The sequence below is a fragment of the Cajanus cajan genome, chromosome 10 (genome assembly GCF_000230855.2).
Source record: "Cajanus cajan strain Asha chromosome 10, NIPB_CcT2T_4, whole genome shotgun sequence".
NCBI lineage: Eukaryota > Viridiplantae > Streptophyta > Magnoliopsida > Fabales > Fabaceae > Cajanus > Cajanus cajan.
This window is the reverse complement of record NC_138526.1, coordinates 37,045,115-37,164,495: the sequence shown is the minus strand read 5'-3', so window position 1 is coordinate 37,164,495 and position 119,381 is coordinate 37,045,115. Positions and strand designations below refer to the sequence as shown.

Below are 119,381 nucleotides of genomic sequence, written 5' to 3'. Positions count from 1 at the left end.
CCCACACCCTGTTTGATCCAGTGATAGCTGCTTCGGCCGCTTGGAGGAAGTGCTCGGTCGTTCCGACTCAAGGTTATGCTCGGCCGCCCGAACCCTAGACGACCCCCCTTTCTTTTTGGGATCGGACGCTGGAATCAGGACGTGAGGAGGCTTGTCTCGTTGTGCCTTGAGGGCCGACCTTGCCGGCGGCCCCTTTCCGCTCTCCTTTGCTTCCTTCGCCCTCTTGGCGAGCATCGCGACCACGTCAAGTTTGCCTCCGGCCATCAATCCTACAACAAAGCAAATTTTAACATCAATTAAAAACGGTGCTACATTACCGAAGCCTAAGGTACATACCTAGCAAGACCATCTCAAAATGAGACGTCTCGAAAATATCCAGGAGGCTTCGGACGGGTAGTTCCTTCGGCAGTTGGTCGAGGAGTTCTACAATCTCCATGTCCTCGGCAGGGAGTTTTGATTTTGATATAGCCTCGTAACGAGTCGGACGCCTCGTCCAGTAGAAGGGGAATAGGGGAGTGTTTTCGCGATCGTAGAAACAATCTCTCATGTCCGACCCCCAACGAACCTTAAAAAACCCACTCTTAAACCCTTTGTAAGACGAGGTGAAGGCTTGAAGAAACCCACGCTTCGGCACCCGAGACAACGACACCCACTTCACCGGCTTACTCGGCCGACACGTATAAAAATATAGAAACGCCAACGGCCGAGGCGTGAGTCCTAAGCACAGACAGAGGTTTCGGAATGCCTGCATTGCCGCCCAGGCATTCGGATGTAATTGGGTCGGCGCAACATTAAGCACTCGGAGCACACCCATCTGGAAATCATCAAATGGCAATTGGACCCCGAGATCTTCGAACCAGCACATGTAGGCGTAGAAGTAGTCGGCCTCGTCGGCACCTGGTTCCAGAAAGACGAAATCGGTGTTCGGCCCATCGTCCTCGCACGCCTCGGCAAGCAAAGGAAATTCTCCGTCTCCACTGCCAAAACACTTCTCTAAAGAAACAAAGGTGTCTAGCATGGCTTGGTCAGACCACTTGGAGAAATATATGCCGACCTCTCCGTCTACCCATTCATACCCCGACATCTCAAGAGAGCCATAATCAATCCTCGCTCTCGGCTTAGGTCTCGAGATGACCTTACGTTTACCTCGATCACCACCGACCACTTCCCTTACACCCTCCGGAATCTCCACGTCGGCAGGCCCTACCCCGACAAAGCTCACCCCCCTCTTGTCAACTTCGACAGCTCGCGCCAGGGCTATACCTAGATTCGGCGGTGCCGAGATCTCAACCACCTCATCCCCACTATCTTCTGGCTCGGGGCGGTCGGAAGGAAACACTACCTCGCACTGCAGAGGCGGCAGCCTAGATATCTCACTTGACCCCCACCCCCCTCTACTTGAATTAGTGTCCGAACTCTCCGAGGACGTCCAACTCATTGCCGAGGAATATCCCCTATCCATTTATTGCTAAAAAATAACGAATACAAAATTTACCTTACTCGGTTAGCTCGGTCGAATCTGATTGCGAGAGAGCTCGGAGAATTTACAGCAAGTAAATTCTCACACCCCCCCTCCCCCTATTTATAGGTGAGGTAAACGGGGAAGGTGAAAAGCCTCAGCAAGACCGGGACCGTTCGATCTAGAACATCCAACGGTCCAGATTAAATAATCGTTGGGCCCATAACCGCCAAGGCCCACGTGGCAAGTCACACTCATCTCGGCGGTCTCGGTATCGGCCCCCAACATCTAAAACGACCTCGGCACAACAATTAATTCCAACATCTGAGGCCCACTCATCTCGGCGGTCTCGGTATCGGCCCCCAACATCTAAAATGGCCACGGCACGACCTCAAATTTGAGCATTTTCAGGTCGCTTCTATCAGAAATCTCGGCATGATTTCCAGGCCACCTTGTCAACTCTAGGGGCCCTCCACCGGAGTCCACGCGTCGATTTCACAACACGTAATCCAAGGAGGGTTCGGCTCATCGACACAGCTCGGTGCGACTTTACTTCAGGAGATTAAACCCCCCCCGAATTCAAGACTCGCGAGAAATAAGGCCGAGCTACCCGAAAGCCAGGCGTTCAATGGCTAAGTTTTCTTTACCGTCTTCGTCTTTTCTATCCTCGACGCTGAGGGGGTTGTATACCGTATGGTGCCGAACAGGACGAGCAATCCGAACGCTTTGCATACCCGAACCCGCCGAGTACCCGACACCGCCGACTCCACACGAACGTACGGAACTTGTCGGTGCGGTCGGCCAAGGTCAACGTCATTACTAGGCTTAATTACAAGTAAATTAATTAGCATAAACTTCGGATCAGTCCCCTAATTTCCCGGGGCCCAACCCATAATCACGGCCCAACACGAACACCTATAAATAGAACTCCTGAGAGGTACGCAACTACTTTTGACCTACCGCATTTATTACGCCGAGAACTTACTTGAGCGTTGGAGTGTCTTTGCAGGCACTCCCCCCCTCTCGCTTCGGACCATCCGGATTGAACGAGAAGACCGAGACCCAAGACCCGACCTACTACAACAAGGATAACTGGAGTGTGTATCCTAATACAAGAACATTACTCTTTATCATAATTTTTCTAATATATATTTATCACCTTTCAGTCTTTTACCTATATAGAAAAAGGAAAAAATTATCTTCACAATTATCACAATGCAAAATACTATTTCATTCGTTCTAAGCTTTTAGCTAAAATGCTTGCTAGTTAATTTTATCTTTATCTTTTTTTTTTCAAGAATAGAACAATGCACCATACCAAGTACATATGTAAAATTTTTGTTTCGTGCCATATACAACTGCACTTAAGTGAGGAACTAATGCAAATTCAAATTTGCAATGCAACCCAAAAGTCTTCTTTCTTTATTAACCCACCAGGTAAAAGACAAACTTATATGATTTTATTTGCACATCATAAGAAATGATAAATGAAAATATATGAAAAAGAGGCTATGCTTAACTTATGAGATGAAAATTAGTTTTAATAAAAAACAAGTTGATAATTTTGTACTTAATTTTCGGGACAAACATTTTTATCAATTTTTTTTCTAATAAAAATTAAAATACTACTAAAAGAATTCAGGCTTAATTTATAAGCTATATAAACTACAGTACAACACATGGAAATAAATATTTATTTTACATGATCAAACATTTTTACCAATATTTTTTAATAAAAAGTAAAATACCTTTTACTAATTAATATCTACCGCAAAATTGGTGTCTAAAAACTTTGTTTAGACAAATTATTTATTTATTTATTATTATTTTATCTTTCTATCTATAAAAGTCAAAATAAATTATTTAAAACACTTTATCTTAATTAAAAGTTATACAATAAATCATTTCTTAGGATGTTTAAAAATTATTTATTTTAACTCAAATATTTATTTGTATCACTAAAATTAATCATTTCATGAAAAAACACATAAAATACTTATATTAAATTATTTTATAAGAAATAAAATTTTAAATCACATATATTAATACTAAAGTACATGTTTGATCCAAAAACGTAAATCGAAACAAAAATTATGTTTAAAATATAAAAATTATAATTGATAACTTCTATTTTAACCGATAAATTATGTTTAAAATCTGAATTTAACACTCATAAAATAAAAATATTAATTAACAATAAATCATTTTTTATATATAGCGTGCATTGCACGGTTGTTATATATAGTATCTAATAATTAATAATACAATAATCTATTCAACCTCGCAATTATGACTTGTGAAATTGCCAAATTTGGAAAAGTACTTCTGTAGTTGTTTGGTCCCCAAAAGCATCATTATTTATGAAAGCAATAACTCCAATGGCAGAATGAAATTTATATAAAAAAATTATTCACCGTCAGTATATAATTTCATGCCCTGATTTAATTACAAGCTATAATCTGCGATAATTTGGTTTATTTTTACGATAATTATCATATAAATTATATTGCAATAATTTTAATTGGCTAAAAAAAGTATAAAACTTCTTATATTAAATATATGACCATTAAATGAATAAAGGAAATACTAAAATCTATAGTGTATTTGTAATGAGCATCACAAACAATCTCTTCAGCTAATTCAATACTTTATTTACATAAATTTAAATTATTATATTTAAAATTTGATATTATTATTGTAATTTTAATAAATAAATAAAAAATTTCAATACTTTAGTTTATATGACAACTTCCCTGCTTCCAATTCAAGGAAAATCATTAGCCCTACTTTTTTTCTTCTAGACTGTCGTGCCCACCGCTCATATTTTTTTCTTCCCCACAAATTATGCATAAATACCAAACTCATGCATAAAGTTTACAATTAGTTTGATTTTCATAATTTTTATAAGTAAAATTTCCAACTTGTGAATTTTCCAGATATTAAACATGCTACAAGATCTTGTGATATGACATGAAAGATAGCAGAGAAAACAGGATATAAATGATGTACAGTAAGATAGTTGATTTTAGTTTTTTATTTGGATTTTTTTAGAAACATTATAATAAAATAGTATATAAAAATATAAAGAGTTTTTACTTCATGAAGCTTCTCTCTTATTCTTTTATCAATTTTAAAAAAAATTATCTAAACAATCTCTTTTATAAAAACTATCTATAGTTAAAAAAAACATTAAATGTACATGACTGTTAAACACAAAATAATAACATCTTCTGTGACTTAACAAAAGAACCGAACATGTAACAATGACTAAAACATGATCCATCTTGTGAAAGTTTCTAAATATTAAGCCATGGTCAAAACTCAAAACTATAAGAGAAGTGGTTACTGGGTAGCACACGTGCCTCTCAGACAAGATGCAAGTGAAAGTGATGAGAAGTGACACACGTGCATGCTTCTTCCTAATGGAGCCACGAAACACACACACACTAGGTAAAAAAAATAAGTGAAATTGAATTAGTCATGTCATATGTAGCATTATTTGCCGCAAAAAAATGAACACAAAAATGTTGTAGCCTGTGTCCCTTCCTACCTTGAGCACACATTGCATGGGAAGGAGAAAGAGGAATGAATTTCCTTAATGGGGGCCCATTTGGGAATGGGAGCCTAGGTGCTTCATTCAAAAGGGTTTTATTTTATTTTTATTTATTTTTTAAAATAATAGGTAGAAATGGACAAGGCATAGTGCTAATCAAAGAGGCTACAACTGTACACACAACACTCACATGGTAGATGCTCCTAGAGAGAGAGAAAGAGACATGTTTTAGAGAGAGAAAGGGTGTGTGTTTCCTTTTGTGTTTGCCATCTGTTACAGTGTGGTAGCATTGTTGGGTTTTCCGGAGCTCTTGTTATTTCTGGTGGGGTTTAGGTCTGAAATGAAGCCAAGCAAGTTTGCAATTCCTGCCTTCTGCGATTTTCAGGAACCCTAATTCTGGTGGGTGCCTCGTTACCGTGAAAAGGGTTTCTGTTTCTGGGTCGTGTTTGTTTGTTGAAAAGATTGTTTTTTTTTGGCGGTGTGAATTGCTTTCTCGAGAATCTGAGATGGGTAGGATTGATTGTGATCTGTGTAAAAAGTGAGTTTTTTTTTTTTTTTTTTTTTTTCTTTTGGCTTTGGATATTGGGTTTTGTCTTCCATTTCTGGACCTGGTGTTTGTTCTGTGCCCCAATGTTGCTTCTCTACTCATGCATGTGGGTTTTATGTGCTTCACTTTGGTTCCGGAATTCAGGGTTTCTCTATCTCTTTCAAGTGATTTGCGCAACTAATGTGTTTGTTGGTTTTTCATTCAAGGGAATGTTAAGTATTTAATGAAAATGAGAGCGTTTATTATATCGAAAACATGAAATTTGATTTTTTTAGAATAATTAAAAGCATAAAAGGTGTATTAAATGTTGCTTTATTTAAATCTAAATTTTGGTGTCTTACCAAATGTTCCTAAAATTTTAGCTTTTGAAGCTTGATGGCAACTGATGGTTTCCTAAACTTTGGAAAAGTATGTTTTCGTGCAAACCATAGACTTCGTAGGATTGCATGTGCGTTTTGATTCATGTCAACCTTTGCATTTGTTCGTGTGCTCTGTGGTGCTTGTTAGGAAGTATTGATAAATTTTGCAAATATTGGCAGAGAATATTGTATAGACCATAGCCCATCATTTCTATGTTGAGCTTTAATTATTTTAGCAAGGGAAACTTGATGAATATTTTGAAGAAGAGTGCAATGAGGCATTTCTAGTTAATAATTTGGAAGAAGAGTACCCACTATAGCACTATTTCTAGATCAGGTAACTGCATTGGAAGAAATGAGACTCTTTCTACGTTGAAAGCATTGTTGCTTGAAAAATAAATTATTTCTAAATTCTGATTCCTTGTCCCGTGGTGAATTGTGGGCAAACAATAGATGTTGTTATTGCTTTGCCTGGTCTTATTAGGGAGTTAGGCAATGCATGCCGATGCTCCAAAAAGAGTAATGGTAGTTCCGTAACTAGAAGATAAACTGGAAGCTACCGTATTCCAAAACTAAAATTTTCCTTATTTAGGTGTTTAAATGCTTTAATTATGTTGGTGGCTTCTTGTTTGTTCATATAGTTTACCCGCACCTTTTTTTGCTTTACATTTTTTTATTAATGATGATAGGATATTCAGATTTTTTGTGAAGAGGGAGAGAGAATCCTTTAATGCATCCTTGTGATGGATGCTCATAGGTGCAAAATTGATTGTGTGACTGATGTCTGATAATCTTTCACCTCATTTACATTTCAATTTTGTGTTTAATGCAACTGTGGCTGAGGGAAAATTATGCCAAAAATTGAATATGATACTTACGTGATTCATTAATATCGTTGTTGAATGATACCTATCTTCCAGTTTTTTTCTTTTGACAATGAATTAAGAAGTTAAAGCTTGTTTTGGATCTTATAATTTTGAATGACAGTTTAATAACATTCTCACTTTCTTATGCAGATTCTAAAGCCTTTACCAGGAGATTTTATTTGTATTAATTGGGGACTGCATAATGAAGTTTGTCAGCCAGTAATTTATGGCTGAAGAAATGGCTTCTTCATAAGTTGGTTTACAATATGGCAAAGTAGCTTTTTGTAATGGTGCCAATATGTAGACCTGCAATAGAAATTGTATGGTGAACCTGCACTTGTCAGTAGAGATGTTGATCAACACTGAAATAGACGATTTATGTGAAGATAACTTTGAAGGGTCTAATGAAGAAAGACAGATTTTTTCAGATGTCTTTTCTGGTAATTTTCAGTCTAGTCAGAAGTGTCTTGTTTCTGGAGCTATCAGCTTTGAACATGAATCCACTAAAAGCACGCTTAAATCATTCTGCTCTAGTAATGAAAACTCAGTTGTATTGCATCCCTCATCTTCAAAATTTACACCCACTGAGGACTTTAATGTAATTCAGCATTCCAAAGAGACTGCTCTGGGGTGTGTGCCAGAGAGTTACATTTGTGAAGACCAGAATGACGAGGATGTGAATGTCAAACGAATGAAATTTTCTCTGCATGAACTTGCTTGTAGTAGGTCTGATTCAGAAAAAAATTTGAGTTCATCACGACTTTCAAAATTAGTTGTTTCTGACGTGTCTCATGCTGCTACAGACTGTGATAGTGAACCAATTGCATTTCATTTAGTTGAATCATCTAAACATGGTGTGATATCAAGTTATCTATTGAATAATGACTTGTTCAATAAAGAAGCTACTAAGGATGAAGTAGATGTTACAAATTTTAACTCAACAATTGCAGATGGAAATGTTGCAAAAGAGGGGTCTATAAGTAAAGCTGTTGCTTCTCCTGTTTCCCAAGAGAGCTTTGCAAACAGGCTTGTAGTTACAAGTCCCTCAACCGCTGTTGTGAAGAAGTCAGGGTCTCCTTTAAATCCTGATGAAATGCCAGAATCTTTTAATGTGGATATCTCAAACTCATTTTCAAAGCTAGAGGAAGAGGACCCTCGTACTATACTGCAGATTCATGTTGTGCAGTTGCTTAGGATGGCAGGATGGTCTATTGAGAAACGTAAACGACCTAGTAGGCGTTACATGGAGTCGGTTTATAGGACACCAGAAGGAAAGCCTGTTCGGGAGTTTACAAAAGCTTGGAGATTATGCGGTCAGCTATTGTCTGTTGAAAAATGCAATTTAAAGTTCAGAGATTATAAGGAATGGACTGATATTAGTCAATTCTGGTCTGATCTATCCAATGCACTGATAAATGTTGAAAAAACAAAGTCCCGGTCAGAAGACCCTGCTGTTATATTGGCTTATCAATGGTGGCTTTTGGATCCTTTTGTGGTAGTTATATTTGTTGATAGAAAGATTGGTGTGCTGAAAAAGGGAGAGGTAGTGAAAGCAAGTTGGAGTTTAGTTTCTAGCAAGTATAAGGTGGCATGTGCTCCCATTGATTCAGGCCCTGGAAATTCAAATCTGGTACCTGCAGGGTCTAAAAGTGTTGATAATCAGAGCTCAGGAAATTATCTGGAAACAAATAAAAATATCGATGGAGATGTGTCAATGGACATGTCAGCGGAAAATAATGCATATGGTGTGAGCCATGACCTGGTTCATTCTCGTGACTCAAGGGGTATGCAACAGTCTGAATGTAGTGAGGAAGAGGGTGTGAAAATCTCAGTAGATTCTGTATTTGGGAAAGGTAACACATATTCTGCTTCTAATGTTATTCCTAAAAAGAAAATGCGGAGGAAGTGCAAAAGGGTATCTGAAATCAAACTGAGTATGTTCTACCATAGTGGCATGATGGGCTCAACTGTTACTGACCTGGTGCAGTTGCCAAATGATGAAGCATGTGGATTGGAGGAGATCCAAGATTATGTAGTTGACAATGCGGGAAAGAAAAGAAACTGCAGAAAGTTGTCATCTGTTAGTGCATTCCAGAGAAATATTAGGAAAACAAACTGCTCCATAACTGGAACAGATAAGTCTAACAGATGCAAGATTAAAGACGATGATTTATTGGTGTCGGCAATATTCAGGAACAAGGACTTCAGCCCAAAGACAATTCGGAGTAATTCTAGAGCTAAATCCTGCAAATCAAGGAGCCAGAGAAAGCTTAAAAGCCAAAAGGGCCGTTGCAGGTTGTTACCAAGGAACCCCTGTAATGGAGGGAAGTACAATAAGGACTGCAATAGGTTTTATTTGGGTACAAGGACAATATTATCCTGGTTGATTGAGAATGGGGTCATATCTTTAAATGATGTGATTCAATACCGAAATCCTAAGGATAATGTTGTCATTAAGGATGGTAGGATCACCAAAGATGGTATTATTTGTACATGTTGTGATAAGGTGCTTACATTATCAGAGTTCAAGTTTCATGCTGGGTTTACTCTGAATCGCCCTTGCTTGAATATTTTCATGGAGTCTGGCGAGCCGTTTACACTGTGCCTCCTTCAAGCTTGGTCAGCTGAATACAAAGCCAGGAAAAGCCAGAATCAAGCAGTGCATGCTGATGATAATGATAAAAATGATGATTCTTGTGGGTTGTGCGGTGAGGGGGGTGAGCTGATATGTTGTGATAACTGTCCGTCTACTTTTCACCTAGCTTGTTTGTCCACTAAGGTCTGTGTGCTCTCAGGTTTATGCTAGTTTCTATCTTTTCTACTGTTGATTTTTTTTTCTTCTTTTCCTCATCATTTCGAATATATATTTTTTAATTTGTTTTGGGAATTCAAACATGCTATTGGTATTAAGTGGTTGTTATAACATGCTCCTCTGCCATTCCTATTTATGTACTGTATTATGCCCTACTTGGAAGAATGATATAATTTTTTATTTTTTTTTGCTTTCATACATCAGGAGATTCCAGATGGCAACTGGTACTGCCCAAACTGCACTTGTAGGATATGTGGAAATTTGGTCATTGATAAAGACACTTCAGATGCGCATGATTCATTACAATGTTCACAGTGTGAACATAAATGTAAGTATGCCCTGTATATTCATGTTGTATTATGACATAACCAATGTTATGGTTTAAATCTCTTTGTAGAGTGTAGATAGACAACTAGTTGAATCATTCCATGTAAACACAATTAATTTGAGTTTGATCTTCTTTGAATAATTGCAATGTTGATTTGTATAATGGCTAAGCAATTTGTTTGTTTGATTATTGTCATTACTACAATTTTTATTTATTATTGTTGCTATTGTTATTATTTTGGAGGTTGGTTTGTGTATATCTAAGTCTCTTTAATTGCCACAATAATGGGAGCTCGTGATCGCAGCTGCCCTTATTATTAATTTATTATGATAAGTAATTACATAACTTGATTATGAATAAAGATTTCTTTGATCTGAAAGTTTGTGCATTTTTTTTCCCTTTCTAAATGCTTCAATGATTCCATCTGACTACTATGACCTTTATATAAATAGATCATGAGAAATGCCTGCAAGATAGAGATAAACAAGAAGGAGCAGTTTCAGACACTTGGTTTTGTGGTCAAAGTTGTCAGGAGGTAATTGTTCTCAAATTTCCAGAGTTCCATTTGAAATGGATTTCTTGAATTTAGCAGAATGTTGGGTAATTGTCTGTTATATTGCATGATAATCTAGGGGCTTGTAATGTGAGTCGGTCATTTTCACGGTCTGTAATTTGAAAATCTTGTTTTAAACTTTTTAATAGTTTGGTGTATATTTCAAAATGTTAGCCAACTTTTGGCACATTAAATGATGGTTATCTGATTAAAAATTTTATTAGGTGGTTAATATAGTTCTAAAAGGTATTTTTTAGACATGTATAAGATTAAAAATTTTAAATGTAGTCTTGATTGTATGATTTGTTAAACAAAATGTGGTATTGTGATCTACTTAAAAATTAAATTCTTCTGTCTAAATATATTTTTAGTTATAATAATTGAGAACAATATAAATCGAAGTTTCCATGTCATTTGTCTATATCCAATGGCAGAACGAATTTGACAGCTTTTTGAGCCATATTTTCCTCTAGCATATCTTTCCTTTTTAGGTCTACTGTGGAATCATTTTTTTTAATTATTTATTTTTTTACCTACTCACCCCATGAGAGAAGTTAAAAATTCTCACTAACATTTAAAAGATGAAACTTTGAGTCAACTATCCCAAAAGCTTGCCAGTTATTGTGGGCAATGAACACTATATTCATTATCATTGTGGGCAATGAACACTATTATTAATACTATAATGTCTTATGATATTCTGACCTAGTACTCCTATATTTAAATTAATAATTAGGTCAAGTACACACTATTAGTACAAGCAAAAGCTCGCTAGCAGTAAAATTACATAAGAATGCTTTTATCCTAGCAGTTTATAGTTTATTTAAGGACCCGAGACTCTGGTTTGTGCAGGTGTACACTGGACTCCAATCTCAGGTGGGGTTAGTTAATCAAGTTGCTGATGGCACCTCATGGATGCTTCTTAGATGCATCCATGATGACCAAAAGGTTCATTCTGCACAGTGGTTTGCCCTAAAGGCAGTATGCAATACAAAATTAGCTGTTGCTCTTACTATAATGGAGGAGTGTTTTGTGTCAATGTTTGATCCAAGAACTGGCATCCACATGATACCTCAAGTTTTATACAACTGGGGGTTAGTGCCTCTTCCCTATGATAAATTTTTGTCCAGTTTTTATGTGCTTCATTATTTGCATGGGTCCAAATAATCTCCTTTCCCGTACTCTTTTTAAAATGCATTTCTCTTTGTTTTTGTTTTTTGTTTTTCCTCTTCTCTGTTTTTATTTTGATTTGAGAAGCTGTATTTCCATGTAATTTCAGGTCTGAGTTTGCTCGACTGAATTTTCAAGGGTTTTACACTGTGGTATTGGAGAAACAGGATGTGCTAATATCTGCAGCATCTATCAGGTAAAACTTAAAATATAGATATTTTCCTCATGGAATTAATGGTAGATTTTTTTTTTTTAAATCCTTTTTCGTCCTTCATGTGCAATGGTTGTATTTTAGCTATTTACTAATATGCAAAGACAATTTTTAAATGTCATTCACTTAAGCTCAAGCTTACCCTTCCAGTTGATTTATAAATGTATTATGTTTTAGTTACATTTATTTTGATTTAATACAAGATGGTATTTCTGCTTTATTGCATTGTTCTCAAGCCTTTACATCTTCACAGGGTGCACGGAACTACAGTAGCAGAGATGCCTCTAATTGCAACTTGTAGTCAGTATCGTCGCCAGGGAATGTGCCGACTCCTTGTGAATGCTATTCAACAGGTATAATTTAGCTTTAGTTTTATGTATTTGTTCAAAAAGTTTAGTAAACTAAAACGGATCAGAAATAGTCACTTTGTTCTTGTTTGAATATTATTCCGTTGTCCATCAAAATAATTATTCTTCGAGAATTGTTATAGATTTGCAGTTAGTGACTTTTCACAATAACATAGTTATGAGTTTGAAATGTTCCCACACTTGCTTCATTTTGCCTTTTTGTGTTTTCTAAATTTATCTGTCATTAGCAGATGTTAATATCTGTCAAGGTGGAAAAGCTTGTTATATCCGCCATTCCAGATTTGGTAGAGACATGGACTAAGGGATTTGGATTCACACTTGTTGATGACATTGAAAGGCAAAGATTGAATAAAATTAATTTGATGGTTTTTCCTGGGACAGTATTACTTGAAAAACCCTTACATGGGAAGGAGAAAATTGAAGGTATTTTTGTTTGGTGTATTTTGTTTGCGTACTATTGTTAAATACCTGCTAAAACTTATTTTCTTTTCAGCTGAAACAGGAGTATGTGATCCAACTCAAGCAACAGATGAATCTATCAAAGCAGGTATCTGTTCTGAAGGAATGAACATAACTGAATCATCACCACAAGATGTTGGAAACATAACTACCAACAAAGTTGACATAAAGTCAGAACAAGAACCTGTGGAGGGTAATAATCAATCAGACTATAAGGCTGGAAGTGAAACCAGTAGAGATGATAATACACAAGCTATTGACACTGCATTAGAAGCCAAAGAATCAACAGAAATAGGTAGCTGTTTTAAAGAAGAGAAGATCACCCAGCTGACAGTGTCAAGTGGCTCAGAGAAATCTATTGAAGAAAACGATGTGCTGGAATTGAGAACAAGTGATTCAGTACAGAAATCTAGTGAGAATTGTTGTGCTAACAAAGATGGTGCTGAACCAGGTATAAGAATTGTTGAGGACAAGAAGATGAAAGTAGGTGAAGGTCAGGAAAATGCTTTGCAGGGTCATTTTTCAAATTTGTCCTGCAAAACATTTTTAGGCAACAATTTTGACACGGATTCCAATATTGAATGCTCAGTGATGTATGATGAAACAACCTTTTTTGGAACATTTGCAAAGTCTGCAAGCTGAATCAAAGTTGAAAGAAAGTAGATGTTTAGACTTTAGAGAGATGTGTGATGCTCATAACAAACTTGTAGGGTATCTTAGGAAACTAACTGCTAAATATGGAAACAAAAAGTGGGCTCAAGACAACCAGTTAGGTAAGTTAAAATTGTGACACTATGTAACTAGGGACCAGTGTATAGCATATGAGATGAAGGCAAACAAAATGATTATGGCCTTGCCTTAGTTGGTGGTAAGGAAGATGAGATGTCAAAGGAGGTTTTGCTACAACATAAGCATCGTTGGGATGCTCAAATCACTTTATTTGTGCACCTACCCATTATTCCTTGTGATTGATGAAGAGGATGAATAGCAAAGAAAAATAAAAGAACAGAAGAAAAAGGAAAAAGAACTAAATGAATTTGTTGGGATGCTCAAATCACTTTATTTGTGCACCTACCCATTATTCCTTGTGATTGATGAAGAGGATGAATAGCAAAGAAAAATAAAAGAACAGAAGAAAAAGGAAAAAGAACTAAATGAATTTTAAATGATTGGTTATGTCGTTGATAACTTATTTGAAACTTGTTTAGTACCCAAGAAAATTGTTTAGTACCTAAGAAAATTTATAAACATCGAACAAAGTTCCAACTTCTAGGTTGCTGGCAAAGACCAACTTAGTAATTACCAATAACTAATAGTAATCACTATTGTCAACTAATATCATTGTTTATTTTATGATTTAGATTTACTATTGTTGATTGCTATTCTAACGATGATTGTTTTTAATTTTCCTTTTCATTGAGACAGTCAAACTAGAATATCTTTTCACATCTAATTGAATATTTTTTCTTCAGAAAATAGGTTAGCCGTGCCGGATCAAACAATTTACACTATTATTTAATCACAAGTAATTATATATAATATGATAAGTTTGTTGGCTTTTATAATTTAAAATAATTTTTAATTAGATAACTATAAGTAAATTTACATATGGCTATTTTACATAAATTATATGTAAGTATCATTATTAAAAGAATTATACTTTATCTTTTGTACAATAACCACGTTTAACTTTTTTTTTTCTTTCTTTTATTACTTCAAAAAATTTATATAACAAGTTCTTAAAAAAATTATGATGTAAAGGTAATTTGCATAGAAGAAAAAACATCAAATTTCACTTATAATAATGCATTTGAAAATACCTTCATTGAGGGATTAAGGGATTAAACTAAGATATTTGAAGTTTCACTAAATTTGAGACATAAAATAGTAAGTGAAATAAGAAACAAAGAGGGAACTTCTTATCTAGTTCTTTTGGATGGCTGATTCTACTATGCATAAGATTGTTGTACAGTCTTGATCACTATATAGTCTAAGGGTCTGTATAAACCAAGAACATTGTTTGGTCAAAGATAATTTCCTTATTACCATCTATTGTTCTTCGAATCATGTCATAAACGATTTCTACCATTCGTTTTACCTTTGTTCACTGAACTCGGTTCCTCAACTCTGTTTCTCTTGCGTAGTATATACCTCAAATAAGGTTACTATAATTTACTTAGATAGATTTACCTTACCAAAATCTGAATTGTTAATTATTAATTTGTTCTTATCATTCTTTATTTTTCATTTAAATTAAACAAGTGTATTGGGTATAATGAGATGGAAATGGTTGTTTGCAAATAATGAGAAAGAAGTATAACTAACAGTAACTGCCAATAACAGATGGTTGTTTGCTAAGCATAAACCACAGCATCCCTTTCTTTGTCTTTCACTCTTTGATTTGATGAGATGAGATGAGGCAAAGGTGCATTCCCTCAGCCCCGGAGCTTGTTCCAATTCCGGGCCTCCCTTCCTGAAGCCATGCCTTCGTCATACCCTCGCTCTCCACCTCGCACACCCTCCTTCCTTATCCTCTCATGCCTCTTCCTCTCTCTCATCGCTTTCTTCGCTTTTCTCAGACCCCTCCCACACCCTCTCTGCCCCAACCGCACCCCCACATCGGTTCGAGTCCTCTGGGACCACCGCCCCTCCGCCCACCGCAACCCTCACGCCCTTAACAGACACAAAGTTATGGCCTTTGTTGGTATTCAAACCGGCTTCGGGTCCCTCGCTAGGCGCCAATCTCTCAGGAACACTTGGTTTCCTTCCGATCCGCATGCACTCCAAGGGTATTTAATTATTTCTTTGTTTATCATCTTTCGCATGTGTTTATAGATGTTGAAGAAAGGAAATGATTTAATTATGAACTTTAATGAAAGTTCCATTCTCAGTTACACTTGAATATCAACACAATTGTGTGATTTTATTGTGCAACTGTTATCACTGATCTGCATTTGGAAAATGAGATTGCTCGGGAGTTTTTGATGAGCATACACTAGATACATCCCCATTTTGAGGAGATAGAAAGATAAGAAAAACAAAAGAGAGAGAACGTGACACGTGTGTTAGGGAAGGGAAATAGAGATCGGAATTAAATGAATTAGAAATGAGATGCAGGAGTGTCATGTGGATGTGGTCGCTGTCATGTCTTCATGAGTTTTGTTACATGGAATTTTTTTAGTCATGAATGGTGCTTGCTAGGTTCTTCTCTGTATTTTTGTGGCCTAGTTTGAATTTGAGGGTATTATATTTACTCATTATGATATCCCCAATTTGTTTTGTTGCTTGCAGCTTGGAAGAAGCCACTGGGTTGGCTTTTAGGTTTGTGATCGGGAGAACGAGTCATAGATCAAAGATGTCCGCACTTCAGAAGGAAGTGGCACAATATGATGATTTCATTCAACTGGATATCGAAGAGGAGTACAGTAAGCTCCCATACAAAACGTGTGTGCTGTGAGAGTGAGGATTACTAAACTGCTAAATTTTATGTCTTTAGTTTGTTGCTAAGCTAAATTTTGTCATTTATTACAGGTTGGCTTTCTTCAAAGCTGCTTATGCACTTTTTGAAGCTGACTTTTATGTCAAAGCTGATGATGACATATATTTAAGGCCAGGTGCCATATCTTTCAGGGCCTAACTTGGTTAAATAGGGTGATGAACTTTGTTTATGAGATTATGATTACCCCTGTAAATAAAATTTATTCAATCGTATTCATTTTTAATGTCAGACCGTCTTTCATTACTGCTGGCAAAAGAGAGATCTCACCCTCAGACTTACTTAGGATGCATGAAAAAGGGCCCTGTTTTCACTGATCCCAAACTCAAATGGTTAGTTCTGTTTAGATTAAGTATATTTTATCTCAAAGTTTTAATTTTTTCCTGCCTTTGTTCAATTTTTCTCTACTCTACAGTTTCACCATATCTCTTTTTTGTTGAGGATAAGTGATTCCATTATTAAAGTGCTTCTATCATGGCATGGGTTGAATATTAGAACTTACCAGTTGCCATCTCGGCTTGATGTTATTTTCTAGAAAAAGAAATGTAGATTACTAAGATTATTCATGCGATTTACAAATCAATAGTTACTAGCTCGAGAGACCAAATGTCTGTCAATAAATTTTGCAAGCAGAAGTACATTTTAATTATATGCATCGTCCTGAATTTTTTTTAAAACTAAACTACTTTGAAAGATCAAATTCCTACCAGTTCTGTATGTAGATTTCTTTCTTTCTTTTTTGTTGTGGGAACAGACTGTTGTTAGAAGCAGTGTTGGGCTCAAGAGTTTGGATACTGAAATAAAATATAATTTCTACTAAATATGCTGCTACAGTCTAGAATTGTGATTGTGAGTACAATGAACACACCAACACACAGGGTTTCTCCCCTAACATGTAGTTTTCTTCCTTGGAACATAGCAGAAACAACCTACTATATAATGAGCATATTTACTCTACACTCGTATTTTTACACAAATAACTGCCAACACAAGTAGATAACTGTCTTGCAACAAATAAGACCACTCAAATAACTGCTACGCCAAATACCATAACTGTCCTATAACATTCAGAAATAACTAATCAGGCCTTACTACACTGGGTCGGCCTTTTATTCCTGCTAAATGTACCCCTTTAGTGGCTTTCACTCTAAAATGAGTGTATTACTGTATCGGAGAATGAGACCATAGATTTAAAATTTGCAGAAGTGTGTACATTCTAAAATTGAGGATCAGTGATTTAAACTGTGGTTGAATTAAAATAAATATATTCTGCTAAGATCTAATCAAAATAGGATATTAAATTATGTGAACTTTGGATGATGTACATCAGTAAATTGATTTTTAAGGTTCTAATAAATATAAATACATGTACTAACAAAAAGTATGAAAACTGTAAAAAAGATGTCATTCGTTTATGGCAGTGCCACGTATAGTGAGATGTAAAATTATCATCATTTCACCAAGGACTGGATTAAGTAATTTTAGGCCTCTGATATTAGATTTTTAGGGCATTTTTGGTCAAGGAGAAAAGAGGAAAAGGGTAGAAAATGTTATGTAATGTGATATCTAGCCTCATCACTTCTTTGTCTTTTGGAGTAATTGTACTGATAAATCTTGTAGGTATGAGCCACTTTCTAATTTGCTTGGAAAGGAATATTTTCTTCATGCTTATGGTCCTATATACGCTCTTTCTGCTGATGTTGTATCGAGCTTAGTAGCACTTAAGAATAACAGGCAAGTTTTCCTTTCTCCTCGACTTTATTATCCTTTAGTATTGTGTTTATTCAATTATGCCATTTAGTCCTTAGGTTCATAGTTTACACTTGTAAGAGGGCAGAAATTTTCATGTCATGCAGTCCTGAGGTTCATTTGTAAAGAGTGTTCAACTACATATTTTTACCGAATTCATTTCTTTAGATCATGAATTCTTTATCATCATGGAATGGTTTCTTTATCTAGTGGTCATCAAGTAGTGGAATTTTTTTCTTATAGTTTTCAAATGAATCATTTGATTTCTTAGATGAGTTTAGTAGTTTCTTGCTGTCTTTTGCTCCATTCAACTCTTACATATCTTATAATATTGATATTATATTTTAGACCTTAAAGATTTTTTCTAGAGTTTTAAAATTTGTTTCATTATTTTCTCGTCAGTCTCACAAAAATGATGATATGGACCTAGTTCATATTTTTTTTTTTATCACAGTTTCCGGATGTTCAGCAATGAGGATGTTACAATTGGAGCTTGGATGCTTGCAATGAATGTCAACTATGAGAATAACCATGAACTTTGTGCTAAACAGTGTACGTCCACATCAATTGCTGTGTGGGATATTCCAAAATGTTCAGGTTGGTATTTCTCCTTGGTTCAGAAGTTTGCACGGTGACTTTCCCTTGGATATTCTGAAAATTGCATTAAATTCACGCAGTTCGGCTCCCAAAATAAAATTGTGTAATTTGGACTACCTCATGGGGGATTTTTTTATTTGGTGAATATGGATAATTTTTGTTTGAAGCTTCTCAATGTATATTTCTTTCCCTTGATAATCCTAATGAATCTTACATACAAAAACGCTTCTCAATTTTTGAAGATTCATTTAAAAAGCTCCCAAAAAAGTTCATGTAGTGAATTTTTTTTCTTACAATTTTCAAATTAATCTATTTAAAATGCACCTATATTATTCAATTATAGATATCATGTACAGTAAGATTGTTGACTTTTGTAATAATTTCTTCAAAACATATATTTTGGATGATTTCTAATTAATTGACAATATAATAACAACTATTTTGCTAACTGTATCAAAGTCAAATTTCATAAATAACATGTAGTGCAATTGAAAGCAAAATATTTTTCCTAATGCTTCCGATATTGTTTACCTACAGGTCTCTGTAATCCAGAAAAGAGAATGTTGGAACTCCATCAAATGGAAAGTTGTACTCAGAGTCCAACTGTGGAATCTGATGAATAGTATTTGTCTGTATATTTATGAAGCGAAGTAAGCTATGAAGGTGAATTGCCATCAGCAGCTACCACCATTGCAATTCTTTTCCAGCCATTCATCTTTCTCTTTCTGATTCATATTTCTTCATGTCTGAAGAATCTTTCATGTATTTTCTTTTATTTTGCTTTTTCTTTTTTCAGTCAAGTTTTCCCTTATATTCTCTTCCTTTTTTCTTCATACTTTTGCGAGGAAGGCTTTGTAGTTTGTATGAGAGCACAAGAAAATAGATAGACTTTACGGATGATGATAACATTTAGCACCACTAGTTTCCCAATTTTAAACTCATTCTTTTTAAGATTATATGCAGCAGTAAATTGTGTCATTATTTTGAAGAAATGGATGGAGTACTAGCCTTTAGTATGACCTTGTGTGAGCTATAACTAATAAGTGATTGGTAGTGATATAAGTTCAGATTTTTGTTAAGTATCTTGATATAAACTACATGTGTACGGAGGAAACCTTCTTGAGAGAGTCAATCCACTTATCAATTATGAGTACCAAAAAATTCTTGGAGAAGATTAAAAATCATGATGACTGATTGAGATACTTCTTTGCAATCATATATGCGTTGAAGAAAAAAAACGTAAGCTTTGTGTGTGTTTGGAAGGAAACAATATAATTGAAAAACATTTTTACGATTTGTAAGGGGAGGAAATTGTGGCCCTACAAGTACTATGAGGTTTTGATAATAATTAGCAACCATCGTTTAAGGTCTATAATTTCTTTTATTTTATTTTAATTCTTTTTGGTGGATGTAATAATGAATTTATTTTTACTGTATACAAATTATTTTTGCTTCCCCTTTGGTCCAAAGGATCATTTCAACAAAGATACTATCTTAACAAGTTTTTTTTAGTTTTTTTAGTTTTATAAATTCTCTCTTTTAATTTTTATAGTTAAAAATATCTTATTTTAGTCTTTTACATTTTTTTTCTTTAGTTTCTGTCATCTATTTATATAGAGACTAAAAGAAAAAATTATGTGATTAAAGAGACTAAAATAAAAAAAATGGTATGCATAAAAATTAAAATAAAAAATTGTTAATTATAAGAATTAAAAGATAAAGTTTTTAAAATTATATGAACTAAAAAGATAATTAAACCCTTAGCAAATATCTAAAATTGAGATTACATAATTAAATCCAGAATAATAATAAACATAACAATGATTATAATGATAATCTCAATCTTGATATAATCTTAAGACAAAATAATTTATTATACTTATACGTATTTTAATTCATTAACAATTTACCATTCATAAGTTTATATTTGGTAATATTAATGAAAAAAATTGATATTGATGGCATCATAAATTGATTGACAAGAGTTTATATATAAAAAAATTCTATCATTAAATCTCAAAAGTGGGGAAAGTTGAAAATTAAGTCATCTATGGCATCATCAATGTGATTTATCTTATATACATCAAGTCTTGTTGTGCATGCATAGTTTTGTCTCTAAAGTATATGAAGAATCTAAATTGGATTCTTAGTCGTGATTTTATTCCAATTCTTAATGTCGTGAAATATTACAAACAAATGTGATTGATGTGATTATAATTACAGTAGTAGAGACTCTAAAAATCTTAACATTATGATCAAAATTGTAGTATAATTTTTTTAAGAAAAATTTTAGAATACATATAAATAACAAATATTTGATTGAAATATTATAAAATATGAATTATTTTAAGTAGTAATTATATACAATGTTCCATGATATTTATGAAAGAATATCCATTTTTCCATTTAGAAAATCAACCTTCGTATTTTTCCTATTAACCCAACTTGTCAATTATGAAAAAGATATTATCTGTACCATTGTATAAAACCAATAACACTTTCTATTACTATCTTTAATTTCAATTTTTCTAGACATTCCTTTTTTTATTTATAAGAAATTTAAATTTCCCCGTAATGCATAATAGTGGACATGCCGGAGTGGTTATCGGGCATGACTAGAAATCATGTGGGCTCTGCCCGCGCAGGTTCGAATCCTGCTGTTCACGTCTTTTTGTTTGTTCGATTTAGCCTATTTTTTCTTTGTTTTTTCAATTTAAATGTATTGCTGATCCATTTTATTAACATTTATAAATTTAGATGTGATTTAAATTAACTTCAATTATAAAAATTTGTAAAATGAAATTAGAACTAATTTATTTAAACATATAATTTGGTATGCTGAAAAGTCTCATATTATCTAGAGTTAGAGACAAATAATAATTAATAAATCATTGAAATATTATTTTAAAATAATATTGTAATACATTACCAAACATCACAGTAGAATATATATATTATGTGATAATCCTAATGATATCAATAGATTTAGGTTGAGACATTGATGTTAGAAGGAGGATTTAGCTAAACTTATCCCTTAGTTTTTTTATAAATAGTTTATTTTAGTACACCTTAAAGTCTCACATCATTTAGAATGAGGGTCTAAGTTATTGTTATCTCTTAGCATGATTTGGACTTTAAATTTAATTATATATCCAAACCTTCACATAAGATAAATGTAAATTCTTTATAAATGTCTTTTTAATTTGGAGGCTTTCTCTCCTTTATAACATGGTATTATTCCCTCACCTTAAAAATGTGAACAATTTCAATGGGAACAACTCACATGAGTTACTTGGTACATTTAAAGGTATGATTAGTAGTTCCCACTATGCCATGTTATCACTAAGTAATTCATACTCAATTATGCTCAAATAAAAGAAATTATAAGAAACTTCAAGAAAATCATAATTTTATATGTTTTTATTTTGATTTGAGTATGTAACAATTGCTTAATTGTTCTAATTGGGTCCAAGATATTTGATTATTTGCTGAAAGAATTGAAAATTATTTTAAGTAATTTGCATCATCGTGTCAAAATAGAGAATTGCTTCAAGTAACTAAAATTTCATTAAAATACCCCCATGAGTATCTCTCATTTGAGATCCTCTAATGATTTCGTGAAAGTAAAAAAGTAACAATAATCAATAAATATTCTTTAACTATTAATTATAATATTTAATGTCTTTCTCACTTTTGGTCTTTAAAAGTGTTTTTAAAATGTTTTCACACAATTGACAATTCAATTTTTTTAATCTAAAATATATTAAGTTTGGAAAATTATCATTAAAACAAGTATTTTTTTTATAAATAAAATAGAAACAATCAAAAGATGTATCTTCATTTTGTTATTTTGTTTTGTTGTCTTAGGTCAAGCATGTAAGCCATATGAAGTGATGTTGCATATGGCGAAATACGATTCCTATTCTCTTAGATTTTGAATATAAACAAAAGAAAAAAAGCTCATCTTTGCTAACTTTAAATATTCTCAATCAATCGATCGAGAAACCCTCCAAATAATTTTTGTTAGGAACTTCTATGTTGATTGGTTTGTCCATATTCGTAAAGGCAAGAAATAGTAAAAGAAATATTGATGAATGAATATTATTAACGGAATGAATGGTATACCTTTTTTAAGCATTTTATATCTTCAATCAATAGTTGAAAACTAATTTCTTTTAAAACGTAAAGATTACTAAAATAAATTTTGCTTAATTTTCTTCGTACTATCAAATAATCAAAGTAAGATTATTAACTATATTAGATCTTATTAGTTAACAATGGGTATACTACCTAAAGCAAAGAAATTGGACCCATGAAATGTTAGTGTGTGTTTAGTGGAGGAGACTAATTTTTCATATTTTTTCCCAATAAAAAGGGGGTGCCACCTTTCGTTGAAGTAATGTGAGGAGTAATGTTGTTCACATAATTGTTTATGTAAAATTAAAAGGCTATGTTTATCTGATTTGACATGAAAAAGTAATAATTGAGGCATGGCTTCCTCAGAATGAATAATTTTTATCTGTACGATTTATTTTTGACAATTATGCATAAATTACTGACATGATTGTATAGTTGCATTGGTATCTGGCTTAAGAAAAAAAAAAAAAAAAGATAAAATTATTTGAATCAATAAGAAGGGAAAATTGCAAGAAAAACATAACACTAGAAGAGTTAATGATAACTCAAACAACAAATTAGGACTAAGGAAAGGAAATGTTTGGTAAACTTATCTGTAAATATTTATACAAAAAAAATAATTTTTGGAGAAATTAATATGAATTATTTTTTACAAATTAACTTATGGGAAACTAATTTTAATTTTTAGAGAAGCTTAATTTTTTCTTTTTATTTTCTTGTATTAAATTTATTCAATCATCCCTAATTAAGTTCATAATTTAGCTTTCTTGATTTGGAAAAGAACTTCACCAAACTAAAGAAAGAAAAAAAAGTAGTGTTATTGTGTCCAAAATAAAATTTCACACTAAACAATGACAGTGATAGTGGCATCTTTGATCCCCTTAAAACAATAAAACTGTGGACATGTTCAGTGATTTTTTATACCTTTGAAATTTGGGGAAGAGGAAAATGATAGAGCATAATTATGTTAATCATTACATCATCTGTGATTATAGTGTTAATTGTCTTTCATATATAGTGGTTTGAGTGGCCTCATGCTTTAGACAGCACTATAGAAATGGGATTTGTCACATAGAAGGAACAATCATTATGCCATATATTAGGTTTGAAAATAAGCTAGGTTTCGAAATCAATAATTTGATACCATCATGTTCTTAACTATACTTGAGAACAATTATGTAGTATTTTTTTTTATTTTAATTTTCATAGTTACCTGATGTTGGAACTTGACTGGTATTAGAGGACTCAACACCCCTATGCTTTCAGATTTATTTTCTGAGTTGATACTAATTAGTTTATAGTAAAAGGTATTTTATTTTAATTTTATAAATTTAGTGTTGTATTTGTAATAATAAAACTTGTTCAATTATGTTGTTTAATGAAGTGTGTATTTAAAATTACGTCACGTCAATTTAAACTTACATTTAAGACTAACGTAAGTAAATAATGTCATTTCAAAAATGCATGAATGTAAATTAAAATGTTGGTTTGTTTCAAGATAGAAACAAAAATAACAATATATGGGTCGATAGTTATATAGTCGAAATTAATTTCTATTTATTTTAAATTTTACAATTTGCTTTCCTAATTTATGTGTGCATTTATTTATGATATATATACATGATGTGGAAAATGATGAAGGGAATTTATTTATGATATATAGATGATGTACAAAATGATGAAGGGAAGTACCAGGTACAAAACCCACTGACCTAGCATGTTGCAATTGTCGGTAACCAATGAGAAGAAATTACTATTCAATTTGGATCAAATAATTTTGCCATAACGTATTAATATTATACTCATCCACCCACAATCTTTTTAAATGTTTTTTCGTATATATATAGATACACAATAGCTGAATTTCTTAGCTAGAAATATGAAAAATAAAGTAAAAGAAAAAAAATAACAACTTATTTGGATGCGACATTATTATTATTATTATTATTATTATTATTATTATTATTCTGGCAAGAGACCTGAGTTTTATATAATAATTTAAACTTGGGGTGGAACTTTTCTTTTGAGACAAACCTAGTAATTATTCATTCAGTATTACTAGATTCAATTTGATCAATAAAAAAATATATTTTATGGAAAATTAATTTTTAATTATTAATTTTCAGACACTGGATAAATTATGTCTATTAAAAAAATAAAAATTATACAACCGAACTATAAGTAAAGAAAATGACATTAGTCCATTACAAGTTGTTTACATTCAAACTAAAGTAACATTTAGAATAATAATAGTCTTCTGAGGAATCAAAAGTTGTTGCAAAAATCACACATCACATTAATAGGATTCAATCAAATCAGCAAACGGGAGAGAATCTTGAACCCACTTTAAATGTAGATGAAATTTGTGCTTTCAAAGTGCTAGGTGGAATAATTCCAGTCACAAGAAGTCCTTTTCCATTTATTTATTTCTTCTTTCTGATATTTGCTGCATTCACCAGTACTATGATAATTTCTCTTCATTCCTAACGGGCATCACGTGCCATTGCAGTTCCTCAACTCTATCCCAATTCCACATAACAAGGATCAAACATAGCTGTGTCCTGACACATTATTGATATGCCACTTTTCACTCCATATCATTTATTTTATGCTAAAGTTAACCCCAAATTAATGTACAAAATCGCATCTCTATGAACACAATATCACCAACTTAGATCCAAAGCATGTAAAAAACATATAGTTGAGGATAAAAACAATGGCAAAAGGACAGGACCATAGAAACCTTCCCACAAGAAAACTAATTAGCCCCATTATTTGGCAGTCCAAGAATCCTATGTAGAACTATGGCCTAATTCAGCTGACAATGTTATTCCTGCATAATGTCAAAAGATATCTATAGTCTATAATTTCGAATACCGGAATCCAGTTATGTTAAATATTCATATTTAAAAACTTTATCACTTACACCTAATTTGAATAGAATTATCTCTTATAAAAGATACATATGATGTATATTATATTTGTCATGGGGTCTATACTTGGTTTCACAAAACCAGTGCTCACAAGAACATGTACAACTCCTCAACATCTTATAACAAAAAGGCTATCTACTCATTTCATTTCCATAGCTATGCCTATAGATGGATTGTTTTTGTGTGTGTTTAAGGAATTAGCATATCTAAAACAAATCATAAAGTTTTTCTAGTGCACTCACTAATTAAGGATTGCTCAAGACTTTCACATGAATGCAGCATTAGTTGTACAATTTAGGTTCATGATCGATGATTGATTATTCACCAAAGGAAGAAGAAGGGCATATGGGGCCTAAAGAAAAGCGTGCCATTTAGTTGCCTTTTTTTTTGGACAAAGAACAAGACATGAAAGGCTAAAGTTATAGATAGGTATATATATGTCTATACCTATTAATGAACTATAGCAATCGATCAATGTTCCTGACACCCATGATTATGGTGTCCCAAAAATTTCCTTCAATTATGTAAACCGTACTAATATAATTGGAGGTTACTTCAGACAACATTCCAATTTCCAGCACCATTTCTTGCAAGCTACTCACATGACATTTTATCCTCTTGGAAATTACCACACTTCAAATATCGGTGGTGAAGTACTAAATTGGGGGAAGGAGTTAATTAAGTTGGTGTGTTGAAGAGTGAAACTGTGTTGGCTTGTGATGATTGCAAGGAAGATGAAGATAGGAGAATCAAACATGTGTGTGTTCAGGGATAAGGATAAGAAATGGTGTTGCTTTAGACAGAAACAAAAGCTAGAGAAAAGGATTTTACACTGGCAAAGTCCACCTAAAGGTTTATGATTTTCTTTCCACCACCACATGGCCTATCACGTGTCATTCTAGCTCCATGACAAAATCTTCGTATCCACTACAATTGTTGAGACTTGATCATGTAAGAAGTTAATTCCTATAAACTTATCTCATATCCTTCATTGAACAACACCTCTAGTTTTGTGCAACATTTAGTAACGACAATAATTCTAGTGACCCTTAATTTGTTACCATAAAGCAAAGTTAGCAACACTCAGTTTTGGGGCTAAGGGAAATAACCAGTATAATGTAATCAAATGTTGAATTTTATACTAACTATATTAAAATCATATTAATGGTAATTTTTTATTATTGATTATTGGTGTAATATTTTACACTCACATTATATAAAACTATGAAAATATCAGGAAAGGCAGAAGCCCAAAATTTTGCCTCTCTCATGTGATATGCATGGTGGATCTGACACACATGATTGTTGGGTCTGTAGTATTATCCTAAAAGGCTTGAGTGACCGTATCTTACAAACTGAGTTCTCAAACTCCTAGACATTCTAAATTTGCAAACTCTCCAATTCAATTCTATCACGTGCTGGTGCAAAGCTGGAGGATAATCAAATTCTTATTTATATCTTCTTATCTGTGACCAAAGTAGAAAGAATTGGTTTTTAGTCACTTCCATGGTTAATGCATCTCGTCTCACCAATGTTTTAAATTATGATCAAAGTTAAGATTTTATCAAGGTCTTTAATGTTGTGGAAAATTCAAATAAATGTAGTTAATGTGGTCACAAATATGGTTGCAGAAGCTTAAAAACTTTGATATTGTGATCAAAATTGCACTTGCATTGATTAAATTATTTATTTTCTGCTAAGGATAGCAACCTCAATTTTATATATTTCTTATTAATTATTATTATATCCACCTTCAAGCTCCCATATTTTCTATTAATATACTTTAATTTTTCAACATTTAAAAAATCAGTTTTTATTTTATATAGATTTTACTTATTTTTGCAAATTACTCCAGTATTTTACTTTGGAAAAGTAAATGAACGCGACAAAGCAAGAGTTAGCTTCTGAATTTGGCAAGGGTTTTCGAAAAAAACGTTCTCAGTTTATTTTGTGTCGTGTGTTTAGGAGATGCTTGTGACGATCAATGTAAAAGTGCAGCAGAGAGAAAAGATTAACTATAAAACCACGTTTTTTTTTATTTATTAGAGTTGAACAGAGTATCATAAGCGACGAAAATTTTCTTTTCTCAAGTAGTTACGTACCCTTTTCTTCCTAACATGTTCTTTTTTTTTTAAAGAATAAATGTGCCAGAACTTAAAATATGAAAATCATAAGGAACGTATATCTTTTTATATATATAATTAAGAGGTGTAATTTTCTTTCCACAAGTTAATCCATTTAGAGAAAAAATAATATATTTAATTGTTACTTCATATAAAGATTCTGATTCTTAGTTTAAGAATATAAGTATGGAATCTAATTGTACCAACAACTTTCAATGACATGATTTATCTTTTATTTTTTTACTTTTTATAAAGGAAGTGAGTTTTGATTTTGATTGTTATAACTTTTTTTTTTTTTTTTTTATCTTTTTAAAAAAATTTAACATTGTTTTTGATCTTATAAAAGTAAATGAGAGTGTTGAGTGTGTTTGTAACTCTCACAGAGAGGATAAGATAGTTTCTACACTTACTAAGGTGCGTAACCTTAGTTTTACAGGAGTAAGTGTCTAAGTGTTTGTTTACTCTCGTAGAGATGATAGACTATTAGCAACACTCACTAAGATAAGCTATCTTAGTTTTTACATGAAATGCTTTGAGAAGAAATGTAGCTTATGCTTTTTCGTTTTCTTTTTCTTATTGCACGTTTTCTCTACTTCTCTGTTCTCTACCTCTTCTTCTTCTTTGCCTTGATACTTATAGCTTGTTGATAAATCTGTCTGTTGTTTGAATTCAAATTTTCCCATTGGAGCGCGGGGCTTCATGTCGTTGTAGATGGAGGCTTGTTCATGGCTATGTAAATCTTTTCATTTAATGCATTTGATCTTGCATTAAATGTTTGCTTGTATACGTGAAGTCCTTTTATGTAGTTGATTGTTTCAATGTCGGACTTCAATCATGATCTAGGCATGAAAATAAAATTAAAGTTTATAATAATTATTTAATTAATAAAAATTAATTTAGATAATAATGTCATTATAAAATGAAATAATTGTATTAAAATACATATTGAGTAATTTCTATTTAAAATTTTAATAATTAATTTTTTTTATAATTTTTAATCAGTTACTAATAATTTTAAATCAACAGTTATATATATTTATAATTGATTTGCAATTAATAGGCCCAATTTTATTGAAATTTCAAGGCATTCATAAGCATTTTAATTCACAACAACACTCACCCATTTGCAAAACCAAACACATATTCACATCTCTTTTAATAGGGAATATAACGGAACAGACAGAAGGTAAAATAGAAATATTCCTATTTTGCCTGCTGCTCATAGGGTTCTCTCAAGAACCCATAGAGCGTTCCAATTTATGCAATAAACATTTAAAATAAGACAATTCACGTATATAATTATTATCACAATTAAATTACTCATACAAGCACCAATGCACTCCCTTAGGGTTTCCCGTAAGAACCCATAGGAGCACCAAATTCTACAATCATAGCCTAAATAAAGTTTCTATTCATACACACATATTAATTAAGTAATTGGAACATACAAGAAATTAGTACATTGAAGGCATCATTAATTTTAAACATTAGGTGCATAGAACTTGCACACTATATGATTATGCTAATAATTATGTAACTTGGCAATTAGCGTATTGTGAGGGGGAGGGAGCCACCACCTCTGTTTTGGGTTCAAAAACGAGATAGTGAAAAACACCATTTTTGGACAGCATTTGTGCTTGCTTTTGTTGTAGCTTATTTATGTAGTTCTTCTTATTTTTTATTTGTTTTTAAGGTCGAGTTTGAACCTTCGTATAAAATTCATGTTCCCAAGGTCGAATTCGAACCTTGATGTACCAAGGTTGAGCCCGAACCTTGATATTATATTTTCCTAGCCAAGGTCGAATTCAAACCTTAGTCGAATCTTGAATACTAAAGAGAGAGTCGAGAAAAGTCTAAGTATAAGCAACACATCGACAAGCCAGCCAAATGCAAAATACGCATTACCAGAGCAAATGTAAACACTTTGCCAAAAGTAAATGATGTCCAAACCAACATACAAACAACAAAAAAATATTTTTATCCTTCTATAGTGAGTAAATTTGTTAATACTTTTTATTTTAATTTCTCTAAAATCTAAAATTATTATTTTTGTTCCTAAGAATGATTTTAAGGAGGATGTATTGAATTCAGAATTTAAAAGATTATTTTATTATAAAAGAGTCTTATGATATTTAATCAGAACTTTTTTTAATATACATATTATATTGTGTGATTTGGTGTTGTTCATATGCTTTGATGATTATATTCTTGAATGACATGATTGTCGTGTAAGTTTGATGTGCTTGAGTTGTCTTTCAAACTTGATGATGCTATATTGAGGTGTTTTGTTGTGTTGATATTTTGTGAATCACGAGGTGTTTTATTAGTGGTTTACATGTCGGTGTTGGTAATAAGTATAATCATCTTTAATTTTATAATTGTTATATATTTATTCTTTTGAAATCTAACTTACCTTTATATGTTTCTTAATGGTTAGATTGTGATGATCATAGTTTTCATGGAAGTAGGACAGGGTTAGTTGGAGGCAGGTTATGAGTTTTGTGAGGTTATGTTGGTGGATGGCTTGATGCTTATTTTGTTGGGTTACTCTGTTGTAACTGTTGCATAGGTGTTATTTGACCGACAACCTAAAATTACTTTTTTATAATTTTGGATAACTACACAAACACACACACACACACACATACACACACACACACACACACACACACACACACACACACACACACACACACACACACACACACACACACACATATATATATATATATATATATATATTTGTATAGTACTTTTGGTTGGTGACGCAACCTTTATTGTGTGTATGTTTGTGATTCCAAGATCTGTTTATGTGTTAATTTTAGGTAGTGGTAGTTGTTTCCATTGCTAGTTGTGGATTTCGTTAAGTGTATGGACTATGACGGGTTGTTATACTTTTATAGTATCAAAGCCAGTCATGTCAATTAGGCACTCTGTGGGAGTGATTTCATTAAGTTTCTATTGTGAGTTTGTACTTTGTGTTGTGGTGGTGTAGTTGTTGTGTGGTCACTGTACAATGTTATAAAATGGTATTATTGATCTCAGTTCAAGATGATTAGACCCCAATATAATCAAATTGATAGGATCATGGAGATGATGGCCATGGCAATGTAACAACAAAATGCTTATTTTGCTTAGATGGAGACAAATAGGATTGTGATTGAGGCAGCTAGGCCAATGGTGTCATAAGAAGTGAGGGATTTGACAGAGTTTAAGAAGTGTCATCCTCCCTAGTTCAAAAGGAGATGCAAACTCGAATGTGGTCAACCACTAGATGTGTGAAATGGAGGAGATCTTTTGGGTATTGGGTTGTACTAATGAGAAAAGTTGGCTTATGTGGTGTATATAGTGGTTGGAGGGGCAGAATGCTGGTAGAAGGGTACCCGTCAAATGTTGGAGACCAGATGGGTTGTGGTTGATTAAGAGTGCTTTAAGGAAGTATTCCTTGATAAATACTTCCAGATAGTGTGAGATATGCTAACGAGGTGGGGTTCATGAGGTTGTATTAGGGAAACATGACATTGTCTGAGTACGCGATGAAGTTTAAGCACCTGGCTCGATTATACTTTTAGGCTATATTTGAGGCTTGGAAATGTAGGAAGTTTATAGAGGAGCTGAGGCATGGAACAAAGAAAGTGTTGATCCTTATGTCCATCACTATTTTCGGCCTCAGTTGAGAAGGTGAAGACAGTGAAAAGATTGGAGGGTGACAAGGCTGCCGAGAGTTAAGAGGGACCATCTAGGTCCAAAAGACAAGGACAATGGAGAAGACCATATGACAGACCTCCTCAACCACATGGGGGTGCTTTTGTTAGGAGACCTCCTATTACTCCCCAGGGTGAAACTCAAAGTGTTAGATGTTACGGATGTGAAGGATTTCACCTTGTTAGAGATTATTCTCATGTAAACAAGTGCTTCAGATGTGATAGGCAAAGTCATATCTCTAGAAATTGTCCATATAAGACTACTCAAGCGAGGAGTACATAACGAGCGAAGTGGCCTACAACTACAAGGAGAGTGTTAGCATTATCTAATAGGGAAGCTTCTACTTCCTAAAATCTTGTGAAGGAGAAGGGCAAAACAACTGATAAGGATGTTATGATTCTGTTTGACTCTAGAGCTTACCATTTCATAACATTATAATTCCTTGCAAAAGATATTTCATTTATTCAAGAATATTTAATGCATACACTAATTTATGTACTTTCAACTTTTACTAATAGTGAATATTTTAACATTTACAACAAACAAAATAAATTTTATTTTGAGGAGAGTTATAGTAACACCAGTGTAACTTTTACTAAGTATTACATCACTCAATAGTTTTATATTAATTGTGAATTTTGTAAATCCAACTATTAAATTGAAAATTTTTCACTCTTAGATCATATATGCAAAATTTTATATTAATCCAAAATAACTTGATACTTCATTTTTATAAAATAAAATTGACATAATATATTCATTTCAAAATATACTAAAATATGAACACTTTGATTACCTCTAAGTATTATTCAATTTTAACAAAATTTGATACAAACATATAAAGTGATATGAACTTTTAGTTTAAAGGTTATATTTACAAAATTCATATTTAATATAAAGTTATTAAATGGTATAATACTAAGTAAAAGTAATACTGATATTATTATAACTCTCATCTTTTTTATTTTATATGACTAAAATATTATAAATATACTATAAAATACACAAGTTATATTAAAAGCAAAATTTGTATAATAAATAAATATTTTTATCATATAGATCATATTTTATATTTATAATAAATGTCTATTAATTTTCTTAGAAAAGTTGTTCTATACATATAATAAAATCAAATTATAATTAATATACTTAAGTAATTTAATTATTTGTCAAATCAATCAAACTTTATCAATTATAAAATTTTAGATCTAAAGCTTATTAAAAGAATCAACGTTTTAAAATGTAGGAATATGTTAGAAGAATAACTAAATTATGAAATAAATTTCATTTTAATTAATGTAATATTAATTATATTTTTTTTTTATTATAATTGTAATAATATTTTTAAATGTGTTACATTACTTCTTAAAAAAAATTATGACTAATTTTATAAAATTGTTACACTCTCTTATACTTTTATTAATTTTATCTGTTTGTGTAAAATAATTTAAAATGATATAAAAAAATAATTATTTATTTTAGCTTGTTAAACTTATTTAATTAATGTGAGTTGATAAGTTTCTCATTTTCTTTGAAAACTATTTTTTTTATCGAATTTTTTACCCTAAAATAAGAACAAATATCTAGTATTTGATATTATTGAATTTTGATTAATCATGATTTTGATTTGAAATTTTTTTAATATGTCATTAATTTCCTATTCGATAATTTTGAAGTATCATCTCTTTTCTTTTTTAAAAAAAATAAGAGTAAATTTTTGTTAAATCATAAAAGTAAGAGTTTTTTTATAGTAAAAGTTTAGGTGAATTTATATATATTAGAGATTTATTAATACTAAAAGAGACTTCAAAATTCAAAGATTTTTTTTATAAAAATACTTATATGAATTTTCACATGAACAAATGAGATTAAATTGATAACCTGGGAAAATATGAATCACTGCATCAAATAATTGTGGGTAAATTTATGAGATTCCTTAGAGCATCTGTAATTGGGGTTAATTATAAGTAACTCCCTGTACCACATCACTGTCACATTAGCTCTGACTCATTTTATGAGTTGCTTAAATTTTAACAAAATTATTTCTACAAGTAAATTTACTAAAATTTAAATAATAAATAAAATGAGTCAGAATTAATGTGAGAATGATGTGGTATAGGGAATTGCTAACATTGCAGATGCTGTTAGAAAACGGTCTCTGAAATTGGTCGTATAATTATAATAAAACCTTGAACGTTACTGTGCTGTGAGTTGACTAAAAGGACACAGTATGAACATAAAACAAACTTTCGGCCACAAATCCCTCCTTTTTAATCAACACTCTCTTTCAAATTAACTAAATTACCATTCAATTAATTGGTTAAAACGAGCTTGTATTATATTCTAACATAATGTCACGAAAATATAGTGTATTTTTTACCATATGATTTTCTTAACTGGAATGCACAAAGTGTGTCGGTGTGGAACGTTAAATTTAGTATATTTAACTCAACATCTCATTAAAACAAAGACAATTTATTACTCGTGTCGCGTTTTTGGAACAAAGATTAACTTTCAGTGGTTAGAACAGTGACTTGTGGTTGCTAAAAGGCAGGCACAGATTAATTTCAAAGATTCAAAGTATGTTATATTTATTTTTAAAAGATTCAATTACTATTTTTGGTTTTTTCTTGAAAATAATTCATTTTATCTTTTTTATGTTGTTTGTTTTTTATTTTGAAAGAAATTAAATATTGATAATTATTTTTATATTTTAAAGATAAAAATAAGCTTAAAAAAATAATGTCATTGACTTCTAATTGTTGAAAGATCAGACTAATGTTTCACTCATTAAACAAATAACCCAAGATTAAAAATTTAAACCTTGCAAAATAATTAACAAGTACTTTTTAGGATGTTATTAATAATTTTTAAAAAATTAAATACTTTTATATTTTATTATTAAATTAAAAAAAATAAAAATGATATTAATTTTTGTTGTTAACTTATTATTAAAATAATAGATCAACAAGTTATTGCTGGTCAATGGAATCGGATTAGACCGTCTTAAATAAAATCTGAAATTTAAGTTCTATAAATAAAAAAAATGTTATTAGAAAAAAAATCTTATTAAAAGTATTTGGTGAAGTTTTGTGTTAAAGATTAATCGCTAATAAAATCAATTCATAGTTCACGTGAATATTATAATTATGAAAAAAAATATTTTTGAAATGATATTTAAATTTAAAAACAACAACAATCCTTTTATTATTTGCTTAGAAAACTTAAGAGTATAAAGAATTAATTTAAGCTTTCTAGAATGAAAATTTTAATGTATATAATAAATTTTTTTATTTCTTAATTTATTAGCAAAAATCTCGTCAGAACGAGTTTATATATTTTTAGGTTAAAAACTTAATTTGGTCCCTTATAATATTTTTTGTTTCAATTTAGTCTTATTTTAATTTTTGGTTTCAATTTGGTCCCTAATAATTTAAATTATTATAATTTAGGACTTCCGCGGGGTTAACTCCTAGTGACGTGGACGCCACTTGGATGCGGACGTGGATGCTTAATTTTTTCATACATCTGAAACTAGAACGACCCGTTTTGAAACTGGAACGGACCATTCTGGTTGCACTCATGGTGTGTAAAGTTTGCATCCGGAACGGGCGTCCCAGATGCATTATTTAACACCAACGAGTGCATCAAAACGGACCGTTCTTAAATCGAGACGGGTCGTTCTGGTTTCCAAAACGGTTTAGAACGGGTCATTCCAGAACGCCAACCAACACACAATGTGGTTCAAAGATCAAAGACAAACTATTTACACATACATAATTTTTTTAATCTAAAAAATAATATATTTTAAAAAATAAAAATTATATTCTAATAAATATATATATATATATATATATAATTTAAATTACCATATGTATAAAATATAAATTTCAAAGAATTATTCATTTATCTCATATTTGTCAAACTTTTGTGCTTTCTATTTATTGTATATGTTGATAAAAAAAAAATCAAAATTGTAAAAATTTATATCACATATCAAAAACATCTTTATATGATAAATAAATTAAATTTGATTTTTGTAAGATTTAACATATTTATTTTTATGTTTTTATTAGTGTTAAATTATTATTAAGTAGGTTTTTAATATTGTAGTTCTAACCAAACATTTTAAAAAATGTCTATGACAGATAAATATATCATATTAATAACAGGTATTTTTAATAAAAATTAGGTTTAATTTTGTTAAATTATAATATAACATAATCTGACATAGTTTATTTTCATCCTTAATCGTAATATTATAGATATAAAAACTTGTAAAAAAATAACTATAATATATATTATACTTTTAAAAATTATATGTAAAATTTTTAATATTACAAATATATAAATAAGTATTGCCCACACGATCTAAAATTTCCAGATCTGTCACTGACTATAATCATCTTTGGCATTTTAGAACCATAACGCCCCGTTCTGAAACCAGAACGGCCCGTTCTGAAACTAGAACGGCCCGTTCTGATTACACTCTTGATGTGTTAATTTTGCATTCGGAACGACCCGTTCCAAGTGTAAAATTAATACACCAAATGTGCAACTAGAATGGGCCGTTCTGGCTCCAGATACATTAAAAAAAATTGGCATCCATGTATGCATCGACGTAGCATCCACGTGTACATCCACGTGGCATCCACGTGGTCAACAGTTAACTCTATCTAAATAATTTGAACAAAAATACAATATTACAATAATTAAAATGAGACTAAATTAAAACAAATAAATATTATAAGGGACTAAATCAGGATTTTAACCTATAATTTTTATTCGCATCTGAAAGGCAAACAGGTTCACAAGATTCATGCAAGACTTTGACTCTTCTTCAGTCAATAAAAAGTAAAATAAAAATGATGATGACTATTGAACCATAGCCATTATTTTCACCAGAATTCGCGACTTCAATAAATTCATATCGTATTATCATTTTGCATAATAGAATATGCCTTTCATTGTTCTCTTCCACCTTTCAGGTGATGAATATATCACTTTTATATTAATCTCCATAACCATAATAAAAGCAAGTTGTTACAGAGAGATCTACCATTCTCCTAAGAACGAGAACCATAACTGTTTTGTTTCTTTTTCACACATAGTATTTATCAAAATCACCAACAATTGAGTGGTCCAAATAAGAATCAATCTTCTCACGTAAAATTTTAGTTTTGAGTTTTGTAGATGAAAAAATCATGATTAAAATAAGAAACTCTATTAAAATTGGTCGGTCACAATTTTGGATAAGATAAAATATATAGATACTTGTATAACAACAACATGATTTGAAAAAAAAGAAGAAAAAAGAAGTAATTGTTAAAGTCTCCTACCAAACCTAACCCATCTGCCATAGTAAGAGTGAAACAAACATTAGAATAGCACCAATCAAAGGGAGCCCCTTGTAATTTGGAGGAGGGGTGGTTGGAAAGAAGGAACCATTTGGCAAGCAATCTAAGGATTTGTAGATTTTATGGCATACATTAGTGCTATATTAACAAACTCGTGTAAGCTTTAATAGTTAATACAATAAAGTTGCCCAATTCTTATAGTGGTGCCAATTGTCATAATTTGTGTCAATCAATTAATCAACCCTAATGCATATACACAATTTTGACCCCACCCACCTAGAATACCACCAAAACTACCTTAGTCAACCCAATAGTGGTAGTTTCTTAATCGGTACCCTTGTGTCTACTATAAATTATATTTGTAAGAAACCAAACTAAGCCCTTATCTTAGGCTAAACTCTTTGATATAACTAACATAATAATTGAAGTAATGCCATAAAGGAATAAGATGCCTTGCACTCTAGCTTTGTTTAACGAACCAAGAAAAGATAATAGTTATTTATTTTGTGTAAAAGCAAGAGATTATGATTTCATTATAATTATATAATATGATACAATGCCCCAAGTAGATGCTTTCTTAGTGTCTAGTACATTGAACTTTCCCTAGAATGAGATATACCATTTTGTTGTGAATTGCTTAGGAAAGATATTGGTTCTTTTCTTAATTTGCACCTTTTAATTCTTCTTTGGTCCTTGGTAGAGGACATTTCCGATAAATACTCTCATTTAATTAGAGCTGTACAATAAGATTAGAGGAACATAAATTAGAGCAATATCATAAAAGGAAACTGTACATTTTTTTTCTTTCGAAAATAGCATCATATATCTAAACTAAGTAAAGGAAGTTGAAATTTCAACCATTTTTGGTAGAAAATAATTGAAGTGGAGCACCTAGTGTGGAAGCACGTAGTAATCACTTGAACTACTCATTTGTTCTTCTCATATAGAGGAGAATTAGAGATGCATAAGTTATACTATTAGTATAAAAGTATTCTATACACATATATATATATATATATATATATATATATATATATATAATACTTGTAGAGGGGAAAAAGGTGAAGAGGTTGTTCCATAATTAAAGCACGATGCAGCATAATTAATGGCTCCCGATGAAAATTTGTAAAATTCAATCGAAGACTTTTTGTATGCCACAATTAAATCTTACAAGCTAAGTCAACTTCCATTAGTTATGAACCGTGGAATTTGTTTACATTGTTCTTATAAATTAGACGAAAGTTTAAATAAATATGATTATATTTGATTTCTACCTTTTTGGTTGTAGTTATATTATCGCTTGTTGGGTAATGCCAAAACTAGTATTTGCAATTTGCAAGTAGACCACTCTAATAACTTAACACTACCAACATTAAGCATAATAGTATAGTTGTATAACTAATTAAGAAAGTGTTAAAATTGATGAGTTTCACTTGTTGGGTTCAGTTCTTAACTTAAAAAAAAAAAAAAAAAAAAAAAAAAAAAAAAAAAAAAGAGGAAAGGAATCGGAAAAAACGGATAGATTTATGTTTTTTTTTTTCAAAATTTTTTTTAATCAATGTTATTATTGAGTCAGCAGATTTTGTGAGGTAAACATGAGAAAAAATTATTTATTTCGCAAATTAAACTTATTTAATATATAAAAATGCAAGCTTTATATTTTTTATTTTAAACAGATAAAGTTAGCTTGTATATCTACACCTACTAAACATCATATTTTATGCATATTATGTTACAAGATTTTAATAAAATGGGTGTCCTAGTTGATGAAATCAAAGATGTATAATATCGATCACACAAAATAATTGAGGTTTTTCAAATGTAAAATATGAGAATAAGACACAACATGTACAAATAAGGGTAAATTCAAACATAACAAAAATATTAAATTTTTGGAATGCAATACAATAATAGTACACATATGCATGATTCTAACAACTCCAAATTTGAAACATTGCATTGTCTTCGGTATAAAAGTTAGGATTAAGGACAAAGAAGAGGGAAAAAAAGCTTATTACGGAGGAGGAAAATTCTCTAACCAACACTGAAAAAGATGTCAAGTATATATTTGATCTACCATATGATGATAATGTTGACGATTATCTATAACATGAAGTCTAACATCCATGGATTGAATAACAATAAAATTGATGAAATTATTTACCTTAACTAGAGGATAAACACATCTCCTCTTCCAATGAATTTTCAACGTCCAACAATAAATTTTTCATGTATTAGAGTTGCATAGAGAAAAAGATGAATTAAATAATAAGTAACAAATATTTATATGAAAAACATAAAATAATATTTTTCATCAATAGTGATAATGAAATTAATGGATATAAACAATTAGTTAAGCAAACAACTAGACATATATTAAAACTTTTTAGCTACGGTGGTAATCAATTCCCATTGATAATTTGTTCAAATGTGACTTTTGGATCTCTTGAGTGGACTAATTAACTAACATATTTTTTTTCCTACACATGACTAATTACTTCTATTATCGATAATTATGCTTTCAAAACTTTGATTTTTATTTACACAGTGTAACATTATATTTTCAACATTATCAAAATTTAAGAGTATGGTGGTTATACCATAAGGAGTCTACAATAAAATCTCTAACTTAACTTAAAGAGTTAGTTGCTTCTTATTTGGTAAGAAAGTGAAAAGATACGGAGAATTCAAGAATTTAAGATGAATACAACAAAGTTGAGACTAGAAATATTTAATGTAGAGTTATAAAGTAGAATGACAAAAAAACAAAATAGCTTTTATTGTATTTTTTTTTATATATTATTAAGTTAGAGTACTGCAAGTGTAGGTGGGCTCCACTTGTTGTAGAGAGTGGTCCCTGCTCGTGGTGCTCTCAATTCTCAAGTAAGATGTGAGTGAATCAACATACGCATATAATATAGCATGATGTGATGAGTAAATAATTTTGTCTCGTAAAGTACAGTGTATATGAAAAAATATTAATTAGAAAAAATATTATAAAAAAAAAAATAGAAGAGAATATTCTAGGTTGAATGTGCGATGACGGTGATGTAATTTTGGAGGGTGAATGAAAAAGAAGAAACAAGGAATTTGGAGGGTGGAGTTTGTTGTTCTTGGCTGGCTTCTAATGCTAGGGTTGATTTTGATGCTGGTGTGGGGCCCACAGCCACTTCCTGTTTGCCACGTGGTGTAGGACTTGTTTGTTTGGGGATGGATGAATAAGAGTACACTTCTCATTCTGGACTCTGCTGGCAATCAAATGCCATTGCCACAACCTTATTAATTGGTCCAACACTCCACCCATTTTTCGACACCTTGTGGTGAAACTTGAAGCAAGTAACTTTGTGGGTTTGGGAGGAATTAGAAGCAGTGAATGTTGATTATGAATTTGAAGAGTTGGGGGAGTTTAATGAAGGTGAAATGGCATTAATGAGTTTTCATTGTGGGGGGCAGTAGTAAAGACTAGAGAAATTCATTGTGCCAATTTGGCAATTTATTTATTATCCCTAAAAAAGAGAGAGTAGGGGGAACTTATCTACTTTGGTAGAGTAATTAAGAAGGAGGAGGACAACTGGCAATTCAAACTTGGCTTTGGCCTCAAGGATGAGACTTGACTCTTGACTCTTGAGAGAGTGTTTCTCACTCCTTCCATAAGAGAGTGGCTCACATTTTTATTTTTATCTCAACAACAACAACATTATAGAGGTACAAAAATACAGCTCATTATTTCAAAATTAATTTACACAATCAATAATAATATAATATAATTATCTTAAAAAATAGAAACAAGTAAAACCATAACCAAACCAAAACCAGTCTCGTGAAGCAGCAGCTGAAGGAGGAGGAAAACAAAATAAAACCTCACTCTTTTTCTTCTCCATCTTTCTTCTTCCTTCTTCCTCTCTCTCTTTCTCTCAAAGCAACACTAACATTTCCACTCTCACGAAAAAAGAAAAAAAAAAGAGCTTTATTTTTTTTCTCTCTCTCTAGAATTCCACCACCAACAACACCAACACCAACAACTACACTCACACTCGCTCACTCACTCACATTCATTCTTTGCTTGCTCCTTTTAAATTCACGAGATCCCCATCCCTTTCTTTCTTTCCCCTCTTCTCTCTCTCTCTCTCTCTCTCTCTTCATGTCTTCATCTTCAGAGCTTCCCAATTCCCATTGCTAACACAGAGAGAGAGAGAGGAGAAGCTTCAAGCTTCAAGCTTCAGGCTTCAGGCTTAAGGGTTTTGCCCAAGCTCGAATTTTGAAGCGACCCTTTTGCTCCAAAATGTCGCATTCCTCGGGGAAGCCCGTTTCCGACGTGGTGGCCATCGACGCCTTCGCCGATCGCTTCCGCGAAACCCTAAAATGTGACAACACCAACAAGCCCGACTTCCGAGAGCTCGATCTGGGCTCGCCAGTCTCGCCATTGCGGACGCGGGCCCCCGCCGCGAGTACCAGCTCCAGCTCTTCCGGATCCTTCTCCGGCCGAACCGGGCCCGGGCCGGTTCCGCGAAAGCCCGACAACAGTAACACTAACAGCAACAATAACAACTCCGGTGAACTTTCTGGTTCCAGCGAGAACAGCCCCAAGCCGGGTCACGCGAGATCCGACTCCGGATCCGCGCCGGCGCCGTTGATTTACTCCGGCCAGACGGTGACTTCGCCGCCGATGAACGTTCTCCCCACCGGGAACATCTGCCCCTCCGGCAAGATCCTTAAGATGGCGCCGAATCGGAGTGGCAGAAGCGACGTGTTGGGCTCCGGCATGGGGAACTACGGCCACGGCAGCATAATGCGGGGCGGCGGAGCCGCCGCCGGGAAGGCGGAGCCGGTGAGTTCTCGCGGAAATGAGACGGCGAAGAGAGGGGTGCACGTGCAGGGTGTGGATCCGGAGGAGTTGAAGAGATTGGGGAATGAGTGTTACAAAAAGAGGCATTTTTCTGATGCGTTGAGTCTCTATGATCGCGCCATTGCTTTGTCGCCGGCGAGCGCTGCCTACCGTAGCAACCGCGCGGCGGCGCTGACCGGGTTGGGGCGGTTGGGGGAGGCTGTGAGGGAATGTGAGGAGGCTGTTAGATTGGATCCTAATTATGGGAGGGCTCATCAGCGTTTGGCTTCTCTTTTCCTCAGGTGGAGATCATTGATCATGTTCTTTTCTTGATTTGATTTTTGTTTTGTTTTGATTTGATTTTTGTTGAAGGTGTTGCTTGTTGATTGCATTTGTTGATTGGTCTTGTTTGGATAAACCCTTTCTGACAACTTATGCACGTTGGCTTTTTTTGGAATGAAAGTTAAGTGCATTGGTTGATTTTTAATTTTTTCACCTTTTTATGGGGAAGTTTATGCAAACAGGATTTTGGTTGGCATAGGTTATATTATGGAATTGTGTTGATGAGAATGGGAAGTGGTAATGTGACGCAGGTTGGGACAAGTTGAGAATGCTAGGAAGAACCTTTGTTATCCTGGAATGCAGGCAGATCCGTGTGAGATGCAGAGGTTGCAAGTGGTGGAAAAGCACATCAGCAAATGTGGGGATGTACGGAGGGTAGGGGATTGGAAGAGTGTTTTGAGGGAGGTTGATGCTGCTGTTGCTGCTGGAGCGGATTCTTCTCCTCAGGTATTTTTATGTTAGTGTTGTTATCTATTTCAAGGTTTTTGTATAGCAAGTCGTGGCGGCGGTGTTGTCGCCATTCTCGCTGACAAATGTGGCCAATGCAGCCGCAATTTCAGTGATGACAATGTGGCTGATACCGTTGTTTAAACGTTGGTTGTTATTGTTGTTTTTGTCATATCTGAGCTGGATATGTTTTGTGGAGGTGTGGATGAAATGGCTGAACTGGTTGGAAATTGAATTTACAGCTCTTTATGTGTAGAGCAGAAGCCTTTTTGAAGCTCCACCAGATTGATGATGCAGAATCGGTTTTTTTGCAAATTGCCAAATCCGAGCCGCACACTAGTTCCTCTTCTCAGGCAAGGTTTTTTGGGATGCTTTCTGAGGCTTATTGCTATTTTGTCAGAGCTCAAATTGAGATGGCATTGGGAAGGTGAGTTCAGACACTATTAACTTTCATCGGAAATCCTCTGTTGGCAACGGTTTTTCTTTTATGTTGGAGAGTGAAAATAGGTGATGGGTGTATTGCAGGTTCGAGAATGCAGTTACAGCTGCTGAGAAAGCCAGTCAGATTGATCCCCGGAATGTTGAAGTTGCTGTTTTGCTCAACAATGTGAGGATGGTGGCAAGGGCCCGAGTGCGTGGCAATGATCTTTTTAAATCTGAGAGGTACACCGAAGCTTGCTCGGCATACGGGGAAGGTTTGAGACTGGACCCTTCGAATTCTGTTCTTTATTGCAATAGAGCAGCTTGTTGGTTTAAGCTTGGGCAATGGGAAAGATCAATCGAAGATTCCAACCAAGCTTTACATATCCAACCAAATTACACCAAGGCCCTTCTTCGAAGGGCTGCATCAAACAGCAAGGTGAATTGATTTCTCATTCTTTATGATTCTGTGTTTCTTGTCATGAAGATTTGTGATGTCATCGTTCTTTGTTGTCAAATGCAGCTAGAAAGGTGGGAAGAAGCGGTCATAGATTATGAGGTCTTACGGAGAGAACTTCCAAATGACAATGAAGTTGCTGAATCTCTTTTCCACGCACAAGTTGCCCTTAAGAAATCACGCGGGGAAGAAGTATATAATTTAAAATTTGGTGGCGAAGTAGAAGAAGTATCAGGTCTTGAGCAGTTTAGAGCTGCAATATCTTTACCAGGTAATTGAAATGGTTAAGTGTAGTCTTCTGCAACTCATTTTAGTCGTTTTTCAAATCTCCTGATAATATCTATTAATTTGGCAGGTGTATCTGTTGTCCATTTTGAAGTTGCATCTAACTCTCAATGCAAGCAAATATCACCATTTGTCAATACACTATGTGGTCGATATCCATCTATTAACTTCCTCAAGGTAGCTCACTTCACATATTAAATGAAGTTTTTTGACTTTACACTTCCTGTTATTTTATTTAACTTGGATTTAAAAGAGAGCAACATGGGAGTTTCCTAATGCATACAATATGTTTTTTTGTCTTTGATCAAAGGTGGACATTCAAGAAAGCCCAACAGTTGCAACTGCAGAGAACGTTAGGATTGTACCAACCTTCAAGATATACAAAAGTGGCAGCCGAGTGAAGGAAATTGTATGTCCTAGTCGCGACATGTTGGAACACTCCGTGCGGCATTACAGCTTTTAGAGCTCATGACATGTAATGCTTCTCTGCTGTCTTCAGCACTTCCTTGTTGTTGTTTCCCTAAACCTCCAGTTAAACTCTCTAGTCTCTACAGCTCTTGCAGTCTTTTGATCCCACCATAAAGTGATCACCTCATACCTGTGACATAGTCAAAACCAGATAATAATCTCTTTAGCAGCCAATGCCATTGGAACCTAGAGATAGTCTAGTTCCTTTTGAAGTTTTTATTTTTTCATTCATTCCTCATTGCTCATTGCTCTTTGGTTCCATGTTCCTCCCAACTCCCGTTGTCGATTTTCTTTTTGTTCTCGACTCCTTTTCAGTTCACTAGGTCAGCTGTTCTTGTACCCCCAGTTTCTTTAAGGATAAAAGAAAACAAAAAAAATGTTCTTTATGTCTGTACAATTGATTTAATTATGAGTTTAAATTACTTTTTAAGATAGAGAAATATAGACAGATATAGAATGAAGGGAGGGGAGGGGAGGGGGTTGTGCTAGTTAGAAGGAGAGATCTGTACATGTATATATGTGATGATATATACAACAAGACACTGGAAGCCTTTGAGGGGAGATAGGATGAGTGGTGGGTACCTGCTGAGTTGGCAAAAGGAGGATGAAACTGTTATTATTGTTCTTTTTTTTTTTTTTTTGTTATCCTATCTTAGCCATTCAATCAATAAAAGTTGGCATTTTTTCTAGAGTTTTGTGTTTGCTTTGTATGTTGTGTTTTAAGACTCGAATTAAAGAATAGTATAACTGGAGAGTGGGTCCTTGGGATTGGAAATGGCATTTAAGTTGGTGTTTGATATGTAAAGGCAAGTGTTTTAAATGAAGGTTGGTTATGTTATAGAGGGAGAGGGGTGTGGTTGATAGGATTCATAACTCCATCCATGTTTGAAATTGGATTGGGCGGTGGACCACTTAAAATGCCAATGAAATGTTGCTTAGCCTAAGATAATAAGAAGTAATGTATGAGAGTGCGATTAAGGGCACACATGTGGACATTTAAGAAGTTGGTCTCTTACTTACCTACCCTAAAAAGAGAGTCCAAAAGGTCGGTGTTTGCCAGCCATTCTCTCTGTGGGGCCAAGTTCTAGATCTTGTTGTGAGTTGTGACCAATGATCTGAATTACTGTACATGCTTTTCACCTACCTGGCCTCCAATTCCAATGCTGCAAAATAGTAAAGTTTAGGAGAAAGGGTGGGATAAAATAATATGAAAAACTTGAGTGAGAGAGAAGAGGGAACCTGGATTGGGGAAGTGGTGATTGTGGTTGAGACTTGAGAGAAGGGAAGAGTTGGAATGTTGTGTCGGTGCATTCACGTGGGCCACACGTGCGCTGTAAAGGCAACAGTTAAGTCTTAAAATAAAGAAAAGGGAAAAGGGCTAGCTACTGTACCAAACGTACGGTGTACGACAACATTATGAAACGCAGCCGTTTGGATGCGGCAGAGAAAAAAGAGCGTTGGGGCTTGTCTCTGTCGTTTCGTTTTGAGTCGTTTTCTTCTTTCTTTATCCTAATCATGGCACGGCATGCATACATAATGCATTATTGCATTGCATAGATGTTACTTTGTCCTTGTCCTAGCCGATTGGACTCTTGCATCATCCATCCTGACAAAACCCTCGTTACAGACACATCAACTCTATACGCTCTTCCAATCACCTCCTTTTCTTACCTCTACTAATTTACTTAACGCACCAAATAATGCCTTTGAATTCACCCTGGCTTAAACCTTTTAGCATGTGTTTGGTTTCACGTTTAAAACGTAAAAAATCACGTTTAACGTGAAGCTACACATAAGTTACACATTGTACCTTTCACGTTAAACATAATTTTTTATGTTTTACGTGAAATCAAAGACGCACTTAATGTTTCAATCCTTTTTGGCTCAAGGCCAAAACCAACTACAATAATCGATTACTGAAGCAGACCCTTGCCCCAGAATTCCATTTCACGCTCCTAAGTAAAAAGGTTCTAGTTATTAATGATGCATACAGCTAGCGCGTCGTGACACCACCCTACTAGTACCAAACATCGCTGGTCAAGCACGCCATTGAAATAAATAACTATAGTTTGCTAGTCGATCAATACAAGTAACTACACAAACGATTCAGGGTTTAGAGGACATCAATTTGTAGATTAACGTGGCAGCGACATGGGAATTGATCCTATGAACGATCTTATGTTTTGTGTAGAGACAGTAATACTAGTACTAAATAACGCACTAGCTTACGTTCCTTAAATAAAACCCTTTTAACTAATTTACTAAAAAAAGAAAACTGATTATATTTAAAATCATCGATTGAAAATTTTATCTAATTTCTTGCAACTATTCATCTTCTCAATCCTCAGGAGACAAGTGTCTATCCCTCAAGTTCTTAATTACACAACCAAACGTATCAAACACGTATGGATTGATGGAAAAGGAGACAAACCAATATAAGCTTATTCAAAATCTTTTTACTATGGAGTTTGAGGATCCCAAATTACTAGGGGGTTGGGAGATGAAGCATGTTTAAATTTCTGGCATAAAAGATCACATATTTTAATACAAGTTCCAAGACAAGGCTTCCAGGAGAAAGAAAGCAATTAACAGGTAACCGGAAGCTATGAGGAATATTAACTCCAAAATAGTTCAGACAACTCCTCCAAATTTCTATTTCAAGTTGAGTTATATATAGCATACAGTTCCACTATAGTTATTTGAAGCCAAACTTTCAACCCAAGCATCAGGCGTCACTAGCATATAACCGGGTCCATTCCTTGGCTGCACATTTAATTACCAACAATTTTCATGAGAATAAGCATGACATTTTTTATGTCATCATTAACAAATAACTAAATTTTAAGCAATAGTACGAGCAGAAGACATACCCGTTTCAACAGCCTCAGCCTCATTACTTTTCCAATGCTTGGCAATGTTCTCAGAAAGAGGATCGTCTGGGTTTGGTGCACTTAGAAGAGCTTGAATACTAGAAAATGGCCCACAAAACTCACATTATCAGTACACAAAACTCTTTGCAATAAGGAGCAGGTTAATATTTTTCACTGATTTATCACACAATTGTGACCACGCCAGGGGGCAGGTAACGCTAGTGATCAAAATTAAGATCCAGATAGACTAACACAAACATTTCTCATGTTTCTTCTGCCCTAGCCCCCTCCCCCCTTTTCTCCTTTCTTGTATATGATAAATCAGAATATTAATAGTTTAAAAAAATATGAGCCTATCAACTGGTAACTTAGACCATCTTTTTCCCAGTGAAGTTTTACCAATCAAAATGAAAAAAAGAAAAAAAATACTTAAAGTAGTTATTGTTAGAGTCAAGAAACTTACCAATTCTTAGTCCGTATAAATTTTTTTACAGGATCAACCAATTAGAAATCATATTTAGTATGACTTATATAGTTATTCTTAGAGTCAAGAAACTTACCATACATTATGCTATATAATTAGATGCCGGTTTAAAAATACTTAACACCGTCAACTCATCCTATTTTCTCGAAATAAAATCTAAAATCTGCATACATGCATATCTCTATTTCTCTGAATGTGTATCATCACATCTTTTAGACAGCCACACAAGGGTCGAGACTGTAAAGCTGATTGATATTTACTACATTTCTTCAGGATATAAATAGGTCTAATCAATATGCACCCACAAAAATAAAAAATGAAAAATAAATATACCTTAAAAGTACAGTGCGAATCTGAAGGGCAGGACTCCACTTATCTTTCAGAATGTCAAGACATATCCTGCCAAGCTGTAATAAACTTCATGTAAGATAAATTATTACTGAAGAAGAAATGAAAATGTAAGGTAAGCGGACTGCACCTTGTCAATGTTTGGATGATATATTTTTGTCAGAAACCTAACCTGAAAGAAGCAATGCATGGTGAACTTAGGAATAATTGGAGAAACCTAACCTTAAGGTATTATCATCATTAAAATTAAGCCTAAATTAGCTAGTAAAATAAGAGAAAACTGCCCAATCACACAAATATGAGATAGATAGATAGACCGACAGATACAATTAAATTATACTTTAAAATTGAGAGGATGAGGAGGAAGTCCACTAGACCCCCTAAGCCAACATAAAACCCCAATCAGATGTACGTAAGAGTTGTAAGTACACACAAACCCTAAACCTTTCCCTAGAATTGATAATGACTTCAAAAGTATGCTAATTAGCACCCCGGTTCTGTGTGCTACTGAAATGCTAACATTTGATCTCAGATCACACTGGAAAGCTGAAGGACAAGGCTTAACTTATGCTACCCCATGAGTCATGACTATAATAGCAGGCAGGCAATCCGAATCATTACATACCAAAAAGCAAAAACCAGTATCAAAACAATTTCCAGATAAAATTTATATTATCATTTCTTTTAGGTGGATAAGAACTCAACATAAACTTCAACAATTAACACCAAAAGAATAAGGCAATGCATATAAAAAATAATCAACAATTTAATTATGTACCTTTGGTGCAGCCATTGGATATTCTTCTGGCAAAAATAATTCTAACTTGAAAACTCCTCCTAGAAATACAAGCAAGAAACTTGCATATTAGTGAAGACGTGAGACACATTATTCTGGGTGGGGGAATTAAAAAAACCAGTATCATCAAGTTAGCCATAGAACATCATCACGCCTATAGGTAAAAAGGGCCTGCACCACAAATGGTAGTTCCAAATCCCACCCAGCTGAAACAAGAAACACTCCTGCATTATGTTCCAACTGTTGGGCACAATACAGTACTTTATACTGCTAATGCAAAAATGCAAGGAGTTTTCCTATCATATCACTGATTACTTATTATATATATACAGGAGTTTGTATTCTATGAAAATATAACCAGTTGATTTTCTTCATTTACCATTTTCAATTCCATACTTTACTATATAATAGGGCACCCTTCAGAAGTCCCAATTCTATTCTTAATATAGTAACTTTTTAAATGGAAAAACAATGAAGATAGCATAACCTTGTATAATAACACTATGTATTTCAGCTTTCAATTTTCATGGATGATCAAAGCCACCCTACCATGGTTATCGATCTCGAGTGATAACTCGTAAACTCATACGAGATTATGAGATTGGTCGGCCATACCTGTATAACTCGTTAGTAATCTTGTTTTTTGAGTAAACTCGGGTAATCTCGAGCAATCTCGCGCAATCTCAAGTAATCTTGTGAGTTTACTTCGATATTGTGAGATTATGAATTTCACTCACAAAACCCTCCAAAGTGCGCGTTTCACTTAGGATTTTCCCAAAACAAAGTATTTTTCCTACTCTAAGTGTCGTGCAACTCTCATTCTCCCTCTCTGTTGTGTGTTCTCCCTCTTTGTGTCATACGTACTGGTTCTCTCCTCCGCATCATTGTGTGTTTTGGTTCACTCCTCTACGCCATGCATGTTGATTTTCAACTTCGTGCTATGCGTTCTGGTTCTCTCCTCCAAGTTGTGCATTCAGGTTCTCTCCTTTGCGTTCTCTTTGCACTAGGGTTGTTCATTCTTTGTAGTGAAGGTTCTTTCTTTCCCCTTCCCTTCCTTGTTCCGTTTATTTTCTCTTGTATCCCATTTTTTTAATCCAGTCTAGAAATACATTATATGTGTAATAGTTAATATTTTTTAGACTTGATTTGAAGATATTAGTCTTTTTTTAGTTTTTTATTTACTATCATTTTATTTTTAAGAACTTGTGAGTTGTGTCTTGTGCAAAATTATGTATTTGCCACTAAAATTTGTTACTTTATTATTGCAATTTACTATTTTACTTTAATATGAAGTTAAAATGTTAGTTATTATGTTATTTATAAGTATTTTAACATATTTTTTATATTAAGTAAACTCTTACGAGTTTACGGAATCTCCAAGAGATTATATAAATTCTCGAGATTGACAACCTTGCACCCTGCTCTTTATAATGTAGAGAATGCAACTTACAACTTTCAACAAGGAGCCAAAAACAAAGACATCAATATTTCGCAAGCCAGTTTTAATCATTGTGCGTGCAATAATGTACTGCAGTCTACTTCTAGATCATTTAGGAATCCAACTTGTATTGGTGTAACTCACAAAAATAATTGATATATGTTACTATGTAGGTTACAAGCATCAAAAAGTATCTATAAAATGTAACCATTAGAGCAACCATTTTGAAGTGTTAGTAAATCCCAGATCAAAAACATTATCTATAAAATGAATGACATTGAATTTAATTTGGTTATACAATTTTTTTTAGTAAAAGGTAACACTGCTTTTAGTTATTCTATTTGAAAGTGAACTGACGCAAGCAGCAACTAATGAGCCATAAAGCAGTTTTTTGATGAATGGGTTTGGCAACCTATAGAAGTTGAATATATATGAGGTGTAAACTGGAAAATATAATGTCAAATAGTCAATATATATATATATATATATATATATATATATATATATATATATATATATATATATATATATATATATATATATCAGGTCAGTGATAAACATAACGGAAAACAATGCACCAAGATAATGCATTTCATAGAAAATTTTCCGAGATTCAGATGTAGAATGGGACCTGAATTCATTATAATACAAAAAGATAGCTTCAAGAAGCAGGAATTCTATAGTTATTGGAGATTATAACAATATACAATATTTCAATTTCCACCTCATCATTTGGACTGAGACAACTAAATGATTAATGGGCCAACATTTTATGTAATCCGGCATATGTTATTGTATGAAGGCTAGCATATTACAACAGATATCAAAATAAATAAAATGGAATTTGTGTGGTCATATAGCAACAGTTATCCTTTCAGAACCGTTTACAAAATACATTCAATTGTCTAATTGTAAAGCAAAATTGTTCGTAAAAAAGTCAATACACTACTTTCAAAGCAACCAAAACAACAGGAAATTAATTTCCCATTTCTTGCTGAGATAACAAATCATTATGCATTTCAAGGTGCAAATTGAGTTAGTGATTACTACCTTCATAAGGTGACTGGGTTGGGCCCAGGATCATCACATTGAAATACCGCATATTATCTTCTGAAGGGGACGCACTAATTCCAGGCGCTGCATCATCAGATCATAGCACAAGACACAAAAGCAATTAACTCAGCAGAACAAAAACAACAAGGATGGAAACCTTGCATAAATCCCCAAGGTAACAAGCATCTTACAAAATACAATTTAACAAAAAATAAGAGACACCACAAACACTACCCATTTAACTCAGGGTGAGCTTCTAAAGCACTATACTATTGCTGCAAATTTCAACATACCTGGCTCACTGAGCAAACGCTGCGTTTCCTGGTGAGATCAAAGAAATAGGCGTCACCAAAACATTCCTAAATATCAAACTCATACACAGAACAAACGAAATTCCAGAACTACAATTGATGCCAACCAAGATGAAAACAGGAAAAAGGGGGTCGAAACCCCAATTCAGTACCACAGACTTTCATTTTTTTCATTTCGGTCATCATCACTGAAATTAGAGAATGTTAAGTGAAAAGTAAACCATTTTGGAATCAACCCTAAATGGAAATAGCAGTTATTTGTTCAATCAGGCTCTTAGGTCAGGCGATACTATAAAATCAACAAAGTATGGTACCATGAACCGATTTCGAGTTGGGTTGGTTTTGGCATCGATCAGAGAAATTAAAATGGGGATCTTAACGAGAGAATGGATACGAACCTTGATGATTCTTCGAGGGAGGTTACTGTTGGCCATAATCAGGGTCGATTGCAAAGCACGCAATAGGGTTTTGAGTCAAAGAGAGAGAAATAGAACTTTCTCTCACTAACATAAACCAGAACAAAGCTCAATGAAAATCCTCTATCCATCGCTGCTATTTATATGATTTTTTTTCCTTTGGTAAATAGAAGAAAAAAATTAGAGACATTCAGTATATGTAATTTTTTTTCCCAAATATTTATAAATTATAAATCTTACCTAAGAATCAAATCTTTTAATTGTATTAAATAAGTAAATAAAAGTGTAATATGTGTTAGATTCACAACTTCTATATGGGAAGAATTTTGTAATAAATTTATGTTAAAAATATTTTAAAAAAACATTGTTTTCTGTTAATATTATTTAAATAATAATTTAAATATAAAAAATTAAAATTATTAGAATTAGATTAATAATAAAAATTAAAATAATATATATAATTTTAAATTCAAATCTTATTATTATTATTATCATTATGAGTGAGTCTTATTTATGAATAGGTGTTTATACACATTAGTACCTATTGAATTTTCATTGTTAAAATACGATCTTATTTATGAACAGGTGCTTATATAAGTATCGGTCATTAACAATTATAGAAAGATAAGAGTATTGTATAACAATTGATTTTGTAATAATAAATAAATAAATAAATGGGAAACATGTAACTTACACGATTGGAAACAAAACCAGCTGCTTGTGCTTGTAAAGGGACCCGTTTAGTAATTAGATTGGAGGGATTGAATACTTAATAATTTTTTTAAATAAAAATTAGTAAAAGTGAATAATGTGTATAGATGGAGTCCATTTAAGTACCTTGAGTAAGATATTGGATTGTAGATATTCTAAGTTCATCATTCATGCATATATTGAACTTTTATATATATAATCTGTTCAATCATATCAAATTTTTGGTCTAACCTATCAATCCTTGGATTTTACAGGCTTAATCGGCAAAGCTCAATTAACAATGATATATTTTATTTTTCTTTTTAAAACATTAAAATTTTGATACATAGTTGATATATTTAATCTTTTAAATTTCAAGACATTAAGATTTTGATGTTAATTTTTGTGTATTAAATTTTTAAATTTTAAGACATTAAAAATTGAATAAATTATGTTACTTTGTCGTGAAAGATAAGCGTATTATATTATTATTCTTTTTAATAATAAATATATAATTTAATTCATTTAACTTAATATTATTAATATAAATTATATTTTTCTTTTACGGAAGATGTAAGTATTATACTATACAGTCTCTACATGTTAAAATATCAAATGAATTATATTTTTATCCATTAGAAATACAAGTATTATATTATTATTCTCCTATTATATTAACTTAAAAAATATTTATAATTCATTGTCATTCATTTACTTGATAAAAAATTATAAAAAATTTAATTAAATTTAAATTAATTATTAAATAATAAATTAAATAAAAACTATAAAATAAATTATATATATACACACACAAAAAAATATATAATATAAATTAACTTATATATATAAGTATTAAATATTATAATAATTATATTTTATTTAATAATATATTTTTAGTATAAATTTGTTCATTTAAAAATTATATATTTAATATACATATTTTAACATTACATTTATTAAATATAATAAATAATACTTTATCATAAAACAGTAATTTATTTAAATATTTACTAAAATATTGTATTAGTAATATCAATTAAATAATACCTTAATACTTATATGTTATCTTTAATATATATAACTAATCCTATATAATGAAGAATAGCATTTTTTTAAGATATATATAATTAAATTTAACAAAAATCACAATAGTTTTTAATATATAAATTAAGAGATAAATTATTAAAGTATAATATATTTGAATTTGTCAAGGAAATATAGTGTAATATTTATATCTATAAGAGAATGTTAGTGGAAATGGTCTTTTGGTAATAATTTTTTTTTTTGTAATGAAAGTTAACAGAACTTTGACGAATTTTTTTTCACTACTAGAATTTCTTTTATTACATGCGATTTTTCCTGTGAATTTTTCATAAAAATTTGCAGAAAACGTTGTTCCTACAAATTTTTTTACGAAATTTTATTTGCAGGTACTTCATGGATAATATATTTTTGCGAATTTTAAAATTCGCAGGAAATTTTTCTTCGAAATTTCTTGCGAAAAAAATTTGCAGGAAAGTTTCCTGCAAAAAAAAATTTGCAGGAAATTTTCCTGCAAAAAGAAATCCATAGGAAAATTCGCAGGAAAGTTTCCTAGAAAAAAAATTTGCAGGAAATTTTCCTGCAAAAAAATTCGCAGGAAACTTTCCTGCGAATTTTTTCGCAAGAAATTCTGCAGGAATATTTTTTATGAAAAATAAAAAAAAATTACTATAAATTATATATTTTAAGAATTCATAATCTTTTATTTTCATGCCTCATACATAATCTTTTAAATTCTAAGATTGTAGATTATAAGCCTAACACTCAATCATACAATTCAATTTGTAAGGTAAGTGTTGCCCCAACTTATATACTCTTTAATTGTTTTATTTTCAATCGATGTGGGACTTGAAGATTTTTTAGAATATTAAACTTATGAATTTAAATATTATTTTTTATTTTTCCTGCGAATTAAAATTTGCAGGAAAATTCGCAGGAAAAGTTACCTGCAAAATTTTTCTACCATTTAGTAAACATTACTTGCAAATTTATTTTTGCAAGAAAATCTGCAAGAAACAAAATAAAATTCTTACAATATTTTCTGCAAATTTTTACCATAGAAAGTTTTTTTTCCATGATTATTAAAATTGTAGCAAAATTTGTAAGAAATATCTATAAATTATTTTTTGCAGAAAAATTGGCAAAAAAATTCTGCGAATATTTTTTTAAAGGAAAATTCGCAAAAAATTTTCTGCGAATATTTTTTTGCAGGAAATTTTGCAAAAACTTTCTACAAATATTTTTTTGCAGGAAAATTTGCAGAAAAATAAAAAATATGTAAAGTATCATATATTGGGATCTGTAAGGAGAGGAAACTTTGATTTTTAACATAAGAGGAGAGAGAAGTGTAATGTTCGAATATCTTAGGAAAGGAGAGTGTAATTTACTCTTGAAATTTTGATGTTTTTATTAAAATGAGTAAACATACTATACCAAAAAAAAAGAATTTGCAAACATTGATATGTTAAGGTTTTGATTTTTGAGGATATATCTACTTACTTAATAATTTATTTTTTACATTAAATTTTAATAATGCAATTGTTAAATTAAAAAGTTCTTAATTTGTGAATTAAGTCTACAAATTTTTTTAAAAATTGAAAATCATATGATACTTCTTTATATGGATTCAAATCAACGTATAAAATATTTTATGATTATTAAATAGTTTTCAAAAATTTTAAAAATTTGTAAACTTGATCTATGCATTAAAATATTTAATTTAATAGTTTGAATGCTGATATTTGATAGAAAATATGAGTTATCGAGTGAAATAAATATATCAAGATTTACTCTTGAAATAAACGGATCACTCTTTTGATCTTTTATAAAAATGTTGATTTTATTATAATTATTTATACTTATTTTTTCATATATTTCTTTTTCTTTTTCATGTTCCCATATATAGTTTAAAAAAGAAAAAAAATCATTTAATATGAAAATTTTTAGTTTTATTTTTTAAATTTTTTTTCATATTTTTATTAGGCCTTCAGTGTTGCCATGATTACCAGCTTATACTATGCAAAAGCAGTTACTTCCTAGGGGTATCTGTGATACAATGAATTAAAATTCATTTTAAATAAATTAATATCTTTTTTATTTGCTATATAAAGGGACCTTGATGGTAAACTACAATTAAAGGGTAATGGCAAAAACACTTGAACAAGCAAACCTAAGTAAGTTAATCACATCAAAGAGTGAGACTTGAAAATTCTACCATTTTTGGGACACACTCTTAGACAAATAAATCATCCAATCCACGATTTTAATCCTTTACGGCAAATATGCATAAGCTTGCAAATTGCAATAAAGCAAATTCCTAGCCTCGACAGTAAGCTCTAGGTGAATAAAATAAATTTAAATATTTGTATCAATTTCTATAATTTAAATTGATCAATGTTTTTGTTTTATTTTATAATATAAAATTTTACATGGAGCATAGATTTCTTACTTATTTTATTTCGTTTTCATATGTAATATACATTTTTAACTAGTTAAAAATAAAAGACTCTGTTAAAATGTACAATGATACTATAACTTTGTGGAAAAAAATATTTTTTTTTAAAATTTTATAGGATTAAAAAATATCTTTAAAGTTATTTTTTTAAATAAAATACATAATTATATTATCAAGGACAATTACAATATGTTCACATTTCTGTCGATATACAATTAAGTTTAATTTTTATTTTAAAATATTCAATATTTATAAATTATAATAATATTTAAATTTAAATTAACTTAAATAATATACAAAAAAATATATAACTAAATTAGAGCCAGTTTATTTAAGTATATAATTTGATAATATGTTAGGATATATAACATTTTCGTTGAGAGTATAAAATATAAATTACCTTTTTACATGATATCAGTTACATTAAGTCATTAAAGAGAAATGCTAATTATTATATTTTCATGAATCTTTTCAAAATTTTAAATTTTTAGTTAATAATTATTTTTTTAAAAAAAAATTATGGTACATATTCTCATTTCAATAATGTACACATAATTGAAGATTATATACACGACAAAATGTTAAATGATGCAATCAAAATAATTAACTGGTGCAATTTTTTTTGAAATTACATCCATAATATATAATCACTATAAATATAAGATAAAAAAAAATTAACCAATTCATATATTTACTCAAATATTTGATGATTTCTCCCATAACTCAGTACAACCTTTTTTTAATTTGAAAAAATATTTGGACACCCACAGAAGTTAAAAACGCATGGATATGGCATGGGATAAAACATATGTCGCGGTTATGTTTTGAACACTTCGATAGATCGTTCAGATAAATCATACACATGTCTTACATGAATATTTACAAAACTCATGTATCTTCATTATAAACATTTGTAAATAAACATGTCTCCATCTTAACGTCGTATCTAATAGGTGAATTCAAGATTTTTTTTTTTAAAAGATGAATAAAAATAGAAATAAAGAAAGGAGAATTTGATATTTTTAGATTTTGTCATGTCATTACAACAAAATTGCCATACAGTGTGACACACACTCTATAGTGACACTATAGATGTCACTAAAAATTATTTTTATCCACACAATAACTACAATATATGTTAGTATATTATTAAAAAGTGTGGGTATAAACTATAATGACACACAAAATATGTTGTTAAATCTAATTCAAAATCAACACTAAAATTGTGTGTAACTATATGTCAAATAAACATATACCTACATATATTGTACCTATAGTGACACTTTTTGTATGTCACTACATGTAATATTTCTTGTAATGTATCGTTATGTTTGTATTCATATCGTGTCTCTGTATCGTATTCGAGTTTGTTATATAACATAAAAATACTTTTTTAGATACTCATTTTTCTTCTCTCTTTTTTAATTGTAAATTTAAATTAATATTTTAATATTAAATCATATTCAAGTTTTTTTTTTGAGTGTCATTACTCATTATGATGTTCAATAATTCAAAGGTGTCTAAATTTGAGGATTCTTTTCAGTTTTGGATGGACAAGCATGAAAGCATAAAAGTTATTAAATAAGAACTCACAATGCACCACTTACTCTTGTATGTACCAAACTCCAAATCAATATTACTATTTCAATAACATGGTGTTTGCATAGTAAAACAACCATTGTGGAGAATGGTTAATTAGAATAGATAGATGACAATTGATCCAACATGAATAATAGATATTATGATGCATTAATTATCTGCACTCAATCTTCAAGTTGGTCCAATTGCAACTCCTTGACGACTGAATTGCACTGTGTATCAATTGTCTGTGTCATGAACCCAAGGGGATTGACAAAGCGTGTCATGGAGGAGGCACCCATGTTTTTGGTGAGGACAATCCTATCAGATCTGTTTGGCATTGCCTCTCTGCATTCACCTTCTGCAGGTGGGTCAGCAGCCATCACACATATCTCCTCCTCGTGATCACCATGGACACGAATGCTGTACATGCCATTTGCATCAGTTTTGCCCTCCTTCAAATATGTCACTGTGCCATTGCCATCATTCACGCATATCAAACTTACCTTAACACCTGCATGCACACGTAAATAAAGATGTTACAGTAAGATTATGAGAAAACTGGTGATGCAACATACTTATATCTAATCACCGTTAAGAAAGTGAGTTAAAAGTCTAATCCCACTTTATAAAATCAGTATTATAAGATAAAAATCATGTCCTTATTCATAGTCTATGTAAGATCGACGATAATAATTAAAAATTATTATGTAAAAAGTCATACCAACGATGAAATCTGATTGGTTAATAGTATAAAACTAAATAATCATCTAATACTATGTAAAAAGTTATAATAACTATGTTATATAAATGAAATAGTATAATGTTGGCTAGATATGTGAATGGTGATTATGGTTACCTGGCAAGGGGAAGCTGAGTCTGGATTCAAATGCGAAGTGGCAAGGGTCACAGTAAATCTTGCCCTCAACGGCGAATTTGTCGAGGGGTGAGTTTCGTGCCAAGGCTGAGGAGAAGCAAAATGCTGAGACAAAGAGGGCAACAACAGCAAGTGACTTCTCCATGCCGATTTACTTTATTGGTTAATGATGTATTCTTATTGTTCCCCTTGTGATGAGATAATGAGGCTGCTATCGAATCCTTTTATAGTTGCATGCATGAGGCTTTGTTCCGTTATTTGTGTGCTTTTGTTATATTTTGAGGGCCAAAAACTAGCTTCTATTTGGTTTTCCTCCACCAGTTTTGATGATGTTCTCTAACTATCTGAGAGAAAACTTGGTAGTCTTTCTCCTAATAAATAGAGTAAACTACATTCAAAATTAGAAAAATCAATTCTTAATTGATACTATTATAGTTGTTTATTAATTTATCAATTATTAATAATTTTAAGTTACTGAAAAAATATTGAGTAACACTTTAATTAGAAAGTAATCTTATCATTATTTTTAATCATATATATGCTGAATTGCCAGGTTGTGGTGTGGAGGAGCTTCATCTTGATGGAGCTTTGGAATTACTTGTCACAAGATATTTAAGTTAAGTTAAGAATTGAAATAAGTGAACAGGAATTAAAATAAATCAAATTTTAAATAGAGATTTCTTGACTTATTTAAAATCTGATATGACCTATTTAACAAAAAAATGTTATATAAAAATGTTATATTTAAATTTTTAAAAGATTTATTTATTTAAAAATATTAGACTTAGACTTATTAAAAAATATGTTAAACTTAATAGATGAGTATATTTATCTATATAATATAATAATAAAATAACATATATATATATATATATCATTATTAAAAATATAATTAATAAAAAAATTGTAATATAAAAATTAAATTATCAATATTTTTTACAATTTCACTATACTTAATTATTTTACATTCCTTAATTTAAAAAACCAATATGTCAGAAATAAAAATTCTAATAGTCACATAGTCTTTTTTTTTTTTTTTCATCTTCATGATTGATTGTTTAGAATACTTCAAATGTGATATAGAGAATATTTAGAAGATTTTTTTTAATAAAATTATCTTTTTTCATTGCAATATGTGGATATACATTAATTTACATGGGTATGCGTGAGTTGTACCTCAATTAATTTTTTTATTTTAAACTCTAAATTTTAATAATAATAATAATAATAATAATAATCTATACTAATATATAAAAAGGATACTCTTTTCGGTAACTACCTTGATCTCCACTTTTTAAGATCATTATACCCTTTTATTTTAAAAAATTAGAAAAAATATTTTTTAATCAAATTTAAGAACTTGAAACTAATAAATCTATACTAATACTAATATATAAAGGAGATACTACTTTCAATAACTACTTTTGGCTTTCATTTTTACATGAACCATTTTATCCGTTATTTATTTTTCAATAATTACCTTTTTTATGAGTAACTTATCATTTTTTTTCCTTTTTCTTTCTTTTAATACAATGCAAACACGAAATATCTTTTTCCTGCTAGTAATAATAATAGTAATAGACTAAATTATTTTTTATCATGCAAATTAAAAAGATTTATGCAAATTAAAAAAAAGACTCACATGTATTTTAAAATATAATTATTAACTTATTTAAAATTAATTTTATTAACATATTTAATGTTATTAATCAAAATAGACTAATAGGTCAGATTAAACTTTTTAAAAGGTCGGAAAAATCTATAAAAAAAAACTATAATAGATAATAGGCCAAATTTAAACTTTAATTTTATAGAACATGTCCAACTTGAATATTTAAAGTTTAATTTAACTTATTCTTACCTCTATAAGTCAACCTCAATTTATATGTGACATAATAATAATAATAATAATAATAATAATAATAATAATAATAATAATAATAATAATAATAATAATTATTATTATTATTATTATTATTATTATTATTATTATTATTATTATTATTATTATAAGAAAACACTAACACTTTTTTATTATTATTGAAAATTACTAATTTTAGTAACTATTATCATTAAATTATGAAAAAAATTCTTTGAATGAGATGAAGTATTTATTTGTATTTTTTTAATAAATTTTAATCAATTGAAAATATTGTTAACAATTTTTGTTATTTTTTAATGACTGTTACATGTGAAACAAAGATCTATAGTCTCTAGCTATATAATAAATTATTGTCAATTGGGAGCAGGAGCACATGGCTTATTCGGCTAAGGTCTCACACATATAAGATAGACAAGATTTGTTTATTAAATTATCATCTATTTTTAGATTGTACTTTTAATTCTTGATTTTAAGTTATTCTTGTTTATTTATACTATTGCTAATTTAACTTAATATTATTACATATTAATTATCATTTTATTTAATATAAGTCATTATTAGAGTTATAATTTTATGAATCAATAAATGATTATTAAACTTACAAATTTTATATAATTTGTGAATTAAAATTGTAAATTAAAAAATTTAAAAGAATAAAATCATAATTTACATATTGACTAAAAGTGTACTTTAGTCCATTAAATATCATTATAAGTACTGCAGAAGGTACTTAGAGCATCTCCAATGGAAGCAACTCATTTGAGTTGCTTCATGCATTGGAAAATAAAAAAAGTGGTCTCAAGTGTGTCATGTCAGCATTAAGCAACTCAAACAGAAATTTACTCCAATGGTAAGAAATTTTAAGAAATTCAACTTTTAGAATTTTTTTTCAAATCATTTATGAACCAAATTAAAATTTTTATTAAAAAGGACAATTGTACTACAATAAAAGAAAATAAATTATGAGAAAAAATATACAATAAGTAGATATTAAAAATAAAATAAAGCAATAGTAAATACATAAACATTATACGAAATTAATTTTCATCATTATTATTTCTGAAACGTTCCCAAATATTTCAATAAGATTTGCTGAAGTTGGCGGTGTATTCGTTTGTCATGAACGTCTGCTCTCCTTTGAAGGTATGTTGTTCTAAAATTGGGATGAGCACCTATAGATATTTCAGATCTTAACATTTCATCATTTACACATCATAATCAATATAATTTTGATAGGTGTCTCACTCGTCCTCGACAATCATGTTATGCAATATGATACATGCATAAATTATATTTTTTATTATTGCGGCATCCCAAAAATGTGTCAGACCTCGTATGATTGTGAATCGAGATTGAAGCACTCCAAATGCACGTTCGTTCTACATCCTTTCTCGTTGATTCTTGTCGTCAGGCAAATAATTTCCTTTTTCCCCCTGTGGCATGGAGATGGTCTTGACAAATATAGCAAAGTCTGGATATTTGTCATCTGCTAGATAGTAACCCATATTATATTGGGTTCTATTCACGGTGTATTGCACTGTCGGAGCAGTTCCTAAAAGAACTTCGTTAAATACATTAGATGCATTTAACATAGTAATATCATTATTCGAACCTGCAGTTCCAAAAAATGCATGCCAAATCCACAAGTCTTGTGATGCAACAACTTCAAGAATGATTGTTGGGTTGGCATGATCACCTCGACAAAATTGACCTTTCCACGCAACTGGACAATTCTTCCATTCCCAATGCATACAGTCAATTGAACCTAGCATTCCAGGAAATCCACGTGCCTCTCCCATCCATAGTAGTCGTTGAATGTCTTCGTTATTAGGGCGTCTCAGATACTCACCCCTAAATATTTCACAAATTCCTTTCACGAATCTTTGTAAGCATTCCACTACAGTGGTTTCACCAATTCTAATATACTTGTCCACAAAGTCAGCAAGTGTCCCATAAGCCAGCATACAAAGAGCAGATGTGCACTTTTGCAACGGTGATAGGCCCCTTCTACGTGTTGCATCGAGCCTCATTCGAAAGTACTCATCATGATTGCTTATGGCATCTACAACTTGGAGAAACACATGTCGTCGCATGCGAAACCGTCTTCGAAACTGAGTTTTTGTGTATACTGGATTTTCAGAGAAGTAGTCATTGAACAATCATTCAACTCAATTAGTCTTGATGCATAGGCATTTTTCTCCTTTATTGCATTTTTTATGCTAGAAAAATCAACAACATTAGTATTGGAAGTTTCTTTTCCTTTGGCCTTCCTTTTGGCTGCCTTTTGTCCTATCGGACGGGATGTTGGCGTTGGTATCTCATATTCATCAAGTTTAATGGGTGTCTTTGTGTTGGAAGACAAAAAGTAACCACCTGCAAACGTTACCTTCCCTCTTTTTGAATTGTGTTGCACGAAATCAGATTGCCATTTAGGTTCATCTCTCAAAATGACCCATGCATGCTCCATATCAAATTTTTTACCTGTATCTTGAGTGTAAATCTTATGTGCGAATGCCATGACATCTTTCTCCGAACTCCCGCTTTTCTTTTGACTAATTGCTTATTTGTAGCAACCAATAAATTTTTGAACTGCAGGATGAATTCGATTCTAACGTGCTTTTAGTTGAGTCGATTCTCTCTCTAGGAACTCGCCACGGTCTTCATTGTTGTTGTATGCTTTTGTGATTCTCGACCAATATTGTCGTAATGTTTGATCAACTCCTATGATTGGATCCTTCGATGTATTGACCCATGACCTCACGAGAATAATATCTTCTTGAACTGTGAATGGAACACGAATTTTTTTTGTTGACGAATTCTCTGCACTTCCATCTAGTTGAATTCCATCGAGACCAATTGGCGATTCAGGTTCACTATTAGGAGCGTCAATATTATGTAGAGGAGAAGGCCTATAACATGCATTTGGGTTGGTGAGAGGTGGTGGTTGACTAAAAAATTGTGGTCCTTGAGAATTATCACCACTAGGTGGATGTGTTGGAAACATATAATATTGTGGTGCTGACCAATAAGGTGGTGGATTTTGAGATTTTTCACTAAAATAAGATGGTGGATTCATAACATATTGCGAAGAAATTTGAGAATTTGCACTCATCGATGGTGGGTGGTTTTGGAGAGAATTTAAATTTTTTTGATGATTGTATTGGTTAGGATCCATTTTTGAGAGCAAAACAAGCAAGATAAAAGAAGTAGAAGAGAGTTAAAGAGATCCAAATTTTTTAATTGAGTTGATACATATTTATAATGATTTTTTTTTAAATGCCAACGGCTCTTCAACGGATCTTTCAAGTTATTTTTTATTAATTTTTTAATTTTTTAATTTCTATTTTTTATTTTTTATTTCTTAAACCGTCTCTTTTTCTTCTTTTTCTCTTCGTGAGAGAGTTTTCTCATTTTTCATCACCTTTCCTTTCCTTCCAACTCCACCTTCACCTTTCCTTTTCTTCACCTTTTCTTCTTCCAACTCCGTCTACCGTTGGCGTCACCGTCGCTGCGCGCAGGTCCAGCCAGAACGTCCACCGGCGCGCCTCTGCTATCCAACCGCGCGCCTCCGCCGTTCAACCGTGCGCCACCGCCGTCCAATCCCGCGCCTCCGCCGCGCTTCCTTCAGTTCACAAAAATAAACAACCGTTGCTTCACTAAGAAACCCTCTCTCCTTTGCAAGAAACTCTTGCTGCCACCTCATACCTCTCCAATGGTAAGAAACTCATGTTGGAGTTGCTTGATCATTGGAGTTGCTCTTAGTTATTACTATTTATTTATTTCTTTTTTACAATTCCAACCTTACAAATGGCAAGTCCTCTTAAGTGGAGTTAAGACCAGTAGAAGGATTAGTCTTCCAAAACAAACTATGATTTGAAACTAACCAACAATATAAGAAGTGTCGATTCGGAAAAGATTAATTCCAAACAAGGATATATGTGAAAAATAAAAACAAAATGGCAAGCTCTTTCAGCATGTGAAGTGAAAAGAATACATGTGAAATAGTATCAGGTGTGAACCTAAAAAATAGGCAGCTCAGTAGCATGCAACTATATATTATTATAATTATACAATATAATAAACTCACCTACTACCATGATTCATCCAAACCAAATTTGACATTTTGACACTACTTTTCTCCACCTAGTTCATGATCATTGACATTGTGGTCAATCACAGTGTTGTCCTGCAGAATTTTCTTGCTGTGGAGGAATTTGACAAGGTCTTGGAGGGGGTCTCTAGTATCAGCACTCTTTGTAAGTTCTCCAGCTATTTCTGCTGGTGTCGCATTCACTTCTCTTAGAAGCTCCTCAATCTGTTCAAAGAGTTTGTGTTGTGAAATGCCAAGGTAGTTGAGGGCCAATTGCTTGAAAGCAGAAAAGGTGCAGTATGACAAGTGAATGTGCATGTCCATCCTCCCAGGCCTCAGCAGAGCAGGATCCAGCCTCTCTTTGTGATTGGTTGTGAAAATAATAATTCTTTCCTCTCCACAGCATGACCAAAGACCATCTATAACATTCAACAGTCCTGAAAGTGACACCTGTTGGAAAATTATAAACAAACTTTAGACTAATTGAAATCAGTAATCAATGTTATTTAGTTTTGTTATTAGAATGTCACGAATCGTCTGTCTCAATTAATGAAATGTAAACTTCATTAATTGATTTTAAGCTGAAATCTAACAAAATCACAACTCCATTTGAAGTTTATTTGGATACATGTTTAGAAAAACTTTTGAAAACTTTCCTATTGAAAAAAAAAAACAAAAACTCTTAATTTTTAGCAAAAAAAAACACTCAAAAATTCTTTTAAACTTGTATCCAATCAGACTCTTAAAACTTATTATTTTTATGGAATCTAACAAGTTTGATCGACATGAACATAAGAGTATGATAGAGTTACATGTATGAAGAGGGCAATGATGGATAAGATGCATACGTTATTTTCTACTTTAGTGCATCCCTTGGCTGTTTGGTATGAAAATTCAGACTGAACTTCTAAGATGGATGATAAATTTAAATAGAAATAATACAAACCTTATTGTCTTTATTTTTGTCTACTTCCTTTTCTTCTTCTCGGTTCTGCAGCTTTATGGTGCAGTCAATATCCTCAATAACAAGTATGGAACGGTTGGACATGCCAAGGATGAGATTCTTCAACTCCTTGTTGTCTTGGATAATGGTGAGATCCAAATCATAGATATCATAGTTGAGATAATTAGCCATGGCTGCAATAAGACTAGACTTGCCGGTGCCAGGAGGGCCATACAAGAGATAACCACGTTTCCATGCTTTACCAGTTTTTTTATAGAACTCCTTCCCCTTCACAAACTTGTCCAAATCACTCACCACTTCCCCCTTAAGCTCTGCATCAATTGCAAGAGTCTTGAAAGTCATGGGGTGGCCAAATATGACACCATCACCATTCCAATAACTTTCATACTCAATTGTGCGAAGCTTCACTGCCATGTTCTCTTGTTTGATAGCCTTGGCTCTCTCCAACACATAGGGCAAATATGCATTGAAGATCATCTCCTTGTGTTTCTTGTGAAAGCTTAGTTCATAGGACTTTACTTCTGACTTGAAAGCACGATTCATATTATTAAAATGTCTTGAACCATAAGACTCAACCATCTCACAGACAAGTTTCCACTTAACCTGAACTCCTTCATAATCATCACACACTTCCTCATCTCTATCTACACTGAATGCTAGCTTTCTATCATCCTCAGATTTGCTTGCTTTAACTCTTAGAGCTGAGACAGTGGCTTTAGTGCCTAGATAGACTTCTGCAGCCTCAAACACTTGGTTTCTAGACACCCCTTGAAATTCTTCAATGATAATGGTAAGTTGGGAGGAAAATTTGCGAGAAAGATAATGAATTCGGGAGTAAAAGAAGTCTAGGGCTTCAGGAGGAATGAAGTCATTTGTAATGCTTCGGATTAGCATAGCTGAGGCTGCAAGAGATGCCACTGCAGATATAAGTGCTGTGCTATTGGCCATGGTTTTGATTAAATGGAAGATGGGACGGCACAAAGATTAAGGATATAGGCAAATTGATTCACTACTGAATCTTGTTTGAATGGTGCCTGAGAAAGTATGACAATCTACTTACTACTTAGATTAGCCTGTGTTTTGTTTTTATAATTACACTATTGTAAAAGCATTGAAAAATGTGCACCCTTGTTTGGTGCTGACAACTTGCCAAGAACTTTCTGTGAAACCTCTTTCAATTTCCCTTCGTACAATGTATATTGTTGACCTTTTGACTTGGGAAACTTCAGATTTACTTCCCTCAGTGCCATGCCAGGATCCACTTTAAAAAAAGAAGACTTGACTATAGTATTTTGGAGTCCCATAATTTCATATTTGTAAAATCAATTATTAAAAATAGAAAATGTTATAATTAATTTAATATTGATATTTACATACTGTTTCAAGAACTTATAATTAAACTACTTTCTTTAATTTAATTTAACCAAAATAAATTTATTTTGCAAGAAAATTTATATAAACTTATTTTAAGAACTTATAATTTATTGTCATAAGTTAATTGAAGTAGTTAATAATTTATAAGTTATTAATTTTTTTTCCATTTTAACCTCATTTGAGTTGACATCCTTTTTTTACGTACTTTTTTTAATTTAAAAATTATTTTGTCAATTATGTCATTCTCTCGATTTTATTATAAAAATTAAGGATGGTCACAAAACTATTATTAATTAAACTTTAAAAAAAAATAACTAAATTAGACTTAATAAACTTAACTTTTTTTATATAGTGTGAACGGAACTGTTTTTTTAAGTCTAGTTTGTAAAAGTAAACTACTATAAATATAGATATAGTGCAGTTGATTTTAGTTAAAATTGAAAATACTGCTTGGGTCACATATCTCGGTCAGTTTACATTTTGCTTTACGAGTGTGATAAATTGCATTTTTTCTAAAGAGACGTAAAGAAGACGCAAGAAGTCAATTGGGAGATGTAGAATGTGAAACCCTAAACACATTTACAAATTGTTTCCTTTGTCTCTTTGTGCACCATTTTTCCAAATTACTGTCAAAGAATTGTTTATGTGTAATTAGAGACATCACCAGTAGGTGGGATAGGGTAAATTCTACGAAGGACCACTTGTTAAAAGTGGTGTATGGGTGCACCATGAAAAATGACCATTAGATGCATCTAAGCTCGCTGGTTACAATACACCCTATCACATAAGATCTAAATTTCTGAATTTTTTATTAAATTAATTTTTTTTTAAAAAAATTACCCAAAAATTTGAACTGTCACACGTCAATGTTCACCTTCAGAACGGACCGTTCTAAAATCAGAACAGGCCGTTCCCGATGAAAAAATAACACATACAAATGGACTAGAACGGCCCGTTCCATATTCAAAAAAAGACATGAGAAGTTGAATCAAAACGGGCCGTTCCAGATGGAAATTTTACACATAACGAATAAACCAGAACGCCCCGTTCCCGTTTCAAAAATACCAAATAACCAGTTAAACCAGAACGGGCCGTTCTGAATTCGGAACGGCCCGTTCTAACTACATATTTGTCATACAAACTTTTTTTTAAGCAAAATATTTTTTTTTTCATTCTACTAAATTACATTTAAAATTTAAGTATAGTATTTCAATTTATAATGTTTTTTATTAGAATTAGAGGCTTATATTAATTATATTGCAAAATTTTGTTAGTTTTAGTTTTACATCTTGACATTTTCCTCTTAAAAAAATTATGTTAACAAATATTATTGGGCCTAGTTTTGGGCTTCATGGGCCTTTGGGCTTTTGACAGCTTTTGAGCCTAGTGAGCCCAATGAGTTTAGTGGATCTAGGGTTCTCTTTACTTGGGTTATACATGGATGACCACCTTTCTCATATTTTTGGTAGTATAGGAGTTTATATTGTTTGGTCTTGTATTGTGGGCCTTAGTATAAAACTTTTTGGGTTTTAAGCTTATTGGGCCTAGTTTTGGGCTTCATGGGCCTTTGGGCTTTTGATTGCTTATGAGCTCAGTGAACCCAATGGGTTTGGTGGGCCTAGGGTTCTCTTTACTTGGGCTTTACATGGATGACCACCTTTCTCAAATTTTTTATAGTATAAGAGTTTATAATGTTTGGTCTTGTATTATGGGCCTTAATATAAGACCTTTTGGGTTTTAAGTTTATTGGGCCTAGTTTTGGGCTTCATGGGCCTTTAGGCTTTTGATTGCTTCAAAGGTTAGTGAGCCTAATGGGCTTGGTGGGCCTAGGATTCTCTTTACTTGGGCTTTACATGGATGACCACCTTTCTCGTATATTTGGTAGTATAAGAGTTTATATTGTTTGGTCTTGTATTATGGGCCTTAGTATAAGACTTTTTGGGTTTTAAGCTTATTGGGCCTAGTTTTGGGCTTCATGGGCCTTTGGGCTTTTGACTGCTTTTGAGCTTAGTGGGCCCAATAGGTTTGGTGGGCCTAGGGTTCTCTTTACTTGGGCTTTACATGAATGACCACCTTTCTCATATATTTGGTAGTATAGGAGTTTATATTGTTTGGTCTTGTATTATGGGCTTTAATATAAGACTTTTTGGGTTTTAAGCTTATTGGGCCTAATTTTGGGCTTCATGAGCCTTTAGGCTTTTGACTGCTTCTGAGCTTAGTGAGCCCAATGGATTTGGTGGGCCTAGGGTCCTTTTTTCTTGGGCTTTACATGGATGACCACCTTTCTCATATGTTTGGTAGTATAGGAGTTTATATTGTTTGGTCTTGTATTATGGGCCTTAGTATAAGATTTTTTGGGTTTTAAGCTTATTGGGCCTAGTTTTGGGCTTCATGGGCCTTTAGACTTTTGACTGCTTTTAAGCTCAGTGAGCCCAATGGGTTTGGTGGGCCTAGGGTTTTCTTTACTTGGGCTTTACATGGATGACCACCTTTCTCATATTTTTGGTAGTATAGGAGTTTATATTCTTTGGTCTTGTATTATGGGCCTCAGTATAAGATTTTTTGGGTTTTAAGCTTATTAGGCCTAATTTTGGGCTTCATTCATAGGATGTTTGATGTCATTGAGGAAGGGGCTTCATATCTCACTCACACTTAGCACCAAACTACCCCCACCTAATGTCATTGAGGCAAAGAGTCTCCTATTCTCTCGTATCTGGTATGACAAAACTCACGCCCGACCCTAATTAGGCAGAGAGGGCCTTTATCTAACTTATGTTTAACGCCACATACATTAGCAACCAATGCAAATCCAAACAGAAAATGAGTATCTCTCCTCACACTAGGTGACATTTAATCAACGCCTAATGTTTGTGGCATTGGCAACAAAACCACGAAAGTCTATGCACCTTAAAAGCAATTAAACTAATGTAAATCAAATTTAAAAATATTTGGTAACATCATTTTTTTAAGAAGAAAATGTCGAGATATAAAACTAAAACTAACAAATTTTTGCAATAATTTAAATGAGAGAAAATTATATTTATAATATAAAATTTTGTTTGGTATTATTTTTTAATTAGAATTAGAAATTTTCGCATATAATTAATGTAAACCTCTAATTCTAATAGAAAATCATTATCAATTGAAAACTATACTTAAATTTTAAATGTAATTTAGTAGAGTGAAAAAAAAATATTATTTTGCTTAAAAAAATCTGTATGACAAATTTGTAGTTAGAACGGTCCGTTCCAAATTCAGAACGGCTCGTTCGAGTTTAACTAGTTATGTGTTATTTTTGAATCTGGAACGGGCCGTTCTGATTTTGGAAGGGACCGTTCTGATTTCGGAACGGGCCGTTCTGATCCGTTCGTCATGTGTTTTTTTTCATGTGGAACGACCCGTTATGATCTATTATTCATGTGTTATATTTTCATCTGGAACGGCCCGTTCTGATTTCAGAACGGCCCGTTCTGAAAGTGAATAATAGTTGCATCAGTGCATCGTAACACGTGCTTTTTTTTTTGGGTAATTTAAAAAATAATAATTTCAGTCAAAAATTTGAAAATTTGGATCCAGTGTGATAAAGTGTATAATGGTCTATTAGTTTAGATGTATCTTAGGGTTAAAATTGATGATGTACCATGCACCACTTGTAAAAGTAGGCTATTAGAGACATCACCGGTGGGATAGATGTGAAACACACACACACATGTGTGTGTATATATATATATATATATATATATATATATATATATATATATATATATATAGTTAATCATCTATATATATATATTGTTAGTGTAAAGTTTTTTATGCTAGCAATCAATGATATCTTTTAAAGTTACTTATTTTATTATTAGTTCATTAAATAAGCAACTGACATGACATTATTAAAAAATATGATTAACTATCAAGTGTAAAAAAATTTTACACTGGCAGTATATAGGTGATTAACTCATATATATATATATATATATATATATATATATATATATATATATATATGAGGGGTTTATAATTATACCGGTGTAACTTTACTAAGTATTACACTGCTCAATAACTTTATATTAATTGTGAATTTTGTAAATCCAACCGTTAGATTGAAAGTTCATATCACTTTATACGTGTATATCAAATTTTGTTAAAATTGAACAACAACTTAAAGATAATCAAAGTGTTTATATTTTAATGTATTTTCAAATGAATATCATGTCAATTTTTTTTTATAAGAATCAAGTATCAAATTATTTTGAATTAATATAAAATTTTGTATATATGATCTAAGATATATGAACTTTCAATCTAACGGTTGGATTTACAAAATTCACATTTAATATAAAGTTATTGAGCGGTATAATAACTTTATATATAAATGTGAATTTTAAAAATTCAACCATTAAATTAAAAGAGTTCATATCATTTTATGTGTAATTATAACCTCCCTTGGTTAAATTTTCAAAATTCACATTTAAAATAAGATTATTGAGCGGTGTAACACTTAGTAAAAATTACATCGGTGTCGTTTGAACCCTCCTCATATATATATATATATATATGAGGAGGGTTCAAACGACACCGGTGTAACTTTATAAAATTTGATATATATGATTTAAGAGATATGAACTTTTAATCTAACGGTTGAATTTTCAAAATTCATATTTAATATAAAGTTATTGAGCGGTGTAACACTTAGTCAAAGTTATACCGGTGTCGTTTGAACCCTCCTCTCTCTCTCTATATATATATATATATATATATATATATATATATGGGCTAATTAAACTTTTCCCCATTCTTTATGATATTGCACATTTTGCCCCTCCAATCCTGTGCCCACTTTCTGTTAATAATTCATAATTTGATTTATGAGCATGGAAAGTGTAACTACAATGATATTTTAAGGAGATAAAGGACTTTATAAAAAAAATTAGTCCGGCATGACATATGAAGATGACGCAGATATTTGGCAACATTTCTTTTTTTGACACCATATGTGGCAACATTTAGCACTTGAAGAATAAACAAAATCATAGCCACAATTGAAACTGGGTAGTGTAGAAGATTAATTTCTCTTTAATAGCTGAGCACGAGGTTCAATCCCTTATTTTTATTTTTTATCTTATCATGAATTTTCTCCACCTAATTCATGATCTTTGTTATTCTGGTCAATTTGAGTCATGTTCTGCAGCATGCATTTTCTTGTTGTGGATGAATTTGACAATGTCTTGTAGGCCTTCTTTTGCATCAGAGATCTTTATCATCTCTCCTGCAATTTCAGCTGGAGTCACTTGGACTTCTCTCAGAAGCCCTTCAATCTGTTCAAAGAGTTTGTGCTGAGAAATGCCATGGTAATTGAAGGCTAATTGCTCAAAAGCAGAAAAGTTGCAATATGACAAGTGAATATGCATGTCCATTCTCCCAGGCCTCAGCAGAGCAGGATCCAGCCTCTCTTTGTGATTGGTTGTGAAGATAATAATGCGTTCCTCTCCACAGCATGACCAAAGACCATCTATAATATTCAAAAGTCCTGAAAGTGTCACCTGTTGAAAAACACATATAATGTTATTATTTACAAGATAATATGAAATTGCAAGTATGTGGAGATTGTTGACATGGAAAGAGACAGATGGATCACATTGATGTTCATATTTGTTATAATCTTTTAGGCTTTAATGTATCACTTTTTTTTTCTTTTTTTTTTTCTTTTTTTAAGTAAAGAGGACAAGTATCCTTCACACAAGACAATCTTGTTAAACCTAACAACATAGTTGTATATTTAGGATTCCAAGTTGATGCTACTTGTTAAGTTGGAATAACTTTGTGTCAATTGATCTATGTGCTAGGTGGTTATATCTTTGGCTGTTTGTGATGAAAATTGAGACCAAGCTTTTAATATGAATGATATATTAAAACAGAAAGACAAACCTTATTATCTCCATTCTTAGCTGTTTCCCCATCTTCTTCTCGGTTCTGCAGCTTGATCGTGCAATCAATATCCTCAATCACAAGTATGGAACGGTTGGACATGCCAAGGATCAAATTCTTTAACTCGCTATTGTCTTGAACAGCAGTGAGATCAAAGTCATAGATGTCATAGTTGAGATGATAGGCCATGGCTGCAATAAGGCTAGACTTGCCAGTGCCAGGAGGACCATACAAGAGGTAACCACGTTTCCATGCTTTACCAGTTCTTTTATAAAACTCTTTCCCTTTCACAAACTTGTCCAAATCATTCACCACTTCCCTCTTAAGCTCTGCGTCAATTGCAAGAGTCTCAAAAGTCATGGGGTGACTAAATGTGACACCAGGCACTTTCCAATAGCCTCTACAGTCAATTGTGTGAAGCTTCACTGTCTCATTTTCTTGCTTGATAGCCTTGGCTCTCTTCATCACATATGGCAAATATGATCCAAAGATCTTTTGCTTGTGTTTCTTTGGAAAACTTAGCTCATAGAACCTTATTTCTGACCTTAGTAAGGCATTCATATCATGATGATGCCTACGAGATGATGACTCAGCCTGTATGCATAATTTTATCCACCTTATTTTAACCCCTTCAAACTCATCATTCACTTCATCTCCTCTATCTACCCCGAACGATAGATTCTTATCATTCTCAGATTTGCTTGCTTTAACTCTTTGACCTGAGAGAGTGGCTTTGGTGCCTAAATAGGCCTCTGCAGCCTCAAACACTTGGTTTCTGGACATGCCTTGAAATTCTTCAATGACAACTGTGAGTTGTGTGGAGAACTTGCGAGAAAGATTGTGAAGTCCTGAGTTAAAATATTCTATGACCTCATGAGGAATGAACTCATTAGTGATGCTTCGGATTAGCATAGCTGAGGCTGCAAGAGAGGCCACAGCAGATAAAAGTGTCTTGCTATTATTGGACATGATTTTTTTGGTTAATGGAAAATGGAGTGACACAAAAGGATACGAAATTTGTTCAAAACTATTAGCTTTTGTTTGGGCCTTGTATGAGAATGAGATGATCTCAAGATGTTGGAGTAAGATGTTGGAGTGTCCACTTTATATAGTATAAACAGGACTATTTACTCTTGACTCTTCTTTTGGGTAGTTGGAAAAGTTCACGTTGACGTGTTTACCACACATATTGATTTTTCTCATTTTGGAAATTTCAGATTCATTTTGAAAACTTTCCAAGGGAAGGGTAAAGCAAAAGTTCAATTATTTTTTATTAATCAGAATTACAATGAAGGTAACAATATTAAAACTTATGATTATATGCATAATACATACCCCTCCAATCCTTTATCACTAGGTTGGTCTAATGGTTTCAAAGCACAATTTCAATTAAACACATTAGCAAAACTTGTGGTTTGAAAATTAAGTATATGTGTGTATGTAGTACTATATAGGAGTATACATTTGGTTTAGTTTAGCCTTTGGTTTTCGTAAACAATGATCCAAAAACTGATAAATGTTGGAACACGTAACATCATGTGATTAATGATGGCTCGCACTCATTCGTCACAAAAGTAGAATCATCGAAACAAATTTTGCTTCTCAGACTTAAGATATTTAACGCGCTCTTGACTTCATTTGTTTTGATTAAATAATTATTTTCTATGTAACATCTTAAAAAAATGTGAAGAAAAAATTGTCTTATAATTTGAACTTTCCCACTCACCCCGTTTGATACATTATGCTTTTTTTACAATGGTTAGTCAAACATTTTGTGTGGATGAGGAGATGAAGATCTTATTGAATTGGTCACGTGGCAACTTTTCATTTGCTGCACGACCCTATGGGAAAATTCAAAGAAAGAAGAAGAAAGGTATGGAGAAGCATAAGTCTGGAAGACTGGAACGTATTGCTTTTAGCGGAGTTGAAAATTTGAGCCTAGATGGACTTACACCGACAGCCTATAATTTAGGTTAAGTTTGGTTTTCAAATAGAGATTAGAAAGAGGAAAAAAAAAACTGACCCTGAAATTTTAGAAGGAGCATTTGTTCATGAGAAATCGTATCTTATTATTATTTTTATTAATAGTAGAGGATTAACCTAATTGGACTGTCTTAATGACATGTTTCTAACAAAAGTATTGCAATATTAGGATTGGCTCATATATGATCAGTTGCTTCAGTTCTTCAAAGGCCTAACTGATCTTAACCATAATAAGATACAAATAGTGGAATTAAGCATTGCAAACCAATGGCGCTTTTGTCACAGAAAATTAGCCAACAATAGCATACAAATGAAGCAGATGATTCAAATATGCTGTCAATCTAAAATAACAATGACTCATAACTTGATGGGGGTGCAGTGCAACATTCAAATAGAGGCTTCACTACAAGGAGAAAATAAGCTTGTGAGAAAAATTAATGCATCAAATCTTATAGTTATGATGGGTTAGCGGCCTAACTCATCTTCTCCTTGACCACTCCTGTCTGTGCTTTCCATTTTCTGGTCCTCTGAAATGGAAAATTAGATCCTTTATCAGTTAAACTAAAGAACATGTGTATATATATATATATATATATATATATATATATATATATATATATATATATATATATATATATATATATGAGATCCGTTTACTCCTAGAATAAATCTATCTAAACTTAATTCGTTCAATAACTTATGTTTTACATCAAATTTCATTATCTAACCATTGAATTTAAAACTTTTAATGCATATATCAAATTTGCAAATTTTAAAAAAAATTGAAAATTATTTTATACTTCATTTTTAAATTAATAAAACGAATTATCAAAATGGTTTTCAAATTTTTTTAAAATTTACAGATTTGATCTATGCATTAAGAACTTTAAATTTAACGGTTAGATCATTGAAATTTAATGTAGAACATGAGTTATTGAACGGAATAAGTCTAGGTAGACTTAATTTTTAACTAAGAAAAGTTAAAAACTCCCCGTATATATATATATATATATATATATATATATATATATATATATATATATATATATATATATATATATATATATATATATTAACTAAAACTCCACCAAGAAAAGTTTGAGCTACCACCCCCAACAAAAATAACTAACATTTAAAATGGATTTATCTTCTATAAAGTGAGTAAAGGTAAAGCAATCTCAGTTGTTAATTAAAATATCAACAATTGATAATCCAATACATTCATGATTTGTTATGCATGTGCATGTAATATCAGCCATCAATTTTATTTTATTTTATTTATCAAAGATAGAGACTACTTATTTTCCCTTCTAAGCAAGTTGTTCACTCTAGAGGAATCAGATCCAATTAGAACTTTAACTAAAAACTAAGATATTTGGTTTGGCTAGCTTCACTCTATTTTTTGCTTCCACAAATATCATATTGAGCATGTTTGGATACAAATTTAAAAGAGTTTTTGGCAGACTCTTTGCTGAAAATAAAGAACTATTTCCAATAGAAAAACTCTCAAAAACATTTTTAATTTGTATCCAAATAGGTTAATACTAAATACTAATATACAAATATGGAGCAACCAAATCCTGGGAAAAGAGAAGATGTAATTTGAAGGAAAGAATTTAAGATTTGAAGTGGAATTGGGATAAAAGTCAATAGTTAAGCTATCATTGGAATCTTGAGATCCTATGTGTTTGTTATGACATAATGTTGGTTGGCATAGTTAGGATACATCCAAAGTATTTTTTACTTTGACACTTGTTGAATTATCATGATTTTGTTCTTAAAAAAACACTTCAATGGATTAAGGGAGGACAGTATTTATAAACTATCATTGTCCTTGACTTTTTAAACAATGTAAGACTTTTTGCCATACTGAAACACTATGAATTTGGAAGAAATAAAAATTGTATTATGTGATATCTATATCTTACCACCCTCTTCAGGGATATCGGAAGTCCATAAAGTAAGGTTATCTCTCAACAGCTGCATGATCAAGGTACTGTCCTTGTAAGATTCCTCATTCAGGCTTTCCAGGTCTGAGACAGCATCATCAAAGGCTTGCTTTGCAAGATGGCAGGCCCTGAAAATAAGTTACACAAAGTAAGGATCTGTGCCTTCTCTTCCTCTCATTAGCACAAATATTTCCACATACCTTTCAGGTGAATTCATTATCTCATAATAAAACACAGAGAAATTTAGAGCCAGACCCAAACGAATAGGATGTGTAGGTTGTAATTCGCTCTCAGCAGTGGTGGAAGCTGTCTGTAAATAATCATAACTCAGCTGGAAATTTGAGGTTTTCTCTATAGCACAAATATATTAAAATACAACAATATTGAGGAATAACAAAATACAAAACAGGACAGCAGCACAACATGAAAAACTGGTGCAAACCAACTATTCTGGTTGATATCACAAGAGTCTTATCAAAGAAGTTACTGAAAATAAAATTTGAATAAAATAAATGATGTTTTGGAAATTATTTTGTTAAATGCGGTGAAATTAATTAAGATTTGCTTACATTTTGGACTATCAGAGTTTATTTGCTTTCTTTTATTTGAGACTGGATGGAGTACATCATGATTTTAACAAACTAAAATGTAAGGATGAATACTCCCCTGCGCAAAACCTTCTACATTTTGTACCATCCATATACTCGAAATGAAGACATGATTTATGAATTGTAAAACCTTCTACAATAGGTCAGCATAGGATACATAAAATCGTACTAGATTGACATGTGACTAAGTTGCTACAAAGACATCTTGTAATTGCGAGGAAGCACAATACTGTTAAGCATCTAATGAAGGATATTGCACCTCATGCAGCATAGAAGTATTGGTACAGCTAACCATGCCCTCAAAGCATATAAAAAAAATGAAAATTTCCCTCCCTTTTTCTCACAGAAGCCTTGGAATTCATTCAATTTGTTTTTTGAAATAGATATAAATCACGGCCCAAAAGAATAGTATAAGACCCGATGAGTCCCCCTAAAGAGGCAAGAACTATACACTAAAAAAAGGTTCAAGATAACTTCTACCGGAGTTATTAACAGAAAAAGGACTAAATTCATGAGACAGTTTATTAACATAAGACCTAATCCTATAAAAATGTAGGGAAGCTCTAATGAAAGTCATGGCAAAAAGGGTATTCCCAAGTAGCAGCATTTAGTGGGCCAGAATTTAGATGAAAAGTGAAAACATCTCTACCTAACCTACCAACACCAAGTTATGAAAGGATGACAATTATTCTGTTATATTACTAATACTAGCAGTTGCTGTCCTTCAACTACTAAATATTATCTACACTTTCTGCTAACATTGAAAGCAGCAACATTCACCTAACCTAGTCAATACCACTGTAATATAATCAAACTCATTTTACAGAGGTAATCCTTGTTACCTCCAGCAAATACCTGATATGCTTTAAGTGACTGATCTGCTACCTCTTTCTTTTCATTACCATTTTTGAATTCTGCCAAGTAGCGGTGATAGTCTCCTTTCCTACACCAAGTCAAAAACTCAAAAAATGGCTTAAAAGGCCAAAAAGCTAGCAAATCACAAACAAAAACACTTGAAAGTTAAAAACCCCACAAAGAAGAAGACTACAAAGCATACATCTTATAATAAAACACTGTGGACTCCGCAATATTAGTGGAGGGAATAAGATGCTCATCCAAAACTATCATAATGTCACTGCAAATGTTGGACAGCTCCAATTCCACCTTGTGCATGTAATCCTTGATACGCTTGACATTCAACTCATTCCCTTTTGACTCCTCTTTCTGCTCTATGGATGACAAGATCCTCCATGAAGCTCTCCGTGACCCCACCACATTCTTGTATCCAACAGAGAACAAGTTCCTCTCTTCCACACTCAACTCAACGTCCAGCTTCGCCACCTTCTTCATGGCATCCACCATTTCTGCACACCACTCAACAATCTTTAATCAAATTCCAAAACGCATTACAAATAAACATAGAGTTCAATTTTCACACCCTCATCCACTCAGAAATCATGTCATGTAGGACATGTAAATTGTCACCCTTTCAATGCCAAGTATGACTTTGACTTTGAAAGTAGTTAGTAGTTACCATAGAAATCAAGAAAACATGGCATACATGGCAATAACATACAATACTACTACAAATCCAAATTTCACTATTTTCTTTCCTGATAATTGAGAGGGTGAAATGGGCATGTAAACTAGAGTAGCAGTTCTATGAAGAAATGAAAAAGCAGTGATTTTTTTATAGAAAAATTGAAACTTTATCAGACCAAATGCTGTTATAAGGAGAAAAGAGAAAATGGGTGGGTGCAAAGGATGATGTTAACATGATTGAAAGTGGAATGAAGCAAGAATGAGGAAACTAGAAGGAGTGTTCGTGGTGAAAATGAAGAGAGAGAAAGAGAGAACCATCATAGCGTTCAGCTTGTTCAGCCAACTTGGCAACATAGACAAGGCTCTCGCGTTCCTTAGAGAAGGTAGCCATGGCTATTTTGAGTTTGTCTCTGGTTCCACTGTCTCCGTGCTCAGTGTGGAGTGGTGAGAGAGAGAGAAGAGAGAGAGAGAGAGGAAGCACAACACAAGTGAAGTGAAAGGTAGATGCTTTGTTGTTATTGCTTTTGTTTTTGTTTTTAAGGTTTGGAGAATTTATAGGTAACCGTAACCTGCATTAGCCGGTGACAGGTTTTTCTTTCTGTGACAGTGATCAGGAGGTGGGACCCATGGTCGTGCCTGTGGATTCAACTGCCATCGTTAGTTAATTAAGGAACAGACTATGACATTCCCATGCCACACCTTCAATATCAATTATCAATAAAAATCAAAATATAATTATAAAAAAATATAAAGAACTAATTAAAATTAACCATGAAGGATAGTTTTCATATTTCATTACTTTTGTTGAAGTTTTTTAGGGTTATTCAGAATCTATCTATACTTAATCTTACATTGTTATATACATTAATGAAAAATAATTATAGAATAAAAAAGAAGAGGAATTTCTAATGAAATTTTATCATTTAAAAATGTTGTAGCAAGAGTTTGAAGGGTAGTTGGATGAAACCAATGAAGTAGAGACACGTAGGGTGTTTGGACTTATCAATGAATGTGATATTTCTTGAGACATTTGGAGGTTGCAATTGGACTTATTTGCTGGGTATCAAAACTATCCTTCAACTATTTTTTTTTCTACCCAAATAAATAAGTAAGTAAAAAATATTTATCAAAAGTACCATTTAATTATTCATTACAACTATTTTTTTCATGGGTGTGTCATGTGTGTGAAATCCATGGGGATTTTTTTTTTCTTTTGAAAACGTGAAATTACGTCAACGTGTTATCAAAAGTACCATTTACTTATCACAATCCAATACATAAAATTATTTCAATCACGCAACACATAATATCATATCATGTGATATAATTTGTCGTATAATAATTAACAGATTGAATTTTCGTGATAAACAGTTTTTAAAGTTGCATTATTTGAATAAAAACCATCTTACCAAAAGGAGAAGTTAATTCGAAAAGGGTTTAATGATCACCAACGATTGATCCCCAAGATTCTTTCACAAATAAAAGAGAAAAAGATGAAATAGATTGGTAACATTTTTACTTTTAAGACACCCTGTCACCATCATTATTTTTGGAACACAAATTAGTTGTCCACCACGTCAAAAGAATTGTTTTCCATGATTCTATTCTTTAGGGCAAATTTTTTTTTTTTCAATAGTAAAAATAACTTTTAAATGTAGAATTTTATATAAATTATTTAAATTTTCATACTACTATACTAATCTCAGAGGTTATATTTGAGTATCTAAGGCACCTGTTAGTCAAATAGTGCTGGGTAAAATTGCAGAGGTAAATGATTCTTCAAATAATAAAATGTTTGGCTAATGAAAATTTAGCCATATTTTAATAGTTTAGTTTTTATATATTGCTAGTGTAATCTTTTTTTAGACCATTAGATATATCTTTTGAGACATTTATTATAAAAATTAATAAATTTCTTGTACATGATAATTTATAAGCAAGTGACAGTATAAAAATTATTTCTATTTTTACTCATAATTTAAACATTAAAAAATCCCAGCCATCTATTTTTGTATATGATAGTTCAACATTCCTTCTATGTGATATTACATTTTATAAAACCAAATTGTTCATTAACTAAAATTAATTTGGGGGTGGAAAAGTTTGTTTTGCCACACTATTATAGGTGTGTTTGGAAAAATGTTCAGTTGAACGTAACTCACGTTTTTTCCAATCCATCAATATAGTTGCTTTGGTGTTTTGTGCATTGGAATGAGTTAATGTTCGTTTACCACCTTCCGAATGATAAACCAAACACACACTATATGTCAAAAATGGAATGGAACGAGCTAGTTTACCAAGTAATGGCGGTCATTAATACTATTAGAGTTTATATATGACATGTTTTTAAAATATACTTAAAAAAAATAACTGAATATTTTTTTTCTTATCTCATTATTTAGAAAATTTTGATTATATTTTAAAACTTAAAATTGTAATTTATTACATTTAAAGAGCATTTGGTACGAGAAATATTTTTATTTTTCTAAAAATTTTAAATTAAGAATTTTGGTTTTCTATATTTATAAATATTTTAAAAAATGATTATCAAGAATATAGTTTTCCTATAATCATTTTTATCCTATTTTTTTATGAAAATATTTTCATGAGGAGATGAAAATCCAATTTTTTCAAGTTAAGAAAAAAAGTTATATATATATATATATATATATATATATAAACCACATTATCCCTTTTCAAAATATAAAATCTTTCTTCTTCTATTTCTTTTTCTCTATCTTTCTCTCTCTTGTATCTTATTATTTATTGACTTATCAATTTTAATAATATTATTATTAATGTTATTTGTTAACATTTTTTATTTGAATGAAATGAAATAATATATTTTTATCCTTCTTATTTATTATGTACTATTTTTCCTTATTTAATTATTTCATTGAATTATGTATTTAAATAATTTTAACTATGTTTCTAATTTTTTAAAATAGTTTAATGTCATATTTGTAATAAAATTTGAGTAAATAAATATATCTAATGAGATTATTTTAATAAAATATATTTTTGTAAAAAAATATTATATACCCAAGAATATACGATTGTAATCAAACATGAAAATCTTTAATTTTTGATAATTTTATATGAATATTCTCAGGAACCTTTATGATTAACCAAATAGATTTTAGTTATTCACAAGAATCATAATTCTCAGAATTTGTAATTCTTAGAAATCATGATTCCTAGGTAAGAAAAAGTTTCTCCTTGACCAAACACTCCCTTAAGATTTTCTTTCTAATATAAATTAACTTTTAGACATGTAGCAAACATATTTTTAATAATAATTATACATTAATATGTAGCACTCAAGTATTATGAATATTACACAATTAAATAAAAAGAGAAAAATGTGATCTATATTAAGAATCCATCGAAATTGGTAGAATAAAATTAGTGGATTGGATCACCCGCCTTGCCTATTTTTGTTAGCCAGACGGGTTTAGTCCACTTTGTCATCCTTAATATTTATGTGAAATTGACTTTATAAGTTTAAGGAAGAAGTTCATATAGAGACAATTTAAATTTTAAATTCACAAATTGAATTTTATCATTTTTAAGATTCAATATTCAATTGAAATTTAGTTATTGGAGAAGAAAATAAAATACTTTGCAAAAACCATTGTGATGCTATTTACTGATTGTGACTTCCTGGCAAGAAACTAAGAACTGCAAGGAATTATTAAGAATGGTTATGCTTCTATTTCTAAAAAATAGGTCCGAATTTGATAAACCATGAATTCACTTCGCAGTTGAGCCTACAGGGCATAAGAGTGATGCCGAATTCACTTCACACATCAAGACATGTGAAGAACAATTTGTTTTCATGGTGAAGCAAGAAAGCATACAAAAGTGAATTGTTAAGATTACTCAACTGGCTAATTTTATGAAGCATATATAGCAAATATAATGCAAAATTATGGTGACAAAGGTTGATTGCTTTTTTGGCAAACCAAAGTTCAATTTGCACATTTTGATGTGGATTGATCCGATTGATTGATTTCATGTTGTTGTTCAATTTCAAGTGCAGTTTTACTGAGACTGTATATTTGATGATTGTTTTCTCATCAAGACTCAGAGTCTGGTTGAATATCTAAGTTTAAAAGAAATTTTGAAAGTTTTTCTATAAAAAACATATTCTATCGATCATTTTTAACTTGTATGCCAATAGATTCTTAATAAGTGTAATATTTTTTTCCCACATGTATCTGTTTTCATAGGAAAATCCTATTTAAAATAGGATTAGATTCTAAATTAATGTATTCTTTGATTGACATTTCAAGCACCTGATGTTGTTTCGGATTTGATAATTAACCAATTCTTCAATGATCCTATATTCTTACAACAGGAAATCTTAGTGCCTAATAAAATTCATTTGGTTAAAGAAAAAAAAGTTGCTACGTGAATGCAGAGTCGAGTTCTCTCCGGATTAAAATTTTGTTGTATTTTTAAAAATTTTGCAATATGTTTCAAGCGACATAACTCTGGCGATCATAGATCTTAACACCTATTTAAGACAACAACTAAACATCTGCTTTGTTTGTCTCAAATGCATAGGTGTATTGATGTACACTATGAGGCAGCTTAAGCAAAGTGGAGTGTCTTAGTATGGTGGTCTTTAATCATGGATCTAAAGAGGTGATGTTTCTACCTACCATATATTCCAAAGATTTCACAATCAATGTACCTTTTTTCTTCTTTTATCATAACTTTTTCAACAAAGGAGGTTATAACTAGGCTCGAACAGTGAGTTGGAGACAAAATGATCAATTGAGATGTAAACTAAAAAAAAAAAAAAAAAATTATAACACAACAAAAGTTCTTGGATATGAACACTGTGGGTGTGTATGGCAGGTAGAAGAGAAAGAAATATGTGAGAAATTGAGAAAAGAGAAATAGGTAAGTGAAAATAAGTAAGAAATAAAGTGAAATATGATTGTTTGGTTTAATAAAGGAGAAATAATATTATATATTAGAAGGATGAAAAGAAATAGTAAAGAAAAAGTGTGTATATATATATATAGGTGATGTCTCTGATAGTCCAGAGAGACAAGTGGTCCATCGGTGGTGCCTGAATAAAAATGAATAGTGTTCCTGAATAACAAATTTTAAAGGACTACTCTGCAATTGTTAAAACTTACTGATTAAATTATATCTCAACCGTTTATTTTTTTTAACATTTAATCTACGGTCATTATTCATTCACCACCCATGGACCACTTGTTTAAGTGGTCCGTCAGAGAATTTACTATATATATATATATATATATATATATATATATATATATATATATATATATATAGAGCATATCAAGTGAGAGGGAATTTATTACGAGAGATGAGAGGGTTAAAATATAACCCTTAGATTAATTTCCTCTCACTTGATTAAACTCCAAATTTTCTCTCACTTGATTAATCTAAGGGTTATATTTTAACCATCTCATCTCTCTATATATATATATATATATATAAAGAGAGAGAGATCTGTTTATTTTATAAATAAATCTACTTGGACTTATTTCGTTAAATAATTCATGTTGTACATCAAATCCTAATAATTAAACCGTTAAATTTAAAGTTTTTAATATATAGATTAAGTCTACAAATACAGTTATCACTTGTGCCAATCATATTAGTTAAATATATATATATATATATATATATAAAGAGAGTTAAAAAAATATTTAAAAAGGTAGGAAAAAAAGGTTAAAAAATTAAAAAATATTTTTAATTAATTCTTTTTATTTTAATCAATTAAATCAAAAGTTGAAGGCTTAAAATGACACAGAATTGTTAAAACTTGCAGCTAAATTTTAGTTTACAAATACCACCAGTGAGGCTTTTAGTTCTGAAAGTTTTGAAATAGTCCGACCACCGCCAAGGGATAAACAAAATTAGTTTTAATCAATTACGAAAAAGTAGTAACCTATTAAAAGTTTCAATTGTTGAAACAGTACCTTTCAATAGCAAAATTTAATCGATTAAATAAAGATTTAATCGATTAAATTTTTCTTAGTATTTAGCTTCTATTTCCACAGTTTAGCACGAAAATAAAAAAGGTGATATCTCACCTCCTTTTTTTTTTTATCAACCTAACACCACTTATTTTCCCATCTTATTTCCAAGCTTTCTCATTTCTTACCAATTTATATGATACCAAACGTGGTCCACGTTTTCACGTCAATGAAAACTTCATGTCATCTTTATTTTCACACTCCGTCCTTAAACTTTTATGACGAGTGATGAAATGATGGGTGATGTAACGAGATTAGTAAACAACACCAACAAGAATTAGCTCTTTTTCAAGGACTTTAGGGAAAAGGTGTTAAAAAAATGTAAAATAATGACTGATATTTTTATGTGACACTGAATATGGTAGACACATAGGATAGAATAATCAATCCATGTTCTACTCAGTGTGGTAAAAGTGTTAGTGTTTACCAAATCGAAAGACGAGGGAAGTTTCTTGAAGCTTCAATTGAACAAAGACCATACTTTTCTTTTACTGTTTGCCAGTTTATCGTCCATTTTCAAGTCAAGTGAAATGCTACTAACACTTTGATATATGTTAAAAATAAAAAAAAAATAAAAAAAAAGGAATCAAACCCACTAAATGCATAATATGAATAAGTAATATGTCGATACCCGCGTAAATTTAACCCAATAATCAATAATGTGTTAAAAGGAACCATTGAAAACATGCATAAGATACTAAATTAAATTCGAATCTTATCGTTGTAATTTTTACCGATAGAAAGTTTTAAAAGATGAAAAGTAACCAACTAGCATTCCATCAAGCTAAATATGAATTAAATCTACAGAAAACTATTAAGATCCCCGGGATAAGTTGTGAAATGCCTTCATCTACTTTGCTGGACTTAGTGTAAGGGCAGCCAAAACATTCGTAGCATGTCTGGAAACAGGGGTTTGTATACTCAAGTATGATTTTGGGTATTAATCATAATGTTTACAATTTTTTTTACCCTTTATGTACTTGTTCATCCAAATTTGATTTTACTAAAAAGTAAAATCTATTCAAACCTTATATAATCAATTCACACCAAACTTCTACCACAATCTATTTTCCAAGAGAAATGATATCAACAATGTCTCAAGTATTTTCTTACTTATACTATTTCTGCTATTAATTGAAAATTATAAATTTTGACGAATTCTATACTACTACATCAAGAGAAGCTCAGTAAATGAAATGTAAGTTACACAATTTTGTAATTTTCAATGAATTTCAGTCAATAATAGAAGTGTAAAAAAGTGTTAGTGTCACTAAAATTCCTCATTTTACAAAATCAAGCTCATTCAAAATCAAATGTGCAGCACTTAAACACACTTCTAGAAGCTCCATAGGATATTCGAAATTTTGGCATGTTTTGTTAGGCTAATGTTTCGAACAGGAGAGATTAGTAAAATGTGATTCTATCAGAAGCAACTATCATGTAGCATTGGGACTGTTGGATTCAGAATTTTACACCAAGTTTCACTACAAGCTTTCTTTCGAAATAAACGTTTTTAAACATAAATCACTTCAAACTCAATTTTGTAAAATCAATATCATCCAAAATCAAGATTTTGCAAACACTCACCCCCAACACATTTAATCAGCATGACTAACAAATTGAGTGCTTCTGCGGGAAATAGTAGGACACCAGACAACACCGGAGAAATCTAAGCAGATTAGAACTAAATCAAATATTCAACAACAGATGAGGGAAATCCTACAAGCTAACTGTCTCTAACAAAAATGGTTTTGTTGTTAATCCACCATATTCTAGGACATTTTAACTGCCCCTCGCCCAAAAAGAAAATCACGTGGTTACTCTTTTGAGCAGTTTATACATGCCAAAAACATTCTTCTCTTGCCAAAGGTAAGGAATGAAAAAAGACCTATACAATGCCGGTGAAAGCTCCCTGTCCAGATAAGGCAATGCAGCAATAGCCTGAAATACAAATAATATCCAAGCAATTAAAATTTAAAAGCAAATATTAGCATTAAATATAAGAAACTTCATGAATGACTTACCTCCCATTCTGACATGTTACTTCCACGAGTCAGGTAAGGCCGCTTTAGTTGCAGCTCGACAAGGAAAGTACAGGCATCAACATCATGGAGCTGATAGATCAATGTTGGTCACTTGTCAGAGTTGGCTTCTAACAAAAATTTATAAAGACCAAAAGAACTATCAATCTAGCACCTATATATGCAGTTAAAAAGGACATACGTATTGCTTGTCTGATGCTATGTTTTTGTTGTTAAAATATGGCGGTGCTGCTGCAGTCCCCCCTAGGGTAGAATTAAATGGGAGGGGAAGAAGGCCTCGGAATCCATCGTCAATCCATCGAACTTGTCCCACATAATCTGGGATGAAAAATGATGATGGAAAGCGATGCCATTCACTTCCAACACAGAGTATGGAATCTGCAATAAATAGTAACAAAATGATACATGATTCTGATGGTTTTATCTCAAAATACATAATAAACCAGGCCATTGAAACTGGATTCTGACTGCTGTCCTACTCACTCCCCATAAAATAAAGAGGGATATCATGTAAGTGCTATTTCAACAGACATTTGATACAGAAGCTTGCAATAAACAGTGAAATTTTAGTCTAGACTAGGAAGATATTGTTAAAACAACATTTCCTAGAGAGAGACATCAACAACAGAACCATACCATTAGAAAGGAAGTAAAGAAAGCTGTAGCAAAATTTTGCAAACAGAAAACTTCAGTTAAAGCACAAGAAATGAGTTATTTATAATCTTTGTTAATTACATCACTTCAGTTTCATGAACATACTTAATAGCTATTCAGTTTCCAGACATCAAACGAGTAAAATTATCACAAAGGAATATGCAAATTTAAGCAGCACAGCAGCCTTAGTTTCTTTAAGCACCCTACAGTTCCCTTTTTCAGTAAATCCTTCTATATTCCTTACAAATTGGAGGCTTCAGTATAACAAAATTGTCAGGAACCCAGAAATAGATTCTCAGTTTTCAGAGATAGAGGTTGAGAAAAACAGAGAAAGAAAAGGAGAGCTTTACGCCTTACGGTGTTTGTCAAATTTCAAACAAAGTATAACCAACGGAGAACATTCTCCTTTCAAGTGTTTCCCCTTTACAACTTATTTTTTTACCTTTCTACAATAGATCTAATACTCAGTTTCGAAACAGAATGCCCACTGTTCTTCCCCTGTATCCTAGCAAAGCTGATTCCCGATCCCTACAACTTTAACCACCTAACTATTTCAAATAATTAATAATTATCCTAACTAAATATTCTCTGCCTCTATCAAACATTCAAACATGACCTGATTACTCCATTCAATCACATTTAAAAAAATGGCTATCCATAAACTATAGAAACAAAGCGACAAAATGTTTGACTCACTGTTATCTGCGTGATGGTGTTCCAAAATCTTGTAAACCTCCAAGGGAGCTGAGTAACCATTAATCAGAGAAAACGTACGAGCATGAGAAGCATATAGTATAAGGCTAAGAGCCACTGGTCTCAAAACTTTGGCAATCTGCATTCAGCAAGTGTGAAATACAGAATGCGTTTATTGCTTCCATCTCAGATATATAAAGACCTATCAAATCTCAAGTAAATTGGTATCTTACTGTCACTATTATAGAAGGATCGTATGGATTATATTTGCTACGGAAAATATCAGGGAAGCTCTCAATGACAGCTGAAGCAGCAACACAAATAAGTGGATATATTGGATAAAGGAACCTGCGTGCACAGATGGAGAAAACCAATTCAGTTATCCATGTAAATGTAGCTGTAGATTTAATAATAACACAATCAAATACAAAAATCATAATTAATTCATCCCAAGAGCACAAATCTGAAGGAATAATACTAAATAATTACCATGTCCACTATTATTTATCTTCTGAAGCACATAATTATCTTATTAGTTATTACATAAATGTAAAGGATAACCAAATCATGATCATTACATCCAATTTACAGCATCTAGATTAGACTCATCAAAATGGAAAGTAAAACTCAACTCTCTACAGAAGTGAAGAACTGGGAGTGAAACTGTGAATTCCCCATATGAACAGCTAATCAGACAATACACACAGATAAGGGCTTGACTTCAGGAAACTTATTTTTAATTAATGATAGGCCTAGTAATATAATAATTAATCAAGATCTAAAAGACATGCTATCAATTGTGATACTAAATTGAAATTTTCTTATTGCAAATTTCTTCCCTTGGTTGCTGAATACGCAAAAGAATAGTTGCAATAGTGTAAATATCTATGAAGCCTAGATACTTAGTACGATAGGGATACGGAAATACGATTTTTTTTTTTGAAATTAAGGATACAATACATTATAGATACGTTAAAAAAATAGAAAATTTTATATAAATACAAAATATTGGTAAAAAAAAAAGAAGAGAGAAATGTGTCTTTGTAGAATATCTATATTAACTTTTAAAAGGTTTTTTCTGTTTAAAAATTTTAAAACTAAAAATAAAAAAATTTAAACTATTAATAAATCGAACATTTGGGTAAAAAATACATATCCAAGCCATATCACATGTTATAAAGCCGTATCTAGCCATTGTGAGCCATATCGGAGCTGTATCAGATCAGAACCGTATCCAATAATTTTTTAAAAATATAAAATAATTGGATACTCCTTGGATACGTATCCTGGCGTAGCCTAGCCGGTGTCTGATACGGATACAACACCAATACTTTTCCATTTTTTGAGTATCCGGGCTTCATAGGTAAATATTATGGAAATTGACCTCACTGCAACTTAAAATTGAGTGCCTCGTTTACTATAAACTAGTCCACCCAGTTAACAAGTTTCCATGTTCTTAACTAAAGGTGAGTGCACCAATTCACTGGCAATACCTGCTTTTCTAAATCTAAAAGGAACCATCTAAGATCCCACTTATAAAAATGAGCCTGTATTGGAGATTACCAAAAACAGAAGGTTGGCAGACTTGCATAAACAAAAGTGGATGGAATAAGAGATTGATATCCATTTTCTCATATCATTAAACATAATAATGTACATCGTGTGTGCATTGAGCAAGTGAATAGAAAGTATTTATCTCAAATAGCATCATATGATTAAATTTGTAACAGAAGACCAGGAAATTGTTTTGCCAAACCTTTCTTCTTTGTGTGGCTGCAAAGACATAAACCCCAGCCAAATATATATAGGAGATATCACAATCAGTAGGTCTGGTGCATATTTCTTCTTTGCAATAGGCAAAATTCCCAAGAACAGCATAGCAAGAACAAAACAAAAGTTGAAATTGTTAAATCCATTCCTCAGATAATAAAGAGGCCCTTCAGTCCCATATAGATGGCTTTCACCTCCTCCAGCTACATTGTATATTAAAAGATTCAACACAGATGAAGTCCATTTTCCATAATAGTAAAAGTCCGTAACTATTGACAGTGCCTGTAACAAATTCAAATATGCAGCCATCGTAAAGGATATGAAATTTAATAACATAATAGGATGCGAGCAAACCTATATATACAACATTAGATGGTATAGACATAACTTATAGGACGGACAAGGTCAATGTGAGAGGGAAAAAAGCCTGACTTACAAGAAGAATAACTGATGAGACAGCCCCGCCAATAAATGCCTGTTTGAATTTTCTAGATAGAGAATATAGTGTCACTGGAAGGAAAGCCAAGATTGAGAAAGGCCAGCCAAGTATTACACCAACAACAGCAACAGAAATTGCTGCAGCAGGTTTATCCAGAAGAAATAAACCTGATGCCAGAGATATTGCATACATAGAAAACGAACTCGGCAAGAAACCTAGAGATAACAAAAAATGATAAACATTAGCAAAACTGAGTCCCACCTCTTAGACTGTAAAACCGAACAGAATCATGAAATACACCACACTTGGGAGTTGGTCACCTTCTATTTATCCTCAAATGTAAGAGAAGATAACAGTAAGAAACCATTCTGAAAAAACTAAAAAAGAGAAGTCAAACCAAAGGATCACTCACTAGTGCTAGCAAAGAAACAGCCACTGGTTAAGCACAGCATAGCAAGTGCATACGAAGCAAGTCGCTTTCCATACTTTCTTGAAAGAGCAACCACGAGAACAGTGTCAACTAAAACAGAGAGAAGACCCAGAAAGAATCTAACAGCATAGAACACTCTCACCTACAGCAGGAAAAGACAATTCACAATAGTAACACGAAAATCCGCAATCTGTAACCAGTAACAATTCAACAAGTAAGCACAACAGGAACCTTACTTTGTCCTCACTAAACAACCAAGAAGCTGGTCGACCCACTATTTCATGAAATAAAAGGTACAAATACGAGCGAAGAGCAAACTGCGAACTGCAACGATGCACACACCACTTGACATTACCATAACCATAAGCCATAGATAAAAACATGAAAAATGTGAGATTTAATAAAAATTGAAAACCTGTATTCCCATGTCTGGAAGCCAGTTTTGTAGAGAAGGAAATGGAGGGGTTCCCAGTAGTTGAAGACCTCGTCGCAATCGTGGATGAGGTTGGAAGTGGCACTCATGTACCTCAGAATTCCAAGGGCCAGGAATGGCAGAAACCACGCCAACCCTTGTTCCTCTTTTCCCTCCGATTTCTTAGGCTTGTCGAGCTTCGTGTACGGTCGCGACGGCGACGGATCAGACGCCTCAGGGCGCCGCTGCCTCACGGCGGAGAGGGCCATAACGATTTCCGAAACGAAACTTTTTTCCAAATTTGAAAGCTCAGAGCATCGCACTTACTTCCTCCCAAAGCAAATTCTTCACTTTTGTATATGCTGTGTCGTTACTTTTTTCTTTTTCCCCCTTTTTTTTTTTCACAAATGTTCTAGGGCTTCGGATTATTCTAGATGGATTAGAAGTTAAGCAAAATTTTAGGATTTAGGATTTAGAGAAGGAAAATCTTATCAAAGATTATTTCTATTAACAATCAAATTAGGAGACAGTCTTTTCCTTTATTAATCCGTAGTTTTGATTTTTTATTTTACAAATATTAAATATAATTAAATTTCACTTTTTTAACTTATAAATAAAAAAATCTCATGAGTCATTTTAGTTGTATTATAGAAATAATATATTAATTTATGATACATTATTTATTACATTGATAGTGTTATTTTTATCTAGTATATTTTTTTAAGTCCTAAGATGCACTAAGGCAGCAAATTGGATAAGATCTTCTAATAAATATATTATATAAAATAGTAAAATTTATAATAAATATAATTTATATAATATTAAATATTAATTTATAAAATATATAGTAGTATATATTATATAATAAAATGTATTTCTTTGTTATTTTAAATTTTTCTTTTAATTAATTTCTATATGTTATTAGTATTTAGATTTTTATACAGCTAATCGATTAAAAAGATTTTTAATAAATATGTTGGATTGCATGTTATTTGAGTTAGTTTAATTTCTAGGACCAAATTATTTGATTATTTTTCTATGTGTGGAGATCATCATTGCGTTGGACACGCCTTCAAGGTGTTAGGCATGACTCGAGTTAGGGATTTTTTGACCTAATCGCATCGGGTATGGGATTGGTAGTACCAAATATGGATCAATGAGGAGCTCTTTAACTTCGTCACCCCAAACATGATAATGAGAGGTGTTTAGTGTGAGTGCTCGAGGAGCTCTTTTGACTTGGTAACGCCAAATGCAAGTGAAAAGGAACCAGGAGTGACCAACACAATGACTCTCTACCTAGATGGTGTTGGGCACATGTTGAGTAGTGTTGAACATGAGTTAAACAGATACTCTCTACATGAACAAGGACAAACATGGGTTTAGCCACGTTAAGTCTTGAAGATCATATGTGGTGTAATGTTTTCTTAGTTGTCATATGATTTTGTATGATTATGATTCATTATGCATTCATTTAGGATAATATATACTGAGGTTTTGAGTTGATAATTGATTGGAGTTGAGTAAGTTGATTGAGTTGTAAAGTTGTATGTGTATAAACTTGATAAATGTTTGGAGTTGTTAAGTTTTTTAGACATGTGTTGTGTGATACATGTCTCGGTTGAAATACATAAAAACTAGAGGAAAGAAGTTTTTGAAAGTTTTCATATCTCATTGTGAAGATATCAGTTGTTGTACTCAAAAAAGCCAAAGTTGAAAACCTTTAGTAAGTAATTGGCTCCTAAATGATTGATGTTGTAAATTGTCTCCTCTAAGTTTTTTGTTAAATTGTATGGGATCAAGTCAAGTCATACGTGTATAAAGTGACTAATTGAGTAAGGTATGAAATTGATGGTTAAAATCCTTAATCAATTACTGAAAATGTACATATTATTTGGAGGGTAGTTAGCGGACTAATCTCATATGATACTTAGTTAATGCATGTTAAAGTCATGATAGGCTTACACTCAAGTTATTTTACCCTAATAATAATATTAGATTTTCCTAGTTTAAGTATCAAAACCTAAGAAATCAATATGGCCTTCATATTAGTTGTTGTTTCTAGTTTTATATTAGCGATTGTTTCTGATCACCATGTCAACTATTGTTTCAAGTTTTATATCAATCATTGTGATTCAGTAGGTCAAGGCATTTAAATTGTTCATCATTATTATAGGAGATTTCCATTAGTTATTATGTGTGATGGCGCATCCATTGTTAATTTGTTGAGCAATTATTGTTGGTTATTTAATAATTGTTTAGTTCTTAGTTATTGCTCTCTTGTGTTTGAAGTTGTTGTAAAGGTGTTAAGATGTGTTTGAAAATTGAAAAGGAAAATTATTAATGAACTGGGTTTCATTCATTTTAATTGTCAATATAATTTATTTATTATTAAAAATTTAAAGTGAAAAAAATTATATTATTTATATAACATTTAATATAATACTATTTTTATTGTCTCCTTATATAAAACACTTATTATTTCATGAATTTTTCTTCTTTTATTTCTTATTTTTCTTGTATCACTCACTGTTTCCTCTTCAATGGTTTATATATTTATATATCTATTTTTAGGTTTAAATATGTTTAAACTACCTCTAATTAGCTCGGTTTTCAGATTACTACTTATTAAATTTTTTTAATTTAAATTACCTGACTAATTTTTTTTTCCAGATTATTTTAAGAGTAAGTTTTGGTAGAAATACACTATGTTAAATTAAAAATTCTTAATGGATAGATCAAATTTATATATAAAATATTTTTATGATTATCCATTAATTTGAATTAATGAAATGAAATATTAAATAGTTTTAAATATTTTTAAAAAAATATAAACTTAGGGGGGTGTATTGGATTAGGATTTTAAAGGACTTTTTTAGTTAAAAAAAATCTTGCGGATTTTAAAAGACTTTGTAGGATTTTCATGACTTTTAAGATTTTGCAGGATTCTACAAGACTTAAAATCAGGATTTTAATGGATTCTGCAAGACTTTTAAATCAGGATTTTAATGGATTCTGTGGTATTTTGTAGAATTTTCGTGGATTTTTTATATTTGATAAGATTTCAAAAAAATTTCATACATTCAAATTTAAAAAGAGTCAAAGACAAAAATAATAAAAAATAATAATGTCAGATAAATAATAATAATAATAATAATTCTCCATAATATCTTATCCTCTTAAATAGCATTCACCCACATATCCATAGCTATACTAGTCCTCCAAACATTAGCGTCTTTTCGCTCTTGTTCCTAGGTTTGAATAATAGGTTCAAAAGTATGATCTTCATTAATTGGTAACGTTGAAGATGAAGTTCATCCACTGCTTCAATTGAAAATTCATCAGAACGACATTCTTTACGTAAAAAATTATGTAGTGCTACACATACTAACACAAGTTCTACTCGTGTCTTAAATAAAAATGGAGGTGCTGACTTAAAAATTGTGAACCTTGATTTAAAAATACCAAATATTTTCTCGATCACATTCCTTAAAGACGCATGACGAAGATTGAACAACTCTTTCTCATTTTCAGGGTCATTACCATGACCTGCAAAATCTTGTAGATGATATCTTACACCTCGAAATGAAGCTAAAAATTAGCGTCGATTAGGAAATCCAAAATTCACCAAAAAAATATTTACCTAATTACATATGCAATATATATAATATTAGTATAATAATAATAATAATATTATTATTATTATTATTATTATTTAAAGAATAAACATTTAGATATATAGAATATATATATATATATATATATATATATATATATATATATATATAATTTTAGTTATATATTATATGATAATTTTTAACGATATTTATAAATGTAAATTATTCTAACAAATAATTTAACAATATTTCCTCTTTTAAAAAGTAAACTAATGAAGACATAAATCCTAAACCCTAAAAAATTAGATACTGCAACGTCTTATGTTAATTTTCTTTTTTTAAAATATAAAAAGTCCTAATTTCACAATATAAAAATAAAAAGAAAAATTCATAGTAAAAAAAATAAAATAATTGTTGAGTCATAAAAGGAGGGGAATAAGAGTAACAAACTTAAGGGAAGGAGATAAATTACAATTTTTATGCTAAGAGGGTTCTTCCCCCAACTAAGATCAATTTTCATCTCATTCTACTCACAGAAACCCTAACAAATTCATCTTATATATATATATATATATTGTAGAGATTATGATATCAATTTCATCTTTCACTTTTTTATTTTCTTGACGTGTGCTATAAAAAAAATTACCACTTAAAAGTTAAAATTTTAAGCATTTTTTTTGTGTTATATAAAGAAACAAATTCAACTACATAGAATAAAATAAAGCAAGTCAATTAAAGAGAACGAACAGAAAAATAGAGCAAACCAATGACACTATCATTTACATATCGGAGTTTCACAAAATAGGGGAATGGGATGAGAATAATACTACAATATTATATATGAGCAACGAATAATAGTGTAATATTATTAGCAGAGACAAAATGGAGAAGACAAGAGCATAGAAAAAAAAATATTAAAAACTCACTTGAAAATTCTTGAAAAGTCACTTCAAATAATCCTTCAAAATCCGATAGGTTTGGATGGGATTGTTTTATGAATTTGGTATTTATAGATAACATTAGAAAGTCCTTCAAAATCCCTCTCACACAAAAATCCTTTAAAATCCTTATATTTTTGAATACCAATAGATTGTTTTTAAGTTGTAAAAAATCTCAAATGAATACCAATGAATTTTAATGGACTCTTTAAAAAATCTTGAAAATCCTTATTGAATACCACTAGATTGTTTTTAAGTGACATAAAATCCTGATTGAATACTAATGATTTTTTTTACTCAAAAAAAGTCTTTTAAAATCCTACGAAATCCTAAACCAATACACCCCCTTAATCTATACATTAACTTTTAAATTAATAGTTTGATCGTTAAAATTTAACGTATATAGAACTAAAACTTATCCTTGAAGTAAGTAGAGTCCACTTCCTTTATATATAGAGAGATTGATTGTATATCTCTTGCTTTTAAGAGATGGCAAAGAAAACAAAACACGACCTTGTGAAACCAAAATACAAAGAAGTACAAGAAGGGGTAGCAGCACATTACTAAGCATTATTTTCGCATGGAAACATGACTATCATCGCATTGACTCATTTGTATGGTAGCTCTCTCTTATAGAATTGTAGAGCAGCATACCATATTTTTACAGAAAGGTGGGGTAACATAATAATAACCAAGAAAAAGAGTGTATTTATGCTATAACAAAAAAAAAAACACGCCCTCTCAGTGCTGCAACCATATTTATGCTATCCTGACACGTAAAAAGTAAAACACAAGGGAAGCAAATGAGTGAAGCTTAACCAGTGTTCTGCATGCCAGCAGCAATACCCTTCATGGTGAGAATGAGGGTGTCTTCCAAACCAGGGGCGTATTCACTTGTTGGGTTCAGTGTCACAAGTTCATCAGCTGATTTACTCGACACAACAGACTTCTCCACAGATTCCTTTGATATGCTGGGGCGCTCATTCACATTGTAGTTGGGATCACGGATACGTTTCAATGTGTAAGCTTGGAAAACATTGAGGGTAGTAATGTAGGAATCACGAAGTCTCAGTCTTTGCTTCAAGTAGGGGTCCCCTTCGAGAACTTCCTTGTGTGCAGCCACCTACAGTTAGGTACAGCACAAAACAAAAATCATCTTGTGAAATTATTATTGAGTCTCATTCTTAGGTGTTGAAAGTTTTTTGTTGGTAATGATTAATCGGTCTAGCAATTTTGTTTGACCCAGATAGGATTACTATAAAAAGGAAAACTCTCATTTCAAGTATTTAACATGGTTGCAAATTTAGAACAAAACTTGAGACAACCAATTAAATTAGAACAACTTCATACTAGTTGATCAAAGTACTAGGTGTTGAAAGGTTAATATTGGGCAAAATGTTGGTGAATGGTATGGAAAAAGGGATTGCTTGTAGGATATGGACACTAGTTAAGGAAACATTTAGAGCACTTGAAATCCTCTCTCATTCTATAAGTAATCATGATATATAGTTGAGAGTACAAACAAGTGCCTATACCTTTTGTAATTTGGAAGGATAAACAAATGCTTTATGAGTATAAGAATAGAAAATGTTGAATGTTTAGATGGTAAAAGTAGCATTACCTGAAGTAGGAGCTTCTTAGTTTCTTCATATTTGCTCCTCAGTTGATCCCCAAATGGCCATAGATCCTTTGAAACAAGGAGCTTATCATTCAGAGAAGCGATTCCTGGGTCTCCTTTGGCAAACACCATTTCCACTAAATCAAGTGTGACCCTAAAGAAAGGCCATTGATTGTACATCTCTTGCAGCACATTAAGATTTCTAACATCTTTCTCAATAATCTTTTTAAATGCTGCTCCAAAGCCTAGCCACACAGGAAGATGAAACCTTGTCTGCGTCCATGCAAAGATCCAAGGAATTGCGCGCAGTGTTTCAATGCCTCCACTAGGCCTTCTCTTTGCTGGTCGACTTCCAATATTCATCCTTCCATACTCCAACTCTGGTGTAGCCTGCATGAAACAAAGTTGACATAATTGTTATAATTTAAATGTCATTTTACTTAACAGGGAAGTTGATGAGTATACTATATCTTGGGGGTATCTAGAAGAACTTGTTTGAGCTTATACATGTAACTTACAAATTTTCTATATGATCAATTTAGCTTATTTCAATAAGCTTCGTATAGAAAATTAGAAACTAATCAAAATAAGTTCCTTCTAACTTTTGAACAAGAGTTTGCATGAATAAACTGTCATAACTCATAAGAACTTAATGAGCAAGAGTCTGTTTGGATACAAGACAGAGGTATTTTTGAAAGTTTCTCTACCATAAGAAATTCCTTACTTTTAGTAGAGAAGTTCTCAGAAATCCTTTTAACTAAACTTGTATCCAAAGAGACACCAAGTAAATAATGAAGTTGTTTGCTAAATATGGTCCTTACCAGCCGGAAATATTCAACAAAGCGCGGTTCCTTGAACACAATCGAACGGTATTCCTCAGTAGCAATGATAGCCATCTGATCCATCAAGGCACGCCATTCTGGTTTAGGAGAAATTGGTGGATGCATGCCATGCTCTAGAGTGGCAGCAGTGAAACGTTGCAGTGTTCTAAAGCACAAGTGGTGTTCTCCAAATGATTGCTCAATAACTTCTCCTTGGACCGTGACACGAAGCGATCCATGGATTGTGTCTGGAGGCTGAGACAGAATAGCAAGATGAGTAGGTCCACCTCCTCTTCCAACAGTTCCACCACGACCATGGAACATGGTTAACTTAACACCAAATTTCTTGGCAACCTTTATAAGTTCCTCTTGAGCCTTATACAGCTGCCATGCTGCAGAGAATCTTCCAGCATCTTTTCCTGAGTCTGAGTAACCAATCATCACTTCTTGCTTCCCATTGATCCTATTTCTGTACCAGTCTATCGAGAACAACCGCGCCAAAGCTGCCGGTGCCGCCTCTAGATCATTGAGCTTTTCAAACAATGGCACAACTCTTAATGGATTCTTGATGTGGCATTCACGTTGGAGAAGTTCAACTGCTAGCACATCAGATGGTGTAGTTGCCATTGATATGATGTAGGCTCCAAAGCTGTCTGATGGTAGTTCTGCTATGACATGAAATGTGTCCAAAACATCTCTGATTTCTTCAGTTTGGGGAAGGTCAGGTCCAAATAGAGGCCTTTTTCCACTTAACTCAGATAACAACCATTCCTGTCTTTTCTCTTCAGACCATTCCTGGTAGGAGCCAATTTCCAAGTGCTTGGTTATGGCATCCATCACATCAGTGTGACGATCAGACTCTTGCCTGATATCAAGCCTCACTATTGACAGTCCAAAAGTGGAGACTTGTCTCATGAAATCAAGAAGGCTTCCATCAGCAATTGCTCTATCACCACAAGCACACAGTGATCTGTAGCATAGCTCAAGAGGCTCCAGGAACTACACAAATTAACTCTAGTTAGGCTCTGTCAAATATAAATATCCAAGGAAACATAAATTCATTAAACCAAAATCTAACATTTTAAAGAACTAAATGTTACCAAAAAACATAGCCAGTAATAGTACAATAAAACCCAGCAATGTTAATGGAAAAGTACAAGAAAACAGAAGTCCATTTACATTTGTATGGTTTGACAAATCACTTTTTTCCCCTGTTTCTAGGGACTCGTATAGAATCAATGAAAAGAAGATTTTTTTCTTCTGTTTCTGGTACAAATCTTTGAAAACAGTGAACATAATGAAAAGAATGTTACATGTCATAATTATTTGTGAAAATAGGAAATGAAAACAAAGAATGTTTTCTTAAACTTAACAGGCTCTTATTAAGAGAATTTCACAAGATACAAAATCATATAGTGGAAGAAATTAGAGGACATTGATGATTTGTGACATGCCAAAATTAGCAGCTGGATAGTAATACTTGTTAACAAGAAAGAATAAACATGGATTTACCTCCTCAACATAGGTGAAAGCGGCTTCCTCTGGAATGTCAGAGTACCCATTAGCTAGCAAATGGCGAGAACGCTCACGAGTCTGATAGAGCCTATCCCTTACTTCACCCAGCACCACACGATATGGTTCATTTGAGGGAATCTTTTTCCAAAATTCTGCATCATGAAGAAAGTAAGGATTATCACAAAAGTAAACTAACCAACACATTTTCACCATTTAGATAACTGACAAAAAGTAGACAACAATTTGCTCCATATCATTGTTTATAGCTTCATTCAAAATAAATATAAACACATATTTGAAGAGTGTGGTAAACACCTATGTAGTGTTTTGCAACTTCATCTTTCTTGGAAGACCTATGAAGTTCTTCTGCACGAACACGTAGTTCATCATTGCAACGCCACATAGAAAGCTACAGAAACAAGAAGGGGGAAATCAGCAAAATGATGCAAGAGTAATAGATCATCCACAATGGTCATTTTAAAAGGATGCAAGATGGATATGGCTTACTTCAAACATAAGATCTTCTATCTGGGAATAATACAAATTAGCAGCCATCATTCTAGCCAATAAGCAAACATCCCTTGTCACTTCAGGAGTAACTCTTGGATTACCTGTATCATATTGAAACATAAAGTTTGCATATCATTCCATTTTTCCTAAACTGAGATAATATAGAGTTTGTTTGGATATAAGTTTAGAAATGTTTTGCAAAACTTCTCTACTAAAAAATACTCTTTATTTTCTTTAAAGAAACTTTCAAAACTAAAAATTTCTAGCTTGTATACGAACAGATTCATATACTCTTTTTTTTTTTTTTTTAATCACAAATGAGAATCATACCATCGCGATCACCCCCCATCCAAGAAGAAAATTGAATAAGTGGAGCATTATAAGGAACACGCTCATTAATTCCTATGTTCTTCAAAGCTGTATCAACACGGCGCAGAAATTTGGGAACACCCTTCCAAATTGTTTCATGGAAGTAGCTCATCCCTGCTCTCATCTCATCTTGTGGTGTTGGAGGGGTCCTCCTGATTTCATCTGTACGGAAGGCAGCTTGAATCTGCATACACAAAACCAACAATTTTTTTTTTGTTAGCAATGCCATTGACTGAATTGAACCTTTCATTCTTTTCACCCTTAAATATTTCTTCTTCTGCAGAATCAACTCCAAAACACAGGCATTGATGTGATAAAAAAAAGTCATGGTTACTTATTGCAGTTTGGCAAAACATCAAACAAAATCCTAAAGGTTTGATATTCACCTCCCTTTGTAGAGACTCATCAAGCTCCTGCTTATCATCAGGAGTAATGTCTTTGGCATACAAATGAGATAAACAATTCCTTATCCTGCAATGCAAATGAAAACCAGAAGCTCAAGTTTGTTAGTTACGCAACAGCGTAAACAAAGAAAACACAAAAGTGAATACTGAAGCTAATAAATACTATATTTTAAGTCTGTTTAAATATAAGTTAGAAACAGTTTTGAGAGTTTTTCTACCGAAAATAAAGAGTATTTTTCAATAGAAAAGCTCTTAAAAATGTTTCTAAACTTGTATCCAAAGAGGCTCTTTGTAACAAACCTTGCATGCTTTTGAAGCAAAGATCTACGAATTGATTGAGTAGGATGAGCAGTAAGCACCAGATCAACAGTCTGGTTTTTCAGTGCATCAAAAACTTCCTGAGGAGACTTCTTCAAGTCAAACACAAGTCTCTTGAGAGTTTCTTCAATGTCTGATTCTGTAGTTGCACTGTTCTCATCGGCAAAATCCCCTTTCTTCAACTTGTTCCTTCGCCGCCGAGCAATCTGGACCTCTTCAGCCAAGTTGGCCAAGTTAAGCATGTGGCTAAAGGACTTGGCAACAACAATAGAGTCCCCAGCATTCAAACTGGTTATCACTTTTCCAAGCTCTTCCAGTTTCTTAGGGTCATGCTTTCCTTCATACTCAGCTGAAAGCTCATACACTTCTTGAACCTGCAGAACAACATTTAAGTTCTTAACCATCACGGTGAAACAGTTTTCCAACTCATAATGTCAAAGTGAAATGAAAGAACACATAAGTCCAGTATATTATCAAATTCAAGGTAAACTATAAAATCAGCCAAACATAAGATTTGACAATATCTACTTTTCTACATAATATTGCACATTCAATCACCAAGATATAAAGTGTTAAACTATTTAAAATCTAAAAACAAAATGTTAAACTATTCATTTTGTTTTGTCCCTATAGTTGTCCCATTTTTAGTTAGTCCTTATATGAGAAAACTGTAAATTTTAGTTCCTACACATGCATAATAAGTTTTGATCTTCATTGCTAACATCAGAGAACACATTCTGAAGGTGTACAACTGCTAGATTTCTTTTTCTTTTTTGTGATCATAAAACAATCACAAAAATCTTTTCAGGGAACAATTATCTAGTATGGGAAACAAAACTTACAATGGAAACAACCATAAGACTAAAATTAAATATTGTTCACTGGAATTCGATCAATGAATTGAGTATCTCCCTTCCATAATCCATCATGCAAAGGTCTTTTTCTTGGCTACAAGAACAAATAAAAAGCTATTTTCCCTTGAAACTCCCAAAAAGCCCAACCCATTTGCCTAACATCAAAATCTATTAATAGAAGTCACATGTTTTTTGTCACCAACAAAACTGAGACATGAGAGACTTAAAAATGAGTAACCAAATCAAATAAAGAGCACACAAATGAATCTAACATCACAGTTTTTATTCAAATAAGGCTAGTCAAAACTAGAAGAAAAAAAACTCACTGTTTCCTTCAGATCCTCCCCATGTAAATCCTGAAGAATATCAAGGAACCGATCAAGAAGAAGAGCATCATACTCAATCAATTTGTCATCCTCACTCACTTTGGCAGGAGCCAATTGCCTAAGCTGTGCATCAATAGATGCCATCTTTTCCATGTTCCTGTTCGCCATTGCTACCTTTCAGCCCCTCTCCTGTGATCATGAAAAGCCAAACCAATAACCCCAGATGAACAGATATAAGAACACACAAAATCAATGGAAACTATGAACCTAAAACCAAGGGGCCGAATCAAAACAACATCCATAAATTCTTTTCATGGCCCGCAAATAATGATGACGTTGACATCTATGATTTGGTTAGTGGATGACACGTGAGGGGTGATACTAATACTGCCACAACAAGAGTGGAAGAAAGTGGCTATTGGAAAGACAACACGTAGGGAACCAAAAAGCATGAAACGTGACTTTTGCATGACCCATGAAATGAACAAGTTATGGTAAGTACCTGTGTACGAGGAAGAGGAAGATCACAACGAATGAAAAATGAATCAGAAAGAGAGATGGAGTTTGTGATCTTAAGTGGTGCATTGGGGTGCCTTTATATAGAAAAGTAGAGACATTTTTAGACAAACAAACAATTTTTTTTTTTTTGCTGAACCTAATTATTACTGTTTATGATGATGGAATATGCTTTTAATAAGATTCTCTACTCGAGTGCAGTATAGTACTAGGTACTTTACATTTTTCTGTTCTCAAGTTTGAACTCGGCTGAATTAGAGACCACATGGAATCTTCACTTTTACCTTTTGTTAAAAAAAAAATATATATATATATATATATACTAATAATTGAAATATTAAAACCTTTAGACATCTAAGTATCTAACTATTATTATTGAAATAAACCATTTTTTTAACATTTTTCATCCACAAAGTCAAGATGGAATCTTATTAATACTTACATGATTCAACAGTAGATTTTGATGGAAGGATTGGTTTAATGATGAGAATTGTAATAGTATATACATAATTTTTAAGTTTAAATCTAGTCTTCCCCTCAAAAAAATAAATTTAAATCTAGTCCAATGTAATTTTGATGAATAAAAAAAATAGATTTTGTTGGTGGAAAAGAAAAGAAAATTATTGTCTTTGGTTACAAAAGGGACAATTATATTAACTAGTATTTTAGTCTATATATTTTACATGTTATATATTTTATTACATATAACTAAATTTTATACTACTTCCGAATTTTTATAAATAAAACTTTTTACACTTTTTGTTAATCCTTTTTATAAGACCTTTTTTTAATTATCAATTGCATTAATTCTATTTTCTCTAAAATATTTTTATTTAATAAATAGTTCTTCTAGACAAAAGATAATAAATATTTAAAATTAATTGGATATGTTCCTCTGAAGTGAAGGGATTTCACTTTAAGAAATAAAGAACAATAATATCCATTGATTAAAAATCAATAATGAATATTATAATTAATTTTAAATTTAATTATATATGTATTTAATTTTATTATGATTATCAATTGATTTTTTTAATCAACAATTGTGAGTATATTTTATTTTCTAAATTACACTCTTTCGTTTAAGAGGATCTAAATCCTAATTAATTAGATGGAAAAGGATTAAGCGGGTAGAGGGAAGGTTAATTGTGAAAAAGTAATTTAAATTATTGATAAATTTAATATTCTTAACTAAATTAACTAATTTTCTTAAAGAGTGTAATTTATAATTATGGACATATGTATGTATTAAAAAATTATATATACAAATAAATATTATATACTTATATATAAACTATATTTAAAATTTTTATAAATATATATATATATTTTTTAAACATAAATTATGTTTTTATTTAAGATAAATAGTTTATATTATGATACAATATTATTTGAAATTATTGATAATTTATTTTAAAAGTAATAAACTTTAATTTATAAATAAATATGATAAATAAAAAAATGAATTAGATAAAAAGGTAAAAGAAATGGTTTAATTTTGCTTTTAATCCATAAGTGTTGTAATTATGTGATTTTGGTTCCCAAAATATTAATTGAACAATTTTAATCTCTCAAATATTATAATTATACAATTTTAGAACTACTCACACAATTACAAAATCAAACAATTTCTTAAAAATTCTGTTGTCAAAAAATAATCCCAAAATATTATTTCACAAGATAGCTGGCATTTATTATATAGGGGTTGATATAACTATTTAATATTATTAAAACTTTTAAATCATTCATCAAATTATGTTTTTTATATTTATTGGTTTTGTTTCGTAAAGTAATCTATATTTGTGAAACGTAATTTCTATTAATCAGACATTATTTTAATAGAAACAAAAACTTAGAACTACCGTTCCCATGAGGGATATATTCATTGGTATATGTTAATGAATTGTCTGCGGTTGTTTCTTTTTGAATAAATATTTGGATTTATACAACTATAGCACAGGTTCTCATAAAAATAAAGACCCTTATTTTGTTAAGTTTTATAATACATAATATATATTTTTCTGCTAATTTAATTATATATTATTTTATTGATTTTTATAATAATTATTTTAAAAAAATATATCAAAGATAATTTTTAATTAGTTAAAAGTACTCTTTTTTTTTACAAGGAAATTAAAAGTATTATGCCTATTAAACTCGTAGTTTTATTGTTGTATATCACATTTATATAATTTCTATGCAATTTCATGTCAAAATCTTGTATATATTACAAAATTGACTTTCAAAAGGAAAAGAAAGTTGATGAATAAAACGTTTGATTCATGGTCGTGCATTCAATTAATTACCACCACAAAAATGAAACTGTTCTTTTTCTGAAGACAAAATATCCATTCAACAATAAACAAAGTGGCGATGCTTTTGTGGAGGCTAACGTTGTTTGATCGATGTTATTCGGAGTTTCGGATGTTTGCTGATTGTTTCTATTTTGACGGTTCATACTTCAAATTTGGCTGTTTATACTTTATTTTACCTTTATTCCCATTTCACATCATTCCATAAGAAAAATGATGAGAAAATTAATAAATTATTATTCAACAATAAAGAAAATAAAATATGGTCACTCTTTTGTTTGTAGGCATACAACATAATCTTTCAATATTGAAATATAGATAAAGTTTTATATCATTATCATGAAAATAAATAAATATTTATAAAATATATGGTCTTTATTAGTATAAAATATTTTAAAAGATGACCAAAAAAAAATTACGAGATTTTAAGTTCAAAATAAATAATATTATTTTAATATAAAAGTATGTGTGTGAATTTCGAATGTTCAACTTTAGTATCCGAGCCAATAATTGATTAAGTAGTCGATTCAGAAGCTCAATAAATATTTAATAATAAAAGATGGTGAATCCAAATATAGAATCCTGTCAATATGAGATTTTTTAAAAGATAACTAAAAATAAAATTATGAAAACTTAAATTCAAAATAAATAATATCATGTTAATATAAAAAAAAATATGAATATGTGAATCTTGAATATCCAACAATCAATTAAATAGATTGTCCCTGCAATATATATGAAGGAAGAATGTCTAAATTGTCGTATTAATTCATCGCATTAAAATATAAGCATACTAAGTGTACTTGAATATCTATTTTAATTAATTTTTTTTTATGTTAAACATTTTATATGTTAAAACAGGGGAAGCAAGCACACTGTTTTACAAATCATATAGATGGGCTAATAGGCACCATTAGTGGGCATGACTCAACATACATTAACCATTCTCCATTGCGTTTTCTATTTTTGTTTTTATTTACAATGATTACGTTGGAATTGCCAAGAACTGTCTCACTATGAGTCACAAAGCATGTGGGAACAGATTAAAAAAAAGTGATGAATTAATAATATGATACCAATATGATGCATGCTTTTATGACTATCAGCACCAAGGAGAGGAGCATATTCCCATGCGATTTTGGTTTTAATTTTTTTTTCTTTCAAATGAAACTCTACTTTGTTGTGTATATTGTTTGAAATTTTATCACCAAGACTAAAAGGGAGTTAAACAAGCATCTTAAACTTTGTAAGATTTGTTTTGAGATATGAAGAGTGAACTTATATTATTAAGATTGATTCTTAATAATATCAAAATAATAATTAATAAATATAAATTATGTTTTGTTAATATAAATTAATTTTTAATTATCAATTTTAAAATACTATATTGATCATATTTATATAAAAAAAAAGTTATTAATTTTAATATATATGTGATTAAATATATCTCAAGAATCATCAAAGATATTGAATTCAAACTTCAATTAGAAATTTTGAAAAGTTGACTTGGTGTATGTTATTTATTCATGATAAAATTTAATAAAAAATAAAATAAAAAGACTAATTAAAGTTTGTCATGGGTAATACCCATTATATCATCAAAATAGAAATTTATATAAAAAAATTATAAACAGAAAAAAAAAGAAAAAAAAAAGAAGCTGGACATGAGTCCATAAGGTACAATTCTTGGGACATGGTGTGCTTTGAAAAGTTCACATGGTGCTCAGTGCTCTGTAAGTGAATCAAATGGCGCATGGAAGAGTTTGAAATTGTTATATAATACACTTAAATCGCATATCTTTTAAATGAAATAGACGGAATCTAACATGAAGTAATTAGGAATAATAGGTTTTTAACTGAAAAAATATAATAAAAAAATTATAAAAATATTTGAGTGTTATAGTGGCGCCGTCATCGCTGCGCGTGCGGTCACGATGACGACGCTGTTGTTGTCCACTGAAGAGAAATTATCGAAACTCTCGCCATTTGCGTCGTCATGGAACAAATCTCGTTCTCTCCGGTTAACTATAACGAAATTAGATTACGAGCAGAGGAAAGAAATTGGAAACCCTAGGTTCTGCCGTTGTACATGTGGCCACGGTGACACTGCCACTGCACGTGCGGCCACAGTGACGAGCCACCGTCGCTGTCCACCAAAGAGGAATCATCGAAAACCCTCGCCATTCAAGGGATCGATCGCGTCGCCGTGGAACAAATCTCATTCTCTCCGGTTAGCCATAGCAAAATTAGATTACGAGCAGAGGAAAGAAATTGGAAACCTTAGGTTCCACTGCTGCGTGTGCGGCCACGGTGACGCCGCTACGCGTGCGGTCACAGTGACTGACGACGCCGCTGTGCACGCAGCCACAGTGGTTCGACGGGGTTCGACAGGGATGAGTGCAACCACGATGGTTCGACAGAGATGAGCGCAACCACAGTGGTTCGACGGGGATGAGTTGAGAAAAACAAATTACTGGTTGTGTGGATTGCCTTATCAATTGAAAAAAGATGGGAAAACAATCTTATACGTTGATTTTTTTTATTAATATATCTAATGACTAAAATTAATGATTCATCCATGAGGGACAGTTTTCCCTACTTCATGTTAGAATCCGTTAATGAAATAAACATAATATGTTTAAATAATTTCTTCATAGATATTTTTAGGTGAGAAAAGTAAGAGAAAAATATTATAAATTAAAATAATTTTATGTTAAGTTAGTTTATAAAAATATTTTTTTTATTAATTTCTCTAAAATATTTTTTTTATTTTAAACTTATTTCATAAGTTAATTTTAACTTGTGAATAAATTTACGTTGAATTTTTTCTAAAAGTGTTTATGGATAAATTTATCTAAATATAGACTATTTTATTTCAATAGAAGTAAAATGAGTAAAATAAGTTGAATTAGTATTTTAACACGTGTATTTGAGAGACCAGGTATTTATTTTATACAATTAAAATTTATAATAAAGTACATATAAATAAATACTATTGAATTTATGAGTTACATTTAAATTAGTATAAATAGATATTTTTAAATATATTAATTATATTTTTATTTAAGATAAATACATTTATTATTTTGAGTAATCTTTTAAATATTTATAAAAAATATATTATTTTTAATTATTAATTACTTATTTTAAAAATATTAAAATCTAATTTATAAATAAATTGAATTAGATAGGAAGTTAAAAGAATATCTCAAAATGTTCTCATTAAATAATAGTCCCCAAAAATACTCTCATGCAAGATAGTTGTTCATGTTTAATATTTCTTATGTTCTTTTTTATATGTCAGATTTTTAATGAAATTTTATTTCTATTTATTTATTATTTTTAAATTTTAAAATAACATTAATTACTATGTTATCAATTATACTCTTACATCTCACTTAACTTTTAATTAATTTATTATACATGATACATGACAACTAATATACATTTATTATGAAGAAAAATGAAAAAGGATAAAATAGGAAACATAAAAATTATAATGGCTCAACATGTCACTGTACTTATTATAGTTCAACTACTAAGCAATGAAATAAACAAACAACAACTAACCTAGGGTTGTTAAACACACCCGCACTCACACACACAGTTAGGGATGGCAATGGGGTCCCATGGGAGCGGGTAATAGTAAACCCGCCCCCACCCCGCTGTATGAAAATTGGTCTCATACTCACCACATATCCACGCGGGTATCTATTAAGCGGGTATCCATAAATTTCTTGAATACCCACGGATATCCATGGATATCCATGGATATTTATAAATTTTTTAAGAAATTAAAAAAATTATATTACAAATAATTTTAAATTTATATTTAATGTCATTGAAATATTAAAAATAAAAATTCAATGTTAATTTTGAATTTGTATTTAACATTAATTCTGTTGAAATAATAATAAAGATGCAAGATAATCAATCACTTAAAATACATCAATCTTACACAAGTATGTGAAAGTCTCGTATCACAAAGCTACAATAATTCAATCTCATAATTCCAAACGTAAGTAAATAACTTAAAATACATAAATCTTATTGGTCCAATCAAAGCTATAAAATTAATCAAATTACATCCAACATAATTCTATGGAAAGAAAATAAGATGAGAGTGTAGCTTTAGGGTTATGTGGTACAAGAATAATTAGGATATTTAATAAATATTATTAAACGGGTACCCGCGGGTATGGATATCATCATACCCGCCCCCGCCCCATTTATAAACGGGTAAAAAATTATCCGTCTCCATATCTGCGGGTATCCAATTAGCCTATCCATATATTATCCGTAGCGGATTTTACCCACAGATACCTACGAGTACGGGTATTTTTGGCATCCCTACACACAGTAGAAAACCGAAAGAACAACTTCGATACATATATATACAATTTGAACAAAAAAATATTCCATTGTATAAACATAATCTTACTCGTTGGTCCACGACTATACAAGACTTGACTTCATTAAAGTATCCTCAACAAAATGAGCCACCATCAACATGACTCACCACCAAAACATCCAAGCAATCCTACTAATCTTAACCTACTACTATTCCAATATGTGATTATATCAGTTTCAATCACAAGGAAAAAAAAGGATAAGCTTGTGAAAAGAATTAACAAAAAAATTACAATTGAACAACTTATAACAATACAACATAGTCAACTTAATATAACAACATTCACTCATCATCCAAGCAACAAATACAACTTACAACTTAAAACAACATAAAAACTTAATCTCAACATGTTCAACACAACAGCAAAATACAATTAATGCGTCATCACATATGTCAATTATGAAGATCTTTTATAACAGAGATGAACCATTTAAATGATTAGATTCTATCGAACTACAACGTTTGACCTATGATAACCATATTAGGTGTAAACAACCTTAGGTCTTATAGAGATTCTATTTAACAACTTGATTTGATTTCTTAGGTTTTGTTACTTAAACTATGAAGTTTAGTATTATTGTTAGGGTAAAATTGTTTGGATATAAGCCTACCATGATATTAGCTTGCAACACTAAGTCTCCTATGAAATTAGTCCACTGACTACCCTCCAAATATTATGTCTTTCCAATATTCGATTAGGGATTAAGTCTCTGACCTTGTACTTTACTCAGTTGGTCATTTTATACATATATGCTTCAACCTTACCCACATATGGACACCATATAAAACTCAGCAGTGACAACTTTAAAAACAACTACCCATTTAGAAGTCAACTTATTTACTGAAAAATTTCAATTGGGCTTTCAAAGTGCCACAAACATAATGAGATATTTTAATTTCTAAAATATTTTTATTTTCCTCTAGGTTTTATGTATCTCAACAAAGACATGTATCTACACCACATGTCTACAACATATCAACAAATATTCAACTATAGCAACATACAACTTTATAACTTAATAGTCTATCAACTTACATATTAATAACATAAATATCATCATATAGTATATCAAATTGAAACTAATGAGCTATCAACATACAACTTAATCAACATCTTTTAATCACAAAACAACCTAAACAACACATCAAAATCATACAACCCATGGTTGACACTATCCCCTAGACACCTAATGCCACTAAGGCAAAAGGCTTCCTATCTTGTCCATACCTAGTGCCAAACTACCTATGTCCGATGTGGTTGAGGTAGAGAGCCTCCCACTTTCTCTCGTCAGGTGTGACAAAACCCATGTCCAACCCCAATTAGGTAGAAGACCTTTATTTGACTCATGCCCGACGCCACTCCACTAGCACCCGACATGGATCCAAGTATAGACAAGTTTATCTCCTCACGCCCAATGTCGTTCAAACCATGCCCAACATGATTTCAATTCGAAATGATTATCTCTCTTCACATCCGGCGTGAGCTCCTTGGCTTTGAAAGCTTTGAATCTCCTCCTAGTTATAATAACCCATCATGGCCGTTATATATATATATATATATACACATAATTGTGCACCAAAGGTGGCCTAACATGCTACAATATATACAACGGTCTACAAAATAAACTCTACCACTAGGGGTAATCAACAAAATATAACTCTCCAGCTCTTTCCACCAAGTGACCTCCATCAGCTAACACCAATCTATCCCTGCCCTGCTCCCATATATCGTATGATCATCACGGTCCAAACTACATGGAAACATGCAAAGATAAGCTAGTGAAAATAAATAACACATATATAGGAAAACAACTTAATATCACTATCATCATCAGCAACTAGTTCAACATACAACACACAACACATAAACAACACATATCTCAACAACACCTATACATAGTCAAATATCAACAAGTTTTTCATTTAGCAAATCATGCTTGATGTCATTCTCCCTATGTCTGATGTCATTAAGAAAGAGAGCCTCTGACTCGCCTACACTTGGTGCCAATATAAATGTGCCCGACGTGGATGAGGTAGAGAGCCCCCTATGTCAATCATGCCTAGCATAGATAAACCTATGCCCAACCTCATCTAGGTATAGAGTTTTTGCTTGACTCACATCTGACACCACAAAACTTGCACCCGTCTTCCCGGTAGAGAGCCTTTATCTTGATCACACCTAGCGCCACTCATCTTGGGCCCAACATCACTAAGTCAAAGAGTTTCTCAAATAATCATGTTTAATGACTCTTATTCCATGCTCAACGTGACCAAGTTAGAGAGCTCTTCACTGACCAATGTCTGACACTACCAATCCTATGTTTAACATCATCAGGACAAAGAACTCCTAACTTGAGTCACACCTGACAATATAAATGCACATGCAACGCGATGGTGATTTCTACACATAGTAGAATCACCAATTTTTCTTAAAACCTACAATTACCTCAACAAATCCAACATGTAGCACAACATTCAATATATAGGTAACATATATGACTCAATTCAAATCTTCCAAAGATCCCTTCGAGGGAAAATTTTCTAATAACATCATCATCTCATGATTTCAACCAATCTCAACTACAAATGATGATTCCAAGCAGCAAACAACAATAACACTATAAAAAAATCATGTTTTAGCGACCATCAAAGTCTGTTGCCATCTACTCTATTTTGGTCACTATTACATTTAGTGACTGAATTACAAACTAAAAAAACTCGTCACTAAAACCCTGGTCAGTGTTGATAATAGCAGCCAAAATTGTTTTCGTTGCAAGTTAGCAACCGAATACATTCATCGCTAGAACTTCAAAAATTGTCGTTATAGTATTGGTCGCTTAGTTTCTAGAGACCAATCTTGCGACTGAATTTTTTGGTTGCAATCAATCACCAGTTTTTTTATTTATTTAAAAAAAACATTTAAATTCAGTTTCTAATTCGGTCGCAAAATAAGTCGGTATTTCCGTCTCTAAATCGGTCGCAAAAATTAAAATAGCTATGAAACTAATTTGGTCGCAAAAAACTTGAAATAGCTACGAATCAATTCGGTCGCTATTTCGGTTGCTAATGTTAACCAATATTTTTAAAATTCTTTTTAAATTATAAATTTAAACATGTTAATAAATATGAAATTAACAATATATTTATTACACAATTTATAGTAATGAACTAGAACATACTAAATGGCTTACATAATCTCATTCATGTAAACTTATAGTGTATAGTGGAAACTAAATAAAATATAACTATGTCAATATGATATGCTAAAAACATGATAATAACATAAAACATCTAAACTTCAACAAAGTAATAGTGAAATACAACAAAAAATCCTGAAACAAGTAAAATAAAAGAGTATAATCAAGGGTTTTCTTCAACAAATTAGAAGTAAAATACATCTAGAAATCCTAAAACAAGTAAAATAAAGGAGTCTAATTAAGAGTCTTATGCTATCTCATCAAGAGCATCATCAATACCATGCTCAGGATCATCTGGGGTAGTACTCAGTGGAGGAGGGGTTGGCCTTAAAGGGTCAATGTTGAGAATACATCTAGAAATCCTAAAACAAGTAAAATAAAGGAGTCTAATTAAGAGTCTTTTGCTATCTCATCAAGAGCATCATCAATACCATGTTCCGGATCATCTGGGGTAGTACTCAATGGAGGAGGGGTTGGCCTTAAAGAGTCAATGTTGAGGTGTCGTAGTATATATTGCATATGCTCATCTTGTTGTCGTATATGTTCTTCCAATACTTTTTCCTTTACTTCCTTTGCAGCAAACTCAACATTTAATTTAGCTATCTTATTTTGCATTTCCTCTATCATCCATGTAGTGACTAGTGATGGCTATGACACAAAAGATTGTGAACGTGTTAACGTATGATGTGTTTCAAACAAGATTGTTTTTAAGTGAAAAAAATAATAAATTTTTTTTACTACATACTTAACTTAATTAAACCACATCCAATTTAGGCCCACTTTGTACTTGGATTTTTGAAATGTAAGCCCAGCATGAATTCAAATTTAATTTTTTGGAGACTATTTAGTTTGGAGTGGGTTAAGAAATTAAAATGGGGTGTGTTTTATTTTAATTGGGTGGTTGGGACTTGGAAAGGAAAAATTTACAAGTATTAACTATGGCTTGACCCTTAATTTAATAAAAAAATTTACAAGGATTTTTAGACCGTTATATTATTTTATTTTTAATTTAATAGTTTAAAAAAATTCTTTAATGTTTTTTGTTCTTTCTTTTTTTTAACTTTTTTTTTCCCGATTTAACCCTTAACTATTCCCAAAGGTTAAAGAAAGAGATCCAAACAAGTGACCAAATGACCATTAGTTTTTATCCTAAAACTTACCTTAATCTTAAAATAATAAATATTTTAAATTAAAAAATTCATATAAATAAAATTTATGGTGATTTGGATGTTGAGATGACCTATTTTAACAACAAAGTATAGATGGTTAGAGTGAAAATTTTAATAACTCATATTCATATCAATTTTTAACGATTTAATTGTTGAATTAAAGGTTCTTAATATATAGATTAAATATGTATAATTTTTAAAAATTTGAAAACTATTTGATGTTTTATTTTGTTAATTAAAATCAATGTATTAATTAACAAAATAAAGTATCAAAAATTAAATTATGACACAAACTTAATTACAATTTTTTATAATTTATTTAAAAATTATTAAATTAATTTATAAATATATATTATAAATATGGATTGAAATAAATAAGGAATTTAAAAAAAAAACTCATATACTCTAATTAAAAAAGTCTAAAAATCCAATAGTCAAAAAGAAACCTCCAAAAATATTTTGTGCATAATAGCTATTGGTATTAATTATGTAGGAGTGCATATAAATATTTTTTTTATTAAAAATTAATGTCTTGTTCTCACCAAAAAAGAAAATGGGACTTATACTCACTGATAACAATGTCGAACGTTATCAAATACATGAATATATGACACTAAAAGAAGTCAACTAAGGCAAAAAAATATAAAGAAATATGAACTAAAATATGACTATCACTCACCAACAATATTATCATCACTTTTAACCAATTTATATATATTTTTTAAGTTTTATTTAGCGACTGAATAATATTCGATCGTTATTTTTAAATAATATTTTGCGACCAAATACAATTCAATCGCTATGGATGGGTTAATTTGTGTTTATTAGCTACCAAAATTTAATCAATCGCTTAAAAAATCAATATTTCTTATTTAGCAACCGAATTGAATTCAGTCACAATTTTTTTTTTACAATTTAGTAGAAAATTGGTCGTTGGTTCCGTCACAAACTATGCCTGCATGAAACATAATTAAACAACGACGGATATAGCGACCGATTTGCTAGCAACGCCTTAGTTTAGTCGCTAAATCGGTCGTTGATTGAGTAATAATAATCGGTCATTAAATCAGTCGCAATATAGAGACTAGTAAATTTCAATCGCTAATTTCGATCGCTATTTTGCATTTTTATTGTAGTATAATACTTTAACAACTTTTAATCAACAAACTTCTTTTACCTTGATTTGCTCAAACACGAGAAGAGGAGAGGAAAAAGGAAGAAGGACTCATACTCTTTGCATAGCTCTTGACCTTAGATTCTTGGCTTCCAAGCTTCAAATTTAACGATCTATTGTCATTGCTCAACTGATAGAAGGATCTAACAAGATTCCAGAAGAATCAGAAGAAGCAAGATTTTCTCTAGCTCCAAAGATTATATCTCTTTAGCTTTTCTCTAACTTTTCTTAAGATATGAGTTTATGAGATTCACGTCTTAAAAAAAATTTTAAATATCATTCCCTAAACTTAGTCAACCTGACCCTAATTAAAACTACCTTAGCAACAACTTAACTCTCAAGAACCCTTTGACCCTTAGAACTCTAAAACAACTATAACACAACAATAAATAAAATAATTCAACAAGTAATCAACATATATCATCTAATTAATTAATAAATTTTAAAATCACACAATGTTACACAAACTAGATAAGAAGTGACTATTAGATAAAATACATTATTTACTCTCAATAAATGCACCAACAAACACATTCATCTAAAGAATACAAATGAAACAATAAGCCTACAAGAAGAATTTAAAAGATTTGCAATAGTTATCTTCAAGAGTTGCTTATATATATGAAGCTTGGACACTCAACAAGAGAAGAACAATACTCTAATTTGAAAATGCACAAATCATCTTCATATAAGCATCTTTATATATACTTTATTGTTATATCACATCTTCATTGTAAGACGAAACTCTGTTAGTTTATTCCTTAATAAAATTTTGTGTTTTTAGCTTGAAGTCAGAAAAGACTTTATTTTTAAATAATACTTAGTTTATAGAGTCTAGAGAGACTTTCTTGTTAAAGAAATATACTTAAGTAGTTTGCTTGAGGAGTCAAGTCAAAAAATACTTTAAGTTAAGTCAACATTGGCTTGATTATATAATACCTTGTATCTTTTTAAAAGATAGTGAAAATTGATAATAATAATAATAATAAAAAAGCTATACATAATCTTGAATCTCGATGATTAAAATCAATATAATTTTTTTTTCTTATTTTATTTGCATCCTTTAGTCCGTGTGTATTTAATTCACAATTTAAGAAAAAAAATGTTGAAATTTTTTATAAATGCAATTCAATCTCTTATAAAAATCATATTGACTTCTCAAAAATATATTTTTAAGTTAATTTAAATTAAAAATTAAATTTATTTTTTCTTCTTATCTTCTTCCCTCACTATCCTAATACATTTTGCATGACATTGTGTGATCAGATCATTGTCAAAAAAATACTCATGGAAAAAGATTCCTTATCATTCTTTAAAAAATAATTGTCAATGTTAATTAAAAAAAGGTGGTCTGTTTTGTTTCTATTGGTTCATGTTTACCCTTGTTTCAAAAAAGAAAAATAAAAAATCATTGTCAATGTTCATAAGAAAGGGTGACCTGTAGTGTGATTTTATTGGTCCACACTTGAAATTATTTCATGCATGATGAAGATTGAAGTTGACTTTAAGAAGAAGCTTTATATATTTATTTTAGGTTTCAAAGTTCAAACTCCTTACCAACTCTCTTGGGCTTATTCAACTGCCCTGTTCCATTCTCAATGATGCTTTTCATATATATATATATATATATATATATATATATATATATATATATATATATATATATATATATTTCAAATGGCATTGCATGGTGATGGTGCATGGTGATAAGTCAAAATAGTTATAAGATAATGCCCTTGTCAATTATCAATTATATAGTATATATATTATTAATTAATTCAATAGCTTATCAGACCAGATATATAATCAGTTGGTGTCGTCCTATCAAAGGGCACTTTATTATTTACAATTTTCTAAGCATAATTATTCAGGAGAGCCCCACCACATGAGAGCATGATGCAAAACAACTCTATAATTGTGAACCAATCTTCTGTTTATTTATTCTTCTCTCTGTCCCCACTCTTTTAAATTTCGTCTGAATATATGCATATAAAAATGAAATATATTTATATAAACCCTAAACCCTAAATTTTAAAAATGGAATATATTTTCTTTTTTATCAAATGACATTTGACACATACTAAAGAGCATTAGCGACATTATATTAATTATTGACCTAATAATAATAATAATAATAATAATAATAATAATAATAATAATAATAATAATAGCAATAACCGACATTATATTATAGGTGATGAATGTGGTGTTACGTAATTGCATGTGGTGTATAACACTTGGTAAAATGACTGATAATAGAAAGTTTCTAGAATAATCTTTGTTTTCAAATCCTTTTAGATTTTGAGGATTTGTAAGTGTTGTATTAACAAATGAGTTCCTATTCTTAATTTTAGAGGATTGTATTTTTTCAAAATGATTAAACTAGAGTATTTATATATGAAAATTAACTAATATAATACAAACTAATTTAAATACATTTATGTGAAAAGAATGTCTTCAATCATAAATAAGAGATAACACTCCATGACTATCAGATAGAAAATTGATGGTATGTTAAAAAATTTTAAATCAAACAACATTGTTTATTTAATGGTTAATTATTTGTTGAATTAATATTAAAGGAATTTTATTTCTAATACCAAGGAATCTCTTTGAATAGGTGTATATATGTGAATTAAAATAAAATTTTATGATAAAAGATATTGAACTGGAATCATAACAAAAACAAATTTGAATTAGATTTTATATTATTTATACTAACCTCCATAATATGTAAGAGATCATATAATTGAAAATTATTGATTTATGGAAGGATGTTATAAAATTCATATTTAAAATTTTATAATTAATATAAAATTATCATCCAAATGATATATCAGAATTAAACTTTACAAGTAATTATTCTCTACAGGTACGACGTTATTTTCTTTCTAGTGCAAACAATTATTACACTAAATATTCTGAGGCACTTTAAAACCGTAAGGTATTACTCCCCTTAAACGTAAAAAAGTACCTCTATATATGAAAAAAAGAATGAAATAAGTCGTATTTTTCTGCAATTTTTTTTAAAAAGCTACATTTTTTTTCTTCAAAATATATATTTAAAACATAATATTGCATTAGTTTATCAGAGCATATATAATCAGAGGGTGTCTTATCATGTGGGGCACTTGATTATGATTATATTATAATTTTCAAAACATATAATCAGGGGATGCCCCACCACATGTGAAGCATGATGCAAACACAAGTTCATTATTGTGAACCAATCTTTTCTTTATTCTTTTATAAAAAATAAAAAAATTATTCATTTTTTATTTATTTTAAACTAATCTAACTTGATAAAAAGTAAATAAAATCTAGTTAAGAATTATTTTTAACAAAGATCAAATTCGAATACTGTCCGAAAAATACCCCATTGAATTCAACACATCTTTTATTCATTCTTCAGTTCACTATCCCCATTCCCCACTCTTTTCCACGAATACAATTCACCATTTGGTTGAATATAAAAAGTGGGCCGCTCGACATCCTAGGGCCCATCTATGACATAAGCGACAAGTAATGAGCCCAATTCAATACCTTCAGCTGTAGGCCAGGGATTGCGGGCCAGTACCATCTAACCTTTTTGGGCCGATCTGAACTTTATACGGGCTGAGTACACCCAACAGATTGCCACCTGTATAAAGTGCAGGCCAGTTTATTTTCGCTCTCCTGTTGCCTAAACATACCCCATTTTTTGTACCCTTACGTCTTATTGCTGTTGTCAGTGTAACACCAAGTTTTATGCTATTTCTTAATTATCTTGACTTGCATTATTTACAAGTAAAAATATTAATAAAATTATAAAATTTAATTAAGTTCTAGTTGATTATATACTTAAACTGTAGATATACAAATATTGCATAAAGATTGATATATATGATTAGTGATAATTAATCATAATCAATATTTTTTAAATTAATATAATTCTTATATTTAAAATCAAGAGGGTGGTATTAAGATATATCCTTACCGATCAATCATTTGATAGATAATATATTCAGTTATGTGTCTCACTTAAAATATGGCATAAATATGTTTAAACAATCTCTAATTAGGCCAATTTTTATATTACTATCTATTAATCTTTTTTTTTTTCTAAATACATTGACTAATTTTTTTCTCTTCAATTTAATACTTTGGTGT

At 31.4% G+C, this 119,381-nt stretch overlaps 11 protein-coding genes and 1 non-coding gene across 13 annotated transcripts; 4 read left to right on the top strand and 8 right to left on the bottom strand.

Moving 5' to 3' along the window:
* The first annotated feature begins 5,014 nt into the window (after nucleotides 1-5,014).
* On the top strand, nucleotides 5,015-13,362 carry ROS4 (Acyl-CoA N-acyltransferase with RING/FYVE/PHD-type zinc finger protein). Of its 2 annotated transcripts, none has more exons than XM_020375755.3 (9): nucleotides 5,015-5,411; nucleotides 6,935-9,563; nucleotides 9,801-9,924; nucleotides 10,377-10,459; nucleotides 11,330-11,571; nucleotides 11,757-11,843; nucleotides 12,112-12,211; nucleotides 12,457-12,649; nucleotides 12,720-13,362. In XM_020375755.3, exons 2-9 carry the CDS (start codon nucleotides 7,107-7,109, stop codon nucleotides 13,325-13,327), a joined length of 3,894 nt encoding a protein of 1,297 aa, XP_020231344.1. In that variant the 5' UTR covers nucleotides 5,015-5,411; nucleotides 6,935-7,106; the 3' UTR covers nucleotides 13,328-13,362. The 2 variants fall into 2 exon arrangements, with proteins under 2 accessions (XP_020231344.1, XP_020231345.1); XM_020375756.3 differs by having other exon boundaries at nucleotides 5,411-5,550.
* Nucleotides 13,363-14,472: 1,110 nt separating this feature from the next.
* On the top strand, nucleotides 14,473-19,544 carry LOC109811938 (putative beta-1,3-galactosyltransferase 14). The gene is made up of 7 exons (XM_020375785.3): nucleotides 14,473-15,474; nucleotides 15,977-16,129; nucleotides 16,217-16,299; nucleotides 16,414-16,513; nucleotides 17,802-17,915; nucleotides 18,385-18,527; nucleotides 19,065-19,544. The coding sequence occupies exons 1-7, from the start codon at nucleotides 15,167-15,169 to the stop codon at nucleotides 19,148-19,150; spliced, it is 987 nt and encodes a 328-aa protein (XP_020231374.1). The 5' UTR covers nucleotides 14,473-15,166; the 3' UTR covers nucleotides 19,151-19,544.
* A 1,567-nt stretch (nucleotides 19,545-21,111) lies between these two features.
* TRNAS-AGA (transfer RNA serine (anticodon AGA)) lies at nucleotides 21,112-21,193 on the top strand. The gene has a single exon. It is a non-coding gene; the product is annotated as a tRNA-Ser (tRNA).
* A 19,379-nt stretch (nucleotides 21,194-40,572) lies between these two features.
* On the top strand, nucleotides 40,573-44,715 carry TTL1 (tetratricopetide-repeat thioredoxin-like 1). Its single transcript, XM_020375770.3, has 7 exons — nucleotides 40,573-41,909; nucleotides 42,201-42,396; nucleotides 42,639-42,823; nucleotides 42,922-43,255; nucleotides 43,340-43,544; nucleotides 43,629-43,735; nucleotides 43,869-44,715. The coding sequence occupies exons 1-7, from the start codon at nucleotides 41,065-41,067 to the stop codon at nucleotides 44,019-44,021; spliced, it is 2,025 nt and encodes a 674-aa protein (XP_020231359.1). The 5' UTR covers nucleotides 40,573-41,064; the 3' UTR covers nucleotides 44,022-44,715.
* Nucleotides 44,716-46,436: 1,721 nt separating this feature from the next.
* On the bottom strand, nucleotides 46,437-51,861 carry LOC109811926 (ubiquitin-conjugating enzyme E2 35). Its single transcript, XM_020375771.3, has 8 exons — nucleotides 51,725-51,861; nucleotides 51,309-51,336; nucleotides 51,013-51,099; nucleotides 48,507-48,565; nucleotides 47,859-47,900; nucleotides 47,714-47,787; nucleotides 46,897-46,994; nucleotides 46,437-46,789 (listed from the first exon to the last, which is right to left on the bottom strand). The coding sequence occupies exons 1-8, from the start codon at nucleotides 51,758-51,760 to the stop codon at nucleotides 46,752-46,754; spliced, it is 462 nt and encodes a 153-aa protein (XP_020231360.1). The 5' UTR covers nucleotides 51,761-51,861; the 3' UTR covers nucleotides 46,437-46,751.
* Nucleotides 51,862-57,537: 5,676 nt separating this feature from the next.
* Nucleotides 57,538-58,595, bottom strand: LOC109811961 (pollen-specific protein-like At4g18596). The gene is made up of 2 exons (XM_020375820.3): nucleotides 58,366-58,595; nucleotides 57,538-58,020 (listed from the first exon to the last, which is right to left on the bottom strand). The coding sequence occupies exons 1-2, from the start codon at nucleotides 58,526-58,528 to the stop codon at nucleotides 57,692-57,694; spliced, it is 492 nt and encodes a 163-aa protein (XP_020231409.1). The 5' UTR covers nucleotides 58,529-58,595; the 3' UTR covers nucleotides 57,538-57,691.
* A 1,761-nt stretch (nucleotides 58,596-60,356) lies between these two features.
* Nucleotides 60,357-64,054, bottom strand: LOC114916715 (uncharacterized). The gene has a single exon (XM_029274100.2). It carries the CDS (start codon nucleotides 62,356-62,358, stop codon nucleotides 61,645-61,647), a length of 714 nt encoding a protein of 237 aa, XP_029129933.1. The 5' UTR covers nucleotides 62,359-64,054; the 3' UTR covers nucleotides 60,357-61,644.
* A 148-nt stretch (nucleotides 64,055-64,202) lies between these two features.
* Nucleotides 64,203-66,393, bottom strand: LOC109811941 (AAA-ATPase At3g50940). Its single transcript, XM_020375791.3, has 2 exons — nucleotides 65,302-66,393; nucleotides 64,203-64,805 (listed from the first exon to the last, which is right to left on the bottom strand). The coding sequence occupies exons 1-2, from the start codon at nucleotides 66,265-66,267 to the stop codon at nucleotides 64,395-64,397; spliced, it is 1,377 nt and encodes a 458-aa protein (XP_020231380.1). The 5' UTR covers nucleotides 66,268-66,393; the 3' UTR covers nucleotides 64,203-64,394.
* Nucleotides 66,394-71,530: 5,137 nt separating this feature from the next.
* On the bottom strand, nucleotides 71,531-73,910 carry LOC109811942 (AAA-ATPase At3g50940). Its single transcript, XM_083064957.1, has 2 exons — nucleotides 72,619-73,910; nucleotides 71,531-72,233 (listed from the first exon to the last, which is right to left on the bottom strand). The coding sequence occupies exons 1-2, from the start codon at nucleotides 73,585-73,587 to the stop codon at nucleotides 71,859-71,861; spliced, it is 1,344 nt and encodes a 447-aa protein (XP_082921083.1). The 5' UTR covers nucleotides 73,588-73,910; the 3' UTR covers nucleotides 71,531-71,858.
* Nucleotides 73,911-74,822: 912 nt separating this feature from the next.
* On the bottom strand, nucleotides 74,823-79,234 carry LOC109811928 (14-3-3 protein 9). Its single transcript, XM_020375773.3, has 7 exons — nucleotides 79,016-79,234; nucleotides 78,216-78,522; nucleotides 78,014-78,101; nucleotides 76,751-76,860; nucleotides 76,530-76,678; nucleotides 75,080-75,128; nucleotides 74,823-75,004 (listed from the first exon to the last, which is right to left on the bottom strand). The coding sequence occupies exons 1-7, from the start codon at nucleotides 79,089-79,091 to the stop codon at nucleotides 74,989-74,991; spliced, it is 795 nt and encodes a 264-aa protein (XP_020231362.1). The 5' UTR covers nucleotides 79,092-79,234; the 3' UTR covers nucleotides 74,823-74,988.
* Nucleotides 79,235-86,384: 7,150 nt separating this feature from the next.
* EBS3 (Alg9-like mannosyltransferase family) lies at nucleotides 86,385-91,594 on the bottom strand. Its single transcript, XM_020375778.3, has 10 exons — nucleotides 91,170-91,594; nucleotides 90,991-91,078; nucleotides 90,737-90,896; nucleotides 90,322-90,539; nucleotides 89,872-90,167; nucleotides 88,349-88,463; nucleotides 88,119-88,254; nucleotides 86,950-87,146; nucleotides 86,751-86,840; nucleotides 86,385-86,667 (listed from the first exon to the last, which is right to left on the bottom strand). The coding sequence occupies exons 1-10, from the start codon at nucleotides 91,433-91,435 to the stop codon at nucleotides 86,536-86,538; spliced, it is 1,698 nt and encodes a 565-aa protein (XP_020231367.1). The 5' UTR covers nucleotides 91,436-91,594; the 3' UTR covers nucleotides 86,385-86,535.
* Nucleotides 91,595-96,139: 4,545 nt separating this feature from the next.
* On the bottom strand, nucleotides 96,140-103,111 carry LOC109811930 (phosphoenolpyruvate carboxylase). Its single transcript, XM_020375776.3, has 11 exons — nucleotides 102,956-103,111; nucleotides 102,454-102,642; nucleotides 101,256-101,647; nucleotides 100,938-101,022; nucleotides 100,513-100,735; nucleotides 100,180-100,283; nucleotides 99,988-100,081; nucleotides 99,670-99,824; nucleotides 98,158-99,156; nucleotides 97,340-97,726; nucleotides 96,140-96,841 (listed from the first exon to the last, which is right to left on the bottom strand). Exons 2-11 carry the CDS (start codon nucleotides 102,619-102,621, stop codon nucleotides 96,533-96,535), a joined length of 2,916 nt encoding a protein of 971 aa, XP_020231365.1. The 5' UTR covers nucleotides 102,622-102,642; nucleotides 102,956-103,111; the 3' UTR covers nucleotides 96,140-96,532.
* Between the last annotated feature and the right edge of the window lie 16,270 nt (nucleotides 103,112-119,381).

Excerpts from the sequence above, each read along its gene's own strand:
- ROS4 (XM_020375755.3), top strand. The coding sequence starts at position 7,107 with ATGGTGAACCTGCACTTGTCAGTAGAGATGTTGATCAACACTGAAATA. Across the intron at positions 9,925-10,376 it reads TTCACAGTGTGAACATAAAT|ATCATGAGAAATGCCTGCAA; the intron begins GTAAGTATGCCC and ends TTATATAAATAG. Across the intron at positions 10,460-11,329 it reads GTGGTCAAAGTTGTCAGGAG|GTGTACACTGGACTCCAATC; the intron begins GTAATTGTTCTC and ends TGGTTTGTGCAG.
- LOC109811938 (XM_020375785.3), top strand. The coding sequence starts at position 15,167 with ATGCCTTCGTCATACCCTCGCTCTCCACCTCGCACACCCTCCTTCCTT. Across the intron at positions 15,475-15,976 it reads GATCCGCATGCACTCCAAGG|CTTGGAAGAAGCCACTGGGT; the intron begins GTATTTAATTAT and ends TGTTGCTTGCAG. Across the intron at positions 18,528-19,064 it reads GGATATTCCAAAATGTTCAG|GTCTCTGTAATCCAGAAAAG; the intron begins GTTGGTATTTCT and ends GTTTACCTACAG.
- TTL1 (XM_020375770.3), top strand. The coding sequence starts at position 41,065 with ATGTCGCATTCCTCGGGGAAGCCCGTTTCCGACGTGGTGGCCATCGAC. Across the intron at positions 41,910-42,200 it reads TTGGCTTCTCTTTTCCTCAG|GTTGGGACAAGTTGAGAATG; the intron begins GTGGAGATCATT and ends AATGTGACGCAG. Across the intron at positions 42,397-42,638 it reads GAGCGGATTCTTCTCCTCAG|CTCTTTATGTGTAGAGCAGA; the intron begins GTATTTTTATGT and ends TTGAATTTACAG.
- LOC109811926 (XM_020375771.3), bottom strand. The coding sequence starts at position 51,760 with ATGGCCAACAGTAACCTCCCTCGAAGAATCATCAAG. Across the intron at positions 47,788-47,858 it reads ATCATCCAAACATTGACAAG|CTTGGCAGGATATGTCTTGA; the intron begins GTGCAGTCCGCT and ends AGTTTATTACAG. Across the intron at positions 46,995-47,713 it reads ATTCGCACTGTACTTTTAAG|TATTCAAGCTCTTCTAAGTG; the intron begins GTATATTTATTT and ends GCCATTTTCTAG.
- LOC109811961 (XM_020375820.3), bottom strand. The coding sequence starts at position 58,528 with ATGGAGAAGTCACTTGCTGTTGTTGCCCTCTTTGTCTCAGCATTTTGC. Across the intron at positions 58,021-58,365 it reads ACTCAGCTTCCCCTTGCCAG|GTGTTAAGGTAAGTTTGATA; the intron begins GTAACCATAATC and ends GTGTGCATGCAG.
- LOC114916715 (XM_029274100.2), bottom strand. The coding sequence starts at position 62,358 with ATGCGACGACATGTGTTTCTCCAAGTTGTAGATGCCATAAGCAATCAT.
- LOC109811941 (XM_020375791.3), bottom strand. The coding sequence starts at position 66,267 with ATGGCCAATAGCACAGCACTTATATCTGCAGTGGCATCTCTTGCAGCC. Across the intron at positions 64,806-65,301 it reads ACAAAAATAAAGACAATAAG|GTGTCACTTTCAGGACTGTT; the intron begins GTTTGTATTATT and ends ATTTTCCAACAG.
- LOC109811942 (XM_083064957.1), bottom strand. The coding sequence starts at position 73,587 with ATGTCCAATAATAGCAAGACACTTTTATCTGCTGTGGCCTCTCTTGCA. Across the intron at positions 72,234-72,618 it reads CTAAGAATGGAGATAATAAG|GTGACACTTTCAGGACTTTT; the intron begins GTTTGTCTTTCT and ends GTTTTTCAACAG.
- LOC109811928 (XM_020375773.3), bottom strand. The coding sequence starts at position 79,091 with ATGGCTACCTTCTCTAAGGAACGCGAGAGCCTTGTCTATGTTGCCAAG. Across the intron at positions 76,861-78,013 it reads AGTCACTTAAAGCATATCAG|ACAGCTTCCACCACTGCTGA; the intron begins GTATTTGCTGGA and ends GATTATTTACAG. Across the intron at positions 75,129-76,529 it reads CGATATCCCTGAAGAGGGTG|AGGACCAGAAAATGGAAAGC; the intron begins GTAAGATATAGA and ends TTTCCATTTCAG.
- EBS3 (XM_020375778.3), bottom strand. The coding sequence starts at position 91,435 with ATGGCCCTCTCCGCCGTGAGGCAGCGGCGCCCTGAGGCGTCTGATCCG. Across the intron at positions 91,079-91,169 it reads TTCCAGACATGGGAATACAG|TTCGCAGTTTGCTCTTCGCT; the intron begins GTTTTCAATTTT and ends GCATCGTTGCAG. Across the intron at positions 87,147-88,118 it reads ACACCATCACGCAGATAACA|ATTCCATACTCTGTGTTGGA; the intron begins GTGAGTCAAACA and ends TATTTATTGCAG.
- LOC109811930 (XM_020375776.3), bottom strand. The coding sequence starts at position 102,621 with ATGGCGAACAGGAACATGGAAAAGATGGCATCTATTGATGCACAGCTT. Across the intron at positions 100,082-100,179 it reads TAGAAGATCTTATGTTTGAA|CTTTCTATGTGGCGTTGCAA; the intron begins GTAAGCCATATC and ends TTGTTTCTGTAG. Across the intron at positions 96,842-97,339 it reads CTAAGAAGCTCCTACTTCAG|GTGGCTGCACACAAGGAAGT; the intron begins GTAATGCTACTT and ends ACCTAACTGTAG.